The sequence below is a fragment of the Phocoena phocoena genome, chromosome 13 (assembly GCF_963924675.1).
Source record: "Phocoena phocoena chromosome 13, mPhoPho1.1, whole genome shotgun sequence".
Lineage (NCBI taxonomy): Eukaryota > Metazoa > Chordata > Mammalia > Artiodactyla > Phocoenidae > Phocoena > Phocoena phocoena.
The window spans coordinates 70593216-70737394 of record NC_089231.1 but is presented as its reverse complement, the minus strand read 5'-3'; the positions used below and the strand labels follow the sequence as shown (position 1 = coordinate 70737394).

General features: G+C 46.9%; 1 protein-coding gene across 1 annotated transcript; it reads left to right on the top strand.

Annotated features, from left to right (window-relative positions):
• The first annotated feature begins 47284 nt into the window (after positions 1-47284).
• On the top strand, positions 47285-125618 carry SEZ6L (seizure related 6 homolog like). Its single transcript, XM_065889513.1, has 17 exons — positions 47285-47342; positions 48777-49547; positions 50365-50498; positions 52473-52665; positions 54555-54740; positions 58322-58487; positions 62774-62940; positions 63340-63534; positions 65429-65567; positions 89277-89473; positions 95850-96044; positions 98736-98927; positions 116365-116559; positions 119678-119710; positions 121473-121587; positions 122923-123025; positions 125589-125618. The coding sequence occupies exons 1-17, from the start codon at positions 47285-47287 to the stop codon at positions 125616-125618; spliced, it is 3069 nt and encodes a 1022-aa protein (XP_065745585.1).
• Positions 125619-144179: the final 18561 nt, after the last annotated feature.

The window sequence follows — 144179 nt, the reverse complement described above, 5'->3', positions numbered from 1 at the left end:
ATTATAGATGACTTAAAAAAAAACATTTATTTATATATTTGATATATATACATATATATTATGATATGCCTAGGAAGGGAAACATTAAATATTAGGAATGGAATTGGGATGGGGGGGTCAAACCTTTTGAGCTTGTGGACTTGATTAATTCCAGTTGTGACATTTCAAACGGGCCACTCAAAAAGGGTTTCCGGTCTGGGGTCCCCAGATCCTAATGGTCTTTGAAAAGAGTGATGGGGGAGGGTCTGAGAAAAAGGGTAAGGGTTTTGAAAACCCTGCTGGGGATTCCATGCTTAGCAAAACTAAGACTGAATCAGGTTATTCGAGTTTAAAATTTGTCAGTACTGTCTGCAGGATGATACCCTAACTTTGACCTCTGAGGCTCAGCTTGGCATGGGCACTGCCAGACGCTAGGACCTCACTGCCACCATGTCCCTTCCAGTCTCGCTCTGCTCTCTTCTCGTCGCTTCTTGGCCTTTTGGCTAAGATCAAGTGCTCTCTTCTCTGCCACACAGAAGCCCATACACACCAGATCCCCACACTCACCAGTCCCCCTCATAAACACTCCCTCCTACATGCCAGCCCCCCATACACACCAGCCTCTCTCACATCCAGATTCTGCTGGAGACCCTTCCCTGCTCCCCGTTCATCATCTGCCTCACTCAGTTCTCAGCTCACCATCCTGCCTTCCAGAAGCTTCTACTGACCTTCTAGACCAGTGTCCTGGGGACCCTCTAGGGAGTGGGATCTTGAGTTACGCAGACCTGGCTTCAAGTCCCAGTTCAGCCACTTCCCTGAAGCATGAACGCAGCTCTCTGGGCCTCCATTTCCCCGCATGTCAAACAAGGATAATCGTGTCTCTCCCTCATAGGATTGTCGCGGGGATCTAATGGAATCGTGAAGGCTCTCAGCACTGACTTGCTTCTCAGATAGTACTCTTCATGTCAGCTGTGGCTTCCTGTCTTTGTTTACAAGTCTGCTTTCCCCACAGCATCCTCAAGGGGACAGGGACCAGGTCTTGGATCCCTTGTCCTCAGATTCTGGTGCAACACCTCACAAATAGGAGACTCCCAGTACATGTTTGCATGAAGATGTCCAAAGACATCAAGGAGGGAGCCGCAACCACTTACCAGCTGGGTGAACCCAGGCAGGTTATTTTCTCTCTCTGTGCTTCAGTTTCCTCATCTGTAAAGTGGGTATCACGATAATAGTACCTACCTTGTAGGGTTCCTGGGAGGATGAAATGAGTTAATACATGTAAAATGCTTGGCACAAAGCAAACACTATTTAAGTGTTACTCTTATTATTTGAGTAATAAAACCAGGGAACTGAATGATTTATTACTTCACCAAAGCACTGTGGAAGACAAAACATATTTCATAGTATACAGTGGGGTGAGGGGGCCATTAATGTTAAAATGTTTGTGGCTATTAAGGTGGTCCCATCTCTCCCCTAACCTGTCCCTCCCACTCCCCGGCCTCCAAGCCAAGCCAGTGACTGCGGGGAATAAGGATTTGGGATTTGTTTTTAATCAGCAGAGTGCGGGTGTGCTGTTTCACACGCCGCCTGTTTAAGTGTGTACCTAGTTACAGCTGACTACATTGGATCATTGGTTGAGGGGGCCGAGTTCCTGTTTGTCCCCAGTCAATCTGGAAACTGAAAAGCGGCCAGAATATTCATTTTCCACCATCAGGCCGGCAGCCTGGGATTATTCTTGATGGAGGAGCTGTTCGACCCAAGGTCTTGGGAGGAGGTTCAAGGGCTGTGGGGTCTTCCCGATAACACAGGATGGTAGGTAGATGGACAGAGGCGGGGGCTTGAGCAAACCACGTCCCCGTTATTAATTAAGGGGCAGGCACCAGTCAAAGGGGCAGGAGGGCTAACTAAGGTGGCTTAGGTGTGGCTTGGAGCCCTGTGCTGTTGATGTCAAGGTTATATCCTTGACACAGTGTAGCCCAAGGTAAAGCCCAGGCGTGTAGGCTGGTATTTCATAGGCACCTACTGTGAGTTTCCACTGGGCAAAGCACCCAAGAGAGGAAACACAGACGCAAGCGTCAGAGCTAAAAATACGAGTTCCATCTGGAAGAATGGAGAAGTCGGGGAACTGTGTTTATAAAGATGGTCCCACGACAAGATGGCTTTCATTCAATCACTCCTTCGTTTACTTCGAAACTTGGCACCTTACGAAGAGGCGGGCACGGTTCTGATGAGTTGCAGATTGTAGAGGGGAGTAAAACTCAGGCCTTGCTTCCCCGGGAGGCAGCTGCGTAAGAAGCGAGATCGAGAAAGTGCACACAACAACGACGACGAATACAATCAGAGCAAAAGTAGTGGCCGTTGATCGGGTGCTGACAGTAAGCCAGGCGCCGCGCACTTACTTCATTTAATTCTCACAATAGCTGCGTGAGATAGGTCCTGTTTTCGCCCTCGGTGTGCGAATGGTGAGCCTGGAGCTCCGAGGGGGGTGTGTGCCTCCATGGAGGCCCAGGCAGCCAGGAAGGAATCACGAGTCAAACCAGCCCCATCTGACCCCAAACCACTAGGTTAGCCTGCCTCTCAAAATAACTAGAGCATGTCATTCTGTTCTTGCTTTTAGAACACATCGTTTTAACTGCTGAGTAGGAACTACAGAAAGTATGCACCCAGTTTGGGGGTGGGGTGGGGTGAGCCCTTGGCAGTGGCTTTAGCACCCCGTCCCCAGCACACACCCTAGTGTCTTGCACATTGACTGACACGTTCATTCAAAGCCTTTCTGAGCACCGTCAGGCAGGCGTCTGCCCCCTGTTTCTTTAATGTTCACAAAGCATCATTTTGTCTATCCAATCCACGAGGAGGGACCGTGCTAACCCTCACTTTGTAGAGGAGGAAGCAGAGGCTTGTGAACCCAAGCCCCCAGGACTTGAACCCAAGCCCCCAGGACTCCGGAGCCCAAGTTCTTTGACTTTGCATCCACTAGAGGGATGGATTCAAGACGAGACCAGCCCCCAGCCTCCAAATCCTTCCAGTTCCACGTGCTGCCTCTTCCTCAGACCCAAGGGGCAGTTTATCCCACTTGGGTGTCTTATCAACATGAAACCACTGTGGTGTTCTGATGCCTAAGCCACGGAGGTCATAAAACATTCTCTCGTGTCACTTTGCACATTGGAGAAACGCACCTGAAACCTGCCGGCTTGACCTTGGGCTGCTGCATGCAGACCCAAGCAGGAAGCCATTCATTTCAATGTCATCCTTTTCCCTCTCCGACCTCCCACAGCACCCCCTCGGGCCCCCACCTGCAGCTCAGCTTCAGCTTAACTCAGGGAGGGCGGCTTCCCTCCACCAGCCAGGGGCTGGGGCTTCTTGAGCTACAAATACCATTGAATCATGGGATTTATTTTGTTCCTTCCTTATCATTCACTGGTGTCTCTCAGGCTCTGTTTCTCCCCCTGGCAGGGGTGGGTCTCCTTGGGGAGCCCTCACTGTACCTTCCGCAGGGCGGGGCCCAGAGTAGACGCATGAGAAATGCGTCTGGCTTGACGCCCATGCCTTTGCTCACGCTGTTCACTGTGTCTCATGTGCCCTCTCCCCTTCTCGCATATTTGACTCCTCCTTGCAAAGGCTGCAACAACCCACCCCTCCTCGTTGGTGGAAGGGAAGTCCCATTCATCAGGGGCCTTCTCTGTTTGGGCAACTGGTAGACAGGGCCGGCCCTGAAAAGCGGACTTGGAACTCAGGACAGAGTGATGTGGAATCAGCCCCTCCCTCTTGACAGTTGTGTGAATGTGGGCACGTTGTCTCTCTTCCCTGAGCTCCATCAAATGGGGTGATAACAGTACCTGCCTTACTTGGTTGTTGGGAGGAGTGGGAAGGTGATTCATGTAAAAGCATCTGGTCCTGTGCCTGGCAGGCGGCAGGCACTTAATGTAACACTTTGAGCAATTTAAATACTAACTTTCATGCTGCCATTTACAGAGCTACTGCTGTGTCACGGGCCCTAGGGTAGATATTCCAGAGGCATCATTTAGTCAAGAGGAATCAGGCACTTACTATGCGCCAGGCACTGTTTCAGGCACTTGGAATTCATCAGTGAAAGAAAAATACAGATGATAAAGCCTCGCCCTCACTGGGGGCTGGGAGATGGTCAGGGAAGGTCGCATGAAGGTGTGATATTTGCTGTCCATGTCCACCAGTTCCCCAGCACCAAGGACCTTGCCACGTGCAGACAGAGGAGGGTGACAGTTGCAGCAGAGCGTTGAGGGGGTGAGTCACGTGGACACTTTAGAGACGGGCATCCCCGGCTGTTCGTTCATTCATTTCATCCCCACAAGCTATGCCGGGTTATTATGATCCCCGTTCGAGAGTTGATGAGGCTGACACTCAGAGAGGCTGAAGATCACAGAGCTAGCAGGGGACATCCTGGTAGCTCCAAAGTCAAAATATAAGACCTTGTTATGATCCAGCGGTTAGTGCCCCAGGGCACTCTGGCGCCCCTCCTGCGCTGCCCCAGCCGGTTTCCAGCTCCTATCAGCTCTGCTTCCGGGAATCAAGCACAGGTTGTGTCACACGCCCATGGCTTTGTCTTATGCCCTCCAAGGGGCCTGGCACTGGATGGAGCAGAAAGAAAGGGAAACATCACCTTCTTGCTCTGGGCTTGCCTCCTCCATCTTCCGAAGCGAGTCTCAGAACATCTGCTCAACCGAGCCCCAGCATATTAAACAGCCGCGGAAAATGTATTGTTACCTCCTTCAATACATAGCAATTACATGGCATGTTTTGCTCATTAGCGAGAAATTGACACAGACGCAATCCTGCTTTTGAAATTACCACTAATCTTACTGCACCTATTTGGGAAGAAGGCGGGAGGAGAAGAAAAAAAAAAAGTTGGTAATAACCATTTCATGATATTTTAAAAACAAACACTTCCAGACTCCCTTAAAAATAGCTTTTGGGGCTTTCAGGCTTTTTATTTTAAGAGGAGGCCCTTTGCCTCATGCCACAGGCTGGCGTTACTCTCTGTCAACGTCATGGGCTCAAAAGTCATAGGTACCCAGGCATAAGGAACAAGGGAGCCCCGGGGTCCGAGCCTGGCTTCCTCGAGGCTATTAAAAGTGAGATGCTGGGCTTCCCTGGTGGCGCAGTGGCTGAGAGTCCGCCTGCCGATGCAGGGGACATGGGTTCGTGCCCCAGTCCGGGAGGATCCCACATGCTGTGGAGCGGCTGGGCCCGTGAGCCATGGCCGCTGAGCCTGTGCGTCCGGAGCCTGTGCTCCGCAACGGGAGAGGCCACGACAGTGAGAGGCCTGCGTACCAAAAAAAGAAAAAAAAAAAAAAAAAAAAAGTGAGATGCTGTGATTAGTCAGGTGTTAAGGGATTGGTGTACACATCAATGACAACCATCATACCTAAGAGGCTTGTGGAAAGCTGGCTTTTGGGGGTTTATGGGGGGATGCAGATGCCTTCACTGGTGTCCCCAGGGCTCAGAGAGGGGGAGTCAGTTGCCCAAATCACACAGCTCTCCCTGAAGCTGGCGTTCAGACTTGCTGCCCAGACTGGCTGCTAGGACCACAGTGCTACATTTCCCACCTCTGTCTCAGTCCACAGGGCCATGTGCCATGCCCAGCACAGAGGCTCACTGCACAGAGTAGGCACTCAATAAACATCCTAACAATGCCTCCCGAGGCTCTCCTTTGCCGATACCCTCCAGGCCTTCGGTCTGTCTCATTCTGTTTTTGTTTTTTTGGCTGCACCGCGTGGCACGCGGGATCTTAGTTCCCTGACCAGGGATCAAACCCATGCCCTCTGCATTGGAAGCGTGGATTCTTAACCACTGGACCGCCAGGGAAGTCGCGGGTCCATCTCATTCTGTAGGAGGCAGGTTGCCTTGGGTTGAAGCCCCTCTTTGGCTGGGCGATCTTGGGCAAATCTCTCTACCTCTCTGAGTCTTTTCTTCCTTATTTGGAAAATCGAGATATTGATGATAAATACATCTTGAGTTTGTTGGCTGATTGGTGAGAGCCGTGTGCAGTGATGGGGCCGAAAGTGCTTGAGAACCTGGCAAAGTGGTTTAGGAGTCATGCTATTACTCTGGAGTTGATCACTCCTTGGAGAACATGCTGGGGCTCAGTCTTGGGTTAACAAGAAACTTCTTCAGAGCTTAGCACAGGACTTGGTTCTCAGTGAAGACTTGCCAAAGGGATTCATTCGTTCATCTGAAAAAGTACAGATAGAGCACCTACTCTTGCCAGGCACAGGCACTAGGAGCTGGGGACGCAGGGAACAAACATATGGTCCTGTCCTCATGGAGTTGATATTCTAGTGAAGAAGTGTGTCTGTGCCCAGAGCTGCTGTCATAAAGTACCACAAACTGGGGGGCTTACAACAACAGAAATGTCTTTTCTCATGGGTCTGGAGGCCAGATGTCTGAAATCAAGGTATCGGGAAGGTTGATTCCTTCTGGAGGCCCTGAGGGACAATCTATTCTGTGCCTCTCTCCAGGTTTCTGGTGGTCGCCAGCAACTCTTGGCATCCCTGGCTTGTAGATGCATCATTCCAGTCTCTGCCTCTCTGCCATCCCACGGCATGCTTATCTCTCTGTCTGTGTCCAAATTCCTCTCATCTTGTAGGGGCACCAGTTATTGAATTAGGGTCTACCCCAATCCAGTATGACCTCGTATTAACTTGATGACATCCTCAAAGACCCCATTTCCAAATAAGGCCACATTCACGAGTACCGGGGGTTAGGGCTTGAGCATATCTTTTTGGTGGAGACAATTTGACCCACTGTGAGGAGACAGAAGGTAAACAAACATACAGAGAATATGTCAGAGAGTGGGAGGTTCTACCTTACTTGAAGACAATTAAGAAGGGTAAAGAGGATTTCAAGTGATGAATGAGCAGGGAAAGCCTCTGGGAGGAGGTGACATTGAGCAGAGAGAGTGAATGAATGAGGGCATGAGCCATGCAGATACCTGAGGGAACAGCGTTCAGATGGAGAGAAGAGCAAGTGCAAAGGCCCTGAGGCAGCATTGTGCTCAGGATGTGCAAGGAGGCCAGGGCGCTGGAGCTGAGAATGAGGGGGCAGGTAAGATCAGCCATGTGGGGCAAGCTATCATCTTAGAGACCAGGGGCTTCAGCTGTTATTCAGAACGAGAGGGAAACCATTGCAGGGTTTTGAGCCATGGAGTGACTTTGTTGTGGCTGAGGTTTTATAAGCATCACTCTAGCCGACGCATGGAAAACAGATCGCAAAGGGATGAGGGATCTGTTGCAGGGCAACTAAATGAAGAGGAGAGAGAGCACTGAAGTTCATCAGAGGACTTGGTCTGGTGATTCTGTTTAACGCATTAAGGCCCCCAGAGAAGAAAAATCAGAGTGGCCCATCGCCCAAGTGGCGTGTGGGTGGAAGCTGAGAAGCCCTGGGATGAGGGAAAGTCACAATGGCCTCTGATGCAAATAAATCCAAAATATATTTGCTTCCTGAGCACCAGTGACTAGAACTTACCACCACGAGGTGCTCAGGAGGTAAATGAAGAATGCAGGCTCCCTAAACTCAAAGGACTTACAGAGAAGAGGCAAAGGTGCTTTGTACACACACAGCTCGCCCCAGTGAGCTCCCAGAATAGAGAGACATTGGTTCTAAAAGGGGAATCTAGGAAGTCTTACTGGAGGAGGTGGTGGCTTAGCTGAGCCTTTTAAGGATGAGTAGGATTTTGGCAGGAAGAGTTGGGATGGAGACCTGCCTGGTCTTGGAGGAGGAACTTTGAGGAAGGATGTTGAACTTGACTTTGTCTCGTGGACGACTGAAGCAGAGGGTCTGCTAAGGGTAGGAGAAATCGGCGTTTTTCACTTTTCATTCCCCTCGCTTCCTTTTTTGTCCTTGCTGAGTGTCTACGGTGAGCCTGGAGCTGTGCTAGGCACCAGGGAAGCAACAATGAACAAGAGAGACCTGGTCCATCTTGGAGCCCATGGACTGATGGGGTTTTAATGCTTATGCGTTTCTATATTATGAAGAAGGGGGCATTTTTAATATCAGAACAATGAGTTTGTGCTTGCTTTGTCAGGCACTGGGGCTCCATGGCAGGCTTTAAGTAGGGGAATGACATGATTTGAACTGGAGAAGAGATAATCATTAGGGCAGCTCGTATAGGGTGGATTGGAAGGAGGCCAAAGGCTGGGAGACAAGTGTGCATCAAAGGAAGGCCTGCAGTTGTGCCCTGCCTTTATCTGGGCTTTCTGGTCAACCCAGCCCCTGTGTGGAAAGGAAGCGAGGGACAGAGCATCAGGGGAGGGACAATGGGCTGCAGGTCTGGGAAGGGATGAAGGGTTTCCATGGCAACTTTTGCTTGCCGGTAGCTAAGGTAGCTCTGCAATTCCCCAGGCATCATTCCTGTGGACCTTGAAGCCAGCATCCCTGGCAGCTGAAAGCTTGACTTTAGATAGACTGGAATGCAGTAGGATTGGAAGAGGAGAGGTGTAGAGAGAGTCGGGCAAAGCTGTTCTGCTGGAATTGGGGTACAGGCTCCCAGGCAGCCCTTGAAATGCCCCTGTACCACTTCTTCCTCCCTTCTCCAGGCAGGGATTCTCCCAAGCCTGCCCTTGCCCCTGGGCTTACATCCTACCCCATGGGGGCTTAGGGTATTTGGAAAATGGGCTGACGGTGCCTCCTTTCAGGGTTCTTGTGATGACTTGCAATACTGTTTGCCAAGCTCCCTACACAATGCCTGGCCCAGGGGAATTAGCACCAAATGCTGGTGGTTATTGCTTTCTTTGGCATTGTTATGAAGGAATGCTGGCCTGGGTATCGGGATACCAGGTCCTCCTCTCAGGCCGGCCACTGCCTGGAGTGTGACCTTGAGAGAGTCACTTCCCTTCTTTCCGCCGTCCATATGCCATCTGGAGATGTTACACTTTCCCGTGCGCTGCAGGCTCTTAGGCTGATTATTGTTGTTGTTGCTATTGTTATTGTGTTATCGCTAGTATTAGTACTATTATTATAACCCCTATCCTGTTGGTCCCTTCTGCAAAGGGCAAAGTTCATGAGTCCTATAAGCAGTCCCCTTAGTGGAGGATGTGAAATTATTATACCAAAGCAGACAATGCAGCACCCTTTCATCTTCCCTTCTTGAGACATAATTATAGGAAAGAGCTCATGGAAATTAAACACTATATCATATATACATCAAGACAGGATTGCTTGTGGGTATTGAGAGTAATTAGGCAGGTTAATCCTTAAATGTTCATTTGTCTGAGTCTTAATAATTGACCCAAATCTCCTGTCCCTGAGTTCCCACACCAGGTCTGGGTTGTATATCCATTTCCAAACTAGATGATGCTAAATTCGATTGAGAATCCCGAGTTCAGACACTTATGAGACATGCCCTCCACCTCCTGTAGAAGAAAAGCACATTCATAGAACAGGTTTAGTTCACTGCTGTATTCTTAACCCTCACCCGGTGGCAATAGGTGACACATTGGTTGGAAGGGACAGAGAGAGGGAAGGGGGGCATGTTGCTTTCTGAGCCATTAATCTGGAGAGGAAAATAGAAGCAGACCCTCTCATATGTGTCTCAGTGGAAAAGCCAATTATTTTCCCCTGGCCCCAGTCTTTCTTTCCTTTTACTCAACGACGTCCAAAGGAAGAAAATAAATATGTCTAAGATGCGAGAGCATCAGAGCTGCAGACCTTCTAGCACTCCTCCTCACAACAGAGTCAGTTAACTGACAACATTTCTCCTGGGTTGTTGTCGTTAATTGAATTAAATGAGATAATATTGGTTGAGTACTTAGCACTGCGCCTGGAAATGTTTATCGCACAGAATTGCATCAGTAACGGGCAGCAACTCTTAGCGTCGTTGTTGCTGTTCTTAATTAGTTATTAATAACCCCCTTCCTTAGCACAGCACTTTGGGACTTCCTCCATTTTCCAACGCATTTCCTGATGACACCATCTGGGTCTCAGTTTTCCCGTCAGACAAGTGGGGTTGACAGTGCAAACCACGTGAAGGTGTCAGGAGGCCATTCACACAGGGCTACGTGTGTGAGTGCATTGCAAACTCTGGAGGGATTTACAAGCATCGAGACTGTGTTGCTTTTTGCTGTCTGAGTGGAGAGGCAGAGGTAGCTCTGTCATAGCTGTAGGAAGAGCCCAGAGTCTCATCCCATGGTGTGAAATGACTGCCTGGCTTTCCTCTTTTTGCCCAGACCTTTTTTTGACTCAGGCGCGCACGAGACCCAAGTAGACGAGGGGCATCGGTAGGGCGGAGAGGTCCCAACTCTGTCATTAGTGGAATAGCTGAAAGCACAGAGTTGGGCTTTACAGAATCTGGGTTTAAGCCTGAGCTCTGCCACTTCCTCAGACACATCACCCTCTCTCCTGGGTTAATCATGCCCCCTCCAAATTCATGTCGACCTGGAATCTCGGAATGTGACCTTACTTGGATATGACTTGGATAGTTGGGTCTTTGGAGATGTAATTGGTTGAGATGAGGTCATACTGGACTAGGGTGGGCCCTAAAGACATGCGTCCTCCTAAGAAGGCCGTGTGCAGATGCAGAGGAGATAAGAACACTCAGGGAGGAAGGAAGCAGAGACTGGAGCGATGCAGCTACAAGCCAAGGAGTGCCAAGGATGGCCAGGAGCTCCCGGAAGCTGGCGGAGCCAAGCAAGGAAACTCTTCTAGAACCTTCAAAGGGTGCTTGGCCCTGCAAACACCTCGATTTCAGACTTCTAGCCTCCAGACAAGGAATGCTAAGAATGACTGGGAGCTCCCAGAAGCTGGCAGAGGCCAGGAAGGAATCTCTTCTAGAGCCTTCAGAGGGTGACTGGCCCTGCAGACACCTTGATTTGGGTCTTCTGGCCTCCAGATCTGCAAGAGAACAAGTTTCTGTTATTTTAAAGCACCCAGTTGGTGGTAATTTGTTCTGGCAGCAACAGGAAATGAATACGCCCTCTCTAGGCCTTGGGTTCCTATAAAATGGGGACAAGATAATACAGGCTTGCATGTGGCTAGGTGGGTGCTGTGAGATGATCCATGTAAAGCTCTTAGAATGATGCTGGGCACATACATGGTCTCCCAGTGATCATGCCTGGACACCCGACTCTGAGCAAGACGACCAGAACTCCGCTGTGCCTCAGTCACAGGCCGCCAGCCTGGACGCAGAAGACGCTACGTGTCCACAGGATTGCAGGGGATGGGCGAAGTGACAGTGCAATAGCTGGACAGAGGCCCTGACGACCACCCAGCAACAGGACCTACTGTGCCCCAGGCACTTTGTACGCATTGTCACACCGAATACCCAGAAAGCCCTTCAGTCGCAACGTCATTACACTACCTTCCTAATCTGTAAAATGGGAATAATGACATTACTACCTCACAGAGTCACGATTCGGGTTAACTGAGGAAACACAACGCCTTGCACATAAGTATTTAATAAGTGGGAATTACTGTTGGTATTTAGATTATTATAATTATCTCTTTTTCACAGCTGAGAAAGTAAGGTGCAGAGAGGCAGAGTAACTCACCCCAAGCTGCACGGCCATCAGGCACTGGACCTGGGACCTGGGCATAGGATTCTGACTCTGGCCTCTTGCATCTCAGGCCATCTCTGGAGAAGCGCCTTTTCTCCTGCTTGTAGCAAGGAGATGGGATGTTTGGGGTTGAGGGTGGGGTTTTCAGTTGAAAACCAAAGGTTCAGCTGATGGTGCATGAAATGCCAACCCTGTTTTTCGGGGTGTTGATGGAAAGGAAATCTGGTTTTGAGGCCAAGAACCCCACGTGGTGCTTCCTACTACAAGCTTGGTGCAAACCACTCAGTGGCAGAAGTTGCCCTGCAAGGCTGCCCGGCTAGTGGATATGAACCCCGCTGATGCCCATGCATTTCTAATTCGGCACTGCGTCCCCAGAGGCTACCCCAAGGCCTGCAAAGACTGGGAGGGAGTCAGGCGTTGTGCTGTGTGAATATTTGAGGTCAGGGGGTTGGAGCGCATTCGCTCTGCATTCAAATCCCATCTCTGCCCCTCCAACAGAGTTTGGGTCCGTACGCTTCACCTTCCTGAGCCTGTTGCCTCCTCTGCAAAATGGGAATATGGCAAGTGCTGGCCTATCTCAGGATAAATGCGTGGTAAGACAGAAAAGTGCCCTTAGTCGGTGGCCCCTGCAGAGGGGCTGTCATTATCGGGACGCAGTGGTGTTTGTGGAGTTGGAAAGCCTCACCCCAGGGCCAGGAAGACTCACACTCCCTGAGCCAGAGAGGGCCTCTGTCTCCAAACACATGTTCAGATCTTGTCTGTTGGAGCAAAGGGGTAGGTCTGTATGCAACCACTTGTGCACTGCCACAGATGGGGTCTGCTCTCCACTCCCCCGCTTCATCCCCTGGAGGCTTGCACAGTCCTGAGCTCACTGCCATCATCTGAAGCGCCCCCATGTAAGGCGATGACCTGAGATCACCCACCCCCATGGAAACCCACGGGGGCAGCCTTACTCTAAGGGCGGTCTGCAGCACATCCCCTGGGAAGTAGTTAGAAATGAAAAATCTTGGACCTCATCCCAGACTTACTGAATCAGATCTGCACTAACATGATCCGCGGTGACTCATGTATACACATTGAAGTTTAAGGAGCACTGGGCTAGAGAACAAGAGAAAGGGAAAGGGTTAGGGAGAAAAGAACTGTGGAATTGAGTTTTTTAGTGATTTCTGTACTTATTTGGTGCTTATTGTGGTTTCACATCTGAAGGTCACACTCTACCTGAGACCCTTGAAAAACCTTTTGGCAGAGCCATTCCTCACCAAGTGTCTGACAGCCTGCAAGGTTCTTGAAATTAACACAGTGATATTAATAATGATAGCATACAGTCTTCAAGCCCTAACTCTGGGCCAGGCACTGTGCTAAGAGTTTTGGGAGCATTATATCATTTAATCCTCATACCTACCTGGAAGGGTGGGTCTTATTAGTCTCCCTCATTTTACAGAGTTGGAATCCAAAGTGACGTGGCTGGTTCAGAGTCACACAGCATGTCAGTTACAAGCTGGGCTTGGAACCAGGTCCTCCTGCTGCTAGGTCCCCTCCCCCCGCAACCTGGCTGACTGTCCTTATTTACTGGGAGGATGTCTCCAGTGTAATCCTTGGTCCAGCTTCTGCTCCTGCGTGAAATGCATCTGCTCACAAACCTTTCACCTGCTTTATTGTCATTGCCGCTACTATTGTTGTTTGTTGTTTGTTTGTTTGTTTGTTTGTTTTGATTGTCCCCAGACCTTTCTTCAGGCTGTCCATCCTGCCTCCCACTTACAATGCCCTTTCTCAGCTTCCTCGTCTGCATTAAGAATGGCAGATGAAAAGATATTAGAGCGCTTGCTTTCTTCGTTTTTGAATCCACAGTGACTAAGTTGTTGCTGGTACATAATAGGCACCCAGGAAATGTTTGTTGAATTTAGTTAATGTCTTTAGGTGAATTATTATTTAGTTCGGGATCATTAGTTCATCATTATTTCACTAAACTATTTAGTTGAATTTAGTTTGTTGCATACATTCTTAATGAGGGCAATATTGAACCCAGTGGGACAAAGATTAGTTCTTGGGGTCCTGTGTGTGTATAAAGCACAGATCTATATACAGTACATAAAGAGATACATAGTCTAGCTGCAGGATTCAATTTTCATGGAAAAAATGATCTTAAAACCCTGCTGGGATGGGTGATAATGAAAAAGAAAAGATTTGATAAACACAGGTTTATAATTTATTCAGAGTTATCCTTTTACAAATCTAGACCACAAAACACAAATAGAGTGCATAATTACATAATTCACCAACATGAACCACGAGTAGAAAACTCATGGGAGACGTTCATCCTTCGTAGAGGTCAAGTAAATGCACCTGATAGTGTCCTTGAGGGACCACATTATGCTGAATAAATCAGCTTAAAATGTTTAAACCAGTAAGGCTGGGTGCTGGCAAGGTTACTGTAACATTGGTAAGCAAGGATGTTTGTAATTTGAAAGACCCCTTAGGAAGGCAGCGTGGCAGTTTCGTTCAGCTAGAGCTGTAAAAACTTCATGCCCTTTGACCAAAGAATTTCATTCTGGGTTTGTGCTTGGCAGTGGATTTGATGGTAGCAGAAGTTGTATGCGTGAAGATGCTCATTAGCTAAAGCTAGCACTGGAAAAGGAAGAGAGGGAAGGAGGGAGATATGTCCCCCCAAAATCAACACGTGATGAAGCATCTAGCAGAGTACTGAGCTGAGCACGTGGTAAATGCTCCAGAGGCAGTGGCTTCCCCTGGGCCTCCCCTCCCAGCTAGCAGTCAGTTAGGAAGAATTGAGTATCTGTCCCATCTGCGGGGCTTTGGGAAAGAAGTACAATGTCAAGGGTCATAGGGAGGAAGGTCTGGAAGACAACCCCAGCAAAGCTAGAACCTTGGACAGCTGCCGAGGCAGGGGGACATCCTACATGGCTCTTTGTCAGTGGGTGGGTGTCTCCAGGCATGAATGTGAGGGCTGTTTCCTGACCTCAGAATTCTTTTTTTCAATTAAAGTATAGTTGAGGACTTCCCTGGTAGTGCAGTGGTTAAGAATCCACCTGCAAATGCAGGGGACACGGGTTCAATCCCTCATCTGGGAACATCCCACATGCCACGGAGCAACTAAGCCCGTGCGCCACAACTACTGAGCCTGCGCTCTAGAGCCTGCAAGCCACAACTACTGAGCCCACGCGCCACAACTACTGAAGCCCGCGCTCTCTAGAGCCCGTGCTCCGCAACAAGAGAAGCCACAGCAATGAGAAGCCTGTGCACCGCAATGAAGAGTAGCCCCTGCTCTCTGCAACTAGAGAAAGCCCGCGTGCAGCGACGAAGACCTAACGCAGCAAAAAAAAAGCATGCTTACAGAAGCATCAAAAGTAAAACATAACACACACACACACAAAAAAAAGTATAGTTGATTTACAATGTTGTGTTAATTTCTGCTGAACAGCAAAGTGATTCAGTTATACACACATATATATGCACATTCTATTTTTATATTCTTTGCCATTATGGTTTATCATAGGATATCGAATATAGTTCTCTATGCTATACAGTAGGACCTTGGTGTTTATCCATTCTATATATCAAAGCTTGTATCTGCTAACCCCAACCTCCCACTCCATCCCCCCCAACACCCTCCCCCTCAGCAGTCTGTTTCTGTTTCATAGATACGTTCATTTGTGTCATACTTTAGATTCCACCTATAAGTGATATCATATGGTATTTGTCTTTCTCTTTCTGACTTCACTTAGTATGATAATCTCTAGTTGCATCCATGTTGCTGCAAATGGCATTATTTCGTTCTTTTTTATGGCTGAGTAGTATTCCGTTGTATATGTATACCACATCTTCTTTATCCATTCGTCTGTCGAGTCCTGCCCTCAGAATTCTACTACCTGGTCCCCCGAGCTCGTTGCTAGTGAGAAAGTCGGAGCTTCCAGTTCCTACAGTTAACTTGATTTGGTTAAACTTGGGTTAAGGAGCCAGCATGGGGTGTGCTGTGCAGACCACTTCTGAAGAACACTTGAGAATTCTCTCCCACGGCCCATTTTCCTCTGGCCTAGGGATATGAAGGTATCGTAAGGCATTGTCCATCTAAAGCCCAGGCATCTGCATTTTACAAACTTGCCCTTTGCTCCTCCTAAGAGTCTGGTTAATGCTTTAGGAAGTCTGTGCTAATCCCCTACAAGTTTCCCACGTGGGGAGGCCTGGAAGGCCTGGAGAGAGACCTGAAATCACCCTGATGGGTAAATGTCAGACAGCTTGACATTTCAACATCCTGGGTTGAAATACAGCAGTTGAGACCAGCTTGAGAAATCGCTCTTGACTACCAAGGATAACTTTTGCCAAGACAGTGGGGGTTAGCCTTGTCTCTGTCTTTTCCAGGTAATTTCACAGTCAATCTGGGCCCACAGTTGCTGGGAAAAGAGTCCTGGGGCTGTGACTTCCATGCCCACCGATTGTCTGCACAAAGGACCTTGCCAGATGCAGACAGGGGAGGGTGCCCTGTGGCAGGTGTCCAAGCACACTCGCGGCGTTCATTCAGCACAAGGGCAGGCGCCGGGCTAGACACTGCAGTCCAGTGAGAGCAAAAACAGACAGGCCCCCTGCCCTCACGGCATCACGTGACCAACAGTGATCACATAATTTAAAAATCATTGTAAAACAACATCTGTGGGAGCTGTAGGGGTATAAGTGCACATGAGAGGGGTTCAAGCTGATCTGGGAGATTAAGGAAGGGATGATGACTCTGAAACCTCAAGGAGGATTGGGGGGGGAGGGAGGGAAGGGGGGCAGGAGAGAGAGTTCCATGTGCAGAGGTCTGCCATCCTAGTCGTCCAGCTCCTGCCTCCCTGCTCGAGATCAAGACAGGAAAATAAAGGAGCGAAGAGAAGAATGGGGAGGAGAATGAACAGGTAGGTGGGCAGGAGGGAAATGAATGAGACTAGGTGAAGAGTGAGACGCAGATAGGCAGTGGGGTACTAAGGGATGAAAGGGGCGTGTGCAGGAAAGAAGAAACTAACAAAGACACATGGGGACAAGGAGATGAGCTAACAAGTGAACCAGCGAAGTGGATAAGAGGCCAGTTGAGTGAGGAGGGGACCAACACGCGAATAGAAAACAGGTTTCTTCCATCCCATCATTTCCCCACGGCCAGCATGGCCCAAAGGCTCCTTTTGAATGAACAGAATGTAGAAAACATGGAGGAGGTGCTCACGGCTCTCCCTGTGCCGTAGGGCAGAAGGTCTTGGGCTTGTCTGTAACACTGGGAGCTTTAAGAAACACACATGCCTTGGTGCCACCCTAAAGATGCTGATGTAGTGGGCTTGGGTGTGGCTGAGTCATAGGAGTTGGTAAAACCTCCCCAGGCGGCTCTCGGGTACTGCCAGGGTAGGGGGCCACTGCCCTAGGGCACCGGTTCTCAGAGTCTGGTTCCTGGACCAGCAGCATTAGCATCACCTGGGACCTTATTAGAAATGCAGAATCTCCAACCCCTCCCAGACCTGCTGCGTCAGAAACTCTGGGAGTGGGACCCAGTAGTCTGGCTCTTAACAGGTCCTCTCAGGGAATCCTGATACCTGCTCAAGTCTGAGGTCCACTGCCAAGGAGGGAGCTTGTCACGTGCTGAGAGTCCTTCCAGGGCAGACATGCTCCTGGTGAAGGAAAGAGTCCAGACTCCTCAGCATGGTTCTCAGGCCTCCACCGTCTACGCCAGGAGTTCTCCAGGGGGATGGAGAGCAGCTTTGCTCCCCAAAGGACGTATGGCAATGTCTGGTGAGATTTCTGGTTGTTACAGCTTGTTTGGGGGCTACTGCTGGCATCTCATGGGTTGAGGCCAGGGATCTTGCTAATCGTCCTATAATGCACTGGACAGCCCCCTGCCCCCATCCCCACCCCCACAAGGAATTTTCCTGCCCAAATGTCAGGAGTGCTGAGGTTGAGAAATCCCAATCTAGGTGAATACGTCTAGCAAGGCTCTAGCTTTAGAAGAGAGACGTCCAGTGTGAGTTGCTCTCTTCCCGATCTCATTCCTGTAAGCTCATAGACAGTGGACTCAAAAGGAACCCCAGAAAATCCCATTCAACTCTCTCCCTTTACAGGAGAGCAAAGAAGTCAGAGAACCAAAATGATTCCCCAGGGTCTCCCAGCACTCCCAGTTCCTATCCATTAATCCATTCCATGAATATTTATTGAGGATTTACTACGTGCAAAGTACTGTGTTGGCACAAAGGATATAATGGAAGACCAGACGGAGATGATTCCCGCCCTGTGGAACTCACAGTAAACGGGGCATCAGTAAAGTTATAAAGACTTCTTAAGATGGCCAGAGAAGGCCCTTCTGAGGAGGTGATGTTTCTGCTGAGATTTGAAGACGGCGGAGGGGCAGCCATGGGAGACGGGAGCAGGGGGTGCCGAGGACCCACCATTTCCGTGACTCCAGCCCGCAAGGAGAATCCGGTTTTTCCCCTGCAGTCAAGCTGTGTCTGCAGCTCACTGATCTGGAGGTAGTGGAGGGAGTTGCCGGAACTCGGAGAACAGGCATTTAACTCCAGCCAGCCTACAAAGACTTAGAGAAACCCTGGAGAGTTTATCACATCTAGGACCCTGATAGCATCTGTATTAGAAACGAGAGTCTGACCAGACTGCTTATGAAAGGTTAGCTTTAGTTCTTTCAGAATAAGTAGCTCATACCAACTCTAGCCGGCTTTATCGGCGGGCTTCTGCGAACCGGCAGCCCCTCCCTCCATCAGGATGGCTGCAGCACAAGGACTCCTGGAATGAGTCTGTCGTTTCCAATTCAGCTGAGCTAAAAAGTCTTTTGTGAGCATCCACTCTGCCCAGGTCTGGGTGGAGAGCTGCGGGAGCGGGACTGGGAGAGAAGCAGCAGCCTCTACCTTTGAGATACACACAGCCTCATAGGAGAGTTAGATTCTTCCATGTGCATTCATCTGACAGATCCTACCCAAGTGTAGGCCAGGCACTGAGGATGGAGAAGGGGAAGATGCAGTCTCTTAACTCACACGGCATGTGTCAGATGCACAGATGGTTACAGGACATTGTGAGAAGTGAATAGGGATGGGGGAGTCATTAAGGCAGCCCAAGAATCCAGAAAGGCTTCCTGGATTGAGAGTTCAAGAGGAGGAGTTAGCAGTTAACCAGGTGAAGAGAGGGCAAAAGCGCCAGAATGAAGCAAGGCACGTAACACAGCATGTGTGATATTTTTTAAAAGGTGTGTACTGTGTTGTGACCTTTGCGTGAATTATCTCATTTATGCTACAACAGCCTTCTGATGTAGGTGCTACTACATTTTTTTTCTATTTTTTTAACATCTTTATTGGAGTATAATTGCTTTACAGTGGTGTGTTAGTTTCTGCTTTATATCTATTTTTGAATGAGGAAACGTGTACAAGGGCATGACATACAGCTAGCAAATTGCAGAACTGGATCCAAGCCCAGGCAGTCTGACTGTTGGACCTATCTTCCTAACCACTATTCTTACACTACATGTATCTAGAAATGTATATTTAATTCTGTATCACTGAATAGTTGAATCATAAAGGATCTGGGGTAGGGACCCAGGGGAAGTTGAGGCTGTAAATGCAGGCTTCGACTGGAATTGAAGGACCTTATACACAGTGTTCGAAAGAGTCAAACCATATTTTGAGGGTAAAATCTGAAGGATTTTAGGCAGAGGAGTACTATGGTTGTATTTGAATTTTAGAAAAATCACCATGGAAGGAGGCTCTTTTGGAGGGAAAGACTGGGGTGAGGGCCGCCAGTGAGGAGGCCATAATAATCACCCAGGCACAAGGTGATGGTAGCTTGAGCCAGTGGGCATGGCTGGATGGGGATAGAGGAAGTGGTAACGTTGAAAGAATGAACAACCACAAGACTTTGTGGTTGACTGAATATGGAGGGAGCAGAAACGGAAGACTTCCAGAATCCTGGCTTCTGTTAGGACTACCCCAATCGCTGAAGTGAGAAGAAAATTCTATTTTCATCCCAAATGAGAGTAATAAAAGAGCACTGGGTTAGGATTAGCATTAGAATATGAAGATGAAATTGGCTGGCACCAAGAGAGGCAGGATAATGATTACTATTTCCCTCTATCCTTGACAAACTTGGAGAGTTGGGGAAAAACCTCCTATGTCTACAGTAATGAGGTTCAAAATAGAGTTTAGCCTTGAAAGGCAACCTGAGGTGCAGGTAAAGGTGAGGAACCCAGGGAATCACAGCTGCAAGACTTCTCTGCTCTCTCTGGCTTTCCTTCTTAACTCAGCTGGCAAAGCCTACCAAGGAAGAGCAAAAGCACAGATCGTCAGGGAAAAGGCAAAAACTGAGTTCAAAGAATGGGACAGCAGGAGAGAGCGTGGCAGGAAAAGGGGTCGGGAGGGTAAAGGGGAGAGTGGACTTGGAGAGACACGCTGAAGTGTCTTAACACAGGTAGGAGGTCTTAAGGGCAGAACGCCTTCAAGTCACTGTCTGCTATAGGAACTGCCCACTGTTTAGAGGAGGCGCCTGTTGTTTGGGGCGGGGTGTGGGTGGGGGTGGGGGTGGGGGAAGCTGCTGTCCATTGTCCTGAAATATCAGTGTGCTCAGGATACCAAAGTACCTCCTAATCCTAGAGTACAGATCATGTCTCTCATCTCTCTCCCAGAGCTCACAGTTTCTCTCAACTTCTTGAAAAAAAAAAAAAAGGTTTTTGATCTCTGTGCTATTGAAGGAAAAAAACTGAGCCATGGCTTATGCGTGACCATGCAGGTATTTAATTTTATGAAGGTTTGATTATGCTTTGAACAATTACAAGATGATTTCCCCCAACCCTGGGAACTTGGGTAGGGATCTCATCCCCCCGGCCCCCGCCCATATGCTGACTTGTCATCCTTAGGGATCTAAGTAGTGAATAAAAGATATACAGTGCAAAGATAAACATCAGTGTGGGTCAAGTATTTGGTGTATTCATAATAAACACTTGTTGGTTCTGCAAGGGATCAGGAAGCAGGGGGTGTGAAGTTGAATCAGGGTCTCTGCCCTCATGAAGTTTACAGTCTAAGGGGGAAGACAGACATTGAACAAGTAGCTACAGGTGGAATGGGTGTTACGTACAGGAGGTTAGAACCATGTGCCCACTAAGCATACGGCACTGCTTGCTGTAAGAATACAGAGCTGGCCAGGACGAGGCCTCCTCCTCTTTCAAAGAATATAGTTGAGGTGGTAGGGTAGACACAGACAAAACGACAAAAACGATGGTTCAGACAGAATGGGTCCAGGTATTTCAGAGAAGTCAGTTTGGACTGGGGTGATTGGGGATGGCTTTGAGGAGGAGGTAGGGTTGATCAAGGAGCAGCAGCAAAGGGGACCCCAAGATTTCAATCATGTGAGTGTGCCAGGGGTGGGGAAGTGTGAGCCCAAGTGGTCAGGAGTCGAAGGAGATAATAGCGCAGAGGTTTGTTTGGTCCAGGACTGGAGGGTCTGAAAAGCCTAGGGAGAGTATTTGGATTCTTATCTCCAGGGGGAGGGAGCTGGGTTGTACTAGGATGAAAGAGGAAAACCAGGAATAGTCATCTGGTGGCCAGGGCTAGAATGATGGACATTTTTTAGAAAGGAATCCATGACCCTTCTGAATTAGAAGGTAAATAAGAGGCTTCTGGATCGTTGTAGTAGATGTGAGCCTCAGCCACATGTCATCTCATGGCAATCTGTAGAAAGCCCTGGGGGGAAGGAAGGGAGAGATACTAATCCAGATGTGGCAGGGAGCCAGGATGAGGTATACAGATGCATCCATTCATTTGTTTTTTCAAGTATTTATTTAGCCTCTTGTGTGTGCCCGCCTCAGAGCTGCTGCTAGTGCTAGTTTTGTGAAAGTAGATATTGTTTCCACTCTCAGGCTTCTTTCCAAGGGGAGAGACAGATGTTAAGCAAGTCATTAGAAGCACAGGAGCTCAGGGGGCATGAAATGGGGACTGACCTAGTCCAAAACGCTGCAGAGGTGATGTTTAAGCAAATAGCCTGAAATCTGACTGAGAGAGGTAGCCCATGGAGACAGAGCGAACCAACGTGTTCAGAGTTTGAGGGGAGGTGGGGGTTGCCAAGACCCCAAAATGTGAAGCCCAAATGATTTATCATGACAATGCTCAGTCCCTAAAGAGAGCCCAACTTGAGGTCACTAGACTTCCAAATCAATCAGAAAGAAGAGGGGATGGTTTGAGCGTAACACAAAGAACTTTGGTTCCTTTTCAACCTACAAAATGACTAATTTTGTATTGTAGAGCTTCCACAGGCACCTTGCCCTCTTCCCATAGACGTCCCCTGCTAGATTGACTATGATTCTGACTCAGATCTAACGCCACCGCCTCCAAGAAGCCTCCCAGGGCACCCACCCCTTGTTCCCCTAAACTCTTATGGGAACGACTTGATACCACTCAGCACTTCCGTGCCCCCTGTGGTCTATACTGGGTGCCAGACACCACGTTAACCCTTCCCTTGATCTCATTCTCACAACCACAAGGGGGTGGATATTATTACCTGGATACCATGATCACTGTAGAGCCCTCAGGCCTGGATTCAAAGTCCAGCTCCACTGCTTGGGGTGGAACCTGGGGCTGGTGCCTTCTCCTCTCTGAGCCTCATGGGCTTCATCTATAACAAAAGGCTGGCAGTAGTAGCCTCTACCTGCCAGGGCAGGTGTGAGGGTCAGTGGAGACAGGCACGTGACTCACTTAGCACAGTGTCTACCCATCCATGTGTCCATGTCATCAGAGGAGGAACCAAGACTCAGATAAATGAAATAAAGTATCCAAAGTCACTTGGTGAGTAAGTGGCAGCCTCTGGATTTGAGCACCAGTGTCTCTGACTCCGGAAGACCCTTTCTCTCCATCCTGCCACGTGCCTTTGTTGAAATCCTTTCACTTTCTTAAACTGCATGTAAGGAACACTGCGTGCTCAGCTCCGCACAAACATTATCTCCCGTGTTCTTCCAACAGCCAACTGAGATAACAATTTCCCCTCTCTGCAGTGACCTACATAACAAACCCGATCTTCCTCCCAGCACTAGTCCTCCTTCAGCATCTTCCTTCTTGGTGATCCACCAGGCTGGGCATCATCCTTGTCACCTTTCCCTCTTTCAGTCCTTCCCCTCTCTACATCCAATCCAATCCCAAGACCTCTTGACTCTAAGAAGACCTATCTTAAATTTAATTCACCTTTCAGCCTCCACTGCTAGCCAGACCTCATCATCTTTCACCTGGATTGGTCTCTTTGCTTTTACCCCTGCCCCATCTCCAAGCTCCAGCCAGAAAGTAGAGTGGTCTTTGTAAATCTAGTTATGTCGCCTCTACGCTGCATGTTTAAAACCCCCCATTGAAAAAACAAAAAACAAAACAAAAAAAACCCCCCATTGCTCTTGAGGTAACACCAAACCCTTCAACATAGACAGCTGAGATGACCTTTGGCCATCTCTCAGATCAAGGATTCCCATCACAAAGTTCGCTGCTAGTAGCACAAAGAATAAACTCAGGGTCATCTCATTTCTGGATTCTTGGCAGACTCTGAGGCTGCATTTGCTAGAACAGCACTGAGGGGGAGGATGTTAATATTCGGTGACTTCGAGGGCACAGAGGTTGACAACACAGCATAGACTTTGTCAGGGCTCCCTGGGAGGAGCCACAGGGAGCAGGAAGGGTAGTTACCTTGGAGTTGGGCTCCTGAGTTTGTGTCCTAATCTTGTCACTTTCCAGCTGTGTGACCTTGGGTACGTCATGTCACTTCTCTGAGCTTTAGTTCTGTTTACTACACAAATACAAATGGGGAAGATGAATGAGGCAAGCTCTGCAATCTGTGGAGTTTTAACAGTAAAACAGAGCATTAGACTGAACCACATGAAATTGCCAATATTTTACCTTTTTCTTCTTTTCACGACTAAAATGGTGATTTCACATATTCATACCTCAAACCAGAGGCTGGCAAACTTTTCCTGTAAAGAGCCAGATAGTAAATATTTTAGGCTTTGCTGGCCGTTTAGTCTCAGACAATTATTCAACTCTGCCATAGCAGCGTAAAAGCAACCATAGACTGTATGTGAAAGAGAAGACATTGCCGTGTTTCAATAAAGCTATTTACCATAACAGATGGTGCGCCACGTTTGGCTCATGGGCTGTGGTTTGCCTACCTCTGCGTGGGTTTCCCTTTGCCAGTGATAGTTTCTAATGTGGAGTTTGCACAGAGGAGCGGTGAGTGCCTAGCAGAGTGTTTGGTGAGCAGCTTATGTAGCTTCATTTCCTTCCTTGTACCATCTTGCCAAGAAAGGCAATTTAGAAAGAACTGCCATGTGCACTCGTATTGCACTAGATGTGTTTTTAGGGTTGGAGGGATCATATAGGACCATGCATCACTGACCCCCTCCTCCACTTAGCCCCTACTCTCAATGATGTCATAGGCAGTGCTGCAGGACCACAAGTCCCACTCTCCGGAAGATCCTTCCCGTGGAAACACACTGGAGGAGGTGAGGAAGGTGTAGTTGGGGCAAGTTTCCTTAAATTTGCATCGTGTGCGCGTCTCTGGTTGACCTGAGCCTTAGGCTCCTTACCCTCCCAGTCCCCTGGAAAAGTCCTCTGAGCCGGACACAGATTCACATCTGCTTTGTGCGAGCAGAGCCTCGTGCGTGCAAGTTCTGAGCTGGGAAGGAAATGAATGCTTCCACCAAATTAGGCCAAGTAATACCTGTTTTCTCTAGTGGGAAATTATTTAAATAGCATCGAAATCAATTTCCGTGCCATTAAGTATTCTGGTCTGTGTTTTAACTGAGACGATTACATATTCCCCAAAAAAAGAGAAGAGCTATTTGAAGAATTGTGTCTTTTCTCTCTCCCTCTCCCTGGAACTGACAAGGATAGCACCTCGGAGAGTGGCAGACTGCAGGTTAGCCTGTTTCTGTTCCTATTCATCTCCTTTAGCACTAACCTGGTTTATTATTTTTCTTTTAGAAATAAAAATGGAGCTCTGAGAGGCACCCAGGGCTCTGGGAACTCTGTGTTCTTCAAATAGAATAAACCAGGTCATTCTTTCTTCTCCTCCTTAAGGGATTGGGTTTATGATATTCTAAGTGGTAGATGTCCCAGTAGCTGGCGGGTATGTTTGGTCAAAGGGGACAGAGGGATGAGGGTCATTCCCAACCTCGGCTGCTCCCAGGCCCTCCCCGTATTCAGTAAACATTTCAGGTACATCTTCTAGGTTCCAGGCTTTCAGTCAGGCTCCCTGAAGTAGCTCCCTGTCTGGTGGGGGAGATGTGCCTGAAAACAAATCATTAAAATGCAGCATTCTAAGAGCAGGAATAGAAACCAGAGCCCTGTTAAGTGTTCCCATAGCTCTCATCCTGGTGGCAGTTAATTTTCTGTGTCATTCTTTGTTTCACATCTGTCTTTCCTTCTAGACTTTCAGCTCCAGGAGGTCAGAGACCAAATCAGCTCTGTTTCCACTGTGTCCCCAGTGCGGAGAATGGCGGGCACAGAGCAGGGACTCAGTTAAATTAAATGAATAAAGGAAGGAAGGAAGGCAAACAGGCAGGCCAGCTGATGCAGGAGAACGGGGCAAGGAGCACCTGTGTCTTCCAAACAAATGTAAAGAGGGCTCTACAGAGAGATGACATCAGAGCCAAGACATTTAAGATGGAGTAGAGGTTTACCAGATGGCCAAGAAGTGGGAAGGTATTTCCAACAGAGGGGATAATGTGTAAGAAGTTATAACAATATACAGATCTTTCTCGACTTAGGTTGGGGTCATATCCCAATATACCCATTGTAGGTTGACAATATCTTAAGTTTAAATGCATTTAATACCCCAGCCTACCAAACATCATAGTTTAGCCTACCTTAAATGTGCTCAGAACACTTACATTTGCCTAGAGTTGGGCAAAATCAACTAACACAAAGCCTATTTTATAATTGTTGAATATTTCACGTAAGTTATTGAATACTCTACTGAAAGTGAAAACGAGATGGCTGTATGGGTACTAAGTGTATTGGTTGTTTATCCTTGTGATCGTGTGGCTGACTGGGAGCTGTGGCTTGATGCCGCTGCCCAGCATCATGAGAGAGGATTGGACCGCGTGTTGCTAGCCTGGGAAAAGATCCACATTCAAAGTATAGTTCCTACTGAATATGTATCGCTTTTACACCATCGTAAAGTACAGAAATCTTAAGTCGAACCGTTGTAAGTTGAGGACCGTCTGTAATGAAATCAAGAGCTAACACTTATTGAGGGTGTACTATTTTCTAAGCTTTTTACATAATCTGCTCATTTAACTCTCACAACTACCCTGTGAGGTGGTGCTCTTATACCCATTTCATAGGTAAAGAGACTGAGGTCGCGGAGGTTAACTCTCAGCTCACACTGCTAGGAAATGTCAAAAATACGACTCAGTGATTCATTGACTCCAGGCTTAGTTGTAAACACTGTATTTTACTGCCTGCCCTTCCAAAACATGGGTTTGGGGAAATATCAAGGAGTTGGAAATGGCTGTAGGGTGAGTGCTTGGAGGATAGGACATGAGGCTGGCCAGGTAGCCAAGAGCCTTTCCAGGAAAAGCCTTTTGTACTTCTCTATAGATTACTGTTTCCCAGCCTGGAATTCTGTGGAAGCCTATTTTACGAGACATAAATAGTGAGATGTGGATAAAGGCAAGAGTGGGAGGGGGATTCATATGCAGATGGTTTGGGAAACGTGATTTAAATCAAGCTGGACACATTTTCTGTTTGCCGCAGGATTTGCTAGAGCCTTTACCAGGAAAGTGGGCATTGTCCAAGAGGAGGAGAAGCATCTCCGAACATACTTTTGTGGCACACCTCTCTGTAGCCGCCAGAATTTGGGGATGGCTGACATAGATGCCAGAGATCCATGGAGGGGGGTTTCAGGGAGGGGAAGGTGTGGTCAGATCAAAGAGGATCACCAGGACTGCAGGGAAGGTGCCTGGAGAACGGAAGGGGCAGGAATTAGATTTGGAGGCTCTGCTGAATTCAAGACCCTTCCAGCCAGGACGTGAGTGAAGACCATCAGGGCCGCTGGCTTGCATCTGGCCTACTGGCATCAGAGAGAGGCTTTTACTCACAGTGGGTCCAGGGGGGAAGAATCTGAATTCACACCCATGGCATTATCCAAACAAAGCCATGTTGCTTCTGTATAGAACAATGGGCTGGCTTTTCAGGGTAATTTAATGGCTGTGGCATATCGCCTGGGCCATCAATTAAATTCCAATCCAATTTCCTTCCAAAACATTCTCTGCCTTGGGAGTTCCTTTTTAATGTGGAGCAAATCTGGCTGATGAGGTGGGAAGAGGGATTGGCCAAAATGCACAACAGTTTTGCCTTTCATAAAGCCAGACTCAGATCTTGTCTCGCCTTCCAAAAGAGGTCACCCAGCATTAACAGAAAATTAGGCATAATTAGATCACAGGACACGTTTAAAGTGATAGGAAGGGTCTCATCTAGCCTGATCACTCTACACCTGTCCTACCTAAGTGGAAACTGAGGCTCAGCGGGGAGGGGGCGGGTAGCGCGGCCAAGGTCATGCAACGATTAAATAAGCTGCCTAACCTGGTCTCCCAGAATTTCCTTCTTCTTCATTACAGTCCATGTTCCCTGCAGCAACTAGAGGGATCCAGAGCCAAAACTCTCCAGAAGCATCTCAGTGAACTTCACATCTGGGTGGGACAAAGTAGGGGACGTAGGTCCAGGTTCTCCACGTCGGCATTACTGACGTTTAGGCTGGATGTTTCTTGGAGGTGGGGCTGTCCTGTGCACTGCAGGATGCTGAGCAGCATCCGGGCCCTTACTCACTAGATGCCAGTGACTCTCCCCACCCCAGTTGTAACAATCAAAAATGTCTCCAGACGTTACTAACTGTCCCCTAGGGGGCATAATCACCCCCAGCTGAGAACCACCAGCCTAGGGCAAATCCCAGAGAGCATGGTGTGTTGGAAGGAAAGTGAGGGAATCAACGCTGGCTGCTTTGCGTACTGGTAGTAAGGCCTTTGGCACAGCCCTTTACACATCTGAGCCTCAGTTTCCTCCTCTGTAAAATGGGAAGGACAATTTCTTTGCGCAAGATTGTTCTAGGGCCAAAGAGGACAATGGATGTGAATTTGCAGTGTACATGATAAAGGGCTATAAAAAGTTACCTGATTAACTGTAACACAGTTAAATGCAGTTTTACTGGTGTGATGACATGGTTGTGGGGATATTATGGGATGTAAGTTTCTCCATGCCCAGAATTCCCAAAGGCAATGATCCTTTTTTTTTTTTTAATTGGAGTATAGTTGATTAACGACGTTGTGTTAGTTTCTGCTGTACAGCAAAGTGAATCGGTCATACATATACATATATCTACTCTTTTTTAGATTCTTTCCTCATATAGGCCATTACAGAGTATTGAGTAGAGTTCCCTGTGCTACACTGTAGGTCCTTATTAGTTATCTATTTTATATATAGTAGTGTGTATGTTGTCAATCGCAATCTCCCAATTTATCCCTCCCCCTACCTTATCCGCGGTAACCGTAAGTTCGTTTTCTACATCTGTAACTCTATTTCTGTTTTGTAAATAAATTCATTTGTACCATTTTTTTAGATTCCACATACAAGCGATATCATATGGTATTTGTCCTTCTCTGTCTGATTTACTTCACTCAGTATGAAAATCTCTAGGTCCATCCATGTTGCTGCAAATGGCATTATCATTTTTTATGGCTGAGTAATATTCCATTGAATATATGTCCAAAGGCAATGATTCTTGAACAGCAATAAGCATGTGGCTCATCTGGGGACTTGGTAAAAGTGCAGAGACTCCTTTTGGTCCCACCCCCCCCCACAAATTCTAATTTACTGGGTCTGAGATGAACCCAGGAATCTGCATTTTAAAAAATCAGCCCAGGAGATTCTGGTGCAGGTGGTCTTTGGAGAAACACTGGTCTCAGAGGAGGCAATGCCCGGGGCTGGCTGGCAGAGGATCGAGAACTTTAATGAAGGCATAAAAATGTGGGGAGGTGTGGCCGACACTGTCCCAAAGTCAGCATTGGAACCCCAGCCTCCTAGTTTGGAGATGTAAGTATTCATTGTGTTTTCTGTGTCCCTTTGGAAGACAAGAGTTTAACCTCCGTCTCCAACCTGCCAGCCCCTGCCACTGACTACATTTTTCATTTGCTACTTATACAGCGTGACCGCCTCCCAAACCTATTTTGATACTAACGTCACCCAGTCTCTGATCAAAAATTATGGTAAAACATTGTCTTATCATGAGGCTAATAAAGCATGCTGTCCTGCTTGTCACAGAAGCTGCCTTACAGATGCTGTTTGCTCTCCGCCAGGGTCCTGCATTAATCTCCCTTCCACTCGGCTTCAAGGAATAGAGTCTACCATGGGAAGATCAGTATTGTATTATTTCACCCACCAGTGTCGTTCCAGTGGTGGCCAATGAGTTGTCAGTCCTGTGTTACAAGCCTAGTACACAAAGAAAGAGAGGGGGGAGAGGCCTTCCAAGGGGGGGAAGGACAGCCCTGGGAAGGTGTCAGAGAGCCAAGAACACAGGACGTCCTTAAAGATACTTGCCCTAGAGTTGGACAGTGCTAAGCCTGTGTTCAGAAGCTTTAGGATAATAATTTCATTTTTCTGAACCTCGGTTTCCTTGTCTATAAAATGGACAAAACACAGGACCTGACACAGAAGGATTAAATAAGATAATGCGTGGTGGCGTGTTGAGCCCAGTTCTTGGTACATAGTAAAGGTTCAGTTATTATTAATGAGATGTTGTTATTATTGTCACTGTTGTCATCTTCATTACTTCCTGGGTAACACTGGATAAGTCACTTTTCCTCCCCGGCCTCACTTTCTCCAAGGAGAAAGTGCCTCTATAAGAAAACAACACAGTAGTAGCAAAAGCAAGAGGCTTAAGTTGTAATCGCAGATGCGGCAGAGATTTTGGAAACACATGTCGGTGCTGATGGTTGTGATGTGTGTGTGAGCTTCTCCGTGTCAGGGAGTTAAGAATTCCTGGTGGAAGAACGACACCAGCAAAGACAAGGTGGCAAAAAAAGTAAGAGGCAAGTGTGCCGAATAGAAACTGTGGATGTCTCCGGTGCCCTGAAGAGGGAAGATGTGGATTAAGACCTCTTGGAGATTTAAATTCAGACCATTGCAAATTGCCCAGTTTCATCTTTGTACCCATCTTTTCTTCATTCAAGAAGAGGTCGAGTTGGTACCTAGGGGGTGCATTGCCTCCAGCTTTGTAAAGCCTGATTGCCTAAGGCTGGCTCTCATGGAGAGGCCCTCCCTGGTGTCTCCCGGACGCTTGCCTGGACCCCTGCCCCCTGCCTTGCTGCCCCTCTACGTGGGCAGCTGTCCTGAAACCTCGTTACAGGCGAGCCCCAGCCCCCTGGATTCATTTTATGCTTATTTAAAGAGGGAGCTGCAAGAAGCAATCCCCATTCAAGGGTATAATGAAATGTCCACTAATGACCCAGACCACCAAAATGAGGAGGAAGCGTGGCCAGCCAACCCTTGGAAAATGGAAATTGATATTGCAGTAATGTCCGGTTGGCCTCTCTGGATGTGCTATTGGGTCAGGTTTTTATCCAAACCATTCATTTGGTGCTTAGCGTGTGCTTTTGTTCCCAAGTCATGGAAGGATAGGAACAACAGAACAGCAATAAAAATAGTCATTATTAGTAGTATTTCTATAAACAACATTAGGTTTCTGTTGGTCTACTAGTTACAGCGTCACAGGAAAGCAGCTGAATAATTTTTTCATCAGAGTTGAAAGACTTGGACTAAATCTCTGGCAGTATCTACTAAAGATGAACATGCCATACTGTGCAACTAGCATTCCGCTGGGAATATACCCAGCAGTAATGGGTATACATGTGCACCCAAAAAAACATGTAATACAATGTTCATGGTTGTACTGCTCGTAATAGCCAAGGTCTGGAAGCAACTCAAATGTCCAACGGCAGTAGCATGGATAATGTATGGTATAGTCGCAAATGGAATAGTATGCAGCAATGAAAAAGGAATGAACTACCACTACAAGCAACGACGTGGATAAACACAAGGAGTGGAAGAAGTTGGTCACAAAAGAGAACATGTTGCATAATTACCCAATGACTTCGTAAACAGGCAAAACTCATCTTCCACAATAGAAGGCAAAATTGGGCTTACCTTGAGGGGGGGTGTAACCAGAAGATACCATATGTACTGGCAGTGTTTTGCTCCCTGATCTGGTTGCTAGCTGTGCAGCTGTGTCCAGCTTGAGAAAGTTCATTGAATAGACCTTTCTATGCATAGGTTACACTTCAAGTAAAGTTTATGAAAAGGATGAAAAAATAGGTTTGGGACCAAGAGGCTCAAAATATGGTCTGCATGACCATCCTCACTCTGAGTGTTGGGCACAAGAGACTCGAGCTCTCACCCAGTTCTCTTATCACTTGGTGAGTCTCCATCCGGGTATCTTATGCCAAGTGGGAGATTCAGACTGTCCAGGCAGAGGTCAGGGACAAACCTTAGGTCACCCTTTGCTCCTGATCCCATAGCCTCAGACAGACGTGGGTGCCTTGAAAGGAAAAGCAGGGGCTCTGGAGTTAGCTCTCCTCCCTTTCATTTCCACCCACTCTGAGAAGAGAGACTGCTTCCAACATGTTGTATACCTCCTTCCACATCTCTGAGCACAGTGCCTGGCACCCAGTGGGTTCTTGGGGAGTTTGTTGAATGACTGTATGAGGGTATGGATGAATGAACAAATTGCTACTGTGAAAATTAAATAAGATAATGTACCTAGAATGCTTTAAACAGGACCTGAAATGGAAGAGAGCTAGAAGTTAAGGGGCTCATAGGTCACACAGTCCTGGTTTTGAATCCCTGCTCTACCACCCTCTCCCAGCGTGTTCTTGGGTGAGTGAATTTCCCTCTCTGAACCTCAGCAAGATGGGGAGACTAACAGCCCCCTTATTGCAGAGTAGTTCTAGGGACTAAATGATACAGCGTATACGAAACACAGCACATCATAAGGTTCCAAAAGTGGCGGCCATTACTGTCACTAGGTAAAAATTAGGAGTGCTACTGTGAATGGAGCTGAGGTTATTGTTCATGAAGAGGAGAGACTGGCATCTTTCCTCCTTCATCTCTCTGCATCCATCTCTCTTTCCCTGTGTCACAAGCCCCACATGTGCTGAGCCAACCTTTGCAGAGTTGGCTGCTGAGTGAATAAAAGACATCTTCCCTCCGCCACCCCAGGGAGATGGCCCGGCGCCAGTGTGTGCAGGCACAGGGCCTGTGAAGGGGGCCAGGTGGGCGCCAGGGCACTGAGGCTCTCTGTGCAGTCTCCGCCAGGCCCGGGGGCTGACAGTGGCCACTCTGAGGACCATCAAATCCACCCACTCTGGCGCTTCCCCCAAGCCCTGAGCCCACCACCTGCCCAGCGGGTGGGCCTGGGAGTGAAGGGAGGCTCTGTGCACTGCCTCGGCCTCAGGCCCATGCACACCCGAGGCATTGTTCTTGTTGGCTGCAAGAGCTCATTAGGCTCTGGGCAGAGGCTGGCTGGACTCCAAGAGGCAGACATCAAGGCTCAGGAGTTAGAGAATGGAGGAGCCTAGAGCTTGGCATTGGATGGTGCCAACCCACTCCCCAGGACGCACTGAGCTCATCTGCCTGGAGAGAACCTTGACCTGTGTGAGGCTGAGGGTAGAGGTGATGTGTTGTGCATCCCTGTATCCCCCCAACACACAGTGTGCGCTCAGTACCTGATGATGCGTTGGGATGGCATGGGATGGACTGAGTTGGAGTGGGGTAGGATAGGATGGGTGAGATGAGATGAGACGGAATGGGATAGGATGAGAGGGATGGGATGGGTAAGATGGGAGGGGATGGAATGATATAGGATGGGTAGGATAGGATAGGATAGAATAGAATGGAATGGCTTCTCCTATTCCCAGCCCAAGTCCCTGTTGAAATTGACCTGGAAGGTAGCAGGTGTGGACCTGGCATGGACAAAGCCACCTGAAAGAGAGCAGGGGAGAAGCGGGGGATAAGTAGAAACTATTTCTTCCTCCAAGCCACAGAATTCTCAACCATGGCCCCAAAAGATAAATTGTCCCTTAAAATCACCTATCTCTAAGACATCAGATCTGGAAGGGATATGAGAGACCATCCTTCCAAGTGCTTTACAAAGTATGTTCAAATCTCAACCCCACCAGCTACTAGTTGTGTTGCTTTCAGCAAGTAAACCAAACCCCTTTGAGTCTCAGTTTTCTCATCTGTAAAAGGAGGGTGGGTGGGTAACGATGCAGAAACTTGGCCTCTATGCACTGGTGCCAAATTGAATCTTGGAGACAAAGTTTTGGGTGAAATAGTAAAGAATAGCTTTGTTGCTTTGCCAGGCAAAGGGGGACACAGCAGGCTCCTGCCCTCAAAACTGTGTGTCCCAACCCAGGGGAATTTGGTGGAGTTTTATATCAATCGTTCAAGGGTGAGTTGCTGATAAGGATCAGGGTGTGTGCAGGGCCTGTATTCCTTTAATCTGGCCTCAGGGGGTCTCCTGATGCACTTCTGGAATGAAGAATGCTTCATCAAGTAGTTAACATCCTCCATTTGTTGGAGGTTTTATTTCTGCAGAAGAACTCAAAGATATTGTTCTGTGTATCCCTTGAGGTGGAACCAGGACCTGCCCCAAGGCTGCACCATTGTTTCTTGACTGCTCTTCCCTTGTCTCCGTATCCCCTCCCTTCCCTGATTAGCAACTGTTTGAACCTGCCCTTTGGAACTCAGGGAAGGTCATGGAGGCTGAAGCCCATTTCCTACAAACAAGAAACAGGGGACACAGAAAAGCTTCCATGCCCAGGAGCCCCACAGGGTCCTGCTAGGTTTCAGTAATAATATTACCTACGTCCCAAGGGTGTTGAGAAGAGTAGGTGAAATGATCCAGGTAACAGCATGGATGTAAAGGACCTGGCATGTACTACTAGGCACTTACCACCTTTAGCTTGTGTCATCTCCTCACCATCATCACCAAAGGGATAAGGAAAAAGTTTAGGGGGCAGCTCTCAGACTGCCACCCCGACTCCTGATTCAATCCAGGAGGTCCCTTTTCTGGCTGATTACGGGGGTTCAGTCATCCCCAAGACAACCCTCGGGTTCAATAATTTGCTAGAAGGACTCATGGAACTCAGAAAAGCCATCATATCCAGAGTTCTGGTTAATTACAGTAAAAGGATAAGGACTAAAATCAGCAAAGGAAAAAGGCGCAGAGGGTGGAGATCAAGAGAGCCCAGGCACAAGCTCCCAGATGTCCTCTCCCAGTGGAGCCACGCACACAGTGCTTACTTCCAGAGACACAGTTGTGCAACACCCAGAGTATTATCAGCCACCAAAGTTCACCTGAGCCTTGGTAGCCAGGCATTTTATTGGGGGTTGATCACTTAGGTGTGACTGACCATCCTTGCGGCTGATCTTAGTATCCAGCCCCAAGGCCCCCACCGTAAATCACATTGGTAGCATAGAGTACATGGTGAGGCCCAGCGCCCCCAGCTAAACAAACATGCTCTTATCAGGCAGGATATTCCAAGGGCTTAAAGGTTACGTCCCAGGAACCAGGGGCAAGGGCCAAACCTTTCTTTGGAATGTGCAGAGTATGGACAACCTAGACTGGCTGAGTTAATCCTTTACTGCAGTTATACATTGTCATTCCTCTTAAGGTTTTATTTGAAGAAATGATTCCATTAAACAGAGGATAAAATTGAGGCCCAGAGATGAGAGTAGGTTTACCGAAGGCCATAGGGTGAGTTAACAAGGCACCCTGACCTTCCTAATCCAGAGCTTTTTCCTTTGCAACACAGGCCTCAGTTTGCCCACCTGTGAAATGGGAATGCTGGGGCATCTTCCCTGCCTCTTTAGGTTCTGCCTTTGTAGAAGCCATTCTCCCACTTTTCTCTGTAGTCTAGGCCTTAGGAAGAGCAACCAGTGTTCTGCTATTCATGGGGCACAGTCAGCATCCTCCTCCATCTCTGGGGACCTCTTAGCTGGAGTAGATCCTATGCTAATTTGTTGGTAGTGGGTAGCCCTTGACATTTTCTCTGGAAAGCAGCCAGGCCAGGGTCAGGGGTCGGCTGGAGGAGAGACACAGAACAAATATAGGTATGGGTTTGAGGGCCAGACAGCCCTAGTTTAAATCCTAGCTGTTTGCCACTTACCCATGTTTCCTCATCATTAAAATGAAGATAACAATAGCTATGTTTCAGGAAAAGGGGGGGAAAAGCATTTTAATGCCTCAGGTAAAGTCATGAAAATGTTTTGTTTGTCCCCAACAAATAAAGCCACTGCTGTCCATATTCTGTCTGAAGAGAGCCCTGCCCTCAGCTCTTTAATGAAACAAATTAAGCCTCACAGTTATGAAACTCAATCCTATACATTACTGCACCTCCACATCGCCCCGATTTTGTTTCCTTAAGGTTGACCAGGCAAAGATGACTGTCTTAACTTCACAGAGCAAGAAACTGAGGCTTTGAGAGATGGAATTTGCCTAAGGTAGATAGCAAAGTAGTGGTACAACCAATGCCTGAACCCGGGTCTCCTGATTCCCTGGATCCTCTCCACTCTAAGCATGTCTTAGAAGCATCCCAGGATGCCAATCTATTCTTTTTTTTTTTTTAATAAATTTGTTTATTTATTTATTTATTCATTTTTGGGTCTTCGCTGTTGCACACGGGCTTTCTCTAGTTGCGGCTAGCAGGAGCTGCTCTTCGTTGCGGTGCGCCGCCTTCTTATTGCTTCTCTCGTTGTGGAGCGTGGGCTCTAGTCGCCCGGACTTCAGTAGTTGTGGCACGTGGGCTCAGCAGTTGTGGCTCGCGGGCTCTAGAGCACAGGCTCAGCAGTTGTGGCGCACAGGCTTAGTTTGCTCTGTGGCATGTGGGATCTTCCTGGACCAGGGCTCGAACCCGTGTCCTCTGCGTTGGCAGGCAGATTCTTAACCACTGCGCCACCAGGGAAGTCCCGCCAATCTATTCTTTATTCTTGTCTGCAGATCTGAGCACACAGGTGAAGGGAAATTGTGAGCTTACTCATGATGTCTTTTAAACTCACTCACGGACCATCTGGATTCATTCCCAAGTATTATATTTGCCTGTGCGAGCATATAGGTAATTGAATCTAGACAGATTTCCCACTATGAGTTTCCTCTCGGAGCTGTCTTGTGTGTCTGTCTCTCAGCCCTCTCTCAATGACTCACTGGATTTCATGTACACAAATAAATCACAGTGTGTTCCTCTCCCCCTCGGTACTGGTAAGAAATCGCATGGCAGCACCATGAGATGTGAATAGAGTTGGGGTTGGAGGGAGGAGGATGGAGGTGGGAAGGGAGAAGAGCGTTTAAATGCTAATCAGTTGGCACTGATGTCAGCCACAGTTAATCAGATTGTTAAAGACAAAGGCAGGATTGCACCCCTGTGCCAACAGCTATCTGAGCTCTTTCACGGGGAAGATGGATGCTCCGCCCAGCCTTCGCTCTGATGAGACGCAACTGGACATAAAAGAACGTTCAACGCTTTCTGAACCCAACATGAATTACAAAGGAGGCCCATTTGTGGGGGAGAAGCCAGCTCACAGAGGACAATTATCAGATAATTACTCTTGCAGCCGAAACACTGAAAGAGTCTTTTCTTGCCTGTACAAACTTGTCCTTCTAACACCTGCTCCAAGTCCCCTGCAGCCCCCTGGGCTTCTGCTCTAGACTCAGGGGGGTTCGGGTGTCCCTGGGCTTCTGCTGCAGACTCAGGGGGGTCAGGGTGTCCCTGGGCTTCTGTTGCAGGCTGGGGGGTGGGTTCAGAGTGTCTGTTCACAGGTGCAGTTGGTGTGCTCTTTGGGGTGATACGTACATCACACCAAAATCTCCCCTCCATCTGTATGATTATGGCATATTGGGCTGTGCCAGGGAAATGAAGAGACAGACAAATTCACGAGGTGGGTTTCTATTTGCCCTCCCACTGCTAAAGCCAACTGTGTGATTGATGGGAATGGGCCGCCTTCCTGCTCTCTGTACCGTGATGAGATTATCTTCTGTAATTAGGACGAGTAGGTATGTATGTTCATCGAGAACAGCTCTCCAGCCTCGAAACCTTAGACCAAAGCATCTTTGTTGACTAAGGATTTCCCTTTATGGTAGCCAGCAGTGTTAGCTGCCTGCTGGTCTGTAATCCCTCACTTAAAGAGGTGGCCTTGATCTAAGACCCCCGGTCTTGTTCTCCACAGTGCTGCCGGCATAACCATGATTCATTAAATAGCTATTGATGAGGGGCCTCCTGTGTGTCAGGCTCACGGTCATGGAATAAGTTCTAGGGTGACAGTGACGAATAGGGCAGGCGTGGTTGCTGTCCTCGGGGAAACCTACTTCTAGTACGGAAGAACGGGAAAGATGCCAGACAAGTACTTACGTTGTGGCTTATCTTTTTGGTAGGAGATAAGTTGAGAAAATGCAGGAGTATCTTTTTGATAGTGTTAGGCGTTAAGGGAAGGACAGAAAATCCAGGAGAGACTACCGGCCACTAGAAGGGGGTGGTTTAGAAAGATCCCTCTGGCTGCTGTGGGTAGAATGGGCTGAAATTATGAAGCAAAGTCCGGAAGAGAAGCAGGGTTTTCATAACCATGTTGTGGGAATAATAGGATAGCTAAAAATATCTTTTTAAGGTACAACATGCTCTCTTTGCATCTTTCATGGCGGCCCTCAGGTTCTCTGGTGCCTTGTAAAAATGAAAAGCCGAGCTCATCTGACTCCCCACTGGACTGTGTGGAATGGAACCCTGGTGCCTGCCCTGGACGTTTCCCATGCTCTGTCTGCGACTACTCAATACTCCTGGAAATAATCTCCTTAGATGATTTTTTTTCAGAGTGATGAATGTCTGAGCCTGGTGGAGAGGATGGCTAGATGATCTGGGTTATGCCTATCCCATATTGAGGGATTTTCCTTCCTCTCCTCTGCTGGGGGTCCTGGGCCTTTCCTGTGCCTCTATGATGGAGGTGTTGAATCACGGATGGTCAGTCAATGATCCTAGCCTCCTCCCTTTTTCCTGGCACTCATTCCCCTGTCAGTTAACTCATCTCCAGGTGGAGGGAGGACATGGGATAGAAATCTGTCCATTTCAGTCCTGAAGAGAAAATTGGTTGAAAAGGAAGGAAATTACTAAAAAACCAACGGGTTAACAAGGAAATCAAAAGGGAAATTTAAAAATGCCTTGAGACAATGAAAACACAACCATACAAAATCTATAGGATGTGGTAAAAGCAGTTATTAGAGGGAAGTTCATAGTGATACAGGCCTACCTCAAAAAACAAGAAAAATCTCAAATGAAACAATCTAACCCACCACCTAAAAGAACTGGAAAAGGAAGAACAAACAAAACCTAAAGCCAGCAGAAGGAAGGAAATAATAAAGATCAGAGAGGGAATAAATAAGAGATTAAGAAAAGGAAGGAAGTTAGAACAATAGACCTATGAGAGGCTGAGAACTGGACCAGAGTAGCTTTCACCCCAATGAGGCCAGGGCACTTGGCCTTCGTTAGTAATGTCTGCACCCTGCTACCCACCACCCAGGCACGGCCACATTCAGAATTCTAGAATTTCTGGATTTGAAGGGAACTTCATTATCTCCTAAGCTCTTGCTAAGTGTTCCAAAGCACCCTTTCTCTTCTTCACCCACTACATTCATTGGACGTCTAGCATGTGCAGAGCCTTGCAAGAAATCCAAAGATGCGTTGCCTATCCCAGCTTCCCTTTTTTCTCCCCATCCTTCCCCATTCTCCTCACTCTTCCCTCTCTACCGCCTTCCTTCCTTGATGAATTCAATAAACTTTTTTACGATTTCTTCTCCATAGAAGACACTATGGTAGTTGGTAGGGGATATAATAGTGAGTAAAATTAATAAAGTTTATATACTTTTACTGTGCACTCAGCACTGCATTAACTTAGCTTTTCAAGAAAATACAGGGAATACCAAACCCAACACAGAGGACAACAGTGTAGGGGGGTCTTGTGGTTCCCAGACAGCTTCTGAATGTCACAGTTATTCTACACTTGGGACACACGTATTCATGAGAGGTGACATTGCATGAGTGTGGACCGTCTTGTGGGAGACAGTGAACATGAGAACAAGTCACCAAGACCAATTCAGGTTGTGAGAAGCACTCTGAAAGGAATGATGCAGAAAGTGAAAAAGGGGATTTTGGAGAAGGAGAGCTGAGACCTGGATGACCAGAGGAAGCCAGCCAAGCAAAGATATCAAAGAGAGTGCCAGACTGAGGGAACAGCATGTGCAAAGGCCCTGAGGTACAGAATTAATTTGGAAGTTTTAAGGAGAAAAAAAGTGCATGGGGTCGTACTGTAGTTTGAGGGGAAGCACGGTAAGAGATGATATTGGCCGGGGGGGGGGGGGTGAGGGGGTGGTGGTCCAAGGCTAGGCCCAAAAGGCTTTGAAGCCCACTGAAAGGAGTTTTGATCTTATTCCCAGTGTTATGGGCAGCCACTGATGGGTTCTAACCAAAGAGATCCTATGACCTGATTTACATCTTAGAAGTACTACCCATCCACTCCAGATGATTTGATCATTTCCAAGGACTCATCTGGTACAAATCTTGATTGGGGATCGATTTTTGAGGTGTGGTGGGAAATCTGCAGTGGCTGACAGTCTACCTGTGTATGAGGATTCCCATCTGTCTTGCCCAAAGTAGAGGACCACCATGGGTCCCTTGATATAACTGCAAAGTCAAGACTTCCTTGAAGAGCGTGAAGTACTAGGTGAAGTTCAGGTGACTTGTGTTTAACCTAAATGTTATTAATAAGCAAGTCAGTGAGGCCTATGCGAAGTTTCTCCCGAGTCTCTGGGCTCTAATTAGTCAGCGCAGAGGGTGGGGATGGTCGTCACTCCCCTCAGTGGTCCTCTTCGCTGATTTTAACCAAGTGGGAAGAACAGACCCAGGGAGCCAGATAGGACCAGCTTGATTACTGAGGAAGCTGGGCTGTAGACCATAGATGGACACCTACACTCTGTCCTCCCCAAGTGACTTTGATTCAGCGTACCCAGGCCCAAGGAGAGAAGTCTGGAAAAGAGGGGGGACAGAGGGGGAGCCCCACTGCTGGCTTTTTGGTCCAGTGCTGTTGCCCTGGAAACGGGATGCCATGGATATCAGATATCCCAAGTACCTCCCTCCCTAACACCTCCAAACAGATGATCCCTCCTCTCTCAGGAGAAGTGAGGGAGAGATGGAGAAGTGGACCACTCCCTGCTGGAGTGATGCACATTTTCCCCACCCCCTGTGGAAATGTGAGAGCCGTCTGAAACCCTGAGAAGGGTTAGGGTTTGTTCTCTGCCCTCCTCTGAAACGGGTGGCAAACCTCAGGGAGTTAAGTACTATTACTAATTAGTATTGCTATAAAAATAGCACACACATGGCAAATCAATGAAATTATTAAAAAATGACGCACAGTAAAAAGTGGTTCCCTCTCCCACTGCAAGCCTCAGTCCTGCTCTGCTAAGGCAATTCCCATTACTTTGCTCAAATGTAGTCCTTTCACTCCCATGAGAGCTGTTATACCCACTACTCTACCTTGATGTTTTTCACCTCACACTGAATTGTGTTGGCACATAGCTCTGCTGTTCTTTATGTTATTTTTAAATTAGTTACATATTTGTTGAATAGGTAATATTTTATTGATACACACACAGCTATATATGTATATATACATATACATACACATAGATACATATGTATCGATGTAAAGGTATGTAGTGAAAATTCTCCTTCCCACCGTTACTCGCCATCCTATTTCCAGTGTCCCACCTCCCCTATGACCATCATGATTAGTTTCTTGTGTCTCCTTTCAGAGTTTCTTTATGCACATACAAGCAAATGCCAACATATCTAGCTTTATTTTCTTTCCCCATTTCTACACAAAAAGCAACAAATTCTGTGTACTGTTCTGCACTTTGCGTTTTAACCTAACACAAACCATGGCCGTCTCTCCTCTTTGGTCCACAGATAGCTTCGCCGTCCTTTTCGTGCAGCTGCGCAGCCTTCTGTCTGGATGTTCTGTAATTGATTTAACCTTATTGACGGATACTTCGTTTGTGTCCAGGTCGTTTGCGGAGAGCGCTGCAAACATAACCTCCTATGTATGTCATTTTGCACGTGGGCAGACATCTCCCTGCAGGATAAATTCCCAAAGTGGACTTGAGTCAAAGGAGAGATGTAATTCTGAACATTCTCGCCAGGTTACTCAACATGTAATTCACCAGGGACTTCATCTCATCCGTTTGAGCCCTGCGTGTATTCCATCTTGTGTTTCTACAGTCATTTAACTAGCCCCCTATAGATGGGCAGGTAAATTGTTTCCAGATTTTTGCTAATAGAAATAATACTTGGTACTGTGAACACTTTGTACCATCCCACTGGGTGTCATGACCATCACTGTCCTTCTGTCTGGGGACCTGACCAAGCAGCCCATCTACCTAGAAATCTACAGCTGTTTAGATGGAACTTCTTTTGCTACCAAGCCACTGCATCCACACTCTCTTGCTAGCCCTCATGTGCCACAAATCCCTGGCCTGATCTGTGACACGAAGTCTGGCTACGGTGGGGTGGGCTTCCTGGGTGCTCTGGAGTAAAAGTGTGGTGAGGCAGGCGAAAGGTCGACCAACCATGGGCACACCTGCAGCAATAACTAGAGAAAGCGAGAGAGCACCTCGGAATCACCTGGGGCGGGGGGGTGCATTCTAGAAACCCACTATGCCTGGATCCAACTGCCCCAGATTCCAACTTAGATGGTCAAGTTAACAGTCACCGGAAGTTAAGCATAGACAGAGCTGGAGGGCAGCAACACTCTTGTGTAGAGTAGGTGTCAGGGTAAATAAACAAGTTTAGGTTATTCTGGAAGGTGTTTTTTCAGCATCAGTCAAAATGTTAAATATGTCAATCTTTTGGCTGAGCAATACAACTTCTGGCACGTGTTCCTGAAGAATTACCTGGACATGTTCACGAAAGGTATGTCTTTATTGCAGTGTTATTTGAGAAGACAGGGTGGAGAATAACAACCTGAATATGAATCGATTAAGAGCCTGATTCAATAATGTATATGTTTATATTTTAATGTAGCCATTAAAAAAGCATGAAGTGGCCACATACGTGCTGACAAAAACATAGCCATGATGGATTTTAAGAGAAAAAATGGTGGTGGGGCACTAGTGTAATGGAATACTATACAGCAGTGAAAATGAATGGATCAGAACTACACTTATCAACGTGGATGAATCTCACAAAACGTTGAACGAAAGGAAAGGAAAGGAAGGAGCAGGTTGCAGGAGGATTCATATATAAAGTTTTAAAACAGGCTGCACAATATATTCAGAGATACTGACACATAATAAACAAATGCACACAATAACTAATAATAGTAAAATATACATAATGCACATAATAAATGAGAATGCTCAAGGCCAAGTTCAGGGCGGGAGTTACTCCCAGGAGGTGGAGAAGAAGAAGGAGAGGGTGGTAGGGAGGAACAAGCAGAGGTTGCCTGTACTGGTTTGCCCGCTGTTTCTTACGCTGAAGGTGTACACACGTGGGTACTGTTGCCTTACTCTTCAACTCTTTGTGAATGGCTGGAATATTTCAAAACGCACTTCTTAGTAAGTGCCAGAGCAATATATGCGATGTCATGACTCTGTGAATGTTTAGATTGACAGTGACGACAGTGCTTTATGAGGGCTGACAGCCGCTCTGTGAGCCGTGCTGTACACTCATGGTCTCACCTTACTCTCTGACAAGCCTACTCTAAGGCCGGTGTGATCCCACCTTACAGATGAGAACAGGGAGGCCCAGAGAAGGGAAGGGACTGTCCAGGGCCTTGTGGGTAGTTAGCAGCAGGCTGAGTCTGGAACCCAAGCAGTTCTGACTTCAACCCCACATGCCTGTGTGCTGTCACACCTTTTAAGGTGAAAATGCTTTATTATTTTTATATCAGTACATTTTATTTGGAGATTAAACAAGATCCTATTAACAGGGGTTCCCTTCAGGACTGGTGGATGGGTCAGGGTGGTACAGGGCGGATACTTCTGAGTTTACACCTTTCAGGTATTCTTGCATTTTTCAAATAAACTATTTTATGTGGAAAAGAGGAAAGGACACAGGAAACAAGGTCAGAACGTGTCTAATCCTACCCCAATTTGCTCTATGATCTTGGACAGGTCACTTCCTCTTTCTGAGGCTTGATTTTTATTTTCATCTATAAAATCGGAAAAACAAAATGCGAAGTTCACAGAATTGTGTGGAGGTTGGAATGAGATCACAGCTGGGAATGCACTTGGCAGAGTGTCAGTCGCCATCTGAATGTCAGTATTGTTAGCCCGGGCACAGGTAGAGGGCTCTGACTGAGGCACTAGATGAAACCCCACGGCACCCGAAGCCCACCCCCATCTCTGCCCTTTCTGTCCCAGAAAGTCTTCTCAAAGTCCAGAGGGTCCTTGTTCCCGCAGGGCTGAGTGAGCTGGGTCTGGCTGAAGGGAATGGGTCGTATTCATCAGCTCTGACTGTTTGCCGTCCAGGGTGGACCTCTGGATGCCCGCACCTGCTGCCTGTGTCTGGCACATGGTAGGTGCTCGCTGAATGAATGAATGGTCAAATATGAGTGGGAGAAAGAAATACAGCCCTCACTTATGTCAGTGTCCTTATCTGCAAAATGGGGATTAGCCTAAGACCTTCTCCGCCCTAAAATTCAACGATTTAAGCAAACCAAAGCAGATAAACCCCAGGAATGGGAGGGAAAGTCTATTCAGTTCTGGGGGCGGTACCAATGGTCATCAATTAGAGGGTCTTTTGTTGCCCCCCGCCCCCGCCCAAGGGACATTTGGCAACGTCTGGAGTCATTTCTGATTGTCACACAGGGGGTAGGGGGAGGTTGCTACTGGCCTCTAGCGAGTGGAGACCAGGGATGCTACCCAACATCCTGCAATGCACAGGACAGCCCCTTGCCCCACAGCAAAGAATTATCCAGCCGAGATGTAGAGGGCATGGAATGAACTGACATTCTTTGTTTCTGGTTTTGTCTGATGTGCTTTGATGTGGTTTTTCAAGCCTCAAATAGCCTTGTGTCGTTATGGCTGCTAACATGCTGTGTGACCCTGGGCAGCCCATTTTCCCTCTCTGGACCTCAGGTCCTTCCTCTGGGCACTTTGTAACCAGGAACTCTGGGACACTTTCCATCTATAAGAGGTGACATTTTGTTTTCGGTTTTGTCCCTGTGGGAGCCAAGCAAACCCACCAGCGTGGGCTGAGCAAGTCCTTACTGTGGAAGGTGAAGGTACAAGAAAGCACCACTGAATTAGATATGCATATCGCTAATGAGAACAGTGACTAACGTCTTTGTACTGCCATTTATCAAAAAGACATCCATTGGACCACCTGCCATTCCTGCTTCCTAAAAGTAGCCACTTTGACTACTGATTCACGAGTCCAGTGAGAGAAGAGTTATCGTCATCCCCACTGGGAGACTGCATCCCAAAGGGTGGGTTCAATGACTAGTGAATGAAGCGATTCTGTGATTACAAATGCTTGTCTCCTTTCCCTCCTCCTCTCCATCACAAGGCAGCATTTAAACCCTGCTCTTTTCATCAAATTTTTTTCACTTAAGAAAGTTTTGAATACTTCTTATGCACATTTTAGAAAATGTCAAAAAGTAGAAGGAAGAAAACACACCACTGAAAGGCCCACCACCCAGAGGCAACCAGGATCACACTTGGGGGCCTTTCCTCCAAGTCAAAAAATGACTCTGATTGTGAGTTGTTTGAGTTGGTTGTGTCTAGTCGTTTGCATCCATGCCATAGAATGTTACGTCTTGCTGTTTTCGCAGAACATTATAGCAGAAGCATCATCCGGCTTCTGTTTGCTCCACTTCTCCTTCTGTCCCTTCGTGCCTGTGTGATGTGCTATTGCTTAGAATCCAGGCTGTTCCTGGCCATTCTGCAGGCATTTAAGATACAGATCTTCAGCTTCAGAGCCTCAGAACGTTGCTTTTTCGACTTCAGTGGGATGCTTCCCAGTCTAACCTCCCATCTCCCCATCAACGTCAGAGAAAAGACAGAGGGAGATGTGTTTCCCCCACAACTTGGGTAGCAGAACAAATGCTCAGTTGCCTTCAGCGTTGCTCCATTCTGTCCTGAGAGAGAAAAGCAGCATAAGGATGTAATTAAAGCTCTGTCTCTTCAGTTTGGTACCCGTATTGGGTTATCGCTGTGCGTCTGCCTTCCTAACTTCATTGTTTTTTTAATCGAAGTATAGTTGATTTACAATGTCGTGTTAATTTCTGCTGTACAGCAAAGCGATTCAGTTATATATGTTCTTTTTTTTTTTTTGCGGTACGTGGGCCTCTCACTGTTGTGGCCTCTCCCATTGCGGAGCACAGGCTCCGGACGTGCAGGCTCAGTGGGTATGGCTCACGGGCCTAGCTGTTCTGCGGTGTGTGGGATCTTCCCGGACCGGGGCACGAACCTGTGTCCCCTGCATCGGCAGGCGGACTCTCAACCCCTGCGCCACCAGGGAAGCCCTATATATTCTTTTTCATATTCTTTTCCATTACGGTTTGTCACAGGATGTTGAATATAGTTCACTGCGTTATACAGTAGGACCTTGTTGTTATGCCTTCCTAACTTCTTGAATGCAGGGACCATGTCCTAGAGTGTTGACTCTCTCATGCTGAGGGTCAACCAGCCAAGAGAGTCAGCACCCAGTGCTTTCACTCATCAGTTGATTGACAGCATTCCAGTGGGGCACTGAACACGCACGATAAAGGGAGAACCAGCCAGATGTGACCACGATGATTGAAAAAGTTAAGTGCTATGGGAAGGAGGAGTTAATTTAACCAGGTGGTCACTGGGGCCCCAGGAAAAGCTGGCCTATTTGAGCAAGTGAAGTCTCTGGACCTCTGAGGCCATGGAATCCAATTCTGGCTAATTCCCACTGGGATGTGGTTTCACATGGCACTCATTTGGCCAGCGTCCCAGCTGAGAGCAAAGGCCGGGTCTCACGGGCTGCACGCCTTGCAGATCACAGAATACACTCATCTGTCTTGAACATGGCCTTCAGTTTGGAGCCAGCCAGCAAGACCCCAGCGTGTGTGAGCTCTGAAGAGTAAGAAGAGGCATCGGGGGCAGGGAGATGAATGGTGCATGTTGCGACCCTTCTTGGGAGTCAGGTGTTCAGTGAGAAAGGGCTGACGCAGTCCAGTGGATCCGCTTCCTAAAATGCTTTCTAGCTGCTGACCTTGGCACCCGTTTCTCCCTGGGGACCCCGGAGGTGGAGCAGTGATTGGGGGTGGGGAGGAAGTTGACTACAGGGTCCTCTTTCTTGTATTTCCTTCTGCAGGGTCCTCTTTCTTGTATTTCCTTTTTCTTTTTCCTTTCCTTTCCTTTCTTGGCTGTGCTGGATCTCGGTGGGCTCTGAGGAGATCCAGATGTGATGGGTCTGACAGAGGAGACCAGACCCATCCGGTCTGGTTAAAATTCGTATTTTAACCAGGAACATGTTGGCGTTGCGGGGTGCCATCTGGGGGGTGGAAAGACGCTGTAGCCCACCCAGCAGAAACGCAAACAGACCAGGGGTTTAAGAGAGAGGGGTTTTGTGGGGAGAGGCCAGTTCAAGCTGAGGAGAGGCTGCAGGTGATACTACTCCGTATTTCTTGAAGGCTAGCAGCGTGGTCTTTGCCATCAGGAAAACCAAGGTTTGAAACCCAGCTTTGTTGTATGACCTTGGAAAGTTATTTAATATCCTAAAGCCTCCATTTGCCCATCCGTAAAATAGGAATAATGATTTCTAATTAGTAAGGGTGAGAAAGATTTAGGTGAGGTAATGAATACAAAGCGTGTAGCACATGCCTTTGCACATATTCAGCACTCGATAAAGTCATCAGAAATGAAATGTTATAAATATCACTCTTACTATAGCCAAGGCACGTTGATGTGCTTTATGTCATTTGTAATCTTGTATCACCTTTGACACAACTTGTATTCCAAGTATTTCTATCTCTCACTCCCTCTTCCACTTCCTCTCTCTCCTCCAGCCCCTTGTGATCAAGGGGGCATTTTTGTGAAAAGACTGGCTGAAACTAATGTAGCCACAGGACCCAACAAAACTCACACGCTAGTGTCAGGACTGAGGTTGTCGCTTGGCCCTTTTTAGCAAGATTACCAACAAGCTCTAAGAATAATTGCCAATTACCTGATTGTTTCAAAAATCAACAGTCAGAGCTGGAAGGACCCTTAGATTTTATCTAGTCTGGCTGCCCATTTGACACACAGAAGAGGAAACCCACCCAGTAATGATGGGGAGCAGTGGCCAAGACAGGACCACTATCTGGGTCCCCCAACCCCTGGTTGCATCCAAGCTCTGTGCATCAAACCACAGCTGGGTCTTGGGAGCCAGGTGTCCTGAACCCTCATCCTCGATTGTTCTTGTCTTATCACCTTCTCACTTGACAGTCTACAAAGATGGTCAGTACCAGTCATTTGATAAAAGTGACCGTGAGCATAAAAGTCACAGCTTTCAAGCAGGGCCACAACTCAGCTGATCCTATGAGGTAGATGGAGTGTCTCTACTACACAAAAGAGGCTTAATGGACTTGCCCAGGTTCACGCAGCTAGTAACTGTCAAAGGCAGGATTTGAACCCAGGTCTAACCCCAAAGCCTCAGCGCTTCCCACCCTGGACCAGGAAACCTGCCTGGCACCTGAATGACCTGGATCTGTCCTCAGGTTGGATCTGGCCCCAGGGCCATCGTCGTCCTGGAAGGTACACGGGCTTGGTGATCAGTGTTACACAACAGGAATATTTGTTGATGCCAGTTGCACACTGCTTGACTTGATGCCAGTCAAGCAGGTGCTGACTCCGTGAAAGTAAAAGAGCCTTTCCAACGGCTATGGAAATAAATTTAAATGACACTGCTGAAGGGACCTGAGACTGTGGCTGAGCGGAAAATTGACAAGGACAGCTATCAGTCCTTTGTCCCCAGGACATAATTCCTCTCTATCTCAAGATCATCATCGGTAACATTCAGCCCCCTGCTGAGGGCACGATTACAATGACAAGAGTATAAAAAACAATGACGGATACAGCAGCGGATACATACCGGGCACTCTGTGGGTGAGGGACCCACATGTGCATACATGTACGTATGCTTTCCATAATCAACCTCTTGAACGATGAAAACCCTATGAAATAGGGGACAATAGCCCCATTTTACAGCTGAGGAAACTGAGGCTCAGAGAGGTAGAGCCATTTGCCAGCTTGCAGTTGGCAGAACTGGGTCTCAAATAAGTAGATGCAGCTGTTTTCAGGCATGATTCTGCTAAACAGTAGCCTGGGCCAGCCCTTATTTAAAATTATTAGGTGGTTTTCCTTTCAAGACAAAAATAAATCACAAGGAGTCAGCAGGACATACAAGGCCCACCAGAGACTGGCCCCCACCTCCCTACCTCACCAGCCCTCTCTTTAATCACCCTCCACCTCTGTCCCCTGTTCTCTTTCATTCCTCTTTTGCGCTCACCTCAGCCAGGCCTCGGGTCTTCCCACACCCCTCTGTTCTAAACCTGCCTCACGATTCTGGATCCTTAAATCTTTGTGAGTTTCCCACAAGGTCACTTGTACATTATTTAGTTAAAACAAAAAAAAATCAAACTCCTCCAATCCCAGGATAATATAGCCCTGAGTCAGGGCACACAGCTTAGAGAAGAGACTGTGGGTTGGTTACAGCCCCACTCATCCTCTTAGTGGGATAGCCTTGTGCAGTGAGCAATCTGCCCAGCTGTACATGGATGGTGGTCCTGCCCCACAGACTGGGTTAGGGGCCTGTCCTCTTAGCACATAAAGCTTTTCTCCTTCTAAGCGTTTATCACATCAAATATGATTATTTCTACTTTCTTATTCCCCCTCCCAGGGCATATTTAACTGGACTGTGAAATTCTTGTGCCCTTGGTTTCTGTACCTCTAATGGTTAGCTCAGGCTGGCCATGATCAACCCCAGTCTCCCTGGTTGGGAAAAGGAAGTAAGAAAGGAAGGGAAGAAGGAAGGAATGAAAGGAGGCGGCCCCACATTGGTTGATTGGGCTGTACCAGCATCCTAGCAAGACTTGGGTACCACCTCAGGGGGGGCCACCCTCAGAGTCTGCCAGTTGAGGACCTAAAGCCCCTGGCCCCGAGCTAACTGGTGTCCATTCTCTTTCCAAGATGCGCCACTGGAGGGAGATGCTGGCCCTTCAGGTACTTACTTTCTGCCCTTGGAAGCCCTGGGGAGCAGCAGTCTGAGCCACGAGACCCCCAAAGAGAGAGTGACCACGGCCCCTCTGAATCCAGCGCAGTCAGGGGACGAGCTTCACAAGCCAGAGTTGGAAGGGATGGTCCCCTCCGCACCTCAAGACTCCGCGGCCGCGTCCATGCTGCTTCCGCTTCCGGAGGAACCCGGCACCGGGCATGCCTTCCCCCCGACGAAGAAGCCGCCTTCGCTCAAGCAGGTGAACTTGACCAGGAGGCAGCTGAGGCCGAAGGCCACCACCGCAGCAGCTGTGCAGAGGGCGGCGTCCCAGCCAGCATCCTCCGACCTGGTCCTCCTCTCCTCTGCCACGGAGAAGCTCCGCCCACCTGGGGACCAGGACCCCGTGGCCTCCGCAGGGGAGGAGACCCACCCACTGTCGCTGTCATCGGAGGAGCCCCTCTGGCTGGAGCAGAAGGAAGGTGCAGTCCCCACGACGCCCGCGCCCCTACAGATCGCCCCCTTCACCTCGCAGCCGCTGGTGGCCCACACGCTCCCCCAGAGCCCCGACCCCGGGGTGCCCGCCGTGCCTGAGGAGGCCCACGAGGCTCCCCCAGGGGATGCCAGCCCCATGACCCTGATGGACAAATGTGAGAACGAGCTGACCGGGTCGGCCTCGGAGGAAAGCCAGGAGACCACGACGTCCACCATCATTACCACCACGGTCATCACCACCGAGCAGGCCCCAGGTGTGCAGCCCCCAACCCGTCCAGCCCTCCCAGAACTGCGATGAGGCGCCTGCTGTGTGCAGGGCATGGGAGAGGGGGGCCGGGGAGGTCCACGTCCCACCATTGGTTACCATCTATGGAGCCCTAGCTATGAGCTTGACCCTGTGGCCCAGAATTAATATCCCTGTTTTAGAGATGAGATCCTTGAGACCGTAAGACGTCGAGTACCCTGCCCAATGCCACACAGCTAAACAGCGGGATTCAAAGCCTTTCATCTTGGAACAGAATCCTTTTGTCTGCCTAGAAGGCCCTGGCCTTTCAAGGTGCTTTTGCTTTTACCGTTACTTGAACTTGATAAAATGCACGTCTATGTTCCAGTCTTTCTTCTACCTTTTTTTCCATCTTCAAACACAGAGGAGAGACATCAGCTGTCAATCATACACTGATTTTGGACAAATGCAATGTGGCCGCTCAGGAAAGAGTATGAGCTCTAGGTTTGACTCCTGCTTGCTGTGTGAGCTTGGCCCAGATGCGCACCCCCTCTGAGCTTTGCTTTACGTAATCGCTGAGATGAGAATTAAGGTCTACCTTAATTCTACAGGTCTACCCCTGTAGACCGATGAGGTGCCTGGCAGCCTGTAGTAAGTTATCATTCTGTGTCAGATGCTGCTATTTGATTATCATGTTGATTCTGGAGCCGAAGGAGAATGAACAGCAGTGGGAGGAGTGGGGACAGGAGAACACAGGTGTCCCCAGAGGCCCTGTTCCAGCCCGCAGCCCATCTGAGAGATGACATCTCAGCTGTTCTCCGTGTCCTAATGACAGTGCTTTCCTCCAGCTCTCTGCAGTGTGAGTTTCTCCGATCCTGAAGGGTACATCGATTCCAGTGATTACCCACCGCTGCCCCTCAACAACTTCCTGGAGTGCACGTACAACGTGACAGTCTACACTGGCTATGGGGTGGAGCTCCAGGTAACCCCAGAAAGGTGCCCTGCAGTGGCTGCCTCTTCCAGCAGGAAGTCTCTGAAGGATTGTCTGAGTCAGGCTTGTTTTTATCATCCTAACCAGTTTGGTTCTGGCTTTGCCCTAATGGGGCAATTTAAGCTGGGCTTTGGTGGATGAATAGGAGTTCCTAACTCAGGGCACAGCTGAAATAGCTTGGCACACATGGAGGGAAGGGGATGTGTTGATAAGTTGTGAATCATTACACCCAGAAGGAAAGTCCTCTGATATCCTGCTTATCAAACACACACATAGTCATGGAAGCCCCATGTGGCTCATTTGAGTCATAAACTTTTGGCTGCAAACTAAGAATGGAAAAGCAGGGTAGCATAGTGCTCAAACATCTGGGTTTTAAGTCGCGGCTCTACCAGTTAATGCTATATGACTTTGGGTAAGGGACTCCAGCTCTCTGAGCCTCAGTTTCCCCATCAGTAAAACAGATGAAAATGTTGCTGCTTTACAGAGTTTCAGGGAGGAATAAATATGACAGTGCACAGAGGGCATTCATCCAGAGCCTAAGAGAGAGAGACAGCGGGCACTCAATGCATGTTACCAATTATCCCCACCCTAGTTCCAGGCCATCCCCAACCGACCTCCCCATCTTTAGAAGCACTTTTTGGTATGAAGTAAGATGACATGCCAGGAAGTGGTGAACTGTCCAGTTCACTGTCCCACAGAAGAAAGGGTGGAAGTGAAGCCAGAAAGCCACCAGAAGATTTCAAGCAGAGTCAGTTGTATGACATAAGCAGAACTTTACTTTAAGAAGGTTTTCTGATTGTGTAGGGAGGATGAAAGGTAAGCCTCTCTGCAGAACTTGTGTCCAGAGCTTAGCACAGCACGTGGCACGTGGTAGGTACTTCGTAAACGTTCATGGACTTAACCTGGAGAAAAGTTGCAGTCCAGCTGATTCTGGCACTTCATGAGCACTTTCCTCCACTTGAACAAACCCACTCTGTCTAATACTGTACGGAGCTTTTTATCAGGCACTGTAGAATTCCTTCATTAGCACCTACTCTGTACCAGTCACAGCAGTGGGGGACAGGGTGATGTGTGAGTCTGCTGTTTTGTGATTGAGATAGACACACGTGGAAGACATTGGGATGCTTCTCCCAGTGGTTTGTAGTAGATGTTCATAGTGGATGTTGTAGAATCACAGTGGAGAGACAGGCAAGCTCCTCGGCAGTTAGGGAAGGTTTCACGGAGAAGGGTAATTTTAGTGGGGCTTTGACGAATGAGTAGGCATTCATCAAAGAGGAAAGAGAGTAAGGTGTATGGCCTGAAAGAGGAAAGACTTGTCAGTAATGCCTGCCTTGCTTACACAAGAGGCAAGGGTCTGGGGTCCCAGGCCCCACTAAGAGAAGCAGAAATATTCATATTGGGAACTGGGGACTGACTAAGATCCCCACCCCACCCCCGCTCCATTTGTTCAGCATTCTTGTCTGCGAGTAAAGTATCTCCCTTCTTTCTCTCCCAAGCCTGGAAAGGGGACTAGGCAAACCAAGTACATGGAGCTTTGAGGAGCCTCTGCCATTGAAGCCACCATTGAGGAGGATAAGAAAGTGGGCCTGAGAAAGCCCTAGAGATGAGCCCCCCCCCACGCCCTCACCAGTTTATGCAGAAGGGCAAGAATGTATTCAGTCAGTCCATAAAGATTATTGAGCACATACTATGTGCCAGGCACGATTTTAGGCCCTGGGGACCCTGAGCAGCACGGAGTTTCCTGCCTCCCTGGAGCTTACCTTCTGGTGAAATGCCTTCTGTCTCCCTGGAGATGGGACCTCAGGCACAAGCTGATCAAACCCCTGCCCCCACCTGCCAGCTCCAGAAGACTCTGTCTCGGCTGCCAGCATCCAGAAGCCCCTTTCATGGGACTCAGATAAGGGGGCTAACAGATGCCCTGTCCCAAACATGACTCAGATTCTGTCTACCCCTACCTGTCTCCAGGTGAAGAGTGTGAACCTGTCCGAGGGGGAGCTGCTTTCCATCCGTGGGGTGGATGGCCCTTCCCTGACCATTCTGGCCAACCACACCCTCCTGGTAGAGGGGCAGGTGATCCGAAGCCCCACCAACACCATCTCCGTCTACTTCCGGACCTTCCAGGACGATGGCCTGGGGACCTTCCAGCTGCACTACCAGGGTAAGATCAGGCTGAGGCTGTTGAGATGTAGCTTTTGTCTCCCTTTCTCTCTGGAGCCAAGGATTCTCACCCTTCTTGTGCCAGGGACCCCCTCTGGCAGTTTGGTAACACTGTGAACCGCTTCTTAGATTTGTGTTTTTAAGAGCATAAAATATATATATATATTCAAAAGGAAGCCATTCGTATTTAATAGCAGTTGTCAAAATATTGTTTTCATCTATGATATCATAATCTATGTGCTTCTTTATTAACACATTAAATAATATTTCTCAGTGGCTCTGATAATTACTGTAATTTCAAAGGAGCATAAGAAATATGTCAAGATACTCATTTTGATATGAAAATATCTATGATTTCTCTTGGTGACAAAGTCACATGTTCTGTGACTATGTTACAGATTGTTGCCTACATTTGTGATTGAACCATTGTTAAGTGAAAGGTTAATGAAGGACGCCAAGCCCCCTTTTCCCGTTCAAGTTCATGTCTCCTGAGTCTGACACACAAATCCCATGAGAGTCCGTGGGTTTCTGGGAAACAGCCTTTGCTACTGGAGTCCTTGTCTCTTTTTTCTTCTTCTCCACTGTTTCTTTCTTTCCTTTTTTGTCTGTTTCTAGTCTCCTCTCTTTTGTTTTCTGTTCACCTTTCTCCTCTCTTCTCCTCCCTCTTTTCTTGCTTCCTTCATATCTTTCTTTCCTCCCCTCCCTCTCTTCATTCCCACCCCCATTCTCTCTTCCTTCTCTCTCTCATTTCAATGTCATCCCATTTTCCCCACCTCCTGGGCGTTTCCCAAGATCTCCGGTTACTTCCCTTACCAAGAGCTCCCCCTGGATACTTGCCAAGTATAAGATGGGGAAGGGGCTGCCCTTAGCCACACCTTGGGAGGTCGAAAGCCATCCACATTTATGTCACATTGACTAAATGTCTGGAAAAACAATTCATTTAAAAATTTCCCCTTGGATGTTTCTGAAACAGATGGGTGACTGTATACAGGAGTGTCCGTTTCCTCACACCTTCTCAATATGCAGACTACCGTCTGTTGTCTTTGTTAATTAAAAAATGGAAAAAAATAGCTCATTGAGCCATGAGCTTGAATTTAGGCCTCCTCATGGGAAGTGGGAATGCAGATATCCGAGGCTGCAGGAGGGGTCAGACCATAGTCTAGTGGTGGAGCTAGGACAGATTCAGCACCCTCTTATGAAAATGAAACTCCAGGAGCTCAACGTGGTCACGTACACCCTTCTACCACCCCATCCAGTGAGCTCTGTGCACCAGATATTGGGCTAAGGAGGCTCCTCTTTGGCATTTCACATGTAATCCTTACCGCCACCTGTGAAACAGGGACGATCACAGAGAGGAGAGTGAAGTTCAGGGCAGTGTGTCAGTTTCTCAAGGTCACACGGTTTCTGAGTGATGGAGTAAGAGAATGTAAACTCACATCCATCGCCCTCAGAGCCCAAGCCCTTACCTCCCAGGACAGTTGTTTCCAAGCTTTCATATCTTGGGCATTTCCTGAAGAACTGGTTATTCTAACTCTGGTCCAAGAGCCTGCATTTTTATCAGACACCTGAGCTGTTCGTGCAGGTGAGACTAACCTACCTCAAGGAGAAGGCCGTTCTGTCTCCAGGGAGAGATGGGAACACATTTGTCGCCCCAGACCTGCTGTCTCTGCTTAGGCAGGGTGGGGAGCTTTGAGCCTAGAAAAGAGCGCTCATCTGGCAGTCTCAGCACCACGTGATCAAGTCGAGTCACGAAAATACCCTCCTCCAGCACTCCAGGGGCCCCAGGGGCCTCGTCTTTTCTCCTCAGCAAAAATTGACTCCCAGGATGTGGGTCATGTTCTTTGTCTCCCCCTCTGAGAGATGACTGTCTGCCCCTGCATTTCTTCCCAGCCTTCATGCTGAGCTGCAATTTTCCCCGCCGGCCTGACTACGGGGATGTCATGGTGATGGACCTGCACTCAGGTGGGGTGGCCCACTTCCACTGCCACCTGGGTTACGAGCTCCAGGGTGCCAAGACGCTGACGTGCATCAATGCCTCCAAGCCCCACTGGAGCAGCCAGGAACCCATCTGCTCAGGTACATGCCAGCCTCAGCCAGACCAAACACGGATGGTCCACTTAAGAGGGGAGAGACCAGCCCCCAGGGTATTAACATTGACCTTAGGGAAGAGATTCCTCCAAATACAGATGGCTGCTGCCATTTAAAGTTTTGTTATATGATAAAATTGACCATTAGTGACACTTAGTCCATTCGCAATCTTGTGCAACCATCACCACTACCTTTATCACCCCCAGAAGGACACCCTGGACCCAGTAGCAGTCACTCCCCATTTGTCCCTGTCCCCAGCCCCTGGCAACCACCAGTATGCTTTCTGTCTCTATAGATTTGCCTATTCTGGACATTTCGATAACATGGGATCGTACAATATGTAACCTTTTGTATCCGGCTTCTTTCACTTAGCATAGTGTTTTCAGGGTTCATCCATGTTGTAACGTCTGTCAGAATTTCATTCCTTTTGATGACTGAATAATATTCCATGATGTGGATAGGCCACATTTCATCTGTTCATTCGTTGGTGGACATTTGAATTGCTTCCACTTTGGGGGTATTAGGAATAATGTTGCTGTAAATGTCTGTATGCAGGTTTTTATGTTTTCATTTCTCTGGGGTATATACCCCAAAGTGGAATTGCTGAGTTATATGCTAATACCACGTTTAACTTTTGAAGGAACCATCAAACTGTTTTCCACAACGGCTGCACGGTTTTACTTTCCCACCAGCCATGTATGAAAGTACCAGTTTCTCCACATCCTCGCCAGCACTTATTTTCGATGTCTTCTTTTTATTATTATAGCCGTATAATAATATGGGTGTGAAGGTATCTTACTGTGATTTTGATTTGCATTTTCCTAATGGCTAATGACATTAGTATCTTTTCATATGCTTGTTGGCCATTTGTGTATCTTCTAGGAGAAATGTCTATCCAAGTCCTTTGCCCATTTTTAAAATTTGGTGGTTTGTCTTTTTCTTGAGTTGTAGGAGTTCTTTATATATTCTGGATACTAGACCCTTACCAGATATATGATCTGAAAATATTTTCTCCCACTCTGTGGGTTGTCTTTCACTTCTTGATAGTGTCCTTAATTTTGACAAAGTCTAATTTGTGTAATTTTTGTTTGTTGATTGTGCCTTGGATATGACAGCTGCCATATTTTGAGCCCAGTCCATATGCCAGGGCTCTGATAAATCCTCACAGCAATCCTACATGGTGGGAACAATATCCCCATTTTACAGATGAGGAAACTGAGGCTCATGGAGGTGAAGTTTCTCCCTCAAAGTCACCAGATAGAAATTGAACTGAGTCCAGAACCCTTCTCTCCTGAGCTCTTTTCCTTACACCTTCACTGTTCAAAGTGCAATCTGCAGACCAGTGAGTTTATTAGAAATACACAATTCGAAGCCCCATACAAAACCAAGCGAATCAAAATCTACATTTAAAGTGCTCCTTTTGTGGTTCATGTGCACATTATAGATTGAGAAGCACTCTGTGCCACACTCTGTCTGCCCCAGTGGCCATAACCTTGACCGTCCTCAGTTATCAAGAGAGCAAATCTCTATTGATTCTCAAGAGTCCTGACCGTGGCCAGGAAAGTGTAGGCTGCCCACATTAACTGAGCACCTACCTTCTCTGTGCCAGGCCATGAGTCATGTACAAGGAGAATACTGGGGATAAGAAAACATCACTCCTGCCCTCCAGGCATTCATATAGTCAGTAGAATTCAAAATGCAAATGAGAGCTGATGATAAATTCTCAGATTTAATTGTTGCAGTATCGTTCCCCCAAGGCCCTTCAGAATTTTTCTTTTTTTTTTTTTAACAAAGAAAAGAAATTCAAACCATAGGGCAGTTGGTCTCCATGCCTCCCTCATGTTAATTTTTATCTATGTATGAAATCAGAGAGGAATTAAGCCTCAATTTGTGCTAAGAAAGACGGATGGGGAGCCGCGGCTGGCAAATTGAAACCAGTCATCAGTTGGCTTAATAAGGCAAGGAATGGGAGCAGAGAGGCCGCAAATGAGTGGCAGCTCGGGGAGGACAGATGGCCGACGCCCCCCACCAGGGACAGTGTCCATCTCCTCAGCTCCTGAACTATGGGGCAGTAATGCTGGCTACATTTTGAGCACCTACTCTGTGCCAGGGACAGCGCCAAGCCCTCTACATGCAGTGTTGCACTGACTTAACCACCACAGTCCCATAAAGAGGGTGGAATTAGTATTAACATTTTACAGTGACCTAGAGGTTCACAGATCTTCAGTGGCTCGTCCTAGATCCACAGCAGATAAGTGGCGCTGGCCAGATTTGAACCTTCACTTTTGGATGGGGATTCAGGAGAGGTAGCTGAAGAGCCTGCGTTCCAGTGCTCTGTCCGTGGTCCTGAAATAACTACTGTACAAGACTTCTTGGTAGTGTTTTTGCTGTAGATCACAGCAGAGTCCAGAGCAGAGAAGGGAGCTATCTGCCTTTCTCATCAGTGCACGTCCTTATTAGTCATGCAGTCATTCAGCAAACATTTAATGAAAACCAAATATCTCCTAAAAATAAGTCTACCTCCCCACATTTGTATAACTCTTTCTAGTTCACAAATCACTTTTTAATATTTATTAAAATTTTATGATAAAAGTAATACATGGCTCTGGTAAAAAAAAAAAATTCCAAGAAAGTGTTGAAGACTGTAGCAAATCACTTTTACATTCCTGGTCTCTGTTGATCCTTGCATATAGCTCATTGAAATAGATATAGCGGACCATTTTCTAGCTTCTTTTTTCCCACTTAAAATATAATGAATATTGTTCTATATTCTCAAGTTCTTTGAGAACATGGTTCTTCAAAACTATATGAATGACACGCATTTATTTCACCAAGCATCTGTACACAGACATTCATGTTCCTTCTGTTTTTTGCTCTTAGAGGCAATCTGGCAGTGAACTTCCTCATTCATATATTTTTGTGAAACTCTCTAAATCTTTTCTTAAGGTAAATTCCCAGAACCTTAATTACTAGGTCAAAGTGTTTGAACATATTTTCCAGCGTTTTCATCAGATTGCCCTCCTGAAAGGCCACAGCAGCTTGCATTCTAACCACTCCTGAATGAGAGTGACCATTTCCCATCACTGGAGATAGCTTTCCAGTTTATTGCTGCTTTTTATCTCGACCAATTAGGTGGATAAAGATAGAATACAGTTTAGATTTGCATTTCCTTTATTACCAGTGAGGCTGTATTTTTTTAGTGCTTACTAAGTAATAAAAGTATATTTCTTCTTTTGAGAACTGCCTATTTATGTCCTTCTTAATTACCATTTTGTAATTAGGAATCAGGGCACAGCCAGCACATGGAAGAATCCTTAAATCACAGCCATTCATTCCCCACCATGGAACGCACATGGCAATGGTTCTAATCATGGAATTAGACCTCCTGTCTAACAGGATGAACCTGTCTCAGGAGGATGGGACTTTTCCCATGGTTTCTCTCTTCCCCAGCCTATTTCCTCCCATGAAGGGGTGGGGAGTGGGGAAGGATGAAACCCTCACTTCCTCTCTCTCTCTGTCTCTCTCTGCAATCCTCTCACTGCCCACCCACCCCTACTCTCCGACCCCAGCCCCTTGTGGAGGGGCGGTGCACAACGCCACCATCGGCCGCGTCCTGTCCCCAAGTCACTCTGGAAATACCAATGGGAGCCAGTTCTGTGTGTGGACAATTGAAGCTCCAGAGGGCCAGAAGCTGCACCTGCACTTTGAAAAGCTGTCACTGCATGAGAAGGACAGGTAACACTCTGAGGGCCCCCAGCCAGCCTCGTTCCTTCCCAGAGTGTTAGAACGCGGCTTGGGATTTGGAGTCTTGAAAGGACTAAAATGCTGCCTCATGGACGTCAAGAAAGGAAGAGCTGGGGAGGGTGGCAAGGTTATTAGAGACTATCATCTTCGATCTCTTCCTTTTACACATAAGGAAACTAGGACATACAGAGGGGAAGGGACTTACCCTAGTCACACAACAGGGTAGGGGGAGAGACAAGAAGGGAATCCAGTTCCCCGACCTCGAACTGCCTCATGCCTTTTTGCAGTTGAACAAGGAGGGAGTGTTTACTGAGCATCAGCTCTGTGCCCAATCATGTATTAGCCTCCATGGAGAACAGGAGAGAAGTAGGAAACATTGGTTCCTGGCAGTTGAGATGGAAAAACCAGACTTATGTACAAGAAGGAACTAGAGAAGATACAAGACAACATCTAAGCAAGAGTATGTCTGTAGATGCTAAGTTATATGCACAGAATCCAGAATCTGAAAACTCTGAGAACTTATTCTAGAATATTCTGGAATGTTGTAGAAAATTAGGGTCTTAGCTGCTTAGACTTGCTATCTTAGGTTGAGTTTCCTTGGAAACAGACAGAGTGACAAAGATGTGAGAGAAAGTGGTTTGTTTGGGAGCTGATCTTAGCACCAGGAAAATGAGCAGAGAAGGAAAGGGAGTAGATACAGTATGTATTAGTAGGCAGATGACTGCAGAGACAACTGGGTCTCTATCTACTGCGGGCCTCCAGGAAGCTGCGTTGAGCAGGGCTCAGAGCGTTCCTATCGGAGGGTGAGGGAGCTGGGTATTTATCCACCCCCACCATCCATGTTGGAGGAGGCGTGCTCCTGGACACACTGACTCCCCAACACTGCCTGCCACCCTTGGAGCTGGCTGATTCTCAGAGACTCTGGAAGCCAGCCGAAAATGGGTAAGCAAAGAGTGCTATGCGGATGTGGGTAGGGCACTGACAGAGTGTCAGCACCTTAGAATTCTGGAATTGTCCGATGTTGATCTTAGAATTATATAGTGTCCTGGCTTCTTTGAAGCTTCAAATCTAGACCATTAACCTCTAGGAAAGGATTCTGAGAGAAAATACCAGAAAACTGAATAAGTTACCCAACTCTGGAGTCTACTTCCTTCCAAGTCATCCAGCTTTATCCTGAACAACTCCATATCAATAAATCACTGCTTTAAAGTACAAGGTGTGGGGCTTCCCTGGTGGCACAGTGGCTAAGAATCCACCTGCCAGTGCAGGGGACATGGGGTCAAGCCCTGGTCCGGGAATATCCCACATGCCGCAGAGCAACTAAGCACGTGCACCCCAACTGCTGAGCCTGCGCTCTAGAGCCCGCGAGCCACAACTGCTGAGCCCATGCGCTGCAACTACTGAAGCCCGCACACCTAGAGACTGTGCTCTGCAACAAGAGAAGCCACCATAATGAGAAGCCCACTCACCACAACAAAGAGTAGGCCCCGCTCATCACAACTAGAGAAAGCCCATGCAGCAATGAAGACCCAACACAGCCAAAAATAAATAAATTTATAAAAAAAAGAAATTCTCTTCCACCTGGGAACTCTGGGAGCCAGTGTAGACACACACACTAACTTCCCCATTCCTAGCAGCGAGAGAGCAGAGATCATTGTCCCTCATCTCCCATCAATTGGATGATGGCTGCTCTCAGAGTTTGTTAATTCCCTGACACACTGGCCTGTCACCTGTGCCAGTAGCTGGGGCGCTCCAGAGAAAGCCTGCAGGACAAGGAACACAAGTGCAGAGAAATGGTAAGAGCCTTGAGGAGCAACTAAGCACATGCGCCACAACTACTGAGCCTGCGCTCTAGGACCCACGAGCCACAACTACTGACGCCCACACACCTAGAGCCTGTGCTCCGCAACAAGAGAAGCCACTGCAATGAGAAGCCCGCGCACCACAACGAAGAGTAGCCCCTGCTCACCGCAACTAGAGAAAGCCTGCAAGCAGCAATGAAGACCCTTAATTAATTAATTAAAAAAAAGAAGAAATGGGACCTGATCTAAACCTAATTAATTAAAAAAAAGAAGAAATGGGACCTGATCTAAACCTTGGAAAGAGATTCGATCAGGGAACCCAAAATACAGTGAGTGGGTAGAGTAGCCCAAGCAGAGAGAATAGGAGTGGGGGGTGGGCAAAGATGTAGAGGTAAATGGGGATCATCTTCTGAAGGGCTTTGGGTACCGGGCTGCTTCTATAAGCTATAAATAGCCATGGAAGGATTTTGAGTAGAGGAGAGAAATGAAGAAAGATTTTAAAGATGGCTTACCCCCAAAATGAAGTCTTTCTAAACTCCAGTCCCATAGTATGCAGCACAGAAGGTGGGTTCTCTGGTCAAACATGTTTGGGAGACAATATATACACAGTCTCTGTCTTGGAAGGTGCTAATGCACATTAGCTGGCAAAGGCACTGACAAGTCCTGCAAGGGAAAAAATGTTGAATTTTTATTTAACCTGGCATTTCCCAAACCCATTTGACCATAGACTATGTATAGATTTTTATTCCTATTTTAGACATTCTAGAGAACATAAGTAGAAAATTGCTATTTTGCGAAGATTAATTGACTAGAGATTTTGAGATCCTGATTTGCGAAGATTAATTGACTAGAGATTTTGAGATCCTGAGAGTCTGCTCTAGAGCAAAAGGCACTGGTTCTCTGAAAGAGGAGTCCTGGGGCATGGCCCCCAAGATACAACAAAATCAACAGGGATCAGAAGATTGTGAAGCGGCCTCTCCTCACTCTCGGAATGGCCCTGGGCCTCTACCTCAGGCCCCTCCTCATCCCAGCCACAGTGGACACATGGCACAATGAACAGACTGTGACTCTAACATTTATGCATTTTGGTGACATTAGAAATTCATGTGATAAACCCTTTTTATGGGTCACAGTAAAAAAAAAAAACAAAAAACCCTCAAAGGATTAAAAATGCCTGTTTATGAGTCCAGAAAAATAAGTGATCCAATTTGTGTACTGGTTTCTTCCACATTTTTGCGTAACTTTTTAAAAAATACCAAGGCTAGCAAAGAGCCAAGTGCCAAAGGTTGTATTTTTCTTTTTTAATAAATTTATTTATTTATTTATTGTGGGCTGTGTTGGGTCTTCATTGCTGCATGCGGGCTTTCTCCAGTTGCAGTGAGCTCGGGCTTTCTCTACTCTTCCTTGCGGTGCACAGGCTTCTCATTGTGGTGGCTTCTCTTGTTGTGGAGCACGGGCGCTAGGCACACGAGCTTCAGTAGTTGTGGCACGTGGGCTCAGTAGTTGTGGCTCGCGGGCTCTAGAGCGCAGGCTCAGTAGTTGGGGCACATGGGCTTAGTTGCTCTGCGGCATGTGGGATCTTCCCGGACCAGGGCTCGAACCCGTGTCCTTTGCATTGGCAGGCGGATTCTTAGCCACTGTGCCACCAAGGAAGTCCCCAAAGGGTTTTAATAACAGTAAAAATGAATACCAGCATTTTATCTGATGCCTTTCATTTTTCAGGACACTTTAATCCTGTTGTATTCTCACAGTCCCCCTGTAAGATAGGTAGGAAAGACATTGTGATCCCTCTTTTCATGGTTGTGGATACTGAGGCACAAGATGTGTTGAGACTTCTGTAAGCTCAGTGGGTAGGGAACTGGGGACTAAAAATTGGGACTCCTGACTGCAGGCACGGTGGTCTTAGGAGATAAAACTCAGTGACAGAGTGGAGTAGGGGTCCAATGCTTGGTCGTTTGACTTGCATACCGACTCTGTCCTGCGCACTTTATATCCATGGTCTCTAATCCCCACACTCTGGTGTAGGTGTGCTTGTACCCATTTTACAGATGAAACAGAGGCTCAGTGGGCTGCAGTGTTTTTGTCCAAAGTCACTCAGCTCAGAAGTTAAAGTCGGAACTCTGTCTGATTATATATATATATCAGTGTTTCAGGAATGATATTAGCCCAATCATCCCAGCTTCTCAATTAGTAATAATAATCAGTATCTATTAATTCATCTGGTCATTACATCACACCCAGCACTTTCCTTAAGAGCTCAGAATCTATCCACGAGTCTGGGACAAGCATTGTGCAGAAAGGGAGACAAATTCGAATAGATGGAGCAGAGTGTGCGGGCGAGTATGGGGTGAAATCGGGATGTGAGTCTGGGATTGAGGCCGCGGAGTGGGTGGTCACAGCACACACCTCCCGCTGCTGTGCATCAGAGGCCCGAGAAGACCTCATATTGGCTCTTGTCTCCTTCCCCACTGCCAGGATGATGGTCTACAGTGGGCTGACCAACAAGTCCACTCTTCTCTACGACTCCCTCCAAACCGAGAATGTCCCCTTTGAGGGCCTGCTGAGTGATGGCCACACCATCTGCATCGAATTCACGTCTGACCAGGGGCGGGTAGCCTCAGCCTTCAACATCCGGTTCGAGGGTGAGGGTCCCGGAGGCTGCCCTGTCTCCTAGGGTGGCAGCGTGGGAGCAGGGGAAGCATGGCGGGGCCGGGTCATGGGAGGTAGAAATCTGACCTGCAAAGGATTGGGGAGAAGCCGTAGCTAGAGTGACTCTTGGACTTCCAAAGGCCGCCTCTGCAGGGTTGGGAGAGCAGAGGTTCTTGTTCCCATTTTAGATATGAAAATAATGAGGCCCGAGAAGCCAAGTGAATGGCCTAAGGGCCCTCAGCAGGTCAGTGGGAACTGGAATGTGGGGTCTGGTACCCGTTTGCCTTGGGGCTTCCCTGAACAGCAGGAGGGGCCCCTGCTTCTGAGACACAGCCCTGTGAGCCACCCCTGACTCATTTGAGCGGCTGCCCTCTTTTGTGTCCTGGCCCCAGCCTTTGAGAAAGGCCACTGCTATGAGCCCTACATTCAGAATGGGAACTTCACCACATCTGACCCGACCTATAACATCGGGACCATAGTGGAGTTTACCTGCGACCCCGGCCACTCCCTGGAGCAGGGCCCGGCCATCATTGAGTGTATCAACGTGCGGGACCCATACTGGAACGACACGGAGCCCCTGTGCAGAGGTGAGTGGGTCACAGCCCTCCTCCCAGGGCACCCCAGAGCCCTCCACCCCTTCAGATGAAAGGCCCAGCTTATATACCGATTTTAGGAGTAGAATCCTTTCTGGAGCTCACCCCTCTTTGGGTCAGGTTTGCTGCTGGTCCTTGAGAAAAATCACAAAATGGGTAAAATTGAAAAGTTGCCTCTTCCTCCAGGCATAAGACCCCATCATGCACAGCTTGGTGAGAAGATCGCTGCATGGGTTTCAGCTCCTACCTGTGCTATGCAGACATGTGCAGTGCACAGCCCGCCTAACAGCACATGGCAGCCCTGAGTCTAATTAATGATAATGATAACAGTTGTTAATAGGAGTGCCAAAAACTGTGTTTTTGTGCAGGCACTCTGTGCCTTATCTGATTTAATCCTCACTACAACCCTGTGAGGTGCATATTATTATTGATCCCGTGTACAGATGAGGAAACAAGCTGTGACGTGACATGCTTCAGAACACACTGAGGGTAATAGGCAGAGGTGGGAATGGAACTCAAGTCTCTCTGTTCTCAGAGACCTGTGCCCTGAGCCCCTTTGGACAATGTCAGCTGTGTGGAATCCTCATCTACGGGGACTCCCAGTGCCCTGTCCTCTCCTATTTCTCCATGTTCAAGGACACTGAGCCACCCCGAGCCTGGACCCATGTGGGGAATGTGGAGTAATGAACAGAGCCCCGGCTCCCAGCAGCCGCCACCTGGATGGTGGTTGGCGTGAAATCACAGCCTTGCCGTGGTGAGGGATTGATCCCTGTATTAAATGTGCTGGTTTAACAGAATGGAATTTATTGGTGCTTTGGCCTCTGCCACACTGAGAATTTTCCAAAGCAGTAAACACAGAGTGAAATTTAAAGGGCCAGGCGCCAGGTGCGGCCACATCTCCGCTTCCAGTTCAGAGCCAGGGCGTTCCACAGTAACGTTAAGAATTACTGAACGCTTACCTTGTGCCAGGCGTTGTGCTGTGTTTGACATCCATGAGCTCACTTAAGCCTCAGAATAACCCAGTGAAGTCAGCACTGGTGTTTCTCCCTGCTCTACAGAGGGAGGCATCTGAGGCTCCAGGAACTTATTACATGCCTTGTCACAGAGCCTTTGGTGGCAGAGGCAAGACTCGAACCCAGGTCCATCTGACTAGAATGTACCATCTCTAGTCACTATTCACCCTACTCAAGGGGAGGGCTATTAAGGATGCACTTGAAACTTTGAACTCTGTCGTTCGTCCTGAAAGAACTACAGTCATCCTTCAGTATCCACAGGGCACGGGTTCCGAGGCACACCCCCCCACGCCCCCAATACCAAAATCCGTGGATGTTCAAGCCCGTTATATAAAAGGGCACATCCTCTCATATACTTTAAATCATCTCTAGATTACTTATAATTCCTAATGCTGTGTAAATAGTTGTAAATACAATGTAAATGCTATGGGAATGTCCTAAATGCAATGTTAACGCTATGTGAATAGTTGCCGGTGAGTGGCAAATTCAAGTTTTGCTTTTTGAAACTTTCTGGAATTTTTTTTCAAATATTTATGATCCCCTGTCGGTTGAATCCATGGATGCAGAACCCACAGTACAATGTCCTTGCCGTGGTGAGGGATTGATCCCTGTATTAAATGTGCTGGTTTAACAGAGTGGAATTTATTGGTGCTTTGGCCTCTGCCACACTGAGAATTTTCCAAAGTAGTAAACACAGAGTGAAATTTAAAGGGCCAGGCGCCAAATTTCAGCTAAAGGAGGCAGGTGGCCAGTCCTAATTTAATCGTTCCGCACACGTGTATGGACTGTCTGACTTCATAGACCACACTCTTAACTGTTACACCATATCTGCTTCCTTATGAGTAATGTGTGTGTGTGTGTCTGTGTCTTTACAGCCATGTGTGGTGGGGAGCTCTCTGCCGTGGCCGGGGTGGTGCTGTCCCCAAACTGGCCAGAGCCCTACGTGGAAGGTGAAGATTGTGTCTGGAAGATCCACGTAGGGGAGGAGAAACGGATCTTCTTAGATATCCAATTGTGAGTGTTTATGATGGGTGGACCCCCCAGGCCAGCCAGTTGGGGAAGAAATTGCTCCTGCTTTATTATTTCAACCAATATTAATTAAGCATCTACTGCGTGTCAGGGACTGTGCAAAGAACTGGGGTCCCTATGGTGAGGAAGTGCCAACATCATACACACCCAGAAGGAGTTCCTATCCTCAGGAAAGTCAGTTGTCTAAGGAAACAGGCACTAAGTGAGGAATTGCAGCGATGTAGCTTTGTTAAGCACTGTAAGGAAAGGTGCCTGATGCCATGAGATTCTATAACGGGGATTTGATATAAAGAGGAAGGTCAGAAAAGCCTTCCCTGAGGATCTGACAAAGCTCAGAACTAAAGGATGAATTGGAGTGAATTCATCCAAGAAGGAACAGAGTATGCAGAGGCCCTGTGACAAGAGCAGGCACAGCATTTTCAGAGGACCGAATGGCTAGTATGGTCAGGAGGAGGAGGGAAATATAACATGTACACTCTGTGCCACAGTGGTTGATTTTCCTATCTATCTCTCTCAACTAGACCAGAAGGTCCTTGCAGTCAGGACCTGGTCTGATTTATCTCTGTTTCAGGGTCTAACACAGAGCCTGACACATAGTAGATGCTCAGAAAATGATTGCTGAATGAAGAAATGCTGTCTTGAATGGACTTACCTGGTTGTGTGGCTGTTTCCAATATTCAGTGGGGGTACCTATTAGATGCTCCATCCAGAACTTTCCCTAACTCCCCAGGAATCAGGAGAAGGGGACAGAGACACACAGTGGTGGCTAGAAAAGCAGAAGAAAGGGCTGTCCAGCAGATCCAGAGACATGGCTGGGACAGCAAGGGGATGCCAAGTTTGGAAGAGCCTCTCTGGATGCAGCCTAGGGGTCAGCTCTCCCCTCAAGCCTGAAGTAGAAACCCACTTGTGTGGGAAGCATGACTTGGGTGCTGCTTGGCTTTGCAGAGGAGCCTGGCGAGAGGGAAATTATTTGCAAGATTTTGTGCCAGTACCCTACTGTTTTGATTACTGTAGCTTTGTAGTATAGTCTGAAGTCAGGAATTGTGATCCCTCTAGCTCCATTTTTCTTTCTTAAGATTGTTTTGGCTCTTCAGAGTCTTTTGTGTTTCCACACAAATTTAAGAATTTTTTGTTCAGTTCTGTGAAAAATGCCATTGGTAATTTGATAGGGATTGTATTGAATATGTAATTGCCTTGGGTAGTATAGTCATTTTAACAATATTGATTCTTCCAATCCAAGAACACAGTATATCTTTCCATCTCTGTTTGTGTCATCTTCAATTTCTTTCATCAATGGCTTATAGTTTTCCGACTACAGATATTTTGCCTCATTAGGTAGGTTGATTTCTAGGTATTTTATTCTTTTTGATGCAATGGTAAATGGGATTGTTTCTTTAATTTCTCTTCCTGATATTCTGTTGTTAGTGTCTAGAAATGCAACAGATTTCTGCATACTAATTTCATATCCTGCAACTTTACTGAATTCATTGATGAGCTCTAGTAGTTTTCTGGTGGTAGGAAACCCCATTCTAAAGCTCCTTCCTCCAGGAAGCCTTCCATGGCTCCCCACTGCCCTCATGACAAATATAAATTTATGGTCCCAGTTGATGAGCACCCCGCCACCAGAAGTTGCTGGGCAAACCACCTCAGTCTTCAGCCAGGAGAAGAGGAAATCAACTCCTGATATCCTGGCTTCTGCTGAAGGTCCTCCAGCTCCATGCCCCAAGACATGGTCTGTGGTCCCCTCCCTTCTGCCCAGCTCAGCATCCTCTCCTCACAGCATGCATCCCTTACGGGTGGTTTTGCTTCACCAAGACTGACCCACGTCTCCCCTTGGTGTCAGAGGCCTGAAAGAGGAAACAGGAAAATGGGAATCCTGCTTTCATCCCCTCCAGGCATCAAATATTCAATTAACCTTCATCTCAACATGGGATGGGGTTTTATTTCCACTACAAAGCACACGATGCAGCAGCCCATCCAGGAAACTGGAGCATTTAAGCAGAAATACTTCCCCAAAGCCAGGCCACCACCAGCATTAGCGTCAGAAAAGGAACGCTTGCAGGCGGCACTTTCTTCTGATCATCTTGGCAACTCTAGATGTGAGTGTTGGCTAGGAGGGAGGACCCCTGGGTTCCCTCCTCTGTGCCCTGACAGTGATCCCTGCAGCCCTGGACCTGTCACCCAGGCTCTCTGGGCTTCACACTCCTTCTCTGCAAAGGGACGGGTTGCCTTGAACAGAGAGGATGCAAACGCTGACTCCTGCAAGGTCAGGCAAGTATCATAAAATGGGAATTGGGGCTGTGCGAGATAATGTAGAGCTCGGGGAACTGTGGTGAAGTGGGAACTACATCGCCACCTAACATCATTTAAATTCAAATTTTTAAAAAGTTTATTTTATTAAAGTATAGTTGACTTACAATGTTGTGTTAGTTTCTGGCATACAGCAAAGTGATTCTGTTATGTATACATATATATATACATGTATATGTATATACACATACATGTATATGTATGTACGTGTATGTATGTATGCACATATATATGTTACATATATGTATATATGTATATGCCACCATATATACATTCTTTTCCATATTCTTTTCCGTTATGGTTTATCACAGGATATTGAATATAGTTTCCTGTGCTATACAGTAGGACCTTGTTGTTTATCCATTCTCTCTATATAATAGTTTGCATCTGTTAATCCCAAACTCTCAATCCTTCCCTTCTTCTATCCCCCCTGCCCTTGGCAACCACAAGTCTGTTCTCTATGTCTATGAGTCTGGTTTTGTTTCATAGATAAGTTCATTTGTGTCATATTTTAGATTCCACATATAAGTGATATATGGTATTTGTCTTTCTCTTTCTGACTTACTTCACTCAGTATGAAAATCTCTAGGTCCATCCATGTTGCTGCAAATGGCATTATTTCATTCTTTTTTATGGCTGAGTAGTATACACTGTGTGTGTGTGTGTACATGTACACCACATCTTCTTTATCCATTCATCTGTTGATAGATATTTAGGTTGCTTCCATGTCTTGGCTATTATGAATAGTGTGGCTATGAACATAGGGGTGCACATATCTTTTCGAATTAGAGTTTTGTCTGGATATATGCCCAGGAGTAGGATTGCTGGATCATATGGCAACTCTATTTTTAGTGTTTTTGAGGAACCTCCATACTGTTCTCCATAGTGGCTGCACCAATTTACACTCCCACCAATAGTGTAGGAGGGTTCCCTTTTCTCCACATCCTCTCCAGCGTTTGTTATTTGTAGATTTTTTAATGATGGCCATTCTGACCGGTGTGAGGTGGTAACTCATTGTAGTTTTTTTTTAGTTTCTTTTTTGGCTGCATTGGGTCTTTGTTGCTGCGCGAGGGCTTTCTCTAGTTGCGGTGAGCGGGGGCTACTCTGTTGCTGCGCGCAGGCTTCTTGTTGTGGTGGCTTCTCTTGCTGTGGAGCACGGGCTCTAGGTGCGCGGGCTTCAGTAGTCATGGCACGTGGGCTCCGTAGCTGTGCTCATGGGCTCTAGAGCGCAGGCTCAGTAGTTGTGGCGCACAGGCTTAGTTGCTCCACGACATGTGGGATCTTCCCCGACCAGGGCTTGAACCCATGTCCCCTGTATTGGAAGGCAGATTGTTAACCACTGCATCATCAGGGAAGTCCCTCATTGTAGTTTTGATTTGCGTTTCTCTAACATAAATTCAATTTGTTAAAATAATGCCCCCTCCCCTCCAAAAAGTATCTGCGGTCAGATTCAGACTTGAGGGACCACAAGTCTAGATCCTTTCTCATGGAGGTGATAAAGCCATTTTCGTCATTGAGCACTCACTGTTTGCAAGGTTCTTTCCAAATGTTAATTAATTTACTCCTCAAAGTTCTCCTAGAAGGAAGATGCAACTCTTATATTCAATTTATTTCCACCTGCCTTCTTACCTCTTACTTGGATGTCTAAGAGGCATCTCCAACGACGTGTCCCCAAACTTAAACCCTTGATTCTCTTTCTCCAAACCTATTTCGCCTCATCTTCCCATCTCAGAAAGGAGTCACCCATCCTGCCTGCTGCTCAGACCCAAAAGATGCGGAGTTATTCTAGAGCAGGAGGACACTGGTCAGCATTCCACAACGGCTTTTCTTGACAAGTGGGGTGGGGAGCAACTTCCTGATTTGCAACATTTGCCAATTTCCATGGTGTAAATACTCCCACTGTGGCCAATATTAAGCAACCAACACAAAGCCAACAGGGTCACCAAATGCCTGGACATTTAACAGTCAGCCCATATGGCCCAGTAGGAGCCACCGGCTCCAGCACACTCCCTGTGAACAGGATTCTTCCCTTTCTCCTACACCTGTACCCAGGGCCTCAGTACATCCCGTTGATTCTACTCAAGACTTAAATCTGCCTGGAGTTGAAGCATCTCTGACACCCCCACTGCCACCATCACTGTGGTCTAAGCCCCCGCTGTCTCGTCCTCAGTTGTCTCCCTGCTCCTGCTTTTGTCCCATTGGGGGCTGTTTCTAACCCAGCACCCTCCCTGGGTGATCACATCATGCTCTGCCTCAAACCCTGCAATAGCTCCTCATTCTATTCAGAGTAAAAGCTGAAGTTCTTACAAAAGCCCTATGTGATCTGACCCTGGTTACGGCTCCTGCTTCACTTTTTTCCACTCTCCTCCTTGGTCTCTCCTTTTGGCCGCACTGGCCTCCTTGCTGTTCTGTAAACATCCCTCAGGGCCTTTGCACTGGCTGTCTCCTACCACCCCACCCCACCCCGCCCTGGAATGCTCTGCCCTGAATATCCATATAGCTCACTCCCTAGCTTCCTGCAGGTCTCTGCTCCCATATTGCCTCCTCTGAGATGTCCCTCAACACCCTTATCTAAATTAGCAGGGGGCTTCCCTGGTGGCGCAGTGGTTAAGAATCCGCCTGCCAATGCAGGGGACACAGGTTCGAGCCCTGGGCCGGGAAGATCCCACATGCCGCGGAGCAACTAAGCCCATGTGCCACAATTACTGAGCCTGCGCTCTAGAGCCCGTGAGCCACAACTACTGAAGCCCGCGCACCCAGAGCCCGTGCTCTGTGACAAGAGAAGCCACTGCAATGAGAAGCCTGCGCACCGCAACGAAGAGGAGCCCCCACAAGCCGGCAAGTAGCAACGAAGACCCAATGCAGCCAAATAAATAAATTAGCAGGACCTGGAGAAAAAGCTTTCCTGAGAAAGCAGCTTTTCTAAGTGGGCGGTTCTCAACCAGGGGTGATTTTGCACCACCCCCTGCCCCGGGACACTTAGCAATGTCTGGAGGCGTTTCTGGTGGTCATAATTGGTATGTGTTGGGAGGGGGGAGATGCTACTGGCATCTAGTGGGGAGAGTCCAGGAATGCTACTAAACATCCTGCAATGCACAGGGCTGCCCCCACCGAAGAATTAGCGGACCCCAAATGTCAATAGTGCTAAAGCAGAAAAACCCTGATCTATGCTGAACTGAGACCAAAGGACAGATAGAAGATGAGCAAAGATGGAGGGAACAGTGTTCCAGCCAAAAGGAACAGCATGTGCTAAGGTCCAGAAGCAGGAAAGCGTGACTCTCTCGTTACTTGTCTGTAATATGGAATATATGCTGAGCGTTTAATACATCCCAGGCGCCTTCACAGCAAGCACATGCAGTGGGTCCTCGTATTTTCTCCATCTTACAGAGGAGTAAACTGACGCTTATAGAGTAGAACAGTGACTATGATCACACGGCTGGGATTCCAGCTCTGCTTGCCCTGTCTCCAGGGTCTGTGTTCTTCACCAGCTCATGAGAGGAGCTAGAGGAAGCCCTGTGTGTCTGGAGCTCAGAGATATAGGAGGCGTGGCATCAACAAGGAAGCAGTAGGATCAGGCAGGGCCTTGAAAGCCACATGAGGAAGTCTGGACTTGCCCAAACTCGGCAGCAGGGGAAGGGGTTTAGGAGCTCGCAGGGTTAAGCCTTTGCAGAAGGGAGCTGAACGCTTGGGTCCCAGTCCGAGGCTCCCCGGCAAATCCTGGCTCACGCTTGGCAGAGCGGCATCTGGACCCGGCACCCCCTTCCTCCCACTGAGGGAGTGAAAATAGCGTCTCACCAGCGAAGAATGCACGAGGCCCAGGAGCTGCTGGGTTTAATTTATCTTGCTCGGTTTCCGCTGACAGTTTTAGTAAACCGATTTGGGTTTGATAGTAAAAATAATTCCATCCTCGGGGCCCCTCACGTGGCCTAAGTGTTTGCAGTTGTTATTTATCACATCGGCGAAGGGGAAGGAGTTTGCACTGCTGACCGAGCTGGGTAGGTGGCCCATAGTAGGTGCTGGAATGTTTGCTGAGTCATGAGGATGTCAGCCGAACGTACCAGGTGAGAGGGGACTTTTCTCCCCCTCATCCACTGGGCAGGTCTGTGGTACTGTGGGTGTTAGGATAACGGTTCTAATTAGCCATCATTTATGAAAGACCTACTGTGTTCCAGGCCCTGAGCTGCATCGTTTATACCATGAGCAACAATGAACGTGAACATTATTACACAGAGATAATAATTACATAAATTAGCGCTAATGTGAGTAGAGATAATTACAGAGGGGTAATTACCCAAATTTAGAGATAATGTATGCAAAGCACATCACGTGGGGTCTGGCACCTAGTTGGCACTTCGTAAATGAAGACTGCAATTGCCAGGAATCCTCATGAGACAGCTGTTATCATCACCGCTTTATGGTTTTGGAAATGACAGCACAGAAAGGTGAATCGGCTTCCTCAGGTCACACAGCTAATGAAGGACAGAGCCAGGGTTTGTGCACACACTGTAGCGTCTACTTTCATTGACTTGAACAGCCTTTGGGGGCACCAGCTATATGTCTCAGTGATGAAGCAGGAAGGCTCCCAGGCCTCCAGCAACTCAAAGGTCAGGAAGGGAAGTAGGGCCATGAACAAGATACAGGCAAAGTGCTGTGGCTGGAGGAGTGGGGTCAGGGGGGCGGGCAGTATGGGGCACTGGATTTATCTCTGCGCATTGTGGAAATGTCACAGAGAGGGTGACGTCCAAGCAGGATTCTGAAGAGTGTCAGTTGGTCAAACTGTAATGGGGGAATGGCATTCCCCGAGGGGCCCTTGTGAGCAAAGGACCCAAGCAGTGTTATAGTGACCAATAAGCACCCAGTGGATGCCCTGAATTGCAGAATTAATTAGAACCCTCTGCCTTGTATTGTCAGTATTACAGATAAGAAGGGGTGGGTGCATAAGGTGAGTCAGGAGCCCCCAGGCTAAACCTTCTTCCCACCCCAAATGCCTAGTCCCTAACCCATCACGTACCTCCCAGCTCCATCAGGGGTCTGCTGCTTACCCTAAAATGCAACCGAGCATGAATCTTTTACATCCTTAAGCATTTCTTAAATCTCTCTTCTCTCTTGCTTTTGCTCTCTCAAAGTGTAAAACATAGAAAGGAGAATAAAAGAACTAAAGAATGGTTGGAGAAGACATTCTAGAATGGAAGAGCTGGGAGGTGCCCAGAGAGGGGAGGTAACTTGCCCAGCATCGCACAGCAAGTCAGAGTTAGAACCTGAAAGATAGCCTGAGTGTGGCCACAAGAGCCGAGCCCAGGGGCCAGCCTTGAAGATGCCACATGCCAGAGGAGACACGAAGGTTCTAGAGTCAAAAAAAGAATTGCCTTTAAAGCCTGCCTGTACTTCTTACTGGCTCTGCGGCCTCAGGCAGATGACTGAAGGTGGTGATCCCTGCCTCACAATGGGATGTTTTGTTCACTTTATCCCCAGGGCCTGGCATACAGTAAGTGCTTAATAAATATTTGTTGAATGAAAGAGAGAGAGAGATGGTGAGTGTGTATGTTAATTAAACAATATGTAAAGTTCTTAGTAAGGTTTCTGGCATAAAATAGGCAAATAACCATCCTTACTATATGCCAGATTTTTGGTTAAACATTTGGCAGGAATTATTACATGAATGATAACGGCAGTTATCATCAGCATCAAAATCATTGTCTAAATTCATTGAGCGCTTACTGTTTGCCAGTCACTAAGTGCTTTCCCCATGTAAAGTCATTTAACTCTTCATCAAGAAACCTATGTGATAACATTATGATTACCCCCATTTTACAGATGGGAAAACTGAGGCTCAGAGAGGTGAAGTCACTTGCTCAAGGTCACACAGCTAGAAAGAGGCCAAGTCAGGATTTGAACACAGGTCTCTGAGGCCAAAGCCGGTGTTAAAACCAGCCAATAAATGGTAATGAGGTGCTCCACAAGGGAGAAATCCCTTGCCCCATCTTACAGAAAAAGAAATTGAGGCTCAGAGAGGTGCCCTTCTCCCATTTCCTGGACACCTACATATGTTTCTGGAAGAACAAAATTTCAGCCAAGCTCCAGCTTGCCTTTCTTAGCTCCACTGTGGGGCACAGCCCCAAATATCTCCCTGTTTATGGGCCCCAGCACAGTCCTCCAACCAGGAAATAAAAGAACCTAATGACAAACCCCAGTAACCATATGATTGATAGCTGTGGAATATTTCTTTCTCTTCAGCTGCTGCCAGCCTATTCTGTGCTAAGTTAATTCCAAGCCCTAAAAATTAAGTGCCTGTCCGGAGGCACTTCCATCCATCAAACAGAGATATAGCTGCTTTGGGTGGAAAGAACTCAGCTCAAGAGCCAGACAAGAAGGGAGAGTCAAGACTTGAGGGCAGCCCCCCAGCAGCACAGATATCCAGACACCAACAGAAAACATGGGAGAAATGGCCACAATAGAAATGAAAGCTTTCCAATCTATTAGTGGAGGGAGAAGGGATTTCCCCAGAGCCAAACATTCTAGGGAATCTGAGAGCCATTCTAGGGAATCTGAGAAGGAACGGCACAGTTCATAGAGCCCAAATTCCATCCTGTTGCAGATGAGGAAACTGTGACCCAGAGATGGGAAAAGACTGTCCCAAGACCATTCTATCAGTCAGCTGTGGCCGTGTAACAAACTACCCCAAGCTCAGTTGTATTATTTCTCATGAGTCTACAGATCAGCAAGGTGGTTATTCTGGTCTGAGGTGGCTCACTCCTGTGTCTTTGGGCAGCTGTGGGTTAGGTAGGTGGCTCCGTGAATCGTGGCTGGCCTTTCTTACATGTTTCTTACTGGCTGTCAGACAGTCTAAGCAGCCCTAGCCTGGGATGGCTCACCTCTGCTCCACGTGTCTCTCACTCTCCAACAGTTAGCTCGGGCTCCTTCCTGTGGCGACTGGCCAGGGTTCCACAACCATGAGCAGAAGCATTGAAGGCCTCTTGAGTGAGCCTAGACTAGGAATTTTCTCAGCATCATCTGCCGTATCCTATGGCGAGTCACAACGCAAGGGCCAGACCAGATTCAAGGGGAGGAGAAACAGGCTCCACTTCTTGGTGGCAGATGCTTGGAAGCCTCCCTGCAAAGGGTATGGACACAGAGGGGCAGAGCTTTGAAATCATTTTCACACTCAAGCTACCTCAGCCAAAGAGGAATAAGGGTTAGAACTCGGGTCTCCTGGTCCTAGTCCAAAGCTCCAAATGACATTCCTGTGCACAACTGACCCTAGGAGATGGCCATCATTATCCCCATTTTACTGATGAGGAAACCAAGGCTCAGAGAAGTGAAGTAACTTGCCTGCAATCCCACAGCTAGGAAATGAAGGAGACAAGATTTCTACCCAGAGCTTGGTGCCTGGCATAAAGAAAGCCCGGAAAATGTTTCTTTCTCTACCTGATGCTTCCTACTTGTAGGAGGCACTCTGGAAAGATCCTGAGTTTTTTTCAGGAAGAGGAAAAGGCTTTTTTTTGCCAGTGGTGGGAAGTCTGGAGTTCAGGTCCTAACTCTTCTACTTATTGGCTGTATGACCTTGGATAAGTCACTTTACTTCTCTGAGCTTCAGTTTCCTATCTTTAAAAGGAGGATAATACTGTGGTACCCACCTCTTAGAGTTCTTGAGAAGGTAAAACTCTTGGCAAGGGCCTGATACCGTGCGCACACTCAGTACTTTAATTGGCAGCTCTGATGATGAGGGTGATTAATTCCTTCCATGACGTGTGAACAAATTGAGTTCCATTATACAACTACACAGACACACAGACACACACACACACACACACACACACAGACACACACACACACACACACACACACACACACACACACACGTTGCCCCTGACCATGGGGTTTTGGTTTGACACTGAGGGATGAAGTGGCTTCATCCTAAGGCACTCTTCAGGCACCCTACCTGATTGAACACGCTCCCCTTTCCCAATTTGCAAGGGATTGTTGTGGTCAGTGGTAACTTGGAAACACAAGCTCCAGGACAGGTCCTCCCCCAGCACATGCCCATTCTCTGCTCCTCAGCCATGCCAGGCTCTTTCCAGCCTTGGTGTTTGCAGCTCTGGGAGGGGACCACCCCCTGTCTCGAGCCAGGCCCCTGCTGTGCTGGTGCACACCTAGGAGCCCAGGGCATTCGGATGCAATTAGATCCGACATCCTGGGAGCTGCGGCTGCTTGTCTCTAAACTACCCGACGTACAGTGGCCCCAGCACTTACTCTCCAGCAAGTGCTTAGTGAGGATCCACCACCATGCGCCTGGTGTTGCGTTAGGTTATCCGAGGCCTGGAGATAACAGTAACTCACTGCGTGCCAAACTCTTCTGAGGGCATCACCTCCGTCAACTTACTTAATTCTGTAAACAACTGATGAGTTCACACGATGATGTTCCCCATGTCATAGCTGAGGACACAGATGCTCGGAGGGCTCAGTGGCTGCCAGGTTTGGACCTGGCTGTCTGACGCTGAGCCCATGTCCTGCATCAACCTCCCAGCCTCGCCTTGCCTCACCTCACGTAGTGGGACCACGTTGTCCTGATGGCAGCCAGCCTCCCTGGAGATTCTGAGCAGGCCAGTGACACGGTCGGACCTGTGGTTTAGACAGCACACGCTGGCAATAGGCGGAGGGTGGAGGGAGGGATCAGGCGGCCAGGTGGCGGCAGAGGCCCTGGACGTGGTCCTGTGATGTGTGGCCCGGCCTGGGGAACCGCTGCACGCCCATCTTGTGCCTCCAGGGAGAGCTCAGGTGAGCCCTCGAGGTTCCAAACGGTTCGTTTTTTTCCTGTAGGACAGTTCCTACCACTCCCTGAGACTGCCCTCTGTCGAACAGGGAGAGTTTTGGCAGTTCAGACGAGCCCCACCAGGCTGTACGAGGTGATGCCTTCAAGACTACGCGTCATGATGGGGATTCGGAGTGACAGGAAACGCATATCCAGCAGCTGTCACTCCTGCTTGGCGACAGCTTGGAACAGCTTCCTGCAGTGATGCAGAGTCCCGGGCCCACCTCCCTCTGCACACGTGTGTGTGTGTGTGTACTCACATATCACACACACACACCATACACGCCACACACATCACACATACCACACACACACCACTTACATCATACACACCACACACAAACACACACAACACAGATATCACACACTGCGAACAGACCACACACACACCATGCACATACACACCATACATAGCACATACAAACCACACACACCACATACAAACCACACACATACACAACACACACACACACACACATACAAACATAACAAATCCCAATCCACCCTTAATTAAGCTCTAATTTAATTATGCTTTAATTATACCCTCTCAAGTTCAGCTCTTTCACCCTGACTTAGAGGTCCTGAAATGAAGAAGGCCTCTGGTCCCACCCACTAATTTTATAAATTTGGGGAAACTCATATCCAAAAAGAGGGAGAGATGTGGGCATCTCCACAGATGAAAGTCAGGGAAGGGCCACCCTTGGGTCTGAGAAACCCAAGCTTCACCAGCCTGTGTCTGAATCCTTGAATTCCCAGATCCATCCCTTAATTACTATCGAAGGAGGGGGTAGGGAGTCCAACCTTCTGAGTAGAAGGAAACTGTAGCCATTGGTTTTATATATATATATATATATATATATATATATATATATATATATATATATATATTTACAACTCGTGGATTCTGAGATTTTCATCTGGGGAAACTGAGGCCCAGGCTGGGCAAGCGACTTGTTCATAGTCACAGAGCAGAGAGGCACTGGGGGGGTGGGGGAGGAGCTCTCAGTGAGATCTCCTGATACCACACCTTCTCTCCCCTGAGCAGGCTGTATAGTTCATTGGAAATATATTTTTTCAAAGACAAACAATGCTATGTTAATTGAATTCCTGGCACTAATTATGTTAGTTGCAGCTTTCAAAAATATTATCCCCATTTTACAGGTGAGGACATTGAGGGTCAGAGAGGTTAAGTCACTTTTTCAAGGTCGCCCAGCTAGAAACCAGCACACTTACGATTTGAACCCAGAGTCCATTCTCCTAGCACTGCCTCTCAAGATGGAGCAAAAACACCAGGGTGGTTGAGGACTGATTTCTTTCTGCTTTCACAGCAAAGCAGCTGAAAAGTGTTGTTGGGTTTGCCCCTGGTCTGCAGTGCTGGGTGGGAAATGCCTTGTTGACCTTGCTGAAGTTTTGCCCACCACATTCTGAGATGGCTCAGTCCAGGGATGTGGCAGCTCAGCCCGTGAGGTGGTCCCAGAGGAAAGACACATCTGGTGAGGGGATCGCTTTCTTCTCTTTCTCTTTGGGGGCATTGGTCGAGGAGGGGGGAAAAGGTGGAGGAAAAGGGGGAAAGAAAGGCAGAACGGAGGTGGGGTCTCATCCACATTGAAGCTTCCAGGGTGGTGGCTTTCAGTCCTGGCAGCCGGCACAACCTCCTCAGGAATTTCAGCAACACTGATGCACAGGACCCACCCCCAGAGATGCTGAGGGTCCAGTTGGCCTGGGGTCCAGCCTGGACATCACTGAGAGTTTTTAAATCTCCCCAGAGATTCTTACGTGCAGCCAGGACTGGGCGAGGGCTGGGTCTGAGCCCGACGCAGACAAGCGCTTGGGGAGTATCTGGAGGGGAAAGAAGAGAGGAAGGAAGGAAAAGACATAGGGAAGGACAGAGAGGAAATGAGAAAACTGTTCATTTTTTACGCTTTAATGGGTCCTTTTGGGGAGCCAAAGAGATTGGTTTTCTCTGTGCTCCTTGGAGGTGACATGGTTTCTTGTCCCACCTGCCATTTTATCAAATTAAATTGAAACCAAATTAGCACTGGGCCAAAGGGCCCCTCAGCAATTCCACGGTGCGGAGAAGCACCTGGTGCTAGCTGTGTGGCTTCGTGCAGGCGCAGAGGCCTTGGGACCTGGGCCTTCCTGGCGTGAGTTTACTCATCTGTGAAATGGGATTAGTACATTTTCTTGGACCACCTCACCATGTGGCTGAGGGGATGTGATGAGAAAATGAATACAAAGGAATTCTAAACAGGTCTTTCTCTAAGGCCTTCAGAAAAAATATAAGTGTTTTATAAAAGTTTTGTTGCACTTACAACTGCATTTATGGCTTCTGCTTCTCTCCTTTCCCTTATTTAAATCTGGTGTATTTAATCACCCATCTCTGCTGTCCCGTGGAGGTCCTGCCTTGATTGCAAGATGGTGTTTTCTTGGGAAAGTCATTGAATCCCTCAGTTTGCTCACCTGGAAAAAACAGATAAATTCACCATAATTCATCCGTGTAAATGACATTTATTTCACCTGTGCCAAGCCCTGCTGGGCTCCAGGGATACAGGGCATGTGCCTGCAGGGAGCTTGCAGCCCGACATGGGAGCTGACATGGGCACTGACATGGGCGCTGACATGGGCACGTAGAGTCCTGTGGTTCAGTGCTGGGGTCTTGCCTTCCAACTACATGGGTTTAGACTCTGGTTCTCCTGTATGACCAGCTGTTTGAGCTTCAGTGTGTTTCTCTACCTCTGGGTAGTTCAGTTTGCTTATCTGTGAAACAGGTGAGAACAGTAGTCCTTAGAGTGTTTGTCTAAGGATAAAGTGAAATGGTCATCTGAAGTGCTGGGAACAGCTCCTGGCACCAAGGAAGCCTTATGAAAGCCTTGCCTAGTTATTATATGGCCCTAAATACAGGAGGGTGTAAGGAGCACAGAAGGACCTATAAAATGATGTCAAGCAGAGAGGAGAGGAGAGGAGAGGCATTCCAGATACAGGGGACCAGCCTGGCTAAGGCAGGTCTAGGGGCTACAAAGGATCTGGTATCCAGAGATGTTTGAGACAGCAGAGGTGGGTTGGGGCCCATCTGTGGAGCTCATGGAAGTCTTGGAAGGCTGAGAAACTGAGCTGAATTCTGTGGGCTAATTTTTGCCATTTCCACAGTCCAATTCTACTACCAGCTGCTTTTTATTTTCCCCTTTAAATTGGCTTGCCTTTTTCTCTTGGCTTCCTCTAAACAAAATAATGTCCGTGAAATTAGAAGTTGGATGTGCAAACCATATATTTATATATTTTTCTAATTCACAATTAAATAAATGCATAACCATTAGACATTTCCAAATTTGTTTGTCTACCTACAATCGTCTTATGAATACTATTCGGGAAAGACTTTGAAAGGCAAGATTTCTAAGCAAGGGTCAGATGTTTGTTGGGAGGGGAATAAAGAAAAGCAAGGTGCTCATCATTTCTTTCGACACCTTCTGTGGAATATTAACTGCAGCTCACCTACCACCTTCTCCCCACTTCCAGGGTCCTGGTTGGCTGGGGTAAGGATGGGAAGGCAGGGGCGCCCTGCAGAGCAGTGACAGCATATGCCTTGCTTAGGCGCACACTGCCTTCTGCTGGCCAAGAGAAGATACACTTGCTGATGTGTGTCAGATTCAAATTTGCCTTCCATCCTCACCTCTTTGGCTCTCTAGACCCTGGTGAAAGCCATAATGAGGGTCCCTCGGGCTGTTTTTATCCCTTTTGAAAAGGTAAAACATTCACATGATTCAAAACCCAAAGGTACAAGAGGGTCTACTATGAAAGTCGTTTCCCACCCTTCCCCAGCAAACAGCCCCCTCTCTCAAGGCAAACGCTATACCAGTTTCTTAAGCATCCTTCCCAGACTCTTTTAAAATATTTCCAAAACCATAACAGAAATCTCATTCCACTAAAATAAAGCCACCCAGACTAAGCAACCAGTTTAATGCTGATTTTATCACATTCTGTGTCCTATGTGATTGGCAACAAAATGAAATAAATTGTTACAAAGAAATGTAAAATGTTTAGGAGACCAAAAAAAAATTTTATTGGAGTAAAATTGCTTACAATATTGTGTTATTTTCTGCTGTACAATGAAGCGAATCAGCTATATACATATATATATATATATATATATATATATATATATGTAAAATACCTATATCCCCTCCCTCTTGGACCTCCCTCCCACACCACCCCCCATCCCACCCATCCAGGTCATCACAGAGCACTGAACTGAGCTCCCTGTGCTATACAGCAGGTTCCCACTAGCTATCTATTTTACACATGGTAGTGTATTTATGTCAAACCGAATCTCCCAGTTCGTCCCACCCTCCCCTTCCCCCGGGTATCCACATGTCCTTCTCTGTGTCTACGTCTCTATTCCTGACCTACAAATAGGTTCACCTGTACCATTTTTTTAGATTCCACATATATGTGTTAATATACAGTATTTGTTTTTCTCTTTCTGGCTTACTTCACTCTGTATGACAGACTCTAGGTCCGTCTACATCTCTGCAGATGACCCAGTTTCATTCCTTTTTATGGCTGAGTAATATTCCACTGTATATATGTACCACATCTTCTTTATCCATTCATCTATCAGTGGACATTTAGGTTGTTTCCGTGTCCTGGCTATTGTAAATAGTGCTGCACTGAACAGTGGGGTACATGTGTCCTTTTGAATTATGGTTTTCTCAGGGTATATGCCCAGAAGTGGGATTACTGGGTGATATGGTAGTTCCATTTTTAGTTTTTTAAGGAACCTCCATACTGTTCTCCATAGTGGCTGTATCAATTTACATTCCCACCAACAGTGCAAGAGGGTTCCCTTTTCTGCCCACCCTCTCCAGCATTTATGGTTTGTAGATTTTTTTGATGATGGCCATTCTGACTGGTGTGAGGTGGTACCTCATTGTAGTTTTGATTTGCATTTCTCTAATTAGTGATGTTGAGCATCTTTTCATGTGCCTCTTGGCCATCTGTATGTCTTCTTTGGTGAAATGTCTATTTAGATCTTCCACCCATTTTTTAATTGGGTTGTTTGTTGTTTTGATATGGAGCTCCATGAGCTGCCTGTATATTTTGGAGATTAATCCTTTTTCCGTTGCTTCATTTGCAAATACTTTCTCCCATTCTGAGGCTTGTCTTTTCGTCTTGTTTATGGTTTCCTTTGCTGTGCAAAAGCTTTGAAGTTTAATTAGGTTCCATTTGTTTATTTTTGTTTTTATTTTCGTTATTCAAATGAACTTTAGGTATGACATTATGAGAACAAAAGGCATGTCAGGATACAGGGTGGCAGTGAAACAGGGCTTCCTCATCCTGCAGGCTTTATTTGTAATTTTAAATTTGCATTTTCTGAGGTAAGACTGAACCTGGGCACACTTTTTTTTTTATTGAAGTATAGTTGATTTACAATGTTGTATTCATTTCAGGTGAACAGCGATTGATTCAGTTGTATTTTTTTTTTTCTTTTCCCTTTTAGGTTATTACAAAATACTGAGTATAGTTCCCTGTGCTATACAAGTAGGTCCTTGTCTGGGTACACTTTTTGGGCACATGTATATGTGGCTTTCATGGGACATCGTATGAAATAGTGGTTCCTATCTCAGGTTTTGGCTTGGCAGACTTAGGTTTGAGTCCTGAATCTGATTCCTACGTGACCTTGGACAGGTGGCTCCTCCTGGCTGAGCCTCCGTTTCCTTATCTGTAACATGGGGATGGTTGTAAGTCTTAGCTTGTGGGGTTTTTGTTGAGTGCTTAATACTCAGTAGGCAGTGTTGTTGTTCAAAAGCTACATGAGGTCTTGGTAAACCTTTTGTCCCAAAACACCCATGGGACCGGTGTTTTTACAGCTCTGATACAGGGCAGAGTTGAAAGAGGAATTCAGAAGTGGAAGCGGTGGATGGCGTGCCCACAAATGCTTGCTCAGGCACTGGACAGGTCTCGGGATGTGCCTGGAGCAGGGTCAAGGTGGGGGAGGGGAGGAAAGTAGAACCCAGCTGGTCAAGGTCATGGGTTGACATTGAAGTGGCTTATCAGGCATGTAGGGGCATCGTAGTATCAGGCTTGATTCTGGTGACCTGCATATCTAAGAAGAATGGAGGCTGTGGGCAACAGAGGTCCAGGAGGCAGGTGGGGCAGAAATCATTGGGGGCAGCTCCCATCACTTAGGGCTTTCAAATTAACCTCTGGGAGCAAGTCCTAAAAGCAGCCAGGGCCAGAGGAGTCCCGCTCCTAAGGCTGGTACAGGTAAGAATCCATTTGGGGTCAGGGTCCCAGGCAGAGACAGGATCAGAGCCACAGTCCGCCTTGTGTGGGAGCTGAGGCTGAGACCCGGACAACCGCTCTGGGCTTCTGCCTATTCACCCAGCACACACTCAGTACTGTGCCAAGAGCTGGGGACACAGCTGTAAGCAGGCACACGTGCTCCCCAGCCTCAGGGAGGCTCTGGGCTCACGCAGACATGCCAGGCCACTGGGGCACGAGTGCTGAGCTCTGTATGAGGGGTGAGCACAGAGGGGCTCCCAGTCCGGACTCAAGTGGGGAGGGGGCAGCTCTACGCGTGAGCGGATCTTGAAAGACTGAGAGTAAAAGATGGGAGGGGTTACCCAGGTTTAGAGAGGGAAGGCTAAGGAAGGATACAGGGTCCAGGGAACAGCATGTCGAAAGCCCCAGAGATGGGCAAGGGCCACATTTTTTGGCAAGATTGACAAGTAATTCAGTCTGGCTGGAGGGTAAAATATTTGGGTTGGAATATTGGGTTGGAGAGATAAGGCTGTGAGGAGGGGAGGGGATGAAAACATAGATACAGCCTTGACACTGGGATCAAACTTGTACTTTACCTAAGGTAAGGTAGCTTTTTTTTTTTTTTTTTTTTTTGCGGTACGCGGGCCTCTCACTGTCGCGGCCTCTCCCGTTGCGGAGCACAGGCTCCGGATGCGCAGGCTCAGTGGCCATGGCTCACGGGCCCAGCCACTCCACGGCGTGTGGGATCTTCCCGGACCGGGGCACGAACCCGTGTCCCCTGCATCGGGAGGCGGACTCTCAACCACTGCGCCACCAGGGAAGCCCAGCTTTTTTTAAAATTGAGATGAAATTCACATAACACGATGTGAACCGTTTTATCGTATACAAACCCATATCTATTAAGCAATCCCACTCCATCCTCCTCGCCTGTCTCCCTAGCCCTTGGCAATCACCAAGTTGCTTTGTGTTTCTGTGGATTTACCTCTTCTGGATATTTCTTATAAATGGAATCACACAACACGTAGCCTTCTTTAAACTGTCTCTTTTGTAAGGCTCATCCATGTCGTAGCGTGTGTCAGTACTTCATTCCTTTTCGTGGCTGAATAAGACTCCATGGTATGAATAGACCATGTTTGCTCATCTATTGTACTGTCAAGTGAAGGGTCCAGCTTTGTGTTTCGGAAGGATTTCCCTGAGTGCTGATGGGAGAGCGACTGGGACCAGGGAAGGATGGAGGTAGTAAGCCGTGAGGTCCTGCCCCACAATCCAGCTGAAAGATGGAGAAAAGCCTATGGCAGAGACCAAGGGAAAAGGGGTGGCTCGTGGTGTAGGAGGAGACACAGAGGCTGAGGTCTTCTGGCAGGAGCTCAAGACCCTGTGCCCAAGGAAAGCTTTTCCCTCTGGCAGTTAAGAGGGGCTGGCACATGCAGGGGCTGGCCTTGGGGAGCTGTCTTCCCGTGGAATTCTCCCTGTGGGGGACCTGCTCCACCCAATTCCAGTCAGATCAAACCCACCTGCCTGCTGGAACCACTCCATTTCCCATTAGTTCTGGAGTAAAACTGACACCCTGATTTCTTGGCGCCTCCTCAGATTGTATCTGGCTGACATCTCTCTTCCGTCCTCGGCAGAAAACCCTGCTCTGCCCTTTGGCCAGTCTCTCTGCCTTAATAAGTCTCTGCATTTTCCTCTCAGCTGCTGAGGATGGCCCAGCGGCAGGGACCCTGGATGTGCTCAGTATATCAAACACAGCTGGATGGGCCAGCAAAAACGCAGGCTCGTCTTTGGATCGGAGCAGAAAATGAAGTATCAGCATTTGTATATATCATGGGAACCAGCCTCTCAAAAAGATGGATCCAGAAGGATACAGGAGAGAGTAACTTTATTCTTTCTCCCACTGCCCTTCCCGTACCTTCTCCATTTTTTTTTTTTTTTTTTTTTTTTTTTGCTTCTCAGGCTGAAAGTTTTGTTTTCATGGGTCTTCTGGTCCTAAGAAGTGTAGTTCAGTCTGATAATCACACAGCTCTAAACATTATTCGTTTTCAAAAGCTCGCCCCTCCCTCAGCAGGGCTTCTTGGGCTGGGAATTCTGCAATGAGAAAGGGCCTTGTGCGCTGCTTCTTTCTCACAGGACAGTCTAATGTCACTGCACTGTTACATTATGGAAGATGTAGAATGCTGATTTTTTTTTTCCTCTCTCTTATGGGGCATGCTTGATATGGGCAGAGCCTGGATGCACTTGACCTTCGCCTCTGCTGGATTCCCTCGCCCTTTCAGAGTGGGACCATTTTTAAGGAGATGCACAGTGGCTGCCTTCATTAGGGTTCACATCTAGACCTAGGAAATATCCCCATTCTCATCAGTGATGGGTAGCTCACTCCCAGCACCCCCCTTTCTCCCTTTGCTCTGCCCCCAGGTAGGCGGGCAGCTCCAGGCTAATTTTTCTCATTACTCTTTTCTTGGTGAACATCAAATGCAGTCACTGTCAAGCCACCAAGACTTTCTTCGAAGCCCTCTTCACCAGATGAGGGGCTTGGTTCCCCTCCCACAGTGACCTGCCCCTTAAGGCAGCCTTTCCTGCAAGCCTCTTTGATCGCCCAGTGAATTCCTTGCCTTCATTAAGCTAGAAGTGGGTGAAGGGCTCAGATTGAAAGAGCTGCATAGATGGTGGTAGCAGATGCCATTGGTGCCTTAGCCAAGCCCTGTAGCCCTTGCCACTGTGTACTCATGATGGCTTCCTACTGCAACCCTCTTCACCTGAAGGCTTTCTCTGGTATCACGTGGGCAAGTCAGAAGTGCTGGAGATTTAGTACCCCTAGTAGCAGTCCTCGGCCAATGAGGGATGGGAGCTGGAAGATAAATACCCCAGCTCCCTCTCCCCCAAGGTATGTTCTGCACCATCTCTCACAGTTCCTGCAGGACTGAGCCCACTGCCCACAGTGGAACTTGCCCACCTATGCACCATGCACTGGCTCATTCCCTTCCTTCTGTGTCACTTCCCCACCAGTGCTGCTTGGGGTGGCCTCCCAGATAAGCCAGACTCCAAGAGACACTCACATCTTTGCTCAGGCTCAGCTTCTGGAGAACCTAGCCTTTTTTTTTTTTTTAATAAATTTATTTATTTATTTTTGGCTACATTGGGTCTTCGTTCCTGTGCACGGGCTTTCTCTAGTTGAGGCGAGCGGGGGCTACTCTTCTTACGGTGCGCGGGCCTCTCATTGCAGTGGCTTCTCTTGTTGTGGAGCACGGGCTTTAGGCACGCGGGCTTCAGTAGTTGTGGCACGTGGGCTCTAGAGCGCAGGCTCAGTAGTTGTGGCGCACGGGCTTACTTGCTCCGCGGCATGTGGGATCTTCCCGGACCAGGGTTCAAACCCGTGTCCCTTGCATTGGCAAGTGGATTCTTAACCACTGTGCCACCAGGGAAGTCCCGAGAACCCAGTCTTAAACAACGGCCACGTCTATCCCTTTAGAAAGTAGGAATGCTTAGTCCCTGTTGGCTTATTCTTAGCTTAGGGGACTTTGAAATTCCAGGATGACAGGAGAAGTTGCATCTAATAGTTTGTTGCACACAGTTTACAAAATGCATTCCCATAAATAAGGGTTTCTCAGCCTTAGCACTGTTGACATTTTGGACCAGATAATTGTGGTCCAAATTCTTTATTTGGGAGAAGGCTATCTTGTGCATTGTAGGATGTTTAACAGTCTCCCTGACATGGACTCACCAGTGGCATACCTCCCCTGCCCCCACTGGGACAACCATGTCTCCAGACATTGCCAACTGTCTCCAAGGGGCAAAACCACCTCTAGCTGAGAATCACAGACATAAGCCATCTGATGTCATTTGGTATAAATGGCAATCCAAAAAGAGAATGATGGTGATGGCGGTGGTGATGCACATAGTAACATTACAACATGACGTAACATTCAAATGACTTGACCAGACTTGTTCAGGTGCTACCAGTGAACCTAGAGTCTGATCCCAGATCTTCTGCCTGCCTTACCTCACTCTGAAAGCCCATGACATAGACTGGAAATATTAAGCCCTATTCACAGACAAGGAACTTCAGAGAAAACACATGCCCTCCATGAAAGTGTCGAACCAAGAATGACACCAGAGCTTTCTGATTTCCAAGGCTGTGTGCTCCTTCCTGTTTTAGGAAGAACAGAGGGTTGTGCTAGGGTTTTCACATGAAAGCTGTTTGCACCCTCGAAGATGTTTCTACTGCATTGAGATCATTGAAATGAATGATAGAATAAAGCCAAGTTGTGCACTGCAACCCACTGTTACCAGCACATCGGCTATGAAGTTGGCCTATGGAAAATGTCTGCCATCTACCACGTTTCACACTAGCCTAATCCAGCACTTTCATGAGCTATTGGTGTTTTCATGGTACTAGAGGTAAGAGGCTCTTCCATAGTTCAAAAGCTGACATCAGCCCTACTATTTCTGTTGTCAAATAGCGTCTCCAGCAGACTCTTTCATAGCATAGCATTTATTGAGCACCTACTGTGTGCAAGAGAAGGTGGCGACTCCAGAATGTCAATGTAATAGGGGTTTAGAGGCTGTCGCCTGGTTGTAAACTGGCGGGGAGTAGGTGGAGTCTCGGAGCTTAGTCTGGAAGCCCTGTGTGCAAAGCAAGTGCAGGGCTTTTGTTAGGAGAGGATGTTTGGGGGTGGTGCCGGGGAAGCTGATGGAGGTTATGGGGACAGTTAGAATCTCCCTAAGCCACCTGTTGGGACAACTTGACATGAGGAATTATGGTAGATAAAATATGTCCCCTGCCCTCTGGAAAGAGACCTTCAGCAGTGTGCCTTGTGTTTCTGTTGCTTTGTTCTTACCACTTGAAGCACCAACAACATGGGTGGTTTCCACATCTCCTCCCTGCTCCTGGAGTGGCAGCAAACACCGCCCTCGGGCAGTGGATGAAGCGGGGGCGTGGGGAGGTGGGGACGCCTCTCCTCTGGCAGCGAACTGCTCAGTCAGGATGCTCCTGTTTAAGATCCTTTACTGTCTCCCATCCCCAGCAAGATGACATCCAAGTGACCTAAACTTGGCTCTCTAAACCCTTCATGGTCTGACTCCTGCTTCCATGTCTATACCCAGAGCCGGGCACACTGACCACCAGGCAAGTTCCTTCAGGAGTTGTGACCCCTCTTCCTTCTTCCCTCTGCCTCAGGCACTGCCCTCTCCCCCACACCTCCTGTTTATCTGCCTAGTGGTCCCCTTCTCTTTCTTGAGGATCACTTCCTCCAGGGAGGCCTCTCTGATGCCCCCCATCTGAGTTAGACACACTTCTCTGTACCTACCTTGACTGTAACTCCTACCACAATCCCTGGCTTTCTCGTCTAAACAGACCTCTGCTCTGTGACTCCTCGTGTCCTCTGAGCACAGCACGGTGCCTGGCACATAATAGGTGCTTGGAAATATTAGGGAGGGGATACAAGTAAAGGAGAAAGACGTAAGAGAAAAAGGGAAGAAAGAGAGAAGCGGAGAAGGAGAAAGGAAGGAAAGAGGCGTAAGTTAATATCTGTCCGTCATTGATGCAGCCGAAGTTGAACTGTCTGGCGTTCCTACAATCACAGATCAATTTTATCCAGCACACCTAACATAGCACAGGTTTCTTTGCCGTACTGAAGTGCTTTCTGGATTATTAACTGTCCATCGCTGTCCAAATATTTAGTGTCAGGGTACTCTATTGTGTTTGGGTCTTTAAAAATGTGTCATCCTGTGATGCTATGAATAGTGATGGCAGGTTGGAGCATATTTCATGAATAAGTGCCTCCATCCCATTCTCTGTTCCGTCCCCTAAACATAATAGCTTAGCTGGTTGATTTTGAGGAATTTGCCAACGATAAGTGGAAGGATCATTTCGCCTTGTATAAGAATGCAAGTTATCATTAGCAAGCAGTCAGCTTGCTCTGCATCACAGAAAAATGCGAGACCCGTGTCACACCCCCAGCAGGTGGCTCAATGCCCAGCACTTAGTTTCACCCAGGAAAAAAAGTTGTTAATGACAGGGGTATTGAAGGCAATTCTACAGACAATGCAGCACTTGACTCTGCAGTGAGCTCCATGCTGGGAAGGTCGTTTCATGAATGAGTCTTCAAAGGCCCAATCCATCCGCGATGCTTTTAGAAGGATCAGCACATCCTGTTCACAGGTTCAGTCAATGCCTTCCTCACCCCCAGTTCCTAGCTTGGGATCTGACGCATAGTATATCTCAAGGAAATGAGTGTTGCTTGAAAAAAGAAATCAAAGGCTTGTTGAATGCCTGTTAACTTGGCTTCACAAGACCCCTCCTGTTCTCTCTGCCCCCCAAGCCTGAACCTAAGCAACAGCGACATCCTGACCATCTACGACGGTGATGAGGTCATGCCCCACATCTTGGGGCAGTACCTTGGAAACAGCGGACCCCAGAAGCTGTACTCGTCCACGCCGGACCTAACCATCCAGTTCCACTCAGACCCTGCCGGGCTCATCTTTGGGAAGGGCCAGGGATTCATCATGAACTACATAGGTAAGTATTCTAGCCAGTCACTTTTTCTCCTTGGGTTTAGGTGCAAGTTAAGACAATTTCTTCTAGATATGTCTTTTGGGGAGGGTTGTGCTACATGAGTTTTTTAATATATTGACACGGTAAATATACGTCGTTTTTTTTAAGAGGTTGGTCTCTCTAGTCGGAAGGACAAGGGTTCAAATCTTAGGATTATCATTGATGACTGTGTGACCTTGGGCAAGTCACTTAACCTCTCCGAGCCTCTTTTTTGTCATCTGTAAAATGGAAATAGTGATACCTCCTCCACAGGGTTGATATCAGGACTTAGTAGATAACGTCTCATAACTTTGAGATTCGTGATTTTTCATTTGCAGTCAGCTGTGACTTTATGTCATCAACACACTCTTCCACATTTGCAATTTCTCAAAGCATTACCTATGCCATCTTGCCTGAACTGAAGCTTGGCTCTCCCCTAAGGACTCTTCTTCTCCTGCAGCCCCATCCAACCAAGACAGCCCTTTCTCTCCTACCTCCCATACTTTATTTTTTTTAAATTTTTATTGGAGTATAGTTGATTTACAATGTTATATTAGTTTCAGGTGTACAGCAAAGTGAATTAGTTACACATATACATATATCCACTCTTTTTTAGATTCCTTTCCCATATAGGCCATTACAGAGTATTGAGTAAAATTCCCTGTGATATATAGTAGGTCCTTATTAGTTATCAATTTTATATATAGTAGTGTGTATACGTCAATCCCAATCTCCAATTTATCCCTTCCCCACTCCCCCCCGGTAACCATAAGTTTGTTTTCTACGTCTGTAACTCTATTTCTGTTTTGTAGATAAGTTCATTTGTGCCCTTTTTTTAGATTCCACATATAAGCAACATCATGTGGTATATGTCTTTCTGTGTCTGACTTACTTCATTCCATGTGACAGTCTCTCGGTCCATCCATGTTGCTGCAAATGGCGTTATTTCATTCTTCTTTATGGCTGAGTAATATTCCATTGTATATAGGTACCACATCTTCTTTATCCATTCCTCTCTTTTTTTTTTTTGCGGTTCGTGGGCCTCTTACCGTTGGGGCCTCTCCCCCTGTGGGGCACAGGCTCCAGACGCACAGGCCCAGCGGCCATGGCTCACAGGCCCAGCTGCTCCGTGGCACGTGGGATCTTCCCGGACCGGGGCACGAACCCGTGTCCCCTGCATCGGCAGGCGGACTCTCAACCACTGCGCCACCAGGGAAGCCCTATCCATTCCTCTCTTGATGGACATTTAGGTTGCTTCCACATCTTGGCTATTGTAAATAGTGCTGCTGTTGGTGTTGGGGTGCACGTATCTTTTCGAATTATGGTCTTCTCCAGATATATGCCCAGGAGTGGTATTACTGGATCATATGATAGCTCTATTTTTAGTTTTTTAAGGAACCTCCATACTCTTCTCCCGTACTTTATATTCTTTCTTGCTGCTCAGTGTGTCTTCCAAACCTTTTCTCTTCCCATCATCTTTAAAAAAAATCCTGCTATAAAGTTCAAACTAAGTTCACACGTGAGCATCCAGTACCCCCTTCTTAATTATTTCATCCACCCACACCCTTCCCTCCTCACTCCTCACCCTGAAACTCCCTCTTATTCATTCCTGGCTCCATCCCCCTCCTCTGCTCAAGCTCTAAGCCTTGGAGGGTCCCATCCTGGACCCTGTCCTGCCTTCTATCTGTGTGCTGTCATCCAGGCCCATGCTTTTATCTGTATTCCATTGACCCCTAGTTTGTACCTACAGCCTTGACCTCTCCCATGAACTCCAGATCTCTCCAGCTCCCTGCTCACTGCGCTCTTGCATGTCTCACTGGCAGCTCAGGTTTAGCACGGACAGAACAGAGCGACCTCTTTGCCTCCCTGCCCTCACCACCTCTCACTGCTCCTGCTGTCTGCCCAGCCCAGGAGGCGGGACCACAACTCTCCTGGTTTCTCAGGCTGCTTCCCCTGTATCCAGTCCATCCTCTCAACTCTACTGCCACAATATATCTCAGATCCAAGTACTCTTCGCCATCTATCCACGTCCATCACCCTAGTCCAAGCTGCTATCCTCGCCAGCAGTCACGGGACCAGAACACTGTGAAGTCCCACTGATCCCAGCCCTGGAAGGGACTTGAACTGACAGAGTGTCTGGTCCAGCCCTGTCTCGTCACAGCACAAGAAGCCCTGGACCACCAAGGATGAGGGACTTGATCATCAGGGGCGGACCTGAGGCTCACACCCAGGCTTCCTGGCTCCCAGCTCTTAGGGTTTCTCTACCCCCAATATTTTTGGCAATAGCAGAGAACCTGGGAGACGCAAAGAGGTAGAGAAGACCTAACTTATTTTGGCATCCAGGATGGTGGGTGCTTGCCTCCTGAGGATTTCAATGGGCGGGATTCAGCCAGCAGTTAGGGGACTTGTTTGCACCCCCCAGGGAAGAGGTTGACATCTTGATTTCCAAGATGGAACCGGGAAAAGGAGGACTGATCCTGCCAAGCCTCTCTGCCACCACCAAAGTCCCTCTGGCTTGAGCACGATTCCGTGTCTTTGGTTCTTCCCCTTGGCTTGAAGATTTGCCCATCTCTAGCTAATACAAAGTGTTCTCTTTGTATCTCCTACTGCCTCCAGAATACAAGCTAGTTCCCTGACCATTGGCCGTCTCAAGGAGCCTCATGCATATGAAAATAAGTCCCTTGCTTTTTTTTTATTTCCGGCTGGTGGACACTTCCCATCCCCGCTCTGCTCTGCAGGTACCTCTCAGAGAAGCAATCACAAATATTGATCTTTTTTTTTTATGTTACTCAGGGGCCTTTTTACCCTTGATGGCGACGCTGGGTATTTTCAGGGTGTTACTGCTGCCACTTTCCATGCGTTCTTTACTGGGTGATGCCCTGGGCAGAGGCTGTCCAGGCGACGTGCCCTCCAGAGTCAGCTGCCTTTGGAGGGAAAGTTTCTGGTGACTTGGCTTCAGTCTGTCTCCTTAGACCTTTCCTCCCCGCCTCCCTCCCTACTGGAAGATGAGGTCATAGTTTTGCTCATTTGTCTCCTCTGGTGCCCGAGTCAGTCTTGCAAAACTGCATCCAGCTTGATGGAAGAAATATGACTCTATCCAAGGCTGCCCAAGGTTGACCAGAAAGCCTGGCCATTGTTCAGTTTGGCAATATTTTGAAGAGGAGTGCTCTTGTTAATTGAAGCTGAAACTTAGATTCGTGTGTGACAATTTGCAGTTGGCAAGCACTCTTACATATATAATTTTATTTCATCTTCAAACGCATTATCTCCATTTTCCAGAGAGTTTGGTTCACAAACTTTCATGCTAGGCCCTGTCCTAGGCATCAGGATACAGGAATGAATAGAATTCTCTCCCTGCCCTTGAGCCAGTTAGTGAAAATGGAAGAGTCCCATTAACAGACAATATCAGGATCATATGCTGATGAGCACAGGATTTCAGAGAGTGCTTCCCAGGGGTACACAGCCTGGCTAATATGGGTAACACAAAAAGAGAGAACAGCTCAACTTTTTTCTTATTTCTCTTAAAGAAACACAGGTTAATTTCACAGAAAAGGAAAGTGGGCCTTTGTATGTCAACGTTGATGTCAATCAATTGCCCATGACTACCTGGGTTGAAGACCATGTTGTTTTCAGAGGAGGCCATGCCTGAAGTCAGTGGAAAAGAATGACATGATTGATTAGTGATGTCTGGCATGGGCATGGGAGAGGTATTTGCTACCCTGGGTCTAGATTTAACAAGACACAGATGCAACTCCCATCCAGTAGAGGGATCAGATGGAAGGGTTAGGGGTTTCTGTTGTCATCTAGAAAATTCGTTTTTTCTTTCTCGGCTGCGTTGGGTCTTCGTTGCTGCGTACGGGCTTTCTCTAGTTGCGGCAAGCGGGGGCTACTCTTTGTTGCAGTGCGCGGGCTTCTCACTGTGGTGGCTTCTCTTGTGCTGGAGCACGGGCTCTAGGCACACGGGCTTCAGTAGTTGTGGCTTGTGGGCTCTAGAGCGCGAGCTCAGTAGCTGTGGCACACAGGCTTAATTGCTTTGCGGCACGTGGGATCTTCCTGGACCGGGGCTCAAACCCGTGTCCCCTGCATTGGCAGGTGGATTCTTAACCACTGCACCACCAGGGAAGCCCCTCATCTAGAGAATACTAAAGCTCCTACACTGATCTCAAGGCCTGACCCCAGCTCTGGAAAGTGGCCGAGGCTTATCTGCTCTGGCTGCTGTCAGAACCTTCCATAGGAACGCTGGGCTTACATGGTTCTGACTTCCCATAATTCTCCTTTGCACACACAGAAGCAAAGACCCATTCTTCTCACTGCTTCTTATGTTTTGCTGTTGTCTGTGGTCAAGTGCATGGGAGGGAAGGGAATTAAAAAGCAGAGATAAGTAAGCAGTGTTTTTCAAAGAGATATTGGTCACTTGTATGTTTGTTCCTCTAATCCCAGGATAATAAAAAGTTCCACATTGTAGGTCAACTCCAATCAAATGACAGTGGCTCCCTGGAATGTTGTGTTGAGAAGGATTGGGAGGTTTCAGCTTGATTCAAAGAAAGAGATTGCTATGGTTGATTAGTGATGTCTGCCATGAGCATAAGACTGGGAAGTGGTGGTATGTATTCAGTACATTTAGGTGTTTCTTTTGCCCAGAAGTTGGACCATGGTGCTGATCTTTACTGTGAGCATGGAACCATGACTTCAGATCTCTATATTCCTCGTGCCTGGCACATAGTAGGCACTCACATCTTAGTCAAACAAATCAATGAATCCATATAACTTGTCTTAGTGTTATTTTTATATCCTGCACATTAATTAGTTTTCATCTTGCCTCTAGGGATAGACAGGGTCATGATTCTTGTCTCCATTCTCTGATTGAGGACAGTGAGGCTCAGAGACGTTTATTGACATGACTGGAGTCACACAGCTTCTAAAATAAAGAAAGAAGATTAGAAGGGAAGTTCTCTGACTCCTGGGCCAGTTTTCTCATTCTAAGCAAAGTTAACAAAGGTTCATAGGAGCAGATAATTCCAGAAGCTCTGCCTAGGGTGTTTGGTGAACATGCAGACTCCTGAATCAGGGTCTCTGGGGGTAGAGTCTGGGAACTGAAGAACAGAAGGTTAAGTGACTTAGCCAAAACCACCCAGTTTAGTAGACAGTGGGGCCAAGGTTTGAATCAAGGCTCTGCTGCATGGTGGCGGCCGCTGAGAATGACAAGTGTGATGAATGCTACGGAGGAGATGGGAGGGCCCATGGAAATGTATGGCCATGCCGGCTCATCTTGAAAAGTCAGACAAGCAAGCCTTTCTCAGTCCCAAAGCATTTGGCACAAGGCAGACCACATATCAAGTATTTGCCCCCATTTCTCCTCTTTCATCCAGAGTTTGAACATTTGCAGCTGTGTCCCAAATCCAGGGCTTGGCTGATTTTTCAAAGGCCTAAAAATAGAGGCTCCTGTCCCCCACCAAGCAATTCTAGAAGCCATTTCCCGCTCCCCTTCTTCTTGCAGACACCCAGGAGATCTCCTTCCCCCAAATAAAATCATGATGAAATCCCTGGAAAAGCCATCTCTTGTTTCTCAGAATGACTTTCCTGCAGACAATGGAGGTGCTTTGCTTTCCCCAGAAGCACATTAGAACCACAAATTAATTAGATGGCATAATTAGCCCTCTTCTCAAACTCTGTGCAGTGGGCACTTGGAAGCGAGAGTGATAATAGTGGGCTTTGGATTGCTACCTTAGTGACAAAGGTTTGCAGGAGGAAAACAGAATTATTCCAGAGGAAGATTCTGTGACAATAAGCTGTGTGTAGATTTTCCGGAGTGTGGTTAATGTTCACTGATGGTAGGCAATGTGATTTGAAGAACGCAGCCAATAATTATTTCTGTCTTAATAGTTACGTGTTTATCTTAGTCTGCATTACAAAAATGTATATGCCTAATCTATCAAATCCATAGATTTATGGACATTCTTAGGATAAGGCCGAGTATAGTAGCAACCTATTGCTATATAACAGGTGACGTCCCACAAAATTAGCAATAAACGTGTACTATCTCACAGTTTCTGTGAGTCAGGAATTCAGGAGTTAATACTGGGCGGTCCTGATTTGGGGCCTGTCATGAGGTTATAGTCAAGATATCAGCTGGGGCTGCAGTCCTCTGATGGCTTGGCTGGAGGTTCCACATCCAAAATGAAAAGAAATCATTGTAAAATCCCCCTAGGGAAGAGTTCTTGCAGGTTAAGGGATTTCAGAAGTTGTGTTGCTTACTTCTGGGGGCTTTTTCTTCTATTTTCTCTTTCCTCTGACATTCATAAAAGGAACCCCCAACAACAAGACCACCTCCCCATCTAAGGATGATGTTTTTGTTTTAAAGAGGTGTCAAGGAACGACTCCTGCTCAGATTTGCCCGAGATCCAGAACGGTTGGAAAACCACTTCTCATACGGAGCTCGTGAGGGGATCCAGAATCACCTACCAGTGTGACCCCGGCTATGACATCGTGGGGAGCGACACCCTCACCTGCCAGTGGGACCTCAGCTGGAGCAGCGATCCCCCATTTTGTGAGAAAAGTAAGAGTAGTCTTGTTGTTTTCCTCTAGGTCATTGGATGGAAAATCCCTCCCATGGAGTATTTTTTGCATGGATGCAGGGGAGCTATTCAGTGTAGAATCTGGCCTCTCTTCTACTCCACCAACACACCGGTGCTGTTCACCAATGTCATTTTGTAGCCCAAGGGCAAGGATCTCAGACTCAGGTGGTTTCAAAAGCCTGGCAGATAATGGAAATAAGTAAAGCAGGCTGAGTGTGAGACATTAGGGAATGGTGTGGACTGTGGTCAGCAGGAATATATGTAGCCTGTGTAAAAACATCATTCAAATTCAAGTCGTTAAAATACCTGCAGAAGCCAAGCAAAACAAGTCTAAGTTGGCCCTAGGAGCCCCAGTTCAAAACCCCTATGGTAGGTAGCCAACTTTTTTTTTTTAAGGCACGTTTTATTTTCTCAACATTTCCAAAATAGAAATAGTTTGATCGATGATAATTTTCTAAAAGAAGTAGCTTGAATTTTCTGGCAATGCCTTAGTGAAGATATCTAGAGAAACAAGAAAACTTCTCCTTGTTTCTAAACCTTCAGTGGTCTTTCTCTTGCATTTACATTGAAGTAGACACTGGTAGGTAGCTGACTTTATCCAGACAGCATCCAGCCCAGTCTCCTGGTTCCTTCTGCCTGCTCCCCTAAGTGCTGGCCTGAGTGCAGGCCAAGTGTGTCTAGTGATAGCTGAGTTTAGCGTCTTGAAGAGGGGTAGCGACCGGAAGTGCCTCTAATGGTTTCTACCCTGATGTCTTAGTATCGGGGTGGGGGGAGCTAAATTTGGCCTCTCCCCTCATCCATTTGCTTCCCACCTCCTACATAAAGCTCTAGTCTGCAACCTTCTTCCTGGGAATCCTTGGATCCTTAGTGATACTTTGGTAGATCTGTTGAGCATGACTTAAATCACCAATTGCCCAAGAAGAAACATTAGTGCAGCAGCGAAAGAGGCTGTGAGGGAAGGAGGGCGTGGGGGGGCTACATACAATTCCTGTCATAAACATTCCGACATCAAGGAAAATATAATGGTGGGAAACATGAAAGAACTCGCTGAAGATCCATAAAACCAGCTACACAAACACATCGATTTGTTCTGCAACAGAATGTGGGGTTGTGTGTATGTGTGTGGATTGTGATAGAAAATAAAAATGGACAGTGAGATGTGCAATTAGGAGAGATCCATCACGAATCCACCAATGCGATCTACATCATCATTATTATTTTTTCAACATTTTTAAAGGCTTGGAGGGGACATAACTAGCTCTCTATGGGGGGATCCCCTCCCATGCCTCAATTTTTGCCAAGAAAAGGCCCAAAGTAGAGCAAATAAATGTGTATTGGGCCTGTTGTGTGCCTGCGTGTTTATGTTCCCAGGCTGGGTGCCACGCTCGCTCTGCGTTCAAGACACAGACCCACCAAAGCGCTTCTCTTCTAGTGAAATGAGAGCAGAAGAACCTCCTAGAACAATGGGGTCCCACCTAGAAGTCCCTGAATGTTATAGCCACCTTTCATTGGTTAAGCTCCACTCTTGACATTAAAAGATGTAAATATATAACTATATCTTAAAATTGTGCCAGTAACAAATATGGTAATCAAGTGGTAGTAAAATAATGAGGTAGAAAGTGAAAATCCCTTATGATCTGCTCTCAAAAGTTTATTCTGTTTTATTCCAATTGCATGTTTGTATGTGTCTGTTACACACGTACGTAAATATGTGTGTGTGTGTGTATTGTGTACGTTGAGCTATATATGGCTACACATATAGAAATAGCTGCAGATCCTTTACCATAATAGGCATCAATTTCTAGAAACTGCCTTGCAACAGCTTTTTTCTTCAACTCAGAAATAGGCATCTTTTCATATCACACATGTGATCTACTTCATTCCTTTTTATTTTTATTTTTGCAGCACAATGAGAAATAGGTTTTATTTAGTCTTAAGATATTTCCTTTCTGCATAAATATTAACAATAGTGTAGCATGAGTCACAGTGTAAAATTTACATGACAGTTGTCAATTTAAAACCCAGTTTCTCTCTTTTCCGTACTTCATTCCTTTTTAATTGGTTTATTATTTTCCTTTTATCTATATTGACTTTTTAACTTAAAAGTAATGGACACCTAGGACTTCCCTGGCCGTCCGGTGGTTAGTACTCCGCGCTTTCACTGCCCTGGGCCCGGGATTCGATCCCTGGTCGGGGAACTAAGATCCCACAAGCGACACGGTGAGACCAAATAAATGAATGAGTGAACGAATGAAAGAATGTAATGGACGCTTGTTTTCCTATAGTTAAGGACTACAAAGAAAGCAGTAAGAAAGAGCTCTTTGTTCTCATTAGTGGTCGGTCAGGATTTCATGGAATGGTTGCCGCATATTTAACTCCTCTTCTGTTAAAGGATTGCTTTTTAACCATTACAAATACAATGTTATTATGTGCGATGTGCAGCCTTGTATAGGGGTCTTTGGGCCCTGATGCAAACATTTCTTTGGGCAAATTCCTAAAAGTGAAATTAAATTCAAGTCTCTTTTGTCCTGGCCCGTTCTCCAGCCGCATGCAGTGTCTTTCAAACAGGGAAAGAACTAAGTGAGGAAATGTTCTAGATCATTCTGTAGTTCTCAGCAAACCAGTGGTCATCAGGCCCTAACACCCACCTGGTTTGGTTTCATCTCGTGTAGTTATGTACTGCACCGATCCCGGGGAAGTAGACCACTCGACCCGCTTGATTTCGGACCCCGTGCTGCTGGTGGGCACCACCATCCAGTACACCTGCAACACGGGCTTCGTGCTGGAAGGGAGCTCCCTCCTGACCTGCTACAGCCGTGAAACCGGCACGCCCATCTGGACCTCTCGCCTGCCCCACTGTGTTTGTGAGTCCTCGTTATTGGCTTGAGCCTCCGGGATGCATCTGGGGGTTGGCTTCTTCTTATTCCCGGTGGAGGGCTGGGCTGCTAGGAGGCGGTACCCACTTTGGGAGCGTTTATTACCACTGTCCCCCAACAGTAGCTACCAGGGATTGGGGGCGTGGCTACTCTAACACTTACGGTAAGTTTATCAGGTACTGCGCTGAGTCCTTTACCAGATTTCCCTTTCTTCGTCCTTGGGTAGCTTCGTGAGCATGGCAGTACTGTCGCCATCTTCCGAAGAGGATACTAAGGTTCAAAGAGGTGAAATCATTGCCCCAGGTCACGCAGCTAATTAGTTAAGAAGGAGGCCGGAGGCAAACCCAGGCCTGCGTGACTCTAAGTGATTAAAATGGAGCTGTCCGCAGGGCAGTAAATAGAGTGATTCAGACTCTCTTTGACCTCCTCTGTGGGGCCATCAAAGCAAATGTTTGGTTAAAAAAACACTTTGGGGGGTTCTCTACCATAAAAACTCAAAAAAGTCTTGCAAAGTCACTCTGAGAAAGGAAGAGTAACTGCATATTCTCACCAGGCAGAGGAGGTGGAGAGCAGGGATCTTGGGTGGGGGCGGGGTCTCAGCCTCGATGGTACGTGGGAATCATCTAGGATGTTTTAAAACGCCCTGGAGATTCGGATGCAATTGGTCTCAGGTGTAGCGTGAGTTTCAAGCTGCCCAAGGTTTCTGGTGTGCTGACAGGGATTGGACCTATTGCTTACGAAAAGCTTGAGGCTCTGCAGAAGGAACTGCCTCACACAATACCTGGGGTTTAGAGGTGTCAGCTGCACTGCTATTTTATGAGTGTGTTTTGAAGAGATCCATTAAGGGCACAGACAGCCCCAGCTCCCAGAGCTGCACTGAGGTCTCCATAGTGCTGGGGAATCAGACTTTAAACAACAACAAAAGAATAGATGTTTACTGTATGTTTATGTTTATTGTAAACTACATCTTATGTGATGAACAGTGCAACTTAAGGACGTGGCTCTCTCCTGAAGTAGCTGTGTTTTGTCACTTCTCACAAGTATCAAAACAGGCTTTGTGGGGTTTTTTCATGGCCACAAACAAGCAGCCCTGCCATTTAGACGGACAAAAGCATCCGCTGTTTGGAAGACAATTGGAAAGCAAGAAAATCCTTGTCCTTTTCCATTGGATAAACAGATACAGGCAGACCTCAGAGATACTGTGGGTTCAGTTCCAGACCAACACAATAAAAGAAAATATTGCAATAAAGCAAAATTTGGGGTTTCCCAGTGTATATAAAAGTTACGTTTAGCCTATACTGTAATCTATTAAGTGTGCTATAGAATTACGTCTAAAAAAAAAAAAGTATGTACCTTAATTTTAAAAGACTTTATTGCAAAAAAAAAACGCTAACCCTCATCTGACCGCGCAGGGTTACCACAAACCTTCAATTTGTAAAAAAAAAACCCCACAGTAATTGTGTAGTGCAGTAAAGCAACATGCAATAAAACAAGGTATGCCTGTACTTATTGAGCACTTATTGTATGCCAGGCACCGTTCTGAGCAGTCACATGCATTAATTCACATTCACATAATTAATTAATAACAGAGATGTTCGTTGCTTCTGATAAAGAACAGAGCATGGTCAAATTCAAACTCTGGGGAGACCTTCCTCTCTTTCTATTCATGAGGCAGCCAAGGCCAGGGTCCCCTGTGGTAGTCCATGAATTCAGCTTTCTCAGCCCACAAAAGGGCTTTATCACACAGACCCAAATAAATGAAAAATTTAAGTGCACATCATCTACTTCATAGATTCTCCTTAATTGACATCTGATTCCTTTATTAGAGCATGAAATGGACCCTTTTAGCAAATCTTTAAGTGTATAATAGAGTATCATTAACTCAAAGGCACGGTGTTGTACAGCAGATCTTTAGAAGTTACTTACCTTGCATAATGGGAACTTCATGCCTGTTGATAAGCAATTTCCCCATTTCCCCTTCCTCCAGCCCCAGGCAGCCACCATTTCACTCTCTGGTTCTATGAATTTGACCTTTTTTTATAAGATTTTTTTATTGAAGCATAGTTGATTTCCAATGTTGAGTTAATTACTGCTCTACAGCAAAGTGATTCAGTTATACATATATATACAGTCTTTTTTTTTATACTCTTTTCCGTTATGGTTTTTCATAGGCTATTGAACATGGTTCTCTGTGCCATCCAGTAGGACCTTGCTGCTTATCCACTCCATATATAAAAGTCTACATCTACTGACCCCAGCCTCCCACCCCATCCCTCCCCCAACCCCCTTGACAACCACCAGTCTGTTCTCTATGTCCATGAGTCTGTTTCTGTTTCCCAGATAGGTTCATTTGTGCCATATTTTAGATTCCACGTATACATGATATCATATGGTATTTGTCTGTCTCTTTCTGACTTACTTCACTTTGCATGATAATCTCTAGTTGCATCTACGTTGCTCCAAATGGCATTATTTTATTCTGTTTTATGGCTGAGTAATATTCCATTGTATATATGTACCACATCTTCTTTATCCATTTATCTGTCGATGGACGTTTAGGTTGTTTCCATGTCTTGGTTGTTGTGACTAGTGCTACTATGAACATAAGGGCGTATATATCTTTTTGGATTATAGTTTTGTCCAGATATATGCCCAGGAGTGGCATTGCTGGATCATATGGTAAGAATTTGACTATTTTTAAAAATAAATTTCTATTTTTTAAAAAACATTTATTTATTTAGGCTGCGCTGGGTCTTAGTTGTGGCACACACGATCTTCGTTGCAGCATGCGGGCTCTTAGTTGTTTCATGTGGGCTGTTAGTTGCGGCATACAGACTTCTTAGTTGTGGCACGCGAACTCTTAGTTGTGGCATTCAGACTCTTAGTTGCGGCCTGCGGACTTCTTAATTGCGGCATGTGGATTCTTAGTTGAGGCGTGTGGACTCTTAGTTGCGTCATGCATGTGGGATCTAGTTCCCTGACCAGGGATCGAACCCAGGCCCCTGCATTGGGAGTGTGGCGTCTTACCCACTGGACCACCAGGGAAGTCCCTGAATTTGACTATTTAAGATGTATCCTATAAGTAGAACCAGACAGTATTTGTCCTTTTGTGATGGGCTTATTTCACTCAGCATAATGTCCTCAAGGTCCATCCATGTTGTCACATATGGCAGAATTTCCTTCTTTTTCAAAGCTGAATGATATTCCATTGTATGTATATACCACGTTTACTGTATCCATTCGTCCATCAGTGATGTTTGTTTCCACATCTTAGCTAGTGGAAATAGTGCTGCAATGAACACAGCGGTGCTAAAATCTCTTTAAGATCCTGATTTCACTTATTTTGGGTAAATACCCAGAAGAGGGATTGCTGGATCATAATGCTTGTTCTATCTTTAATTGTTTCAGGAACCTTCACACTGTTTTCCATAGCGGCTGCACCATTTTGCATTCCCACCAAGGGTTCCCTCTTCTTCATGCCCTCACTAACTCTTGCTGTCTTTTGTTTCTTTGATAATAGCCATCCTACCATGTGTGAGGTGATATCTTATTGTAGTTTTGATTAGCATTTCCCTGATGACCATGACGTTGAGCATCTTTCGTGTACATGTTGGCCATTTGTATATCTTCTTTGGAGAAATGTCTATTCGGGTTCTTTGCCTTTTTTTTTTTTTTTTTGGCTGTAAGCGGGACTCTCACTGTCGTGGCCTCTCCCGTTGTGGAGCACAGGCTCCGGACGCGCAGGCTCAGCGGCCATGGCTCACAGGCCCAGCCGCTCCGCGGCATGTGGGATCTTCCCGGACCGGGGCACGAACCCGTGTCCCCTGCATGGGCAGCCGGACCCTCAACCACTGCGCCACCAGGGAAGCCCCCTTTGCCCATTTTTTAATTGGGTTATTTGTTTGTTGGCTATTGAGTTGTAGGAATTCCTTACGTATTTTGGAAATTAACCCCTTAACAGATACATGGTTTGCAAATACGTTCTCTCATTCAGTACACTGAAGATTTTTCTGATTGTTTTCTTTGAAATTGAACCCTTATCTGACACCATACACAAAAATCAACTCAAAATGGTTAAAGACTTAAATGTAAGACCTGAAACGTAAAAATTCTAGAAGAAAACATAGGGGAAAAGCTCCCTGACATTGGTCTTGGCAATGATTTCACGGATATGACACCAAAGGCACAGGCAACAAAAGCAAATATAGACAAGTGGGAATTCATCACAATGAAAAGCTCTGCACAGGGCTTCCCTGGTGGCGCAGTGGTTGAGAGTATGCCTGCCGATGCAGGGGACATGGGTTCGTGCCCCGGTCCGGGAGGATCCCACATGCCGCGGAGCGGCTGGGCCCATGAGCCATGGCCGCTGAGCCTGTGCGCCTGGGAGCCTGTGCTCCGCAGAGGGAGAGGCCACAACAGTGAGAGGCCCGCGTACTGAAAAAAAAAAAAAAAAAAAAAGCTCTGCACAGAAAAGGAGAGACTTAATTATTCTGTTTGCACAAGTAACAGGGAATCTTGGACCACACAACCCTGTGTTCCCATCTGCCCTAGTCCTAGAATTTAGTCTGAGTCCTAGAACTTCAGAGCTGAAGGGAATCTGGGAGATAAAATGCAATTGAGGATAACCTTGAGATAAAACACAGCTGCCCTCATTTTACAGATAATAAAAATAGTTGTTATCTATCGACTGTGTAAGACATTTTGCTAAGCATGTTATATGTATTTGTGAACATATATGTATATATGTGTACGGTATGTGTGTATACACACGCACGTATACATTAAGGAAACTAAAGCTCAGAGGAAAATACAGATAACAGTAGTTATCATGTGTAAAATACATTGCTAACTAGATTATATATATTTTTGTGTGAATGTATATATGTGCACACACAGATATATAAATGCGTGTGTGGAGGGGGGTATGTAAAAGAAATTGATTCTCAAAGGGAAGTATGACTAAGGTCACAAAACTTCTTTGTGGGCAGAGGTAGGATTCAGATTTAGGGCTCTGATCTCCAAGGCCAGCATCCCTTCCACCAGCCTGGCGCCACCATCATTTCACCACGGGTGGCAGGGTGCAAACTCACACAGGGCTGTCCCAGTGGAATTGTAGTCTATGGTCCTAACCCCTTAGCCACCACCACATCCCTTCCCAGTCCCCAGACCTTTGGGCCAAGTTCTGACACTGACTGGTTGGTTCCTGTTTGGGGCTTGTGTCCCCCCAAAAAACGATGTCGAAGTCCTAACCCCCAGTGCCTGTAACCATGAGGTTTGGGGAAATAGGGTCTTTGCAGATATAATCAAGTTAAGATGAGGTCATACCAGATTACAGTGTGCGTTAATCCAGTGACTGGTGTCCTTACAAGAAGAAGGAAATTTGGACTCACATGGAGACACAGACATAGGGAGAGCATCGTGTGATGACAGAGGCAGTGACAGGAGTGTTGTACCTGCAAGTCAAGGATGCCAAGAATTGCCAGAGACCACCAGAAGCTAGGGAGAGGCAGGGAAGCCTCCTCCTTCCGGAGGTTTCAGAGGGAGCAGGGCCCTGCTGCCTCCTTGAATTCAGGCTTCTAGCCTCCAGAGCTATGAGACAAGGAATGACTGTTGTCCTTCGACCCCTGTTTGTGGTGGCACTTCGTTACAGCGGCCCAGGAAGCAAATACAACTCCCATTTCCCCTTTAAAATACTGAAAGGTGGAAATATTTTTTTAAAAGAAAGAAAAGGCACCTCACTAATGAGGCACAGCCTCCAAAGACCCTCTGGGCTGCAGCACCTGCTGGGTTTCCAAGAAGCAGCCCCGGTCCCTCCGGGGCCACCGCCTTTCCCCAAGATCTGCAGAGCTCTGGTGAGAAGGTGTCCCTGACACCCATGCTAATGAGTTCATGAGTCAAGCTGGGTGTCAGGAGACACGCCATCCTCCTCCCACATGCCAGGAGAACCCAGCATGGGGTTCCAGCATTGATCCAGGCAGGTGAGGCCGACGGGAGATGACACACGAGGCAGGAGGACAGTCAGATTCTAGCAGCAAGGTGCCCAGATTGAGGGGTTGGTTGTATCTGGGTTCCGAGAGTATTTTTTGTTTGTTTGTTTGTTTTTGTTTTTTTTTGTGGTACGCGGGCCTCTCACTGTTGTGGCCTCTCCTGTTGCGGAGCACAGGCTCCGGACGCGCAGGCTCAGCGGCCATGGCTCACGGGCCCAGCCGCTCCGCGGCATGTGGGATCTTCCCGGACCAGGGCACGAACCCGTGTGCCCTGCATCGGCAGGCAGACGCTGAACCAGTGCGCCAGAAGGGAACCCCTGAGAGTATTTTTAACAAGGTTATTGGACATAAAACAGCTTTATTTATTTATTTATTTTTAATTAATTTATTTATTTAGTTTTGGCTGCGTTGGGTCTTTGTTGCTGCATGCGGGCTTTCTCTAGTTGTGGCGAGCAGGGGCTACTCTTCGTTGCGGTGCGTGGGCTTCTCATTGCAGTGGCTTCTCTTGTTGCGGAGCACGGGCTCTAGCCAAGTGGGCTTCAGTAGTTGTGACACGCGGTCTCAGTAGTTGTGGCTAGTGGGCTCTAGAGCGCAGGCTCAGTAGTTGTGGCACATGGCTTAGTTGCTCCGCGGCATGTGGGATCTTCCCGGACCAGGGCTCGAACCCGTGTCCCCTGCATTGGCAGGCAGATTCTTAACCACGGTGCCACCAGGGAAGTCCAATAAAACAGCTTTAAAATGTTTCTTCTGCTGAACCAAGGAAACAGCACTGATTTGATGAGCACCTTGGCTGTGCCCAGCCCTTCCCCAACATTTACACGTTTAACCCTCACAAAACTGCATGAATGGTTTGCGTTTCCACTTAAAAGCAGGCAGAGAAGGCCCAGAGAGGGTTAGAAGCTTTCCTGAGGTCACACAGCAGGGAAGGGAAAAACCCAGGATTCCAGCTAAAGCCTGCCTAACCCCCAAAGTGTCTTCTTCCTACCTCGTACTCTGCAGCCCTGGTTCCCGGGTGTAGCTCTGGGGCTCTACTGTTGACCAAGACTTTCCACCAACAAGCAAATCGTATAAGCTCTGGACATCTGCAGCCTCTGTTCACAGTCACTTGCCAACGCCATCGTTCAGTCCAGCTGGGACTCAAAGCCATGTCTTTGCACTCCTGGTCCGTTTACCCCAGGCCACTTCAGGAACAGACAGGTCAGGCGTAGGTAGAGGGAAGAGTCTGAAATTTGCTGTCAGACCCACCTCCAGTTCTGCTGTGTGACCTTGGACCAGTAGCTTGCCCTCTCTGGACCTAGGGCCCCCATCTATGAAAACGGATTACTACTTCCTACCACGCAGGTTTGTTGGATGTAATTCGGTCATTTAACAAGTCCTCTTATCTGCAGGTGCATGCTAGGACAGAGGTTCCCAAACTTTCTCAACTCACAGTATCTTTGGAGTGTCAGGATTGTTTTGTAGATTTCCTAGGCCAGAATACCTAACAATTCTATTTATTAAGCAGTTAGGTCCAAACCACTTAATAAGCAGCTGTATCCTGACAACTTAGGAGCTGCTTGAAAAAGTAATGCACATAAATTGAGAGAAAAGATTGTAAAATTTTTATTTCGTTCTTAAGTAACACTTGTTTACAATTACAATTTACAGTAATAATCCAACTACTGCTGCGGGAGTGTGTGTGCCTCCTGGGCTCTACCAGACTTCTCAAACTCTTAGCATCAGACTGGACTCTGCCACCTGCATCTCCTGTTCCACACTGATTTTGTCACAGTTCTTGCTTTTTAGCACAGCAACCACAGAAAACCTAGCTTTGCAAAGATGGGGCATCATCAAAAAGAATGCAGCTCCATTGTGAAGCAGTTATACTCCAATAAAGATGGTAAAAAAAAGTAAATAAACTACAATCTATATGCGCCAAAAAATTAAAAGAATGTAGCTCAATCTGATGTTAAAACTGAACTTTCTCAAGCTAGGAGTTCACATGAGGCTGGAAGATGTCACTGTGTCTCCTCAACATTTTTTAAAAATCTCACAGCACCCCTGTGAGTTCATGGTGGCACCCGGGGGCATCATGGTGTATAGTTTGGGAACAATGGTGTTAGGTCCTGAAAATATGGCAAAAATGCAGCAATATGTAAACAGACACAGTCTGCATTGACAAGGATCATGGGGTATATTGAAGATGGGGGAGGAGAAACAAGTCTATGAAAGAAATAACAATGGATCCACAGTATCACCTCCTCCAGAAGGGCCTCCCTGACTGCCTAGGCTAGGTCATGTTTCTCTCATCTGCACTCCCATGGCTCCTATAGCTACACAGCACTTGCTGCAGCTTATCGAAATGATCTGTTTATATGTTCAGAGACTCAAACACATACCTTGCTTGCTAGGAATGTATCCAATTGGTTCTTGTATCCCTTGGGCCCAGCAGGCTCAAAAAATGACAGTATTTGTTACTATTACTGTCATCGTCCTTGTTAGCAGTACTAATGCAGTCTTTATTGAGTTTCGTGGCTTTGTTGCAGCTTCCCTTCTTTGGTGGCGGCATGGTAGATGGCTGCTGGGGGTCCCATCCAGAAGGCATAAACCACAGCATGAAAAGTAATGAGGCTCTGTCAAAGACAGCAAGGGTTTTATGGGTGGCTCTCCAGAGAGGCATGTACGGATTCCTCAGGAGGCCCTGGCCCTTCACAGCCCTGCCCCCAGAACACCACAAATACGAGATGTGGAGATTTCCTGACCTGGATAGAACCCACATGGCCAGACGGTGGCCACAGTAAAAGTTTCCATTGATGAGTCATCCCCAGCGGCCTCACCTCGGCCAGCATGCCAGGCTCTAGCTGGGTGCCCTTCTTCATTTAAAAATTCCTGTCTCTGAGGAAGCAATAGCTCAGAGCAATTCGCGATAGCCCAGGGAATTTGGGCGGGAGAAGGGCCCTTCATTATAGCAGAACCGTTAAGTGCACAGGACTTCAAATCCAGCAGGTCAGGTTTGCATCTCAGCCCTGCCACTTGCCAGCTGCGTGACTTTGAATAAGCCAAAGCCGGTGTCCTCATCGGAAAGAATGATCATGCCAACCATCAATATAGACGCTCACAACAGTGTGTCTGGTATATAATAAGTGCTCAGTTAACATTGGTTGCTAATTACCACTCAGTTTCACTGCTCCACTACTGTAGAGTATATTACAAATGATTCATAGCAATAACCAAGAAACCTGATTTTGAGCGTTTCGCACAAATGTGCTCTAAAAATGTACATTTTTTCCTATACTTAAAGAGAGGGGGGAAATGGGAGGAAGATAAAAATGAGGGTAGGTTTGTGATTATGTCTATAAGACCATCAGTCCAAGTCACTTGAATTCCTGGGAGAGAACAGGTTGAAATCCCACGGATTGCCGTCCGAATTGTTTAAACCTCAGACACGTGATTCTCAACCAGGGGTGAATCTGCTCCCCAGGGGACGATTGTCAAAAGCAATTTCTAGAGACATCTTTGGTTGTCACAACAGGGGAAGAGGAGTGCTACTGGCATCTAGTGGGCAGAGGCCAGGGATGCTGCCCAACATCCTACAGGGCACAGGACAGCCCCACCACAAAGAATTACCCAGCCCAAAATGTCAACAGCATCTAAGTTGAGAAAACAATCTTATTTCAAAGTGTGGGTACCTCCTCGGTGTAGGAATGTCATTGACCAGCCACCAGCCACATCTCAGCTTAAGAGTGGGGTCTTGGTCCAGTCCTTATACGTAGCAGGCAGGAAAAAGTGAAGTCCAGAGACATGAATTGATTCACGCAAGGTAACACAGTGGATCCCGGCCTCCAGTTTCAAATTCAAGTCACTTCCTCATCACTTTCCTGCCATCTTCTGGGAGCTGAAGATAAATACAGATGCCTTCAAAGACAGCTGGTTTCTGCCAGAGGTGGAATTCCATGTGGAATTCTTTTCAGACTCTTACTGATGGTTGGGTCAAAACTGAATTGGATTGACTTTGGAGGCAAAGACTCAAATCATAACTCAGCCACTTCCTTCTTGTGGGACCTTTCACAAGAGACCTTCCCCTGAGCCTCAGTTTCATCATCTGTAAAATGGCTGTATGGTGCGGTGATTAACAGTGGACTCGGACCACTTGGATTTGAATCCTATCTCTCCCACTAACTAGCTTGACAGGTTACCCAGGGAGATACCCAACAGTTCTGTGCTTCATTTGCACCGATATAAAATGGGAAGAGTCATAACAATGTCTGCGCCTTGGGGTTGTTGTAATAATTAACTGAGTTTATAGATACAAAAACTCCAAATAGTGCCTGGCTCATAGGATGCTCTCAGTAAACTTTGGCTATTCTGGTCGGTACTGTTACCATCTTTAAAGATTTAGGGGAGGATTAGAAATAATATTTGCAAATCATCTGGTACAGAATGGGTATTTGAATATTTTGGAACTCAGTGGATTAAATTATTAATTTCTTAACCATGTCAAGGCACCAGAGCTGCAGTTCTGAGCCCTAAACCCTTCAGCCCTAAAGTTCTGGCTGGACTTTGTCTATTTCTGTTTTGTAAATCAGTTCATTTGTACCATTTTTTAAGATTCCACATATAAGTGATATCATATGGTATTTTTCTTTCTCTGTCTGACTGACTTTACTTTGTATGGTCATTTCTAGGTCCATCCATGTTGCTGCAAATAGCATTATCTCATTCTTTTTTATGGCTGAGTAATATTCCATGGTGTGTGTGTGTGTGTGTGTGTGTGTGTATTCCACATGTTTATCCATTCATCTGTTGATAGACATTTAGGTTGCTTCCATGTCTTGGCTATTGTAAATGGTTCTGCATGTATCTTTTTGAATTAGAATTTTCTCCGTGTATGTATGCTCAGGGAGTGGGATTGCTGGATCATATGGTAACTCTATTCTTAGTTTTTTAAGGAACCTCCGTACTGTTTTCCATAGTGGCTGCACTAATTTACATTCCTACCAACAGTGTAGGAGGGTTCCCTTTTCTCCACACTCTCTCCAGCATTTGTTATTTGTAGACTTATTTTTTTATTATTATTATTTTTTGCGGTACTCGGGCCTCTCACTGCCGTGGCCTCCCCCGCTGCGGAGCACAGGCTCTGGACGCACAGGCTCAGCGGCCATGGCTCACGGGCCCAGCCGCTCCGCAGCATGTGGGATCTTCCCGGACTGGGGCACGAACCCGTGTCCCCTGCATCGGCAGGTAGACTCTCAACCACTGTGCCACCAGGGAAGCCCATTTGTAGACTTTTTGATGATGGCCATTCTGACCGCTGTGAGGTGGTACCCCATTATAGTTTTGATTTGCGTTTCTCTAATAATTAGCGACGTGGAGCATCTTTTCATGTGCCTCTTGGCAATCAGTATGTCTTCTTTGCTGGCTGGACTTTAGAATCACCTGGGGAGCTTTAATAAGAATATTTGGGGGGACTGATTAAAATTCCTTAGGGGGCAGAGCCGGCTCACTGAATAACCTAGGGTGATTCTACTATGAAGCCAGGTGAGAACAGCTGAGGACACCTCCCCTTCATCTTCCTGGACCTGCTGTCAGTCTCTTCCTTTACCTCCAGATCTAAGAATTTGTCCTGTGTCACTTTCTATCTCCGCAGGGCCAGGACAGTGCCTGGTACAGGAAATATTGTGGAATACATGAACATTAAGTTACATGAAGGCAGGGGCCATGTCTGTCTTGCTCATTGCTGTATGTCCAGGGCCTGGCACATAGAAGGTGCTCAAGAAATATTTGTTATACTCATTAATCTGTTCATTTATGAAAGAAAATTCCAGGGAAAGTTTGTAGGGAAATCCTTCTGCATTGCCACTGCCACCTGCTGACCACTCTGCTACACTGCAGGTAATACACTTTTTTTTTTTTTTTTTTTTTTGTCTTAAGGATTTATCCTCTCTTAAGGATCACTTACTAGGAAGCTGGACTCCCAGGAGGATGGAAAGCCAGGGAATCAGATCAGCACTTACCTGGGGTCTGAGTCTTCACTCTCTCCCAGTAGAGCACTGAATTTCCAGGTTTCCTCTGAAAACCTTCCCTGACCTTCCCACCTCTGACTGACTCAGTGAGGTTTCTGCTCTGTGTTTCTCCCATCACAGCTGCTACCAAGCACTGGGTTGCAATTACCTGATAACTGTTCCTCTCCCCCACTAGACTGAGTCCTGGGAAAATCGGAACAATGCTTCTTTAGTTCCCTACTCTATACCAGCTCCTAGCACAAGCCTGGAACATAGGGACAGAGCAAATGTCTGCTGGACTGAAATTTTTTTTTTAAAACCCAAAGAGTGAATTCTAGACTCTGGAAGTTCATAAACTGTAAAGTGTAGTGCTTGGGGCTGCATTTCCCAAGGAGTATTATATACTCCATTGGCGATACCCATGTGGCTTTAGACAGTGCCCAGATTAACTTTTCAATGTTAAGAAAATCTTTAAAAATAAAACTGACATTTGAAACCTGTGATTATAAGAATGTTATTATTTAGGGTGAGGCTAAATTATGTAGCACTGTTTAAATGGAAAAATAAGTTAACAGAAATTTTAAAAAAGATTAAGTAAACAATAGTAAAGTTGGGTTGAAAGTATGACCCAAATTGTAAAACCCAGAAAAATAACCAGCGTTTACTGGGTGCTACTATATGTTGCACACCCTCACGTGCATGAGCTCACTTCATCATCATAGCAACCCTACGAGCTATCCCATTTCACAGATGAGGAAGTTGAGGCTCACAGAGGACAAATATCTTACCCACAGGTGCATAACTAGGATCTGAATCCCGGGCCATTAGGCACTTGAGCCCAAGAACTTCTATTCTGTAATCTTCTTTCAGTTGAATTGATGTAAGGTCTTTTAAGAAACATTTATTGGGCACCTACTGTGTGCCAGACTGCTGAAGATACAGCAGTGAGTAAAAGCCAACTCCAGCGCCACAGAGCCCAACCAGGTTGAAGAGCAAACTGTCAGAGGAATCATTAGGACTTGGGTGCAGGGTTTGGGTCGTGATGTTATTGCCTGTGTATATTATAAAAGTAAGGCGTGCCCAACCTGTTTTTAAAACGATACATCAATATGCTATATAAGACTATAAAATGTAAAAGGAAAATTTTCCCTTCCTACAGCTCATACCCCAGGCACACTCTGCAAGGTTAATGATACCTTACCAGTCCTTCTAGGTGTCTTCCATGGACGCATAATACAATGCTGTCTTTAAGGGTTCCTGTGATTGATTGAAGGGAGGCATTGTGGTTTGACCGGGGGCCCAGACATGGTAACATTGGCTGTTCTCAAGTGCCCGTGGGTGAACTTCAACCATAGAGATGACCTTGGTTTAGTGGAGGGATTAGCTTTGGTCAGGCATTGGCTGAACCACCTGGTGCCTCATTTCTGGGAGTCTTGAACTGAAGGGAATGCTAGTCAATATCTCTGCCTCTCTCTCTCAGCTGCTCTAACAGCCCCGCCCCAGCTGACTTAGGGGGTCTCCTCCAGATGCCCCTTACTCTTTTGAGCTTCTCTCTCTGACAGCAACTGCCATCTCTTTTTGTTTAATTGTCCATTTACATTTGTTTGCCCGCTTAAAGCACTGAGACCACAGTCTCTGGAGGGCAGGAGTGGTGTCTGATTCGCCTTCTGGCCCCACTGCTGGGTGCGTTTTCTGGCATGCAGTAAACACTTGCTAAATGTTTTCTGAATAAAAGCTCGAGCGCCTGCCAAGGTGCACCTGCACTGTCGTGCAAGATGCACCCCTAGCCGCCCAGCGACCCAGCAATTCCCTTCCTACAGGCTGGCTTCCTGGATTGCAGGTATGGGAGGAGAACAGTTCTTCACCCCTGATGAAGGCTGCTATTGAATTACAAAGAAAAAAATCTTTCAACCTCAAGAGGTTGGAACCCTAGGAACCTTAGGAACCTTCTAGGCCAGGTCCCTATCGACCCACCCATTCAAAGAGATCAAAGCCCCAATTCCTCATTAGTGGTGATTACTGTCACTAAAACATAGTCATTCATTCATTTGTTCCTTGGAAAGGTAATACATTAAAATGCCTTCCTAAATGTCAGGCGGGGTACCATGTGTAGAACAATAGGGAGTGGTAAGGATTGTGGCTAACTGGCGAACATATTTCTTATCTAAGGGGGACAGCTTCTACTCAACGCCATGTGAGTTGAGTGCTTGGGCTCCAGGTCACAATCATTGCCAGGTAGTTATGTGAACCCAGTATTATCTTATCTTACAATGTTTCAAAAGAAGCCAGAAATTCAGATTATTACATGAAATACCCTGATTTGCACAAGCTAAGTAGAGCCCATATGTAGGTCAAATTCACAGAGAAATAGGGTCTAGTTGGGACTTCTGTTATACTATGTGCCATCCACAATTTCCATGGGGCGAGGGGTTGTATCTGTTTTATTCACCTCTGTGTCCTCAGAGCTACTTATGTGTTGGCACATAATAGGTGTTCAATAAACATTCATTGACCCAATGAAAGAATGAATGCTTCCTGTGATCCAGGCAAGGTGCTAGGCACTGGAATTCCTGGCATGAATGTAAGATGAGTTTCCAGCCTGGGAGTGAGTGGGCAAGGTGAGGATCAAACAGTGCCATAAAAGATTCTGAAGCTGTGTTGGAGGTCTGTGAAGGTTATAGAACAGGGTTCCAAGAACAGGGGAATTCATGCTGCTGGGGACAGATCTGGCTCCTTGGGGGAATTCTTGAGATCTGCCTTGTAAAATAAGATGCTTGAAACAACCTATATTTATTATCTTACAGTTTCTATGGGTCTGGAGTCTGGGAACAGCTTAACTGGGTCCTTTGGTTCAGGATCTCTCATAAGAGAGACCTGGGGCTGGAGTCTCATCTGAAGGCTCAATCGGGGGAAGGATCCACTTCCAAGCTTTGGAGCTCCTACTCCAAAGACAGTGGAGAGTCTGCTAGCAAGACAGAACTACAGTCTTATATAACATCCTCATGGAAGTGACAGCCCTTTGCCTTTGCTATATTGATACTTTATTGGTTGGAAGTGAGTCACAGGTCCTGCTACAAAGAGCTGCAAAGAGCCATTAATACCAGCAGGTGAAGATTATTAAGGGCTGTCTTAGCTTTTCCACTGCACTCTCCTTTATTTTTTTTTATTGGAGTGTAATTGCTTTATAACGTTGTGCCAGTTTCTGCTGTACAATGAAGCGAATCAGCTGCATGTATACGCATATCCCCTCCCGCTTGGACCTCCCTCCCACCCCCCTCCCCATCCCACCCCTCTAGGTCATCACTGAGCACCAAGCTGAGCTCCCTGTGCTATACAGCAGGTTCCCACTAGCTAGCTGTTTTACACATGGTAGTGTATTTATGTCACTCTCCTTTAGATAGGAAGGGGAAGGGCATGTCAGACGAGGGAACAGCATAGGCAAAGCACAAAGGGGTGAAACAGAGTAACCCATCTGGCAAAATGTGACTAGTTCGATGTAAAGTGAGGAACCATTTGAGAGGGAGGCAGGAAGCAGATGGACAAAGCCCCAATAGCCCAATCTGGAGACCCTGCCTCTTCTCCAAGCGCAGTGGAATCACCAGGTGTGAAATAATAAAAGACCCACCTGCTCCACGTTCTAAACCGAGGGCCTGCAGAGTCAGGATGATGGCAAGCTGGGGGATTACACTAGTAAATTGTAAAAATCACTCAGATATTACAGGAATCCTTCAGGTAAAAGAGGCAGCATGTCATCTCTTCCGAGTTTCACTAATCAAGTGAGTATTGGAAACTGTGGACAGAAGCTTGTTTCTCTGAAACATGTATGGCGGGTACAGCTGTGATATGTAAAGACTTGGGTCTTTGTACAGCAAAGTAAGATCCAGAAGGAGCAAAATGTTTTAGGATTTGGCATAGAAAACCCCTTGTTCTCTGTTTGTAGGAATGTAAAATGGTGCTGCCACTGTAGAAAACGGGATGGTGGTTCCTCAGAAAGTTACATGTAGGATTACTGTATGGTCCAGAAATCCCACTTCTGGGTATCTACCCACAGAATTGAAGGCAGGGTCTCAAAGAGGTATTTGCACACCCATGTTCATAGCAGCTTTATTCACTATAGCCGAAAGGGGAAGCCATTCAAGTGTCCATTGACGGATGGATGAATAAACAAAATGTTTGTCCAGCCATACAATGGAATATGATTCAGCCTTAAAAAGGAAGGAAATTAGAACACACGCTACAACATGGATGACCCTTGAGGATATTATGCTCAGTGTAATAAGCCAGTCGCAAAAAGACAAATACTGGATGATTCCACTTATATGTGGTCCCTAGAGTAGTCAAAGTCATAGAGACAGAAAGTGGAATGGTGGTTGCCAAGGGTTGGTTGGGAGGGGAGATGGGAAGTTAGTGTTTAATGGGGACAGAGTTTCCATTTGGGAAGATAAAGAGTTCTGGAGGTTGATTGTACAACAATGGGAATGTATTTGACACTACTGAACTGTATACTTAAAATGGTTAAAATGGTAAATTTTATATTATGTAGATTTTACCCAGTTTAAATTTTTTAATAGTAAGACTTTTTAATGTTTCAGGATGTGTAGTCTTGTGTGCACAGCAGTTTTTGCTGGCTTTCCAGTCCATCCAGGTGCTGAAAAGGAACTAGATCACACGCTGGCCCTGGAATGGGTCAAACTGTCAGGTTCAACTCTCCAATAAGTCTTAAGCTAGCAGGTGTCATTTATGATGTTCCTACTGTATACCAGGCCCTGAGCTTCCAGATGCCTGAACAGGCTCATCTCCAGTGAGGGAGACTGATAGTAAATAATTAAATACAGTACAGTGTATGCAATGCTGTGGTGGAGGAAGAGCCGGAGAGATTAGCGACTCAATTAGGGGTAGGGGGCACCAGGGAAGGCTTCCTGAAGGAGGAGCTATGAGGACTGAGTATTGAAAAACAAGACTTATCCCAGCTGTGTGGGCAGGTGAGGTATAAGGTGAGAAGCAGGAGGAATATTTCATAATTTAGCGACACCACCGTCCATTATTTACTGAGTACTTATATTTCAAGGGTGTGCTAAGCATTGGCACACGTTATCTTGGTTAATCTTCCAAGTCCCTGTGAGATAGGTACTGCTATTATTGCCATTTTACTGATGAGGAAACTGAAGCTCAGAGAGGTTGTGGCCCTTGCTGGAGGTCACACAGCTAGTAAGTAGCAGAGCCCAGATTTTTAACCCAGATTCCACAGCTCAGTATATCCTGCTGTGCCCATGTGTAACCCATGCCCAGAGGTGGGAGAGGGAAAGGGGAGTTTGAGGAGTGGGCAACAGTTCAGTGCAAGGTGGGGATGCAGAGAAATGATGCTGGAGAGACTGGCCTCAGATCACACAGGCTCTGAGTAGGAGTCCCCAGAGATTTACATCGTCTCATCAGAGCTCCTTTTGGCTTGCATTTCAGCGGAGGAGTCCCTGGCATGTGACAACCCAGGGTTACCTGAAAATGGGTACCAAATCCTGTACAAACGACTCTACCTGCCAGGAGAGTCCCTCACCTTCATGTGCTATGAGGGCTTCGAGCTCATGGGGGAAGTGACCATTCGATGCATCCTGGGACAGCCATCCCACTGGAATGGGCCACTGCCCGTCTGTAAAGGTAAAGAAACCACCGCCTCCCCACCTCCAGAGTCCCGGGGAATGAGGGACCCAGAGATGTAAAGACTGACTTGCAGCGATTCTAAACTTGCTCTAAAAAGCCAGGCTACTGTGTTTCACTAAATCTAAGACACCGCGGTTATTTTCTGCACTGCTGAGGAAGGACATGGCTTCCAATTAAACTATGACACGGTGCCTTCGTCTTGCTTAGCATTTTTGTTTTTACTTACTAAAAGAGCTTAGGTTTTTATCATAAAGGAGAGGCAGCCTGCTTTTGACTCCTGCTTGGACAGCGTGGCTGAAACGTTTCCCGCCTCCTGCACCCCCTTCTCACAACCACTTGGTTCCCAAGGGTGATGGGTGTTCCCCTGTCGCCTCTGGGCGTTCTCCCAAGATGCTCACACCTGTCCTCCAGGTACTGATGGTCCTGGGCTGATGATTGCACAAGCACAGGCATCTTGAGCGCCACCTGGTGGCAGCGATTGTAATACCCCAGTGATTGTAAGACACCCCCCATCTCAGAGATGGTGAAAACGGGGGGAAGTGTATTTTAGAATCAGTAAAGCACTCATCGTTGAAATTAAGTTAGGGCACACCTAGTGAGATTTGGATCCATTTATCCGTGTCTTTGAGGTGTGAAATTCATAATCATATCCTAAGTATGTTCAACGCTTTAGGCAAGTGGATTTAACATTTCATGGTGTTAGTACCCTTTTGAGAATGAGGCAGAAGGCTCTGAATTCTCTCCCCCGGGGGAACCGAAACATGCAGTTTTACATTTCTACTTGGGAACCCATAACTTCAGCGGATCCCCAAATGATCGTTCATGAAGTTCAGCGTTAAGGCTTAAAAATACTTTCCCGGCCAGAATTTCTACTCCTGGGTATAGGCACAAAGTAATTGAAAACAGGTATTCAAACCAACACTTGTACAAATGATCGTAGCAGCATTATTCACAAAAGATGGAAACAACCCAAATGTCCATCAGCTGGTGAATGGATAAGCAGAATGTGGCATGTTCCTATAAGGGAGTATTGTTCAGCCGTAAAAAGGAATGCTATAACATGGATGAACCTTGAAAAGGTTATGCTCAGTGAAAAGAAGCCAGACACAAAAGGTCACGTATTGTATGATTCAATTCGAATGAAATGTCCAGAATAGGTAAATCCATAGAGATGGAACTCAGATTAGATCCCCAGGGGTTGGTGGGGACGGAAGAGTAACTGCTTAATTGATACCGAATCTCCTTTTGAGATGATGAAAATGTTCTAGAACTTGATAGAGGTGATGCTTGCACAACACTGTGAATGTACTGAATGCCCCTGAATTGGACACTGAATTAAAATGGTTAATTTTATGTTATGTGAATTGTACCTATAAAAAAAGATTTTCCCTGCATCACCCCATTGAAGCCTCATGACCGTACTCTGAGATAGGTGAGCCCTCATACCCATTTCACAAATGTGGACAGAGAAGCTCACAGAGGTTAAGTGACTTACCCCAAACCACACAACTGGTATAAGACAAATCTAGGATTTGAACCCACTTCTGCTAATTATAAATTCCCTACCTTTGAAACCCCACCAGGTGAGGCAGTCCTGGCCCCTCAGGTACGAGAGACCGTCTAGCAGGAAAGACATTGTCTTGGGAGACCATTGCCCTTTCCTCTCCACTTCCACTCCTGTGACCCACCCTGCCAACTCTGTAATGAAATAATAAATCACTTCCTCTTCCCCAAAAACGTGGGGTCCATCGTTTGTGGTCTGGAGTTGGAGAAATGACAGAGCACCAGTGTGAGACCACCCCCTGGGACTCAGGGGCCCTGGGTTCCCAAGGACGCTGCCCTGGCAGGTCCAGGAAAGGGCCCAGGAAGCTGCCTCTTAGCACGTGCCCCCGGGGCCCACTGATCACACTCAGAGGTTCAACATTTCCTTCCATTTCTAAGATTTCATGGAAGCTCATGCCCTCCCAGACACGCAATCAAGGTCCCATTCATGTCTTGGGTAGGAAGCATTTGCCTTAATCTTTCCATTTTCCTAATGCCCTGGCTCCAGAGATGTCTGCAGTCAGTTAGTTAGTTAGTTAGCTTTTTTGTCGGCTGGTTTTGTTATCATCACATGATAACGATGAAAGTCAGAGAGTCACTTTGACCAAAGCTCTTACTAGGAAATCTCCGTATTATGTAGGACATGGCTATTGCTGGGCCTTTGGGGGCCAGCTCCTCCCACGACCTTATCATGCAATCTTTCCATCGAAGCCCTTCACTCTGGGGGTTTTGCATCCCTGAACCCCGTCCCTGTGGGTATATTTTTGTGCTCAGCTATCATGATGACTTGGATGCCAAAGCGTGAAGACACCAGCCCCCATCATCCTGAACTTCCAGAGAAGTTGTACAGGGAATCCAGGGGAATAAAGCAACTCCAGAGAGTTCCAGTCTATGACAATGAAGGAATGAAAATATGGAATAAAAATCCTATATTCCAAATCAATATGGAATAAAAGTGAAATTAGAAAGGTTCACATAAATGTATATTTCAAAGCAGGAAAACAATTTCACCTCTGGCTGGGCTCGGGATTTCGGATTTGGAATTTTGTCTTGCCCCTCGCCATTCATCAGCCTTGGTCTGACACAAAAACACTGAAGAGACCAGGACTATGTAGTTCAGAGCAAAGGCCCAAGAAAGCCAAGCAAGTTTAAATCCTGCCTCCATCACTTAGGAGCTCTGTGGTGTCAGAGAAATCACTTCACTTCTCTGAACCTCTCTTTGCTTATCTGTTAAATGGGGATGAGAATAATATCTACCTAATGAGATTGTTGTGAGTGTTAAGTCAGCAAATATATATAAAGCTCTTGATGCCCAGTATCTGACATATGGTGAGTATTCAGTAATTATTGTCCTTTTCCTTTCATATCTGTCTCATTTTCTCTTAGGAACTTAGGAAGGGAATGAGGCATTTCCACTAATTCCAGTAGCCTAAGATTTAAAAAAATAAACAAAACCACAGCACTACAGCAAAGCATGGAATGGACTTTTGCACCTAATTTGGGGGGGGGGGGTGCTTCATGCAAACAGAGTGAATTCACTTGACATTGACCAATGCTCCAATTTCTCTTTCAGTTAATCAAGACAGCTTTGAACACGCTTTAGAAGGTGAGTCCCATGAAGAAAAAAATCCCATAAACCAAGCTAATAGCAGAAAGCAAGGGAAGGTCCTTGGAAATCCTTATCGAGGCGCTTAACAGAAAATTAAGCAAAAATGCTGCCTTCACACTGCTGAGGATAATTTCAAAACAAATGACATTGTAAAGAAAAAAAAAATCATTGAATTTGCAACTTATAGTCCTAACTATGACCTAAAAGAGATTTGACGCCCGTTCTGTTCATGACGACGAGGTAAAAACATCTGGGAGTTCACGTCCCTGAGAAACACATACCCTCTTGTAAAACTTTTCGGCCATGTGGTGCTGTTTGGGGGAGCTAAATCCAGAGATGCCTCACTTTTCATGCTGAGCAAGCTCCTGGTTTTGGGAGGGAAAGGTCTTCTCCAGGGGATGCTCTGTGGTCTGTTTTCCCCTCCATCTTTTTCTTCCCCAAAATAGCTGTCCCTGGATCCCCCTTGTTTTCTGTTCTTGTTAGAAATTACCAAGTGAGATTTATTAATGTGGAACAGATGCTAAAAGTGATCCAGGATTTTGTTTTATCTTCCCTTTTCAATGCATCCCACACGTAGAATGTTCTGCATTCTGTATAACCTTCGTTCAGTTTGGTACAAAACCACTCACTGGGCTGTCGTGTCAGGAAAAAAATAACATATTTTGTTTAAAAAAAAGTTTTAACCAATTGGACAGTTTTTTAAATTATTTTTGGAGCCACTTATCTTTCTGACAATAAATTGTTCACTCAGAATCTGGGGCAGTGGAAATTACATGTCATTAGTTGCTCTCTTCTGCAACAGATGACATTTTAATCCAAGCAGACAGAGCCGGAGCTCAAATACATGTGTGGGCTGTGGGGAGCATGTATCAATCACTCCGCTAGAAGAAGAAGGGCATTTGTGGTGTTAGGCTCTATGCAGGCCCTTCCTTCGCTGTCTTGCACCGGCCAATGGACCATGAGAACACCTCAAAGGCCTGGGTTGCTCAGCGGGTGTGATGCCATCGTAATGTTCTGGGCTCGCACATTTATCACGGGTATTAAGACTGATTTTTCAGACCCAAGGAGTGGTGGGTAACGGATTGCAGATTTGCGTAACGCCGAGCTCTGTTAGCCGTGGCTGTGGAGAACGGCAGAGTGTGTCCAGAAGGGATGTGGCATCTGGAGGCCCCCTTCCCTGCCTCCGCCTCCACAATAATCATCATAGTTCTTGTGATTTCCTCTAACCACTGGGAGGTAGCGGGAGGCCCCAGGTGAGGCCGAGAGGGTTGCCTGAGAGTGTGCAGCCGTGGCCTCTGAGGATGAAAACTGTCTTCATGGTTAGGGTGTCGTGGGGTGTGCAGTTGGGGTGTCATGAGGTGTGCAGGTACCGAGCACTGACCCAGCTGCCCAGCGCCTTCTGCTGGAGGGTCTGATTGAGCAGGTCTGGGAGGGACCTGCCCGTCTAGACACAACTCTGTCTTCTCCATGGACTGTCAGGCAGATCTGCCTTTCCAGTTAGCACGTTGGGGATTTTTCCAGGTCTTCCCTGGAATTGGATTTTAACCAGATTTCAACTGATGACCACCCCATCCAAGAATAGGTCTGGGGCTCTGTTGCCAAGAACCAGCACCATTTCCTTTACTCTCTGCCTCTTCTCCCTTCTGGAGATGGTTGTCCAGTGGCTGGCTCTGTGACATTAGGTCTTGGAGTGGGTGCAGGGCTGGGAGGGCGGGTACTCCCCTGGGAGCCAGGGGCCTTCACCGGCTTATGCGTTTAGTAGCAGAAGCGGCAGCCGAGACGTCTCTGGAAGGGGGAAACGTGGCACTGGCTATCTTCATCCCGGCCCTCCTCATCTCCTTACTGCTGGGAGGAGCCTACATTTACATCACCAGGTATGGGGCTTCGGGTGGGAGTGGGGCTCTCACCCACTCGGCGACCAGCGTGCTGAGGGGCTGGGCTCGTCATGGACCCTGAGCCTCAAGGTCTCCACTCTTGGGGACAGTGGCATTTGTGTGATTGAAGGGATGTTGTGATTCAATTCAACTCTGAGAAATATTTAGATCGTGTGCCTGCCAACCCTTCATGGTAGGAGGGCAGAGCATGCAGCAACAAATCAGACAGACACTCTCCTGACCCCACAGAGAGAGACATTTCCTATTGCCAGGCACACTGACTCATTCTTTCCTTCATTTACTCATCCATTCCCTCACTTATTCAACATGTATGTATTGACAGTCTAATGTCATTGTCCCAGGTGTCGGGGATCATAGAACGTGCCTTTGACAAGGAAGGAAGATGTTCATCTATGGCTAGCATATTCACTAATTCGTTCAGTTTCACAATTATTGAGCACCGACTCTGTACCAGGCCATTTTCTGGGCTCTAAGACCATCGTCGTGAACAAAACAAAAAGAAATCGTTGACATGTGGGGCACAGGTTCTAATGGGGGAAGAGAGACAATAAGTAAAGTATAATATAAAAGTAAGTAGTACATTAGAAGGTGAAAAATGCAGGGAGCAAAAGACAACTTAGAAGAGAGAAAAAGGGAGCTGGGGTGAGGCAGTGGTTGCATTTTAAGTCGGGGAGGGGTAGAGGAGGCCCCAGTGAGAAATCACATTTAGAGTAAGAGCTTGAAAGCAACAATGAGTAAACTATGCAGATATCTGGGAGAGGAGGATTCCAGGCAGAGAAGCAGCACGTGCAAAGGCCCTGAGGCAGGCATTTGCCTGCTCTAAATGGTCCCTGTGGAGCTCACAGTCTGGAAGGGGGAGAGGAGAAATACACACAGTATCACACATTATAATAAACACAATAAAGGAGAGAGACAGGGTGTGGGAACAGAGACCAGATCTGAATAGGTGGTCAGGGAAGGCTGCTCTGAGGCAACACAGTATATGCTTAATAAATGCTCATTATTATTGCGCTTGCCCTTTGCATTAAAGAGGGACTTGTATCATCTTACAGGAGAAAACACATTAAGCTCCAGTAAGGGGAGGTCCGGGGTTTTAAGGATCACTGACTGGGTTAGAAATTGAGAGCGATTATGATTTCAGCTTTTACCCCACTCGGGTTCTCACCTCCAAGAGGCCGTCTCCACGCATCCTCCTCGTTATCCGTGGAGGTGCCCATGCTCAGGAAGTGGCACCCACCATTCCCCTGTGGGACTGTAAGGTGTCTCCTCGTCCAGGAAAAGTAACTTCTCTTCCCTTCACCGTCTCTTCTCCAGATGCCGCTATTACTCCAACCTCCGCCTGCCCCTGATGTACTCCCACCCCTACAGCCAGATCACCGTGGAAACCGAGTTTGACAACCCCATTTATGAGACAGGGGTGAGTGGGTCTCTCTTCTCTCCCTGGTGCCTCCCTCTTTGCTGTGAATCCATCGACATCAAAACGGGAGGTTTAATTTCCTTTTGCTCACCATGCCAGGGGTCGTCCTGTCTCATCCCCGCCAAGACCCCTATTGAGGTAACTGCTGGAGAACTCAGCTCATTCTAGGAATTGATGACAAGCCTGTAACTCTTTGTTCTTAGCAGAATGGTCACAGAAAGAAGGGGCTGCACCAGAGACCCATGGAGAGGCAGCTAAAATGGGTCAGAGCCCAGCGGTGGCCTGGTGGCAGTGGGCAGCATTCCCAACATCTTATTAAACTACATCCCGACATCTTATTAGACTACATTCCTTATTGAATGGCAGTGTGCACCATCCCCACACATTTGAGCAGCAGCCTTGTGTTGGCACTAGGGACACAGCTGAACCAAATAGGCACAGTCCTTCCGTCGATGAGCTTATAATCTCACAAAGGAGACAGATATCAGTAGTAGTAGTAGTAGTAGTAGTAGTAATGGTAATAGTAATATTATGGGCCAGGCACCTTAAACGCATAATCCCCTTGCATCCTTGTAACTCTCTGTGATGGATTCTCTAGTTATTTCTGATTGGCTGATGAGGACATCTAGTTATTTCTGATTGGCTGATGAGGACATCTAGTTATTTCTGATTGGCTGATGAGGACACTGAGGCTCAGGGAGAGGAAAAACGATTTGGTCAAGATTGCACACAGCCAGAACACACAACCTGCAGCCAGGATGCAAACTCCGTCAGCCTCTCTTGCCTCTCCTTGAACCTCAAACAATCAAATATGCCAGTGAGTATCTTGATTGCAACAAACCATAACTTTTAAGGGCCAACCATAATTTGAAGGGCCATGAAAGAAATTGGACAGGGTGCTATGAGTGTATGATGGGATGGGAGAAGGCCATCTCATCTCATCTTTGAGAAAGCTGAGTCATATAAGTTGGCTGAAAAAGATGCCAGGAAGACAGGAGAGCACATGCAAAGGCCCAGAGGCACAGGTGAAGAACAAGAAGGCTGGTCACGAGTTTGCAAAACCACAGCCTTCAAATTCACTGTGTGGTGATGTACAATCATCTCCCAATATTGGGGGCATAAGCTTGTTCCATGTCCGTGCTAACCTTCCAGCACTCCTGCTTCCTCTGACCTCCTGTTACCAATTGATGTGTAACAATATTTTTGCAAATTTAGGAGCCTAAAGGACACACATTTATTACCCCATAGATTCTGTAGGTCAGGAGTCCAGGCACGGCTTATGTAGGTCCTCTGCTCCAGGACTCACAGGCTACAATCAAGGTGTCGGTCAAGGCTGCAGTCTCATCTGCGGCTTGACTGGGGAAGGATCCACTTCCAAGCTCACATGACTGTTGACAGCATCCAGTTTCTTGCAGGTCGTTGGACTAAGGGGCTCAGTTTCTTGCATGCTGTCAACCTCAGTTCCTTTGTATGTGTCCCTCTCCATAGAACAACTCACAACATGGCAGCTTGCTTTTTCAGAGTCAGCGAGAGAGAGAGAGAGAGAGAGAGGTCACAACCCTACAAAATATAAACACGGAAGTGACATCCTAGCCCCTTTGCTGTATTCTGTTGCTTAGAAGCAAATCATAGGTTCTGCATACAGTTAAGGGGAAGGGATCATACAAGGAATGTGAATACCAGGAGGTTGGGGACCATGAGGACCACCTTGGAGCCTGCACCCCAAACTTGCATCTACCATGAAGCACAGACAGAATTGCTTATCTGTGTTGACCCAGTGGGAACTGTAGACCTCCATTAAAGCATGTGACAGTGACATAGGGGCCGAGCCTATGACTTCTTATATCTCCCTACTCCTCTGGCCTGGGGGCCTGGAGCATATTACACACACTCCACGAGTATTGGAGAAATTGAACTGGTTGCTGCCTACGTGTAGTGGTCATTTTAGATATGGCACTGGTAAGACAAGGTCATATGTTATTTTACATTGTGTATAGCTTGTTTCTGAATCCTCAGAGAAGGTCAAGCTGATGAAAAATAGCACTTTAGAAACTAGACCTTATTAAGACTTACTCGTGTATGTATCAGTCACCTAGCACTATGATAATGCTGAGTAACAATCCCAAAACTCAGTCGCTCAAAGTAACAAGCGTTAATTTACTCTCAGTCCACGGGACAGTGTTCTCAGCTAGTTTCAGCTGGGCGGTAGTCCTGGTTTGGCAGTGCTCACTCACATATCTGTGGTTGGCTGATGACTCAGCTCTGCTGTCCGTGACTCTCATCTTCTTGCCGGTGCTAAAGGCCATCAAGGCATGCTCTACTCGTGGTGAAGGCAGAAGGGCAGGACGCCAGCAGCAGAAACACACAGGCACTTTTCAGGCCCCTCTTATGACCCACTTTCCCATAACCCACTGGTAAAAGCAAGTCAAGTTTAGAGTAAAGAGCACTGCAAAGTCCTACGTCCAATATCTTGGATACAGAGAAGGGTGAAGATCCAGAACGATTCATGAGTCACTCTGCCACACAAGGGGTCAACATATCTGTGCTTCTCTCTCTCTCACAGGAAACCAGAGAGTATGAAGTTTCCATCTAGAGAGAGCTCCACGCGAGAAGGGAACTTAACAGATACAAACTCAACTACAGCCTCCTCGAGAAATTCATCCAGAGACCATGTGGCATTTGATGGAAAGCCCAGAGTGTCGGCTGTCTTTTCTTTAGACTCTTTACTGAAGACTTTCTGTTTTCTTCACTGTATTTATTATATTTAAAATCGAAATCGGTGTGGTTGGATGTATCGCAGCTGCAGCCAAATTTGTGCTACAGCCTCAATCCTGAAGGCAGGTGGAGGACCCGTAAAATAGCAAACACGGCAGAGGAGGGAAGAGGATAAAAAAAACCCAGCAACAGGCTGTTTCTCCTATCGGCAGTGCCGTGCTACGGCTGCATCAAATAGCATGCATCTTCAGGATCCGTGCCCATGGTGTTTTTCGTACAAATCTAAGTCCCGAGATTAGGTTGGAAAGGGTATTTCTTGTTGGATTAACTTGGGTTGAAATTTAGCACGGAGACTTAAACAGCACTACTCCAAAACCAGTCTGTTTTGTCCCTTCCAATTTCCCCAGCTTCTAAAAGAACCTGCCCCGTCCCCTCCCTCCCACGGCCCCTCTGAAGGCAGCAAAGGTGTTACACAAACATTCTCTTTCACCGCCCTGGCCTCGCTGGATGCTGGCAAACTAAGAAAATGTTTTCTTTCTATAAAGGTGACAGATGACAAAGGAAAGTTTTCAGAGAAGATGAGAGATCTGAGAGTTCCAGTGAAGAAGTGGATGAGGGGCAAAGCTGGCTAAGGGAATCGGGAGAATAAAATGATACTCTTTCAACGATGAAAGAGCAGGTAATTTATGCTCCAAGGGCCAGAATCGATCACCTTGTTCAACAAGGCCACCCTCAAGCTGTGATGATAGATCCGTAGTCTTTGCAGGCATGAGCAGTACCGCCCATAGTGCTAAGAGGCTTTGGGTTGCAGGGGAGAAGTCCAGGGGTGAGCTCTGTTTCCCTCCCGGGGTGCTGCACTGCCAGAGCCCTCAAAATAAGGGAGACTCAAGTGCACCGTCACTCTAAAAGGTGGTACCTTCAGAATACACTTGCAATCAAGTATTTTGGAGGGAGGGAGGGTCCTATGAGAAGAAACTACTTTTCTATTCTCTGAAGCTCTGCCCGGATGTTGGATGGTGGCGTGAATGCTTGACCATAGAGGTGCCGAGGAACAGGAACGGGGGGCTTAAAGCCACGACAGCATCCACATCACACGATTTGAACTCCAGTGAGGAGAGAAGGAGGAATTTTAGGCCAGAAAGGAACTCTTAGCATCTCATTAATCCCGCATCCTGGTATTTTATCAGAGTCCTTTCACTTCAACCCAGTAGGGCTGGTGAGTGTGTGACTATCTGGAAGATTCTTTTCTAAATATAGGTGTAAAGAGAAGGCAAGGGGTGAGGATGCTTGGAAGGAAAAGTGCATGTGAGGCTAATTCATCTCCCTAGTGTCCGCCAGTGGCTCAGAGAGGCACACCGGCCCAGTGGCTTTTGGGGTACTCTGGAGCCTTCCCACGCTCTCTAGAATTGTTTGAAATCAGCTGGTTTTCAAACAAGATCTTTCTGGCTGCCATGCCTTTGGGAGAATGGCTGGGAGTCCATGTTTTGGTAGCTTGCTTAGGAAGCATCCGAAACAGAATATGGCAGTTGGCTTTGCGCATGCGTGCACGCACACACACACACACACACACACACACACACACACACACCCTCCTCCCAGCCGGGGCCGTGCACCTCAGTCCTGGGGGGGTCTGAGGCCCAAATATTTTCCTTCTGCCAGAAAAGAGTCCTGCTCATCTGCTCCTTCAAGCATGCATTCACGATGCACACAGCAAGAGATCATAAAAGGCTGCTGTCCAGCTGCCCAAAGCCCACCCCATTTTATGAAAGAACCAGAGGAGAAATGTTCCAGACCATTAGTGAGCAATGTCACGTCTGGAGAAAGACCAGCAATGCAAATAATGCAAACGTTTTTTTGGAAGGCAGAATCAAATCTTTGCTTTTATATCTATTTGATGCTGATTCTAACCCTAACCCTGGGTCATCCAGAATGAAGACTCTATTAATGATATTTAATTTTAGGACATACTGTGGTTACATGACACTAAGTATTTGCCTTTCATAAAGACTGACAAAATATAAAATCTTTATTCTAACCCTGTTCCCTGAAACTGGCCAGGCCATGGCCCAGGAGTTCTTATTGGCTGTTGGATGGGGTAGAGAGGTGTTGATTTTTCTTTTTCTTCCAGGATTCCAATGTCTTAGTTCTGTCCTAGTCATACAGCACCTGTGACCATGTTTTATTTTTTTAATTTTTTTGTGACCATGTTTTAAAAGTTTGTTTTAGTCAGAAGATGGATCATGCGAGCTTGACAATGTACAGTGTGATTGAAAAGACAGGTTGGTGTCTATTTTTCTTTTTAAAATACCTGAATGTGTCTTTGTAATATGTAAAGGTAAAACAAATCATAATAATCGTGCCAAAAAGTTACCAGGCATCTCATTTCAGCTCACGTCATGTCTGTTTTTAATAAGCTCAATGTTAAAACCCGCTGGGAGGGCTTCCCTGGTGGCGCAGTGGTTGAGGGTCCGCCTGCCGATGCAGGGGACATGGGTTCGTGCCCTGGTCTGGGAAGATCCCACATGCCGCGGAGCGGCTGGGCCCGTGAGCCATGGCCGCTGAGCCTGTGCGTCCGGAGCCTGTGCTCCGCAACGGGAGAGGCCACAACAGTGAGAGGCCCGCATACAAAAAAAAAAAAAAAAACCCGCTGGGATTAAATATTTTTGAACAGGATACAATCTTAAACTTGAGAACAGACTGAACCTTCCTACAAGCTCCTCTTTGTGAAACATCGGGGAAATACGTTTACAGAGATTTCGAGCTTCAAAGAATGCATGTGATGGTGCGTATTACATGCTAATTCGTATAAGCTGTATCTGCCAGCTACCACCCTGTGCTTTAAAAACGCACACACTCAACCCTCTTCAGCTTGGGACTCATCTTTCTGCTTCTTTTGGTGGTAGAGGGTAGAATTATTTAGCCAACTTAAGTATTCTGGTTGCTCCTTGATGGCCATGCTTATTTAGTTCCACGGACATGCTTTAAAAATGACCTTTTGAAGCCAGCTCCTTGGAGAGCCTGCGGAACCTCAGGCTGATAGCTTTGGAGGCTGCCAAGCAGCCCAGCAGGAAACGAAGTGGCCGCGCGATCCAAATGGTTGTATGAGCAGACGGACGGGACTGGGCGAATACGTGGGTAGATGCAGGCTGAGCGTGAGCCTTGGGCAAAAGTGACCTTTCTTTTGGTCAATCCAAAGGGTATGACTTTCCTATGTTTTTGAGGTCGCTGGGTCATTTGAGGTCACGTTTTACTGAGTTGTTCGGAACCCCCAAAGGTAGGCTTTCTCCTGGGAAGTTTTCATTTCCATTTTATGCCCAAATAGAATTAAACGGAAAACAAACTTTCTAAGCTAGAATAATGAAATGAAGTCATTTTCCACTTTGTATATATTGATGCTAATAAAAGAAATGAAAAAGAGTCAAAGCTATGGGGTTTTTGTTACAAACGCTCCAGGCTGGCACAGAGTGGAATGTTTCCATTTTCTGGGGATTCGGCTGGGATGACACCTCCTGAGACTTTGAATGCCAAGACAGGACTGCTGACTCGGAATGGTTCCAGGAGCATTTGGGGAATGTTTGGAACAAGACATGTCCACTGCCATCATCACATACCACCACGCAGGACATACCAGGAGCATCAGTGTCCGAGGACAGGAGAGCAGAGAAGCTGCAGCTCAAGCAGACAGCAAATTCTCCATCCTCCGCCTTTTGTTCTCTTCAGGCCCTCCGTGGGTTGGAAAGATGCCCATCTGCCTTGGTTAAGGTGACGATCTTTACTCAGTTTCCCAATTCAAATGCTAATCTCTTGAGGAAACACCCTCACAGACACACCTGAAAATAATGTCTGGCCAGCTATCTGGTCATCCCTTAGCCCGGTCAAATTGACACATACAGTTAGCCATCACTGGCCTGTCTCCATTTGACAAAGAAAGCAATCCTCCAGGTGGTACCCAGAAGAAAGGAGAAAAATCCTGATAGATGACGACAAGCAAGGATACGAGCCAGGAATGACCAGTGCAGGCATAAGCCAGGTGCGGCTGTGGTTAGGGGTGGGCGGTCAAGGAGGTGATTTTAAGCTGGGACGGAAAGGAGAGTAAAGCCATACGGGGATGTTTGGGGAAGCTTCGGGGCAGAGGGAGGCCAGTGGGAGCTTGTCCCCTTTGAGGGACAGCCAGTGTGGCTGGAGGGTGGAGAGAGGGGGTTGCATGGTGGGAGGGGGCAGAGCAGCCGAAGGGGGCAGACCACATGTAGGTAGGGAGGGGAGGGATAGGACTGGACTTTGTGTTTAATGCTCCCTCTGGTGGCCACGTGGGGAATCCAATCCAAAATTTAGGTAATTTTCAAGGATGGGGGAAGGGGGCTCCAAGTTCTCCTTATCACCTCAGGGACAGCTCACAGTAAATGGAGAACGGGGCGGTGGAGGGTGGGGGGAGGCACGTAGGGCAGCATCCTGGGTGGACGTCGGGAGTGCTCCTTCCCTGCAGCTATCCAATCATCCTCCGTTATAAAATGAAGGGGTGGGGCTTCTGATAGGTTTCCTGGAGAGAAGTTTCACCAGTGGGACGGGGCCACTAGCAGGACCAGGGTAGGGCTGAATCATCCATGGGCCTGTCACTCAAAATCGGGTATGGAACCGAGGAGATTCCGAGGAAGGACAGACAGGGTGAAGAAAGAAGACGGAAAGGCAGAGGGTGCCCGGGATGCTTTCGGAAACCAAGATTCTGTTTCCCGGGCCTGGCTGCCTACAAGTTTAGAACAATAGTGGAGAGACAGAGCTTCCCCTGAGACCATGAACCCACCTGCGCTAGTAAATGTGCTTCAGACAAACCGGGCAGAATGGGCAGCCCTGGGCCAGGAGAGGGAGAACAATAAAGCAGTGACCAAAGAGGTCCCTGCCAGGATAACATAGTAATAATCATAGCAATCGGTAATAGTAGCTGGCGTTCGTTGGCTGCTTGCTAGTTCTTTTTGTTTTGTTTTCTACATTTTAAAAGCACTTTCTCTTTTAGAATAGTTTTAGATTTCCTAGTTATTTGATGCCCTTTAATATCTCATTTACTCCTGTCAGTAAAATTATTATCATTCTCCTCTTACAGATGTGGCGTCTGAGGCTCAGAGAGGCTAAGTCACTTGCCCAAGTCCACGTAGCTCATCCATGAGGGAAGGGGACACAGGAGGTCTGGCTCCTGGTCGATGTCCTGGGTAGGAATGCCTGAGCCAGCCTGAGCAGTGCTGGGCACCCAGAACCCAAGCAGGCTCTGATCCTGTGGACGCCCTGAGCTCAGGGACTCTGCCTCACTGGGTTTTGTCCTGAGAGGTGTTTGGCTGTGTTCAGCAGTAGTGAGGAGCTGCAACTCTGGGTTTGAAACTTGACTCCATCAGCGATTAGCAGCGTATTGGAGTGAGGGACCCCAATAGGGAGGAGTCGCCTTTCTGTGTCACTGCGAAGCTCCTCGCTATGGGGCTTCTAAATCGCTGCACAAAAGAGGAAGGAAAAGTTGTTACTAACTGTCCTAAAAGTGATGGAATGCTGGGGCAGACAATATCCAATATCTGTTTCTCTTCTCTCTGCTAATGGAACCCTAATTTTGTTCAGAGCAGCCATGAACCCATCTTCCAACAACGGGTCATGGCTGGTTTCAATTATGGCAATCCTGTTACACAGTTCCTCAGCCTCCCTTGCTGTTAGCGTTGATCTTCTGACCCATTCTGGTCAACAAGCATTAGCTGAAGTTGGCTGTGTGTGTGTGTGTGTGTGTGTGTGTGTGTGTGTTGGTGGAGAGTGAGGGTTGTGCTAAAAAAGTGTTTGCTTTCCTGATTAAAGGGGCCAGACACAGCTGCTACAGCACCAGCCCCCTTTTCTCCTTTCTGAACCCAGTCACGATACTTCAGGACTTGAGTGTTCATCTCGCAATGGAAGAGTCCAGCGTGAGGACAAAAGCAAGCAACTAAGAATGGACACTAAGTGGATAGAAAACCCTGGCCTGCTGATGGCACCAACATCAACCTACCTGTCCCAAGTGTAAAGCATAATAACGCATGAAACCAGCTCCATAAATACAGGTGATGGTTCTGTATGTTCTGCAACAGTATAAACAGAGGAAATATTTCACCAAAGTGGAATCTGAAAGCAAAGATAAGGTATGAATGCCACTTTCTGGAAAGTTCTATCAACTTTTCAGCTCTTGTGCCCCCACCAACCTCCCATTCCAAGTTTCTCGCCCTCCCTCTGCTCCCCACTCTTTCTCTCTCCATGTTATAACTCTGTCCAAGATTTACTAACCCTCTACCCTAAAAGATGACGTAGGATAGAAAAAAATAATTTCGACATGAATTTTATGGCTTACAAGTTTTAAATACCTACTTTTTATTTCCTTACATTTCCAGTAGAAGTTTTTATTTGCACTCAACTAAAAAATTCCCATTTTAAAACAATGCTATTAATACTACTGTTGCAACATGGTTGCCTGGCACATATAGGCATTCTTAAATATTTGTGAAGAAATGAATATCAACAGGGAAGCCCAAGCAAAGTATGGCCAAGGTTGCCAGCGTCTGAGTCCCTTTCAACCACCAGATGGCAGCCTCAGCCACACTTCACTGCCTCACAAGGGTTATTCCCTTTGGACAAAGTCATCTGATGAAATGGACTGTTTCTGATACAACAGTTTTCAGTTTGGAGGATGAGTGGACTGCCCTTGACTCCTGACAGAGAAAGAGAAACGAACATCGTTGGTACTTCCTCCTTGCCCATGAAATAGATCCAGGCAGAAGGTGTTATGGTTAAAAAATGGGCTCACCTTGGACCAGGGGCTCACACAGTGTAGGCCTCAACCACTCTAAGTCCACAGAAGACTTAAAAGAATCGAATTTTTACTGATGGTCCCTCAAGGGAACTGAGTGAGAGGCACATCACCCAAGGAAACTTCCTTAAAATTCTCTTTCCCCAGTTCTGTCCTCAAGAGTCTCACATTCCTGGGCTCCTGTTGTAATCTCTCTCCCTCTCCAAACTTCAGTGCTCTTCCACTTACAGAGCTGGGGCCCCCTGCTCACTACCCACACCCCCTACCCAGACAGCTTACTTCTTTCCACACAGGGTTGCCAAATTTAGAAAATAAAACTATAGGACACCCAGTTAAATTTGAAAATCAGATTTTGAAAAATATGTGTAAATCTGTAGTATAAATTCTGACCTTATGGGCACCTGACTACCCTCTGGCCAATCAGAGGTTCCATGATTAGTTCAGAGGTGGTCACATGACCCAAGCTGGGCCAGTGGGAGAGTGCAATGTTTGGGATATACTTATGCTAAAATTTATTTGTCCTTTATGTGAAATCCAAATTTAACTGGGCATTTTATCTACCAACCCTACCTCCCTCTTCTATAAAAGCAATATTATGCCTTTTCAATTTTCCCTAAGCCCCAACCTGCAGGCCAATCTTCAACCTTCTTAGAAGGCAGGCTTCCTCTTTACATTTTTGTTTGATTGCGTGTGAAATATACACGTGTATAAAAATAGCCCACTGGACTAGTAAGCAAGCTAATCACCTTTTCAAGCCCTCTAGTCCCACGTCCTTAAAATACTAATATTCATTGTTTGATGGGCGTCCTTCCACAACGTTCCCCTTGCTCAGAAAAACACAAAAGTTTTTAGTTTTCCTCAAAAAAAGAAAAAATTCTGCACCTTGCTTTTTTTTTTATTGAGAGAGAGAGAGGGGACATATCTATCCCGGACATCTCACCAGGTCATTGCACAAAGCTCCAGCTTATTCTTTTAAAGCTGAGTTATAGCCCATGGGGTGCGGCATCATAATTTATTCCACTTATCCCACAGAAATACAAGGCACCGGGGAGAGGATGCTTGTACAAGGTTGTTTACTGCAGCAGAATGTGTTGTTTCAAAAGCTAAAAAGAATGCCAAGGACAATCAGTAGGGAACCATTGTGCTTATTTATCTGAAAGGCTTTGCCAGCAGTTCCAGAATCCCGCTTTTCTTATATAAGTCGGGCTCCAACCCACGGTACTGCGGGATCCCACCTGCAGGGAGGCTCTTCTACCTGGACCTCTTCTCTACCGTGGATATTTACCCACTCTGCCTCAGTTCCCACCCCTGCCACACACACACACACACACACCCCAGAGTCCCTCCTTCCTGAATTTCAACTATTTTCTACTGGAGGATTCTCTGAGCGGTTTATATAATCAAAATGATTTCATCAAATTATGTTGCAAGAACCATGCTTTTATCCCCAAATCATGGCAACCAACCGTATGTCTCTTTAGGAAGACCCTGGTATATTTTGGTCTACATCCCAACATTTTCCAAAAGGAAGGTCCCTTTTTCGTGGCGGGCACGCCACATGCTGGTTGTAATGGAAATCTGGGCTCCCTTCCTTTAGTAATAGCTCCTCCATTTTACTTTGGGGAACCACGAGAGAGAGGGGATCTCAGTCCACGTGCTTGGGTGGAGCCACCCTACCGCCTGACTCTTAGCACGTGGCCACAGTCTGGCCAATCAGAGATTCCAGAATTAGCTCAGAGATGGTCACGTGACCCAATCTGGGCCAATGGGAAACAGGCTCACTCTTTGTGTGGGAGTTGCCAGGCTGCTGGAGGGATGACAGGACCTGCCGGCAGCCATCTTGCTGTCACATGGGACAAGCCTGGCTGTAAATGAAAAAAAGACCAAGAAAAACAAATCCCAGAAATGGAAAAAAAGAGATTCCTGATGACGTTGCTGAGGCTCTTGGATCCAACTGGACTGAAAGTCAGACCCACTTCCTCTTGCCTTTGCAATCATATGAACCAAAACTTCTCTTTGGGATAAAGCCAATTTGAGTTGGGTTTCTGTTCCTTGAAACTAAGAGGTGTATTACTAATGGACTATTATTTGTATGTCGGGTAATTGAGAAAATATGTCTTGTGTAGGTGCCTCTCCCCCCGAACACACACCTGCAGTCATATTCACAAAGCATCTATCTACATCTGAAAATTTGTAATATTTGTGTAGTGTACCGACAATTCTATATTTAGTAATAACTTGTATACCGAACGTCAAGACCCACAGGTAAGAATTAAATACTCTACGTGGCTTACAGGGCATCTGGACGCACTAGAGGGATATACCTGGGAGCAGTTCTCAGCCAATGAGGGATGGAGTTGAGGGATTACTATCCCAGCTCTTACTTCCCTTGGGAGGAACAACTGTGAGGTATGTTCTATGCTGTCCCCAGAGTTCCCAGTGCTCAATAACAATAATAAGACATTTTTATGGTCTTCCTTCCCTTCTGAGGGTTACTTACCCACTGTCCTTTGGTGCTTCCTGGTATCACCTCCCAAACAACCACTTTTAGTGGCATCTTAACTCAGGGTCTGCTTCTGGAGAGCGCCCACCAGGAAAGCTGCATCCAGATGCAGGAGAATCAGAGCTCACTCCCACCCCCAGGCTAAGAACCCCCGTTCCGGAGGACGTGACACATCCATCAAGTGGTACGCACTGCAGGGCAAACTGACACGGTGTGTTAGCGACTTCAGAGAAACAAACCAAACTTACAAAACCGTAATTCCTTGCACCGGATGCTTTCACTACACATCAGATGCTGAATTTCTGAACTCTGCTCATTCCCGTGTCCCAAGGGCACAGGCAGGCTGTGCTTTTGGGGCCGTGATTTGTTGCTTCCTGCCAATTCTGCCCATACCCCAGTATGTGAAAACTCCTACATTTATGTGGAAGAGCCTTCCTCCTATTTAAAGTCTACTCCCATATTCATCCCTCTAATTTCCCTGCTCACCAGAAATCATGAAGCAGATGCTCCTTTCTACTGAGCCTCACTTTCTGTCTCCTGTTCCTTTCAGAAGAGCAATAGAGACAGACAGGCCTGAGAGTAAAGAATGAGGGCTCTGGGACTTAAGCCAGTGGCCTCAGTTTCCTCATCTGTAAAATGGGACTGGTGATAATAACAGCCATGCTGTCTAGTTATTAATGAGAATGAAATGAGATAATACACAGAAAATGCTTAGCCCAGAAAAGTACTTGAGGAATGGAGGGTTTTGTCATATTTAAGACTGTAGCTACAGGCTAGCAGTCTTAAATATCTGTTGAATGAATGAATGAATGAAGTTAACAGAGAAACCCAAGGTAGAGCCATTGCCTCTTGCCATTCCCAGAGGCCCTGGGGTCCTCGCTCTTCCACTCACTCGCATCTAAGTGAGGGGAGTAGGTGCCCTGCCCTTGGAAGAGCCCCATGCTTGGTTTAATGATCGGCTGTCAAGGTCTTGATAATTTTTGAACAAGAGGCCCCATGTTTGCATTTTGAAAATTATGTGCCCGGTTCCAGGCTGTCGGTAGCTCCCAGGGTCTTTCCAAAGTAGTGTCCTATGAACAAGCATTGAGTGCCTAGGAGAAGTGTCTACTTTGGGGCAGAAACTGGTGGGGAAAAAAGCTAGGACAGAATCAGATCCATAAACCTCTAACATAGCCTGGATACTGGGCTGGGGTTCAGGGCTTCCACAGGCATGAGATTATTGCTAATTTGGCGCTCCACCTGCCAGAGGAAAAATACAGGAGACAGAAATGGGGAAAGGTCCTCACTGGCTAATCAGATCCCTCCCGCCCCCTCCCACCTCCTTTCTCTGCTCCCCTCAGCCTTTCTCTCATCTGTTTCCTTTTTCCCTTTAATCTTTGTCTCTTTCTCGCCTCAAGTTCTCCCTGCCTCCGCTCTTTCTCTCCGCTTTCTTGCCTCTCTCTTTTCTTTTCTCTTTAAATTAACAAATGTCCTCTTTTCTCCTTCTTTCTGTCCCCTCTCTCTCTCCTTCTGATTCTTTCTCTCTTTGTATCTCTGTCTCTTTCTGTTTCTCTCTCTGCCTTTCTCTGTGTGCTTCTGTCTCTTATTGTCTCTCTCCCTCTCTGCTTCTCTGTGTCTCTGTTTCCCTCTGTATCTATCTCTCTGTTCCTCCCTCTGTTTCTCTCTTGGTCTCTGTCTGTACCCCGCCCCCGTACCCACATCATCCCGGCACCAGCTCCGTCTCCCAGGGACCGGATTGTCAGGCTGCACGCATCTTGGGCTGCCCGGAAACCTGCCTTACACAGCCATCGCTGAATTTCTCCGGTGTCCACCTCTGTTAAAAATACCTTTTGACTTTTGAGATTCCAACAAAAAGAGCACATACACACAACTCATTCCTAAGCTTTGTGATTTTGAAAGACACACAACTGGAGGGTCTGGGAGGCCCCTGGAGGTCCCCATGGGTGTTGCCCCACACCCAGTCTTCCAGCTCCTCCCTTCCCACCCCCACTGTAGACTCCGGAGGTGAGCTGAGGTGGTCACAGCTTTGTTCTCTGGAGTCTGTCAACGTGTGTAGCAGATGTGCCCAGCAGTTGTTGCTTCTAAATCCTGCTGAGCCATTTGCCACAAATCCCTCTTTTGTCACAATTTAGCTGTGAGTTTAAGAGAGTGACAAGAGTGGGGAAAAGGGGAGGAGATCTAGGCTGTGAAAGGATCCTGGGGAGGTGTTAAGAACACAGCCGGAGAGCTAGACATCCCTAGGTTCAAGGCTGGCCAGACACATAAGGTCTGGATAACCTTGGGCAGAGCGACAGCTAACAAGTGGTAAGCACTCACAATGTGCCTGGCGCTGTGATAAGCTCTGTAGAGATGTTCTCATTTAAGCCTGCCAGCAACCTTGTAAATGACAAGCCAGTATAGGTAAGGAAGTTGAGGCTCAGAGAGGCTGGGTAACTTGCCCAGTGTCACACAGCTAAGTGATCACCCTTCAAACAGTCCGGTTTCTGAGCCCAGTGCCTGGAGATCTTTGGGGGAGGGTGGTTTCTGGGCCCTCCCTACCAGTGCCCTGACCACCACTGTAGTCCCCACGGGAATGTCTTGTCCATCACAGACTCGCGTCTGTGGGCTGTGTAGCTGCTTCTACTGCTGCCTCCCCCCGCTCACCCCCCACTCCCCCACTCAGTGGAATCCATGAAGTCTCTGTAAATTTGGGGACCCAAAGGACCCTGGTCGTCAGGAAAGATGAGTGAGTAGAGGGCATTTTCTGCAAGTGTTGGGGGAGACTGGGTCGGTTTCCTGAGCATCCAGAGCTTCAGCCAGCAGCCTCCCAATGCTTGTCCCTAGGTCACTAGAAAAGAGGAAAGAGTGCGTGGAGAGTTAAGCAACTCTCCCCAGGAAACACCTCTCCACTCTTCAGACAGGTTCTCCTCCAGGGAGGGCAAGATGGCCAGCAATGTAAGACATTTTTCCTTTTCACGTTTGAACATTTCTAAAATCAGGCTGTATCTGACAAATGGTGCCCTTTCCTAACTACTTGGCAGTACTCTCTCTACAGTGAGTCCTACAGTCAAAGACATAGCCTTCTATTCCATGAACTGCGGTAGCACAAAGGCTGGCTCTCATTGGCCCAAGTGGATCACGTGCCTCTCGTTGGCCAATCACTGCAACTCTGGTTGCTACGCCTTAGGCAGGAGCACCTCTGGTGTTAGAGGTTGCGGTCAGCAACTTCTAGCCGGAGGACCGAAGGAGGAATGGTGGTTTCTGAGAAGAAAATCAAAGTGTTGCGGCCAGAAGAGACAGCTGTGGATTCCAGGAAGGTAGAAACAACTGCTGCCTCCTCTACCCAGAGTCATGTTGAGATTTGGTAAGAATATGTGCGTGGAACAGTGGGCCCCTACTACGCGCCTAGTACTATTGTCTGCTATTATTATTTAAAATGTTAAGTTGACGGCTTCCCTGGTGGCGCAGTGGTTGCGAGTCCGCCTGCCGATGCAGGGGACACTGGTTCGTGCCCCGGTCTGGGAAGATCCCACATGCCGCGGAGCGGCTGGGCCCGTGAGCCGTGGCCACTGAGCCTGCGCGTCCGGAGCCTGTGCTCCGCAACGGGAGAGGCCACAACAGTGAGAGGCCCGCATACCGCAAAAAAAAAAAAAGTTAAGTTGAGATGTTTCACCTGAACCTCTTCAGGCTTTTAGACAAAACTCCCAGTTTACAGAAAATACAGAAGATGGACGAACGGGTTAAATGACACCACCAGAAACTACTCCGGCAAATCCAAATTGTTGAAGCTAAGCGGAGGGTACACAGGTGTTCTGTGCTTTGTGTTCTTTTTTTAAACTTTTCCATGTGTTTCGGAACGAGCACACGGAAAAGGTATTTAATGAGGTATTTCACACCCTCTAGGATAGGCATAATTTTAAACAGAAAATAGTAAGTGGTGGCGAGGATGTGGGGAAATTGAACCCCAGTATAACCACCGTGGAGATAGTTGGGCGGTTCTTCAAAAAGTTGAACATTGAATTATAAGATGCAGCAGTTGCACTTCTAGGTAGTATAGACCCAAATGAATTGAAACCAGGGACTCAAACCAGTTCTTGTACATGGATGTTCATAGCAGCACTATTTACAATAGCTTAAAAGGTGGAAACAACCCAAATACCTATTAACAGACAAATGAATAAACAAAATTGGTGCATCTATACAATACAATATTATTCACCTTAAAAAGGAATGAAGTACCGACACATCCTACAATGTGAATCAACCTTGAAAGTATTATGCTAAGTGAAAGAAGCCAGACTCAAAAAGTCACATATTATACAATTTCATTTGTGTGAAATATCCGGAGTAGGTAAATACATAGAAACAGAATGCAGATTGGTGGTTGCCAGGGGCTGAGGAGGGGGTGGGGGGGGGGAGTAACAGCTAATAGGTGTGAGGCTTGCTTTTGCACTGCTGAAAATGATTTGGAATCAGATAGAGATGGGGTTGCACAACTTTGTGAATGTACTAAATGCCAGGGAATCGCTCACTTTAAAATGGTTAATTTTATGTTAGGATGTGAATTTCACCTCATTTTTAAAAATTGGTGGGAAAATAAAATTAAATGTATAAAAAGCCCTCCCAGGAACTATCCACAGGTCAGTAGGGAAATGAGTCAGGAGAAGAGAGGCAGTCAGTAAAAGGTGCAGTGAATAAGTGCATTACTTGCTTAATGAAATTCTCGGGACTTCCCTGGTGGCGCAGTGGATAAGAATCCGCCTGCCAGTGCAGAAGACACGGGTTTGAGCCCTGGTCTGGGAAGATCCCACATGCCACGGAGCAACTAAGCCCGTGCGCCACAACTACTGAGCCTGCGCTCTAGAGCCCGCGAGCCACAACTACTGAGCCCGCGCGCCACAACTACTGAAGCCCGTGCACCTGGAGACCGTGCTCCGCAACAAGAGAAGCCACCGCAATGAGAAGCTCACTCACCGCAACGAAGAGGAGCCCCTGCTCGCCACAGCTAGAGAAAGCCGTGCAGCAACGAAGACCCAACGCAGCCAAAAATAAATAAATAAATAAATTTATAAAAAAAGAAATTCTCTTCCACCTGGGAACCCTTGGAGCCAGTGTAGGCACAAACCCTAACTTCCCCATTCCAAGCGGCGAGAGAGCAGAGATAATTGTCCCGTATCTCCCTTCAGTTGGATGGTGGCTGCTCTCAGAGTTTGTTAATTCCCTCACACACTGGCCTGTCACCTGTGCCAATAGCTGGGGCGCTCCAGAGAAAGCCTGCAGGACAAGGAACACAAGCACAGAGAAATGGTAAGAGCCTTGAGGATACGTGGCATCTCCTGCAGATTCTAAGTTGAGCATATCTGACAAGGCAAACAGAGGTCTTTCTTCTGTGGCCAAGGCTGATAAAATCTAGAGCAAAATAAATGTAACAGTTTCTCCTTTTGCATTTGTGAGAGTGGCAAGGTGTTTGTTGAATCTCATTGAGGATTTCTTTTTTTTTTAAACACACGCCACACCCAGCTCCTTAGGAAGCTGGAGAGGGAGGTCACCAGCTCTCCTGCTGACAGTGCCCCATACCTAGCCCACATGTAATTGGACTTTTACAGGTGGGTCACACACCTACAAGGAATGTCTCCCCAAATCCAGCAGAATCTCAGGGTCTGTGAGAAATGTATGCCCCTCTCTCTCTGCTACATGCAACTATGTAAAAATCATGAATTTTTTAAAATTTACAATGTTGTGTTTAATTTCTGCTGTACAGCAAAGTGACTCAGTTATACATATATATATATATATATTATCTTCCATTATGGTTTATCGTAGGGTATTGAATATAGTTCCCTGTGCTATACAGTAGGACCTTGTTGTTTATCCATCCTATATATAATAGTTTGCATCTGCTAACCCCAAACTGCCAAACCTTCCCTCCTCAACCCCCTCCCCTTTGGCAACTCTCACAAGTTGGCAACTCTCACAACTCTCACAAAAACAGACTCACAAGACTCGCAAGTCTTGTGAGTCTGTTTTTGTTTTGTAGATGTTCATTTGTGTTGTATTTTAGATTCCACGTATAAGTGATGTCATATGGTATCTGTTTTTCTCTTTCTGACTACTTCACTTCATATGATCATCTCTAGGTCCATTCACGTTGCTGCAAATGGCATTATTTCATTCGTTTTAATGGCTGAGTAATATTCCATTGTATATAGGTACCACATCTTCTTTATCCATTCGTCTATGGACATTTAGGTTGTTTCCATGTCTTGGCTATTGTAAATAGTGCTGCTGTGAACATTGGGGTGCGTGTATCTTTTTGAATTATAGTTTTGTCTATAATTTATACTCCTGGGGTATATGCCCAGGAGTTATATGATTTCTGGATCATATGATTGCTGGATCATATGGCAACTCTATTTTTAGTTTTTTTGAGGAACCTCCATACTGTTTTCTATAATGGCTGCACCAATTTACATTCCCACCAACAGTGTAGGAGGATTTCCTTTGCTCCACACCGCCTCCAGCATTTATTATTTGTAGATGTTTTAATGATGGTCATTCTGACCGGTGTGAGGTGGTACCTCATTGTAGTTTTGATTTGCATTTCTCTAATAATTAGCGGTGATGAGCATCGTTTCATGTGCCTGTTGGCCATCTGTAGGTCGTCTTTGGAGGAACGTCTATTTACGTCTTCTGCCCATTTTTCGATCGAGTTGTTTGTTTTTGTTATTGAATTGTAGGAGCTGTTTGTATATTTTGAGAATTAAGCCCTTGTCGGTCACATCATTTGCAAATATTTTCTCCCAGTTCGTAGGTTGTCTTTTCATTTTGTTTATGGTTTCCTTTGCTGTGCAAAAGCTTATAAGTTTGATTAGGTCCCATTTGTTTATTTTTACTTTTATTTCTATTGCCTTAGGAGACTGACCAAAGAAAACATTGGTATGATTTATGTCAGAGAATGTTTTGCTTATGTCCTCTTCTAAGAGTTTTATGGTGTCTTGTCTTATATTTAAGTCTTTAAGGCATTTTGAGTTTATTTTTGTGTATGGTGAGAGGGTGTGTTCTAATTTCATTGATTTACATGCGGCTGTCCAAATTTCTCAACACCATTTGCTGAAGAGACTGTCTTTTCCCCATTGTATATTCTTGCCTCCCTTGTCGAAGATTAATTGTCCATAGGTGTGTGAGTTTATTTTTGGGCTTTCTATTCTGTTCCATTGATCCATATGTCTGTTTTTGTGCCAGTACCACACATTTCGATGACTGTCGCTTTGTAGTATTGTCTGAAGTCTGGGAGGGTTATGCCTCCTCTTTTCTTCTTTTTCCTCAGGATTGCTGTGGCAATTCTGGGTCTTTTATGGTTCCATATAAATTTTAGGATTATTTGTTCTAGTTCTGTGAAAAATGTCCTGGGTATTTTGATAGGTACTGCATTAAATCTGTAGATTGCTTTGGGTAGTATGGCCATTTAAACAATATTAATTCTTCCAATCCAAGAGCATGGGATTCCTTTCCATTTCTTTGAATCATCTTCGGTTTCCTTTGTTAATGTTTTATAGTTCTTAGCAATAAGTCTTTCACCTCCTTGGTAAGGTTTATCCCTAAGTATTTTATTTTTTTGATGTGATAAAAACCATGAATTCTTAAAGCAATGAACCCAATCTGAAATTTCCTAGCAAGACACATTAGGGTTCTTGGGAATGAATTCCACAAGGCAGGAAATGTCAGCCAATAGGCAAGTCACCTACCTTACCAGAGCTATCTCCTCTCTCTAGCCCAGTGATCACACAGGTTTCGCAGACAGCAGTCACCACATCTGCTCTGCTGGTGGCTTCAGAGTGGGAGTGCGGAATGACTTGGTGATGGAGAGAGGAACAGAATACAGACCCGAAATTCTGGGGGGCGGAAATGACTTTGTCATCATCATTCTGTTTCTCTTTCTTTAGAAGGTCAAGTTGGCCATGTCAGAGAAAGCCCCAGAAGGTGGTAATTTTGCCACTGACTTTAGCTGACATACTGACACACACTCCCCATGGTAGCTGGTTTGTGCTGAACCTGTCACCGCCTCTTCAAAACGTTGCTGGTTGCCATGGAAACAGAAAAGCACTTACCGAAAGAGCTGCTGGAAATTTCAAGTCAAGATGTCCAAAACTGTCCCTGCAATATATTTTTCTAAGACCTGATTCGAAAGAGAAACAATGGCACAACTTGGCAAAGAAGACAACGGAAGAAGAATGATAATAAGAATGGCTTGACATAATTTCTAGATCCCGACATCCTATCTTGATTCTATCCTTTTAAAAATCGGTCCCAGGGAGATATTGGGTGAAGCAGATTCAGTGATCCATGGGCTCCTGACTTGAGACATGACTTTGTTATGGACGGCAAGCCTGTTTGCTGTTCTCAGCATTTAAATCTTGACAGGACAGTGTGGCAACATAACTCGGAACATACTTGCTAAATGAACCTCTTGCATGCCAATCTACCTCCTACTCTCTGAGCTAAAAAAGAGCCTTGCGACTCAGATGATTATGTATCTATTTTTTAAATCCAGTCTGTAAGGTGGTAATGTGAAACGAAAGATGATGCCTTTCTTTAACCTTTGTCAGATTGGCATACCAGAAGATGAGATTTTCTTTTAAACTCCTAAAGAAGATATTCAATTAATTTTAAAAATAGATTCAGAAAATCATTAGACAAACTGGAATTTTGGAAATTTCTCTTATGATATAAAAAGTGTCAACTGCATCCCCCTATTCTGGCCTTTGGATTCTGTTTGGGCCATTCAGAAACGGTGGTCGTGTTCTCTTGGTTTTCCCCATGGTTCAAATAGTGGGAAACTTCTGCCTTCTCCATTTCACGTGTTGGAATCGCCATCTTTCCTTCCAATTACCCAGGGTAGAAACTTTGGAATCAACCTTGATTCCTTCTTCTCCTTCAACCCCCATGTATTAGTCAGCTCAGGCTGCCATAACAAAGTATTGGGTTGGCCAGAAAGTTCATAAGGATTTCCCATAAGATGTTACGGAATACCAATACCATAGACTGGGTGGTTTAAACAACAGAAATTCATTTTCTATTGGTTCTGGAGTCTGGAAGTCTCAGGTCAGAGCACCAGCATGGTCAGGTTCTAGTGTGAGTTTTCTTCCTGACCTACA

Bases quoted from the DNA above. Each gene is read 5' to 3' on its own strand.
- SEZ6L (XM_065889513.1), top strand. From the start codon at position 47,285: ATGACCTGGATCTGTCCTCAGGTTGGATCTGGCCCCAGGGCCATCGTC. The intron at 50,499-52,472 runs GTAACCCCAGAA...ACCTGTCTCCAG, and splicing joins GCTATGGGGTGGAGCTCCAG to GTGAAGAGTGTGAACCTGTC. The intron at 54,741-58,321 runs GTACATGCCAGC...CTCCGACCCCAG, and splicing joins CCAGGAACCCATCTGCTCAG to CCCCTTGTGGAGGGGCGGTG.